General features: G+C 36.8%; 8 protein-coding genes and 1 long non-coding RNA gene across 13 annotated transcripts in view; 4 read left to right on the top strand and 5 right to left on the bottom strand.

The window, feature by feature from the left end:
• Positions 1-13,499, top strand: part of nr5a1b (nuclear receptor subfamily 5, group A, member 1b) — a 14,222-nt gene extending 723 nt beyond the window's left edge. Inside the window, exons 2-7 of the mRNA XM_079585950.1 lie at positions 195-313; positions 747-888; positions 2,054-2,766; positions 8,902-9,021; positions 9,322-9,469; positions 12,918-13,499. Coding sequence (XP_079442076.1) covers positions 212-313; positions 747-888; positions 2,054-2,766; positions 8,902-9,021; positions 9,322-9,469; positions 12,918-13,171 — 1,479 coding nt within the window. The 5' untranslated portion in view covers positions 195-211 and the 3' untranslated portion in view covers positions 13,172-13,499. The remainder of the gene's footprint in view (positions 1-194; positions 314-746; positions 889-2,053; positions 2,767-8,901; positions 9,022-9,321; positions 9,470-12,917) is intronic.
• Positions 13,500-27,168: 13,669 nt separating this feature from the next.
• psmb7 (proteasome 20S subunit beta 7) lies at positions 27,169-33,829 on the top strand. Of its 2 annotated transcripts, XM_079586132.1 has the most exons (9): positions 27,473-27,628; positions 28,476-28,569; positions 28,702-28,799; positions 28,908-29,048; positions 29,541-29,656; positions 31,546-31,604; positions 32,228-32,379; positions 33,287-33,313; positions 33,616-33,829. In XM_079586132.1, exons 1-9 carry the CDS (start codon positions 27,567-27,569, stop codon positions 33,725-33,727), a joined length of 861 nt encoding a protein of 286 aa, XP_079442258.1. In that variant the 5' UTR covers positions 27,473-27,566; the 3' UTR covers positions 33,728-33,829. The 2 variants fall into 2 exon arrangements, with proteins under 2 accessions (XP_079442259.1, XP_079442258.1); XM_079586133.1 differs by lacking the exon at positions 33,287-33,313 and having other exon boundaries at positions 27,169-27,628.
• Positions 33,830-34,779: 950 nt separating this feature from the next.
• Positions 34,780-49,719, bottom strand: nek6 (NIMA-related kinase 6). The gene is made up of 10 exons (XM_079586131.1): positions 49,544-49,719; positions 42,408-42,485; positions 41,924-42,067; positions 40,613-40,675; positions 40,414-40,524; positions 38,787-38,895; positions 38,581-38,688; positions 38,375-38,469; positions 37,378-37,491; positions 34,780-35,453 (listed from the first exon to the last, which is right to left on the bottom strand). The coding sequence occupies exons 2-10, from the start codon at positions 42,468-42,470 to the stop codon at positions 35,343-35,345; spliced, it is 918 nt and encodes a 305-aa protein (XP_079442257.1). The 5' UTR covers positions 42,471-42,485; positions 49,544-49,719; the 3' UTR covers positions 34,780-35,342.
• Positions 49,720-52,551: 2,832 nt separating this feature from the next.
• Positions 52,552-58,732, bottom strand: lhx2a (LIM homeobox 2a). The gene is made up of 4 exons (XM_079586911.1): positions 58,493-58,732; positions 57,034-57,386; positions 54,896-55,083; positions 52,552-53,300 (listed from the first exon to the last, which is right to left on the bottom strand). Exons 1-4 carry the CDS (start codon positions 58,729-58,731, stop codon positions 53,034-53,036), a joined length of 1,047 nt encoding a protein of 348 aa, XP_079443037.1. The 5' UTR covers position 58,732; the 3' UTR covers positions 52,552-53,033.
• Positions 58,733-61,875: 3,143 nt separating this feature from the next.
• Positions 61,876-85,114, top strand: dennd1a (DENN/MADD domain containing 1A). 4 transcript variants are annotated; one of them, XM_079585682.1, is made up of 24 exons: positions 61,878-62,028; positions 63,439-63,503; positions 67,019-67,062; positions 69,618-69,667; positions 69,823-69,942; positions 70,048-70,117; positions 70,603-70,683; positions 71,216-71,269; positions 71,533-71,643; positions 71,746-71,846; positions 72,563-72,608; positions 72,730-72,831; positions 73,494-73,619; positions 73,850-73,951; positions 74,827-74,914; positions 75,026-75,063; positions 75,190-75,261; positions 75,493-75,549; positions 75,649-75,765; positions 75,922-75,999; positions 78,151-78,221; positions 79,353-79,481; positions 80,567-80,849; positions 81,381-85,108. In XM_079585682.1, exons 1-24 carry the CDS (start codon positions 62,012-62,014, stop codon positions 82,344-82,346), a joined length of 2,988 nt encoding a protein of 995 aa, XP_079441808.1. In that variant the 5' UTR covers positions 61,878-62,011; the 3' UTR covers positions 82,347-85,108. The 4 variants fall into 4 exon arrangements, with proteins under 4 accessions (XP_079441809.1, XP_079441808.1, XP_079441810.1 ...); XM_079585683.1 differs by lacking the exon at positions 75,922-75,999 and having other exon boundaries at positions 61,876-62,028; positions 81,381-85,114; XM_079585684.1 differs by lacking the exon at positions 79,353-79,481.
• A 2,900-nt stretch (positions 85,115-88,014) lies between these two features.
• Positions 88,015-106,116, bottom strand: crb2a (crumbs cell polarity complex component 2a). The gene is made up of 13 exons (XM_079584979.1): positions 105,765-106,116; positions 95,898-96,557; positions 95,328-95,523; positions 94,978-95,117; positions 94,707-94,877; positions 94,364-94,477; positions 93,321-94,289; positions 92,437-93,017; positions 92,176-92,341; positions 91,129-91,999; positions 90,685-90,801; positions 90,461-90,587; positions 88,015-90,330 (listed from the first exon to the last, which is right to left on the bottom strand). The coding sequence occupies exons 1-13, from the start codon at positions 105,856-105,858 to the stop codon at positions 90,109-90,111; spliced, it is 4,428 nt and encodes a 1,475-aa protein (XP_079441105.1). The 5' UTR covers positions 105,859-106,116; the 3' UTR covers positions 88,015-90,108.
• Positions 106,117-112,112: 5,996 nt separating this feature from the next.
• casp21 (caspase 21, apoptosis-related cysteine peptidase) lies at positions 112,113-115,207 on the top strand. Its single transcript, XM_079586145.1, has 7 exons — positions 112,113-112,198; positions 112,322-112,519; positions 112,639-112,727; positions 113,908-114,042; positions 114,115-114,293; positions 114,383-114,506; positions 114,609-115,207. Exons 2-7 carry the CDS (start codon positions 112,491-112,493, stop codon positions 114,848-114,850), a joined length of 798 nt encoding a protein of 265 aa, XP_079442271.1. The 5' UTR covers positions 112,113-112,198; positions 112,322-112,490; the 3' UTR covers positions 114,851-115,207.
• LOC306984641 lies at positions 112,297-114,036 on the bottom strand. Its single transcript, XR_013794582.1, has 3 exons — positions 113,914-114,036; positions 113,250-113,381; positions 112,297-112,384 (listed from the first exon to the last, which is right to left on the bottom strand). It is a non-coding gene; the product is annotated as an uncharacterized lncRNA (long non-coding RNA).
• Positions 115,208-124,480: 9,273 nt separating the features above from the next.
• LOC306984553 (uncharacterized protein) lies at positions 124,481-125,317 on the bottom strand (the record flags this gene model as incomplete). The annotated part of the gene is made up of 2 exons (XM_079586027.1): positions 124,481-124,528; positions 124,646-125,317. The coding sequence occupies 2 exons, from the start codon at positions 125,315-125,317 to the stop codon at positions 124,481-124,483; spliced, it is 720 nt and encodes a 239-aa protein (XP_079442153.1).
• Between the last annotated feature and the right edge of the window lie 18,862 nt (positions 125,318-144,179).

The following is a 144,179-nucleotide window of genomic DNA, read 5'->3' as shown; positions in this document are numbered from 1 at the left end:
GTCATGGAAATCCATCGATGACCTGGTCCAGAAATGAATAATGTAACTGCAATGCATTATAATGCAATACATTATACAATCATATTTTTAATTTCCAAAGAACCATAACGGTTTTTGATAAGAAGAAGGTTCTTTGCAGAACCGCGGAAGAAGCTTTATTTGAGCAGTGTGTGTTTATGTGTGTGTGTGCGCAGGCGCTCGGCGGGGCGGGATGGACTACAGTTATGATACGGACCTGGAAGAGTTGTGTCCGGTGTGTGGGGATAAAGTTTCTGGCTATCATTATGGGTTATTAACCTGCGAGAGCTGCAAGGTAATACATCGGCCTAAATAAGACCGTTTCAATCTGTTTTAGGTGACCGAAAATGTAATTGATGTAATTAGATTGGCTTGTTTTGTTCAATTAATAATCATTAGTTTAGTTTACATATTAATTTGAATATAATTATATTTGTAAGGGTCAGGTGAAGATACAGCTCTGTAAACTGACAAATGCACTTTCATTTTTTACATTGTATCAAATGTTAGATTTTTTTATGATGATTTGTTTTTATATTAGGCTATTTAGATTGTTTCCGTCTCTGCGGACAAATTTATAATGTATGTTCATTTTAAAGCTGCCATGGTAATTCATTTTTTTTTTCTAGAATTGCATTTTTAAAGATATTATTTTGGCTATTTAGTGTTTTGATTCTTTACCTTTGACGAATCGTAGCCTAATAGTATTTTTTTTTTTCATTATAAAGGGTTTCTTTAAGAGGACCGTACAGAATAACAAACGGTACACATGTGCAGAGAGTCAAGACTGTAAGATTGATAAAACCCAGAGGAAACGGTGTCCATTCTGCCGCTTCCAGAAATGTCTCAACGTCGGGATGCGGCTGGAGGGTGAGCGGATCAATCTCAAATTCAGTTCACTATAACTGCATCTCAAATTTATACAGCATATTTGGAGGTCAAATAATAATCAATTATTTGATGGATTACATTTGTAAATAATTTCGTATTATAAAATGGGCTATTGTTCATAATTTTTTTTCATTCTTAGATTTTTTAGTTTTTATTATAGGCTATTGCTTATCTTCTTATTATTTTACTATCTTATTTATTATTAAAATATACATGTGTAGCCTACCCATGATAAAGACAATCTTTATGCCTGAACAAATATTGTAGCCTATTTTGTAAGGGCATGTTGGTCTGTTTAAAAAAAAAAACGAATCAGAATTTAAATTGCATTGCAGCCGGTTGATTAGTTTCAGATTTAGAAAAAGAGAAAAGACCATGGGGGAAAAATCAACAGTGAAAAAAAAGAGAAAGAAATCGTAGTGCTTCTTGCAAGGTCGCTATTATCTACAGGCACCTTTGCGTTCCCGGCCGCGCGCGCTGCTTCTGGATCAAGGTTAAGTATTCATTTAAGCACGGCTCTATTTTAATCAGTCAGGCTATAGAGGTATTTTTAACTAGTTCGTGAGTTAATAGAAGGACAAATTTTAGTGAACTTGTAGAACTTATAGAACCCAATCCTTCACTTCAGAAAAAAAAAAAAAAAAATTCCAATTAGAACCAAAAACGGTTTAACAGTTTTATGTCAAGAACATTTCCAGTTCAACAAATAGGCTACATTATTATTATTTATTTATTTATATACTTGAAAGCGAGAAACAAAGCAAGAAACGAAATTTAATTTGATGCCAGGTATTCCTATGAACTACTGAAAAACTTTTGCACACACACACACACACACACACACACACACACACACACACACACACACACACACACACACACACACACACACACACACACACACACACACACACACACACACACACACACACACACACACACACACACACACACACACACACACATTTAATACAGAACTTAATACAGAAATACTTTTTTTATTTGATATTATTGATGTATAGAACTTTTACTTGGATGCATTATAACACCAATACTTTTATTATACTATTAACAATGAACATTATAATACAATTGAACATTAATTATAAAGCGCAGTGTAACATGGTATTGTCTGTGCTCACAGCTGTCCGTGCCGACAGGATGCGAGGAGGGCGAAATAAATTCGGGCCCATGTACAAACGAGACCGGGCGTTAAAGCAGCAGAAGAAAGCTCTCATCCGGGCGAGTGGCCTAAAGATGGAAGCCACGCCCCCTTTGCTGTCATCACCACAGTCTGACTACGGCTTCAGCACTGCTCTCTCCATCCCAGCTCAAAAAAACACACACCTGAACATCGGCACCTCGCTGGCCCCCACCGATTACGAACGCAGCCTGTACGCATCCGGTTCCCTGAGCTTATCCGGCCCGATCCCGGCCCACACCCCTCTTCCAGCACAGTACCCGTATCCAAACCTACCCGGCCGCGCCATCAAGTCCGAGTATCCCGACCACTACACGAGCTCAGAGCACTACACCAGCGCCAGCTCCCCCGAATCGGTCCCAGGCTACACGTACATGGATCAGACGCGGGTGTCGAGCAGCCCGCCGCTGGCCCCGCCGGGCTCCACCGTCCCGCCGCTGGTTCTGGAGTTTGTTCGCTGTGAGCAAGATGAGCTGCAGGTGCAGAGCAAGATAAGCGCTCACCTGGCCCACCTGCAGCAGGAACAGAACTCTCGGAGTCTCGCAGCCAAGCAGGAACGGCTCAGCACCTTCGGCCTGATGTGCCACATGGCCGACCAGACGCTCTTCTCCATCGTGGAATGGGCACGCAGCTGCATCTTCTTTAAGGAGCTCAAGGTGAGTGTGAACACGGCCGAAATCCTATTACAATCCCAATTATAAGAGGAGTGAAAGTAATGCACACCTCATCAGCACACACACACAATAATGTTTGCATGAACGGAGCGGATGCAGTCAGCGTGATGAGATGATGCTGACATGGATGAACAGTGTGTGTGTGTGTGTGTGTGTGTGTGTGTGTCCAGATAAACAGTCAGGCCTGCTGTGTTTGCTCTGTCACATTTATAATGATAGTGATGTCTGATGTGATTCAATCAACAGGAAAGTGTTCGAGGAAAGTGTTCTGGTTGTGAAAGTGTGGTTTTCTGCTATAAATGACGTATTAACTTGAAGCATTGGGTTGTAAGGAGGGTTTAAACTGGTTTTGATGGCAAAGACTGTGTGTATTAGACTGAATTAAGATAACAATCACTATTGTGCATGTTGCGTGCACATTTATATACGCTAACGTTCAAATGATTGGTGTTGGTAAGATTTTTTCCAAGGCTGGATTTATTTGTTCAAAAATACAGTAAAACCGCATTCTTGTTATTATCAATGTTGAAAACAATTGTTCTGCTTCATATTGTTGTGGAAACCATGATACATTTGTATTTTTTTGCTGGATTCTTTGATGCATAGAAAGAACAGCGTTAACTTGAAATATAAATAATTTGTATAAAATGTGTATAACTTAATGCATCCTGAATAAAAGTATTAATTTCTTTAAAAAAAAAAGAATCTGACCCCAAACCTTTGAACAATTGTGTAGTTATGTGAAGTTGCAAATACCAAATTAAAATATTAGGGTATCACAGAACTAAAAATATCTATTTTTGGGAATTCATACTGGATACTGGATACTGAACTGAATTAATTTAGTAGCAGTTACTTGACATCACACGATTATTAAACCATGACTGACTCGCTTGGCGGTTTAGTGGTATCTTCACAAATCCTGTGTTAACATAATCTGACTGTAAGAGGGATCATTTCTTTCATATTTAATTTGTATTGATTGTAGAAGTTTGGATTTATTGATAATCCGAAATGCTGCGGTATATTTCGGGTTCGTTTCAGAAGGTTCGTTAACTTTTTTTTCTGGAGAATAATAGCGTCGTAAAATTGAGAGCTATATAATGACCATTATAACCCATGGCATTGAGGGGTCTTTAAATAAAACACTTGAGTTTTGGTATAGTCCTGGAGAGCTCTTTAAATAAACTCTAGTGTGTTTGTTGTCTTAGAGGAAATAGAGGATACACTCCTTTCTTTTGTCCATTCTGAGCTCCTGTCTCTCTCTGTAGTGTTTCCAAACTTTGCTGACAATGCAGCATGCACACAATGATACATTATTTGAAACACACACACACACACACACACACACACACACACACACACACACGCACGCACGCACGCACGCACGCACGCACGCACGCACGGGTTTCCATGTTTTATGAGGACATCCCATTGACATAATGATTTTTATACTGTACAAACTGTATATTCGTTCCCCTTACACTAACACTAACCCTTAAACACTTCACAGAAAACTTTTTTTCTGCATTTTTGTATATATATATATAAAAAAACATCACTTAGTATGATTTATAAGCTGTTTTCCATGGTAGCCAAAAAACGTCACCATTAGGTTTAAAAATTACTGCTATAACTATCTTAGTGAGAACATTTGGTCCCCATAACGTACCACACACACACACACACACAGGGATTGGAAATCACACCGGTTTTACTTTTTTATATATACCGGTATATATATATTCTAGTAATTATTTCAGACTTTACTTCGGCAGTGTGTGTGTGTGTGTGTGCGCATGTGGGGGGGGTTGCAACAGCATTCCTCTCCAGATAAGGGGAGAATGTGAATGCTGCGGGGTCCGTGTGTTCAGTCTGGCCAGCATGTGAAGGTTTTTATAATTCAACAAGTCTCTCTCATTTTAATTAATCAGATTCCTCCAGAAAATATAGTTGTTTTACTCATTTGAAAATTATTCACTCCTAAAAATTAAGATTTCTATTAGAAATGTTTACATTCTGATGTCATAATCTCGAATGAAAAGACTAAACCTAAGAACTTTTGAAGAATCTTTCGTTTTAAGAGTGTGTGCAGTTTACACTGTGGAACAAAATTCAAGTTTCAAGTTGTGTTTACCGCAGACCTTATTTTACTCAGCATGCACACAATGATACATTACAGCATTTCAACCACACACACTCAATATACAGTACATAGTAACACTTGCCGTTCTTCTTCCACACACACGGACAATGAAAATCCCGAGGGAACCAGTGGTGAATTAGTCGTCCGGCGTCCATCTGTTTGATTTAGTCGGCTAACTACAGGTCAGGAGATGATGTTTCTGGCTCACCGTATAAATAACAGGATTGCCCATAATTATTGTCTTTTAGTATTTACTTGTTAGTGTTCTTGTCAAAATACACCGTTTCCATTGGCCTAAAGTACAATCATTCTGTAAGCTATATAATAATAGCATGGTAGTTTCTGTAAGTGATATACCACTATACTGACTGAGACAGGACACTACAGTACTAAGACCATCATCACTTCCTCTGTCTGTGCTGATGGACTGTTTCCACCTCACACTGTTACCTGAACAGGTGTGTTCATACACACATATCACACCCACACACGCCGGATGTGAACTGTTAGTTTATTTACCGTCTGAAGACTAATATATGCAGACCTCATTCAGTGTGTGCGTGTGTGTGTGTGTGTGTGTGTGTGACAGTTTGAAAAATGTTTTGGATGGTTTGTGTGCATCTCTCATCTACAGACAAGCACTCTGTGTTCAGAATAGCATACACTACTTGCGAAAAGTTTGCAGTATAATATTTTCTTTGAATAATGTTTTTGAAAGAACAAGATTCTCACCGAGGCTGCATTTATTTAATCAAAAATATAGTAAAACAGTTAAAAACTGTGAAATATTATTACATAATTAAAAAAATTACTGTTCTCTATTTGATAATTTCACATAACTTATTGTTTTCAATTACGCATTAGGTTGTTTACTTAATAATTTTAAGGCAACGGGTTTCCTCACTTTTTTGTAAGTGAAGTCAACTGATCACTTTTTACAGTAAACTGCATTCTCAATGTAGCTTTTGTCCTCTTTTGTCTGTTTGTTATTTTTTTTCTTCCTCATTCACACAGCTGGATATGTGTGTCCTTCTGGGTCAAAATCCCAAATTCCTGCAACACAAAAAAAGAGGCGGGTTTATTCCACAAAGATACAACGGAGAGAGAAAGCTACACGAATAAAGCCTGTGTTTGTGGAAGTCTGGGGCAGCGGGCAGGTGTTATCGCAGATAAATGAGGGTTACAAAATATATAAAGCGCTGACAGGGAAGTGTTGCGGTGTTCAAGTGTGGACGTGAATGTGGATGCGTGTGTGTGCGATTTCAGAGTCAACAGCTACTGCTGAGAAATGGACAAGGGTCTTGTTTTACTCATAATCTTTTCAGAGTAAAGCTTTTTCTCTGTCCCATATAAAAGCCCACACCGGGGTGCCAAGGGCATTTGACACTCTCCAAAAGCGGCTTCACACAGCACTTATAGTGATGCCGCGGAGGACAAGCTGAAAAATACTAGTACACTAATGGTAGTGCAAGTCCAGTATTCAAAAGGGAAGTCTGTTTTTATGTAAGTCCTTAGCATCATTTATTTATTTTGTTTATTTTCTGTGGGCTTTTTGTCACTTTGATAAATCAATAAGCCTATTTTTCTTTAGCATTACTTGGTGCCTTAGATGAGAAAAGACCACATTTTCACACAAAATGCAATTAGAAAGCAAAAAAATCCAAAGCATGGATGCCGCTCAATGAATCAAACGTGATTTTTGTGATTTTTAATTGTGAATGTGGCTATTAACGCTCGCATATTCCTTATTGTTGCAATGCATTATGTTTCATACTACTTTTAAAGTCAAATGAAACAAGTAACTTGAGAGAATCATTTATTTGCTTTCAAAATGGATCTATCCATCTATCTATCTATCTATCTATCTATCTATCTATCTATCTATCTATCTATCTATCTATCTATCTATCTATCTATCTATCTATCTATCTATCTATCTATCTATCTATCTATCTATCTATCTATCTATCCGTCCATGTAACTTTATAACAATCTGATTTATTTATTAATTAATGTATTTGCATTCAAAATGCATAGCTTTAATGAGAATGACATATGGCCATTTTGATGTGACTCACTGCTTTGTTTTGAGATTCTGGTTGTCCAGTTTTGCTGTTATGTGACTGGACGTTATTTCTGAACGTTATTTCTTCTTAAATCACGGGCACTGCTTTAAATCACAGGCCTATGTTGTTTGATCATCATTTGCTAGCTTGATTAGCATTGCTAATGCTAAACACTAGCAGGTTCACTTCAAGTGAAATATAAGTGTGTTTTTATGTTTATTCGTGAAGGCGGCTGGAAATGCAGAAAGCTTTCTCTTTTCAAGTATATGAATCGCTTCAAAAGCGCTTCAGTCGCTGTATTCTAACTACAGTCAGAACATTCACTGTTAGCCTATAAGCTAGCATACTTGCCTTTTCTCCATTTGTTTGTATGCAAATGACAAGATGTTAAAAGGATAGCTTGATTTCATAGTTGAGAACACTAGCTTGTGACTAGTAACCGGCTGATTGCAGGGGTACAGAAATTGTGCAATTCCTTATATTTGAAAGATTTCTTTACAGTATAGCTCAATAGTGTTTAATGACATTCCCCTCAGCATTCATTGCTTTCCTCCATTTGCATAGAAAGCTCTTGTCTGTCTGTTGCTGTAGTCACACAGGTACACAGTGTTCAACAGATGCGCACATGCAAGACTCCAGGTTCCTTCACTGTGTGCAGAATGTGCCGTACAATCTCTCGTCATGGCAACAGGAGTGTGGCATAAAGGGAGTGATGGATCTAGCGTCCAAGCGCTTTAAAAAAAAAAATAGCGAGTGCGTTTCTGCTGCAATTAACTGTGCCGCCCCGGCAGGCTTCTGTGGGGTCACCAATCTCGTACGCAACAGTGAGCTGAAAGTTGTCTCTGTAGAATTATATCATCCACATAACTGGATATTTTCAAATTCAATTAAACCTGTACTGGACAGGACTGTGGACTGTGAAGCACAATAGCGGTAAAGCTACGGCGGATCTTTGAATGAACACTGAATCACATCCTCGGCTCTGCGGACCTGAATGATGCTTCAGTCCATTCTGTTCCATTTTTATACAGTAACTCAATTCTACGTTAGGCGGTGGAAAACTGGCAGCTCTCTGAGAAATGTGTGTGGGTGATGCTATGTGTGTGTGTATTAAATATGCATTTTAACTTTCAAAAGGAAATATCAAATTTCATAATATCTCAACTGTTTCTCCTCAAATAGTCTTATAAAGTCTTCTGCTTTTTCAGTTTGTGTCTCCTTTAGAGTTTCAGAAGAGATTTCAATAATTTCTCACTTTTTGCTTAAATTTGCCATAATTGGCAAAACATTATTTCTCAACAAATATTCATTTCATATTAATACATCTTTATCCTTTTTTATTATATCTTTGTCTCATTTGTTTCCATTTTTTTTGTATCTTAGATATAGATGAGATAAACAAATGAAACAATGTTCTTATTAAATGAATTGTAAGTGATATGTAAATATAAATAAATGTAAATATTTTTGTACATTCACTGTAAAAAATATTTTCATCATTTGTTATCACAACTTTTTATCTTTTGTCAAATAAACAAATAATTAATGTGGTTCAGACAACAGACTATTTTGAGTTTTTGTTCATTAAACCAATCTCCTTCATTGTATTTACTCAAATTTTTTATTTCAATAAACTCAACATTTTAAGGCAACCATGGTAACTTGAAACCAACGATATATTTTTTACAGCGATTAAATACAATGAAATAATAATAATAATAGGCTACATATCAATAAATATAACTACTTTTTCAGCGATTTGAAGCAATTATAGAATCTACAAAGCTTCTGAGCAATTATATTTCCATAAATTAATTTTTTTAAATAAACAAAAATCTATATTTACACAAATATCTGTACATTTCATGTCCATTTTCATTTATTCACTATCTCTCTGCTCCACAGGTGGGAGATCAGATGAAGTTGCTGCATAACTGCTGGAGTGAGCTTCTTGTGCTGGACTACATCGCCAGACAGTTGCATCATGGGAAAGAGGACAGTGTGCTTCTCATCACTGGACAGGAGGTAACACACACACACACACACATACACACACACTGCCCCTATCCCTAAACCTACCCATCACAGGAAACATTTTGCTTTTTTATTTTTTATAAAACATTGTTTTTTATGTTTTTTAAGCTATTTGAATTATGAGGACTCATGAAATGTGCTCATAAACCATGTTTAAGTTGTAATACCAGTGTAATACACATGTCATTATACAGATTTGTGTCCTCATAAAGCACATAAACAAGAACACACACACACACACACACACATTAGATCCACTCAATTGATGTTTAGCCTGTGTGTGTGGGTCAGGTTGAGCTGGCGTCTTTGCTGGCCCAGGCAGGGGTCACTCTGAGCGGGATGATACAGAGAGGTCAGGAGCTGGTGCATCGTCTACAAGAGCTTCAGCTGGACCGCAGAGAAACCGCCTGTCTCAAATACCTCATCCTCTTTAACCCAGGTGAGACAGCACAGGCTATTACTGTAGCTTTAATGTGATTGGCTGACGTCTAAAACTGCTGAAACTGCTGTAAACTGCTGAACTGCTATGTGTGTGTGGACACTGTTCAAAAGTTTGGGGATTTTTTACAAATATTTTTGAAAGTAGTCATTTATGCTCACCCAAGGCTGCATTTATTTGATCAAAAATACAGTAAGAACAGTAATATTGTAAAATATTTTTTACTGTTAAGTTTTGTTTTCTATTTTAATATTTTAAAATGTAAATTATTCCTGTGATCAAAGCTGAATTTTCAGCATCATTACTCCAGTCTTCAGAGTCACATGATCCTTCAGAAATCATTCTAATATGCTGATTTGCTGCTCAACAAACATTTCCAATTATTATCAATGTTGACAACAGTTGTGCTGCTTCATATTTTTGTGGAAACCGTGACACCTTTTTTTGACAACAGGATTCTTTGATAAATAAATAGAAAGTTTAAAATAACAGAAATCTTATGTAACATTAAATGTCTTTACTGTCACTTTTGATCAATTTAACGTGTCCTTGCTGAATAAATGTATCAATGTCTTTAAAAACGAACAAACTTTTGAACAGTATTAATGTTGTGACATCAGAACCAAGATGATTTTTGCTGCTTATTTTCCATAAATCATTAAGATTTGCATTGTAAATAAAGAGTACGTCTATTGACCAAAAACCTGTTTCCCATGATATGACTCTTAATTCAAGACTTTTTTATTAACCTTGACTGAGTCCTAAAAGACGGTTTAAACGTATAAATTCCACTAACGTGATTGGCCGACGGAACGATAAATATCCAGTTATGCACGTCTTTTGGTCTTTTAATTTTAATAATGTTTCCCTTAATAAGTTCCGCTCAAGTGTTTGAATTAGTTTTACTTCTTAACTAACCCCAGACACCAAATCGCCTTCGTCTCATTGTGGAAGAGGTGGGAAATTTCCTCTCTTTCTCTGTCTCTCTCCCTCCCTTCAACGGCGTGTAACGTTTTAATAGTTTAATATAAAATAGATTTTTATAGCCACCGCTGTGGCACCGTCACCCCGTCCTCCGTGTCTTATTGAGCGTATCTATGTTTCCCCGGCTGGGGTTTGACCGAGGCTAATTAACTTCTCAAAAGACAAATATTGCATTGATTTTGATCCACGCTAACGAGGACGCGTGTGTATCAGGCTATTTGTCGTGAGTGGCAGCGTGTTTTGTGTGGCGCGGGCCGTGCGCTAACTGGGTAATGGGCTTAATTAAAATGAAAGCCTTCTGAATCGCTCCTGTTTACAAAGGCAGGGAGCCGGACCACGTATCCACTCGCAGACGCACACACACCGTCTATAGCGAGACTCCGGCTCAAAAGAAGTTTAATGGATTGACCCCATATTGGTCCGTGCTGCCGTGCCCCTCTCTTTCTCCGCTTCAGGAGAAAATGCTCCTTTATTGTTCACGTTCCCTTAAGTGAGAGCAATTTAGCTCCAACAAAAGCTGCTTTTCATAATAAGAGTGCCTGAGAGCTGTGTGCGTGTGTGTTTGTGTGTGTGTGTGTGTGTTTGTGTTGTAAGCCCGTCTAGATCGGTCCAAAGGCGGCATCCGATAGAACGGGTGAAGGTCTCTGCGTGTTACTGTCTTTCCGCGTGGCAAAGTAATTTAATTCCATTTAAGCTTTTACCTGACTCCATTTTATCACAACCTCGAATTTAGGTTAGATTGCCAATTGGTTATTGGTCAATTATATAATAGTTTTGCAATACATTTGATTGTTCTATTTATCTCTTTACTTATATTTTACCCGTTCATATTAGGAAGCTATGTCGCTCAGAGGTCCTCATGCCTTGTTTAACTCGGGTCTCACGATCACAAGCTCGCCAGCTTCGATCACCAAACAGAGGTGATTGCTATATACCTGAGATCGGTCGCATTCACGCTTACACAGTCAAATATATGTTGGTATAGCCCCCGTGACTGCATACACTTGAAATTAAAGTAACGTTTACTTCAGTAGAGGTATGGCCACTACTACAGATATAAGTCAACCAACTTTAAGGGCCCTATTTTAACAATCTGAAACGCAAGTATCAAACGCGAAACGCAAGTAACTTTGTGTGCGGATCCCGGGCGCTGTTGCTAGTATACCGGCGGGATAACTTATTCTTGCACCCGACGCAAATCTAAAAGGGGTTGGTCTGAAGTAGCTTCATTACTCATACGTGTGGTTTGGGCGTAACGTGTAATAAACCAATCAGAGCGTCATCTCACATTCCCTTTAAGAGTGGACGCGCTTGTTCCATGGCGGATTGCTATTATAGCGGCGTATTTGCCAGGCGTACGCAACTTACATAGTAACGGTGATTTCACAGTCTTCAGAATTTTGTTTCCTGGTTCTTGACGGACAACTTTGTCAGATGTCCTTATATACCTGTGTCTTGCCAACTATTGATCAAACAGGTTTGATCCGTCATTACTACAATTAGCCTGAATAATGTGGGTAAATGTGTAAGGTAGATTTATGCCTATTTTTTCACATCTTCATGGACACCACAATGATTTCCCTCATGTGGTAATATTTTTCCTTGTAATTACGGTTTGCAAAAATATGAACTGCTGCGTCTGTGTAGATGAGAGAAGCAAAGTGTACTGTCTGTATGCGCATTGTGCACACACTACACCAAGTATGCGCCCTTAAAATAGCATCTGAATAACGCGCCACTGACTTTAGACTAGATTTTTCCTGGTCTGTGGCGGAATTATTTTCTCAAACTGCAAAATAGCACCAGGGAACCAGGGAACACGCCTCCTCTTTTCGCTGAAACCTGACATTAGAAAATACATGATGCTGGGAGTTTTGGCCACTCTCAGCATCACAGGCTAATTTGAGTTACAAATCGCCACGAGCCTTCTTCAGCATCTCCCTAAATACTCAGACCAAGGCAGAAACCGCTTTTCAAATGTAAACATGAGTTCACTTTGGGAATTTGCATAAATCACCGTCCCAGACTTACTGGGGACAGAAGTTGATTTACATGGGGCAGTTAACAAGATATCTCTAAACTCTTCACACCGTAGTACCTTTTCGGTTTACTTGTGTGGGAATGAGACCTTTGTACCAGTCGCACTGAGACGTTTCAAATGATACCAAACATGTATAATACTGTATACATGATAATTGTTCATATAAACCATGTAGATTTTTGGGTGAATTCAGTTATGGATGGGTAAAGGGAATGATGTGTAAATTGGGAGGTGATCAACTCAAGTGTGATCGTGTCCTGAATGGGGATGGTGATAGAGAATTCAAATGTTAATTTCCTTTGTTTTCTCAGAGAGTAGCCCTCTCTTCCAGTTCTTCCAGTTTCTTCCAGTGTGTGTTCAGGAAATGCTTGAAAACCCATTTTCCACTCATGCCGTCTTTAATGAGACTCTCTCACTCTGCAGATGTGAAACTGTTGGAAAACCAGCCTTACGTCGAGAGCGTGTACGAGCAGGTGAACGCCGCGCTGTTGGAGTACACACTGTACGCGTATCCGCAATTCCCGGACAGGTTTAGCCAGATCCTGCTACGCCTTCCCGAGCTCAGAGCGTTGAGCGCGCAAGCCGAAGACTACCTGTGCTACAAACACCTGAGCGGAGAGGTGCCCTGCAACAACCTCCTCATAGAAATGCTGCATGCCAAGAGAACCTGCATCTGACACAAGCGCACATTCACACACACAACAGCCTGATTCCTTCGCAGATGACGCTGTCGTCACGTTTTGCAGCTGTCATCTTTCTCACACAGAAAACCTCATCAACCATGCCACTGTGTTTCTGAAAGAGGAAGAGGGGAGATGTCAGTGTTACTGACTGTGTTTATAATACACTCTAAAAAATAAAGGTTCTTTATTGGCATCGATGGTAACGTCCATGGAAACTTTCCATCACACAAACGTTTTTTGTTTTTTTTACTTTTCTTTATAGTGGGAAAATTTTTTATTTTAAGAACTGTTCACAAAAATGGTTTTTCTGTGGCATCCATGCAAAAAAAAAAAAAAAACACCTTTGGGAACCTCTATTTTTAATGTGTGTATAGGGTGCTGCAGGGATGACATGTTTTTTAAGGTCAGCCCTGAGGTTCGCATCACCCAGGTTCCCTCGACAAAAACACATTTGGATTTGGATTATTGCACAAAATAAGCTCTGTGACTAACAAAAGTTATGATTCTTACAGGCTTTGCTCATCAAGATAATCTTCAGAAAATGAAAAAGCCTAAATACAATTGCCAGAAGTAAAAAAAGCTAAACGTGGGCTACGCCAAGGTCGCATGACATTAACATCGATTTAAATGTTTTGCTAACAATCCCATTAAGTTACAAAAACATCATTTCTGAAAGTTCCCTGAATGCTCAGAACTATCTTGGTTATGCAAACATTAAGGGAACGTTACGTCTTGTAATCTTGGAAACATTATGGGAACTTTACTTTTAAATGTTCTTTAAACAATCTGAAACAAGTAACATTTAAAAAATGTTGGACAAACATCCAACTAAAACAAACTAAAACATATATATATATATATATATATATATATATATATATATATATACACACACACTCTAAAAACTGCTGGGTTGTTTCAACCCAACTTTGGGTCAAATATGGACAAACCTAGCTGTTGGGTTACGTTTTTAAATTAAATTTTGAACCCAACGTTTGAGTTTGTCCATATTTGACCCAAATTGGGTTAAAACAACCCAGCTTTTTTTAGAGCTAGCCACTTGTTAGCAACCACCTTTTTCAAGACAAATCTCGGTAACACTTTGCTTAAAGCCTTTATGTATAATGCATTATAAATAAGCTATTCATAATATACGTTATAATAATGCATTATATACACTCTAAAAAATGCTGGGTAAAATATGGACAAACCCAAATGTTGGGTTACAAATGTAATTAAAAAATGTAACCCAAAGGCTGGGTTTGTCCATATTTTACCCAAAATTGGGTTGAAACAACCCAGCATTTTTTAGAGTGTATTTTCATAAATAATTGTGACCAGTTAAAATGCATCATAATATTTGCAGATTCATTGTTACATCTGAAATTGGTTGTTTGTCATGCATTATATTGCACTATATTTTCTAAAGGCATAACATTAGTATTATCATATATTATAACTTGGTTACACTTGTTCTTGAAACCATACAATGCATTATAAGGTGGAAAGCAAGGCATTAAAAATACTGTGTTACCAAAATCTCAAGAGGTATTATTGATGTCTTTTATATCGTAGATTAAAATGTGAAAATATCTTGAGATTGTGTTCACCACAGACCTTATTTCAGGCATTTAACCAAAAACCCATTCAAAAAATCAGGACGATGGAACCGGATGCTAAAATGCTAACTCAAATCTAGGTTTTGGCTTAAAAAAAGACATCATTCTTGCAGCTCACTATTTAAAAAAACAACAAGATTGTGCCTTCCCTCTCATTACACACACTCACACAACGAGAAGCACTTCTTCTTTAAAAAAACAGTACGTAAAAAAACAAAGTGAGGCATAGTCACAGCCAAGAACCGCCCAGACGCCATGACCGTCATGTCAACTGAGATATTTCAAGAAATACGAAATGAAGTAAAGCACTAATGAAACAGAAAGCTGGTAAATCTAATGAATTCCTCAAGAGGAGCCAGAAAATGAGCTAAATAACCTTCATTAACATTCCCTTTTTAAGACTGAAAGCAAGAGAGAGAGAGAGAGAGAGAGAGCGAGGGAAGGTGCCGTTCAACAAAGCATTTCCTGCACACCCACAATAGTCTTATAAACTAGTGAGCTACCCAAGACAGCATCATACACGCTTCTTACCAAATAGATTATATATATACTGTACAGCTCAAAAGTTTGGGGTCAGTAAGTTGTTTTTAATACATTTATTCACAAGATTGCATTAAATTGATCCTAAAGTGACAGTAAAGACATTTATAATGTGCAAAAAGATAATTTTGAACGTGTAAATGTATCAAGAAAATGTATCAAGGGCTCCACGATAATCTTGAGGAAAACAACTGACGCTGAAAATATTAAGAAATATTTATTGAGCAGCAAATCATCATATTAGAATGATTTCTGAAGGATCATGTGACACTGAAGACTGGAGTAATGATGCTGAAAATTCAGTTTTGATCACAGAAATAAATTACATTTTAAAATATATTCAAATAGTAAACAGGTATTTTAAGTTGTAATAATATTTCACAATATTGCCGTTTTAATGTATTTTTGGCATCTTATTCTAAACAAATATATATAATCTTTCTGACCCCCCACTTTTGAATGGAAGTGTATATGTAAGTTTGCCTATTTGAGTGTCATTGTCTCAGCACCCTAACACTAGACTCTGTTATGAGTCAAATCTACCATATTTTGTGCCATGTTGAATTGCTGTCCATGTAGATTAATCCAAGTTATTCCCTTATGCGGTGCAATCATAATTCGGACACTACCTTAAAAGGCAGCTGCCTATTGGCATTAGTAGACAGCAAGGCAGCTCACTAGTTTCTGAACAGAGCTCTAAATGCCTGTACAAGTACTTATCTATGGCACGCTCAAACCCACACACTAACAGCAGAAGATTGTGTGTATGTTTAAAATGAGCTGTGTGTGTGTGTAAGTGTGTGTGCACATGCTGAGAAACGGGGAGGTAAATTAGGATTTGCAATTCTGCCTTAACACTAACACTGTTGATCCTGTGAAGCTGAGAGAATAAATCGGCATAACTATTCGATGTGTGTGTTCCAATGTGTGAGTGTGTAAGAGAGGTTGTGTGTGACTGTTAAGAAAAGTCATCTCAATATTGCGCCCCTCTCAAGCTTAGGCCAAGCTGATTATGATATCTCAGCATGTTTCTGATTGGCTCATTTTTGTATAGTGGAGTGTCTGATTGGTCAAGTTCTCTATCATGTAACATGTTTGTGTTAATGACATTTGTTATGAGTGTGCTTAACTGTATTGTTTCAAATGAATAAATACAAATTATTTAAACCTGTAGATATTAGTTTCTCTCAGTTATTAGTCTAACACACACATACTACTGAACTTAAAAATGTCTGAATGTTATTAGATAACACAATATAAATCCATATTTGCACACAAATAAAACAAATAATGCTAGCAACATAAAATGCTAATATGTAAAACTGATGCTAGACATATAAGATGGAGACCAGTTAGTTACAAGCCCTTGCCAAAAATATCATGCTTTAAAAGTGTGAAAAGAATTAAATAAAAAATGTGCTTGATTTGATTTTATCCATGGGATTTAATTTTTAAGTAGGCTTCACTGTCCACATACTTTTCACTGTCTAAGAAAACAGCAAATGGTAACATTCATCATATTCCTAAAATTAAATTCATATATTTCATGCAGTGCCCCTTCAATCAATCAATCAATCAATCAATCAATCAATCAATCAATCAATCAATCAATCAATCAATCAATCAATCAATCAATCAATCAATCAATCAATGAAATAATAAGATTACAAAATAAAAACCTATATTAAAATGATAATAAAATGACATATAAATAATATATTTTCCTGAAATGTAAATATATATATAACAAATAAATACAAATAAATACAAATGATAAAAATTGCTTTCTCATTGCCTTACATGATATTTGAAAGAAAAGAAAAGAAAAAAGGAACAAGAGGAAAAAGAGAAAATGATAACATGCATCTTATTTGAACTATTTGCAACTATTTTGTGGTTCCTCTTTAAAAAAAAAAATTCAAGACAACAAAAATGAAACCAAATATGATAAAATAATGTATAAATCATATACAATTTTCCTGAAGTGTAAATATAAAATATGATTTAAATAATAAGAATAATAAGTTTTGAACCGCTAAATTCCCGCCAAAAATGCTTATAGACTTTCAATCAAAATGCAGTTTTGCAATATTACATGTAGAACGTGTACAAAACTAAAATCTAAACCCAGGAAACATGGATTTTTGTGAGGAAAGGAAGAAAATTGAGAAAAGGGGGAGAGCGGGAGAGCACAGCTGGGTCCTTTTGAAAGTGCAAAATTAACATGGAAAAAAATCATTTTTCTTTTCACAGATCTTCAAAGAAGTGTGTGTGTGTTGTGTGTGTGTGTGTGTGTGTGTGTGTGTGTGTGTGTGTGTGTGTGTGTGTGTGTGTGTGTGTGTGTGTGTGTGTGTGTGTGTGTGTGTGAGGGTTCAATACTGCACCTGAGAGAGCCGGAGTGAAAGTCAGGACACAATTAACGTGAGAGCTTCTGGTGTAGTGCCAGCAGCAGTGTGTGTCTGTGTGAGCGAGTGTACATGGGAACAGGTGTGTGAGTGGTTGATGTGTTAGAGAGCCGTAAAATGGGTCTTTTCAGCCAGTGTGTGGATGTTTGAGTGTGTATGTGGGTTTGAGAGAGGGTGTGTGCAAACATGACACACTTAAGGGCCACTTCAGCTCCATTAATTGGTCATTTGACATGAAAGACCTCATACCACCTTTTTCACACGGCTGCTTCCCTGAAGACCCAAAAACCTTCACCTTCAGAGAACACACACACACACACACACACACACACACACACACACACACACACACACACACACACACACACACGCACGCACGCACGCACACGCACGCACACACACACACACACACACACACACACACACACACACACACACACACACACACACAGCTCAATACCTCTGCTATCATCTTCCTGTCTGTCATCTCTAGCTCCCTTTAATAGATAGTTCTTTTTCATCCTCACAACCAATGATGTCACATCCTGTGGCTGTGGTGGAGGAGGCAGGAAGTGATTTTTAGAAACGCTGATCCATATGTCCCTGCAGGTGAAAAGTTTTCGACATTGACAGCTGAGTCAGAATCATGAATATTTTTACAATGTGTTTCTGTTACCCTAAAATGAACATTAAAACTGCTTTCCCTCATTTTTTCCAAAATTAGCTGCAATGATGTTAAAATTCTGTCCGAAATGAGTCGTTAATTATTTTCATGGCTGATAACCAATAAATTGCAGTATTTTAAATCAGATGTGCCCACACGTTTTACCACAGAGGGCCAAAAATCAAACTTGGTTGAGGTCTGTGGGTAAAGTAAATGTTGCATTACATCCAACTATTATTATATAAAAAATTACCAACATTTTTATATTAATCTTTTTAATCTACATTTCAATACAAAAATAACATCTATTAACAACAAATAATAAATCAAATTATTGAGATATTATTATAATAATAGTTTGAATTATTTTTCTGTTAATTGTTGTAAAATTTAAAATGAGATTTTTTTTATATAATATTTGTTTAATATTTTAGTTTATTTCACTTAAAATTTACTTTATTATTATTTATTTCATGTAAGCAGTTTTTATGGTTTTAGTTTTAGTTAGCAATACAAAACCGTGTACTTTCATACTTCAATGTCTAAATTAAAATCTTCACCGGCTGACAACCATTATGGTATCAATACTGTTATGGCAAACTATAACTATTTACAGAAGTTGCAGAATTTTTGCATAAATAAACGCACATTTCATAAACTGTCAGGAGACAGTGGTTAGATAGTCTGAATATTTCAGGTGCCTGTTAGATTTTGCTCAAAGTTACACATACAGACACTTCATTCAAATACACCGATCCATGTGGCAGTTGTGTGAGTGAGTGTGTGTGGCCTGGGAAACCTTACACAAAGATGGCAATATCCAAAATCCTTGTCCTCGTGGGGACATTTTTGGTCCTCATGAGGAAAGCAGCTTATAAATCATACTAAGTGGGGTTTTTTAAATGTAAAAATGCTGAAAGTTTTCTGTGATTACCCATCACAGAAAACTTTCAGCATTTTTACATAAAAAAAAAACACTTAGGGCTAGTATGATTTATGATTTAGGGTTAGTGTAAAGTGAAAAAATAAACAGTATGTAGTATAAAAACCATTACGTCTAAGTCCCCATAAAACCTGAAAACACAACGTGTGTGTGTGTGTGTGTGTGTGTGTGTGTGTGTGTGTGTGTGTGTGTGTCACTGTTAACCTTGAGTGTATTTAGCTATCTGATCTGAGAGTGCCCACCTGCGGTTGTCCTAAGTTACATCAAAAACTTAATGACCTTGTCCGCTTCATGCCACCTGCCTGGCACCGTTTTCCATGACAACCGTGTGCGTCTGATCAAACTGTTTGATACCGGATCATTTAAGCTCTTCCCTCCAGTTTCTTCCAGTCTTTGTCTTTCTCAAACAGGCACACACACACACACACACATTTTTAGAAACACCTCCAGGATCCCACTGACACCTGCATTAAACCAATAACACTCAGGTTTGAGATTAGCTTGGTTTAGTTTTAGGGCTGGAATTTAGCGCTGGTCATTGTGACAATTCCTCACACACGGGTCAAAAACAGGTACATTTTGCCTGTATACTCTTATGAGTACTGTGAATTTGGACATTCTTCTTTTGTCACATACTGTTTATCGCCTACTATATAGTAGGGAAGAATGTGATTTCGGATGTCAGTGTACGTCACAAGCACATGCACACTTTGGTCAGAGTGAAATAGACACGATTAAAGTGATTGCTTGCCTTATTGCGCTTAAAAATATGCATATGCCACAAATTTTACTACAATTATGGTTGCTACAATTATGAGCTTAATTGCATCAATTTGATCAAAGTAGTGTATATGAGGTAGAGTTTAAACTTTAATTGCAATATTACCTAATTATTGCATTATGAGGGTGCATATAAACATAGTCATTGTTAGTTTATCAGTGTTTCGTTACCTGGGCGGTAACTACATCACAATGATGTCATATGATCGGATTACCCATCGTCCTTGTGGAAGCCGAGAGATTAGAATGACCCAGGACAACTCAACAACTGCTTGCTTTCCCATTGCCATGTTACTGTACCTAAAACCTCGAAATTCAACACTAATGTTGAAATGCAAACACTGCTATTTCAATTGCGAAACGCAAATCTTAATTCCTGACATCTTGATCTAGCAATTCATGAAATCTGAAACATACAAATGCTTCTAGCTGGATAAGGACATTCCAAAATGTGTCAGAATACAATTCGCCACATATATAGCAGGTTTTGACACAAAATGTCTTTCTTCTCTGTTGGGTCAACTACTGTCATGGTGGGAAAACAGTTTGAGGAGAATCATAATGAGGAAGTTGGATAAAGTCAGATAAACCGATGATGTGTTTGCAATAGCTATACTTGAATAATAACATATCCCTTAGAGTGCTGAAGGAAAAATCTGAAAAAAACCCCATGATTCTTAACCCTATAAAGCCTACTATCATAATACACAAATTTCGAAGGCCGCCAAATTATCAAACCTTTACTGGACTGAAGCAACTTAGGAATGTATATCCATTCATAATTCTTTAGAACATGTCTTGATAATTTGTGAGTTTAAAATATGATCTGTATTTGTGTTCTCTTTAAAAAATAGATTTTTCTGATTATTTAAAGGTTTTAAAGGGTTAAAAATCTTTTAAAAAAGAACCATTAACGTTAGGCTACTCGAAGCACGGTGTGGCATAAAGTTTGTCCGTTAACAGTTATGGTGATTATGATTAAAGGTAACGAGGTTCGTTGTTATGGGAATGAGGAGGCGGGAACCGGCAAACATTCAAATATTTTAATAAATAAATAGGACTCACTTATTTATTAATAAATAAGTAAAGAAATACGACTCACTTTATCAGTTAGTGTTTCCGGTGGGTGGAATTGTGTCAGTCAAAAGTAGTCGATCTCCGAATTCAACGTAACAGGGAGGAGAGTAAAGATGGAAAGCTCCTAAAGCTTAGTTCCATATAAATTCACGGATAATTTGTTGTTTTTTGTCGTTAGTGAAAATCAATATTGACCTTGTATTTAAAAAAGGATACTCATATAATAATGAAATGATTCAGTGATACAGATCGACTATTTTTGACTGACAAAATGCCGGTGGCCCGGAAGAACAACAGCTACAGTGAGTTGTTCAAAATCTTTATTTTTAGAAAACTTTGTGTACACAAACAATGTAGTCAATGCTCAAGTTCATGTGTAGAGCCCCTGATGATACTTCGAGCACAGTTTTATGTTGTGTCTAGCCTTCTTAGTGTTTTAAAAATAGCGATTTTGATGCTATCATAGAAGTGCCCCTAGCACTCCAATTCAAAAGGCTTTTTGACCTAAAACGAAAATACGATCAATCTTAAAAGTGGCGTTTCCATTATAATTATGCTTTTACACGAAAGTTTAACTCGGGTAGATAAACAAAAAGAGCCTAGGTTAAATTTTGGCAACAGTTACCCTTTTAACAACTTTTGGCCCGGGGTTAAAAAACGAAATGGATTTTTTGGGAGATTATTGTTGTGGTTGTGCTTCAGCTCTGCCACTAACCGTTACGTGGATGAATACGTTTATCTGCTCATAAAACAAAACAGTCACTGCTAGGATTATGAGACATAACCAGTCTAGATGGAAAGGATCTCAAGCTGACTGAAGATGATGTTACTGTAGCTCTACCCATTAATAGACAATACTTCTTGTAAAATAATTTCCAGCACAGCGCTGCAACAACCATAATGATATGACCCTCTCAAGATGGGCTACTGCTTTACAATGAACTCTGTTAGAGAGCTATGCCAATTTATCTGTTCAATAATACCCTCAGTTCTGGCCATCTCTGAAAAGACAATGTTGATTATTGTTTTATTACGAGCTTTGTCGCATTCTTGCCAGCAAACTCTCCTCTGTTCTGAGGTTGTTGTTTCTTTAAACAGGTGATTCCCTGGAGGTTGGAGATTTACCATACTCCATGTCAACCTTTCTCGCTAGACAAATAACCTGTCATTCCCACAACATAGCGTCAATGTAGCAGGAGCAACTTTTCTCTATTTATGGATATGACGAGACACGCATAGGTGAGTATTAACATACGCAATTTTCCACTGAAGTCATTCTGTCATGTCTAAAATATAAACATTTACAATAGGCTTACCATGTGAGTCAGGGTAAGACAAAAGCACATTTCGGGAAGAAGGATTTTTGACTGTTTAAATGTTGTAAATTTTGATCAATTTTGGTTAATTTAATCAAAATAGTTAGGATATAGCCTATAATATACAATTAAGCTGGAAAACTAGTAGATATGATTAAGTATATAAACTGAAACCAAGTGTAATTTTTATTGAGAAAGCATATTGTTTTTGTATTTTATTGGTGCGAAATACCTCCAATTATAGAAAGAGCGGAGTGTGTGAGTCTGTAGGAGTGCACAAGGTTTATCTGCTGTCTGCCTGAGCTGATCAGGCCAGTAGGAGAGCACAATGTTTCTAACACTGCTACTATTGTCTGAACACATAACCATGTGTGTGTTATTGAAGTTTGTCCCACATATCCTGTGGCTCCTTGTGGGAGAGATGCTCATCACATCCTTGAGGAAGACGAGTCTTCCTCTTGTGTTGTGTGTTTGAAGAGGCTAACATACTGGTGTATGTGTTTGTTTAAATCCTTCACTAGAAGAAAATGTTCTATATAGAATTTTAAAAGGTTCTGTCAGGCGCATCACAATAATGGGATCATTTGATTTACAGTAGTTTTAAATAATTATTCTCATTTTAATATCATTTTATTAATTAAATAGCTTGTAAACATACATTATCGCTAGAAAAAGTGAAATAACTCGTTAAACATATTCGTATTTATTCATTTAAGATGGTTTTCCATAGCTTTTTGGCATAAAAAGTTCTTTATAAAAAAATTTTTTTTCACAATATACATATTTTTAGGTGTTTATGCAATAGAAATACGGACAAAATTTGGGCAAGTGTGAGTGTTTTTGTTTCATGTGTATGTTTTTCATGTTGTGCCAGGAGGACGGGTCAGAGCGAGGTTATATCCCTGTTTACCCGTCACCCCCGTCTATAAATCTCCCATAGAGACACACACATTCACATGCAAGTGTTTTTTTTTTCTCCTTATGAAGAGCAATTTCCTGTGTTGTTTAATTAGTGATCTGACTCAGACATCCATTAGATCTGCCCCACACTGCTCATTAATTCTGATTTATTACAGAGAAAGAAAAAGCGAGTTAAGGCCCGTTCACACCAAGGACGATAACTCACGATAAAGATATAGTTCTGAAAATCATTTTAAATTGAAAAGAATAGTAGTCCACAACTATAACAATGGTACAAAGAAACTATATCTTTGGAATCACTTTCAAAATGATTTCTTTTTTCAGCTGATGAACAATAAAAGCATTTACAGCCAATCAGAATCCATCCTGTTTTAAGAGCTGGAGCATTTAAAGCAGCAGACAACATAAACAATTATCCAAAAAAAAATCTAATTAGATAAGCTAAAAATGGAATATAGGCAAGGTTGACTAACATTTTTCTATTCATTTTTTAACTCAAGGCCTAATTTCAGGCAAAGTCAAGCAAAGTAAAACACAAATAGGTTATTTGTGTGAGATTATAATATGCTTTTGGCATTAAACAGAAGTTTTTTTTTTTTTTTTTTTTTTTTTTTTCAACAATTGCACAGTTTACAGGAACGTTCATCCCCATTATAACAATAACATATTGTGCAGTTTCCAAAATTGCAGGTGTTTTAACATAAACAAAACATAAACAAAAGACTCACATCATCACATTTGCCAGGGGAAGTACGGATTTACAAAAAAATATCAAATTGTTTACACACATTCACAGTTTTTGTTGCCTTTTGATTAAGAGAAAACTTAATCGTGTTAACATATTGCTTGACCTCAATGTTAAAAGCGATAAAAGATGTTTTGGAATGCGCAAACTTACATTTATGAATGTAAAATTTTGCCAAGAGAATAATGAGATTAATAATGAAAGTTTCATTAGGCCTAGTCTTAGTTCTGTTGAGGTCATAAAGGCCAAAAAGAACATCCTTCCAAAACAACTTGAAATCTTTCTCAATTTTCTCTGCAATAAAATTACAAATGTCAAACCAGAAACTTTGGACAAAAGGGCAGTGCCAAAACAAATGGGTAACTGTTTCAATACTCATAGAGCAGAAAGTGCAAATTACATCAATGTCTTTTTTTAAAAAATTTAACAATATGATCATTAGACGGGTAAAACTTATGAATTATTTTAAATTATATTTCTCTAATTTTATTGGTCAGCAAATATCAGTTGGGTAAGAGCCAGACCTTCTTCCAGTCAATGTTTTGCACAAATTTATTCCAGTATGGAAATTAAACAGAAGTTGTAATAGTCTTTTCTTCCCTATTGTGACGTATATCCTGATTGAATGGTTGTGGTTTGCTATTGGTGGATCTCATGTGAGTGACCGGTTGCCCCGCCCTCGCGCCAGAAAACACGACATCAGAGAAGAGATGTCACTGCAAGTTAAAGAGAGGGCACATTGATTGTTTTTGTTTGTTTGTTTGTTTTATGATGTGCACAGAAAAATCACTTATAATAAAAAATAATGCTGCACAAAAATAATGCATGCAGCATTTCCCCTCATCAAATCATGTTTTAAACAAAACAATAAAAATCCCATTTCATGGTGACTTAATAGATCAAATATTAATTTTCTGAAGAACACACACACTATGTATATATGATCAATGGACATGAAATGTAGGCTACCGTCAATTGTAGAATGGCTCACTCATTTATGCACAGAGGTCTGTATATTAGGGAGGAAACTCAGCGCGAGATAGCACACCTTCCACCTGTGTGTGCGCGAGCCGAGAGCGCCAACTCTAAATCCTCCCACTGAATACTGTCTCCATGACAACCATGCAAAAGCATGTCCTTACTGACCAGATCTGACACACAAACACACGCATTCGCATACATTCTTTGAGGGGACTAAAAATTCAAAACATGATTATGATTCAAAGTATCTTTTCAGTCGGAATTGAAATTGAAAAAGGAGAATGTGCGGCGAAAGAAACTAATGAAAGGAAAGCTGTCATCTTTCTTTTCTAGCAGACGCTCAATACAAACACACACGCATACGGGCTCTGCAGTTTGCTGGACTATTTGAGAGTTTCGAGTGGATGAGAAGAGCGCGTTTAGATTGATGGAGTCTTTTGTGCTTATTTATCTTTATTGTATTCAATTCTCTATCGAGGGGAAGTTTTTTTTTTTTTTGCTCGTGCTGTTTCTAAAGATTCGGTGAAGTCTCATCTAATGGCTGGAGAAATGATTATTGAGCAGCAAGTCATATACAGTAACGACAATTTACAAAATCAATCCTTTTTAATAAAGCCTGCATTTTGTCTTCTGGAAAGAGTTAGATGAGAATATTAGCAGTTTATAGCTCAAGGAAAGACTAAATAGGCTATCTTACTTACAGGGGGGTCAGGATGAATACTTCCGCATCAAATCTCCAGCGTAATGAGGGAAATATACCCCTGGTTTCACAGAAAAGGGTTAAACTAGTCCCAAACTAAAAAGCATGTTTGAGCTGTTTTAACTGAAAGCAACGTGCACTGATAGGCTATATCTTAAAATATATCAGTACCATTGTATTGTCTCACATCAGTCAAAAAAAAAATTTCAAAGGCATGTTTATAAAAGCTACTTAAATGTCCAAATTGAACTAAGGTCTAATCATGGCTTAATCTAAACCCTGTCTGTGAGTGTGAAACCAGGCCATAGAGCATGGGAAAGTTTTGAGTCTTTACCCTGTTCCCATTGGTGCAATAAGAGAAAGATCTGAGTGCATACTGCCTCCTAGTGGCCAGATTCAAAACTGAACACTGATGCCTGGATTCACAGACGAGGCTTAAAGGGATAGTTCATTCAAAAATGAAAATTCTGTCATCATTTACTCGCCATCAAGTTGTTTTAAACCTGTATGAATTTCTTTCTTCTGCTGAACACAAAAGAAGATATTTTGAAGAATGTCGGTGACCAAACATCTGATGGGCCCCATTTAATTCCATAGTATTTTTCCCCCATTTGGAAGTCAACGGGGCCCATCAGCTGTTTAGTCACCGACATACTTCAAAATATCTTCTTTTGTGTTCAGCCGAAGAACACATTTAAGCCTAGTCCCAGACATATCTTACAATGTCAGTGCCATTGTTTTGCCAAGATTCACACCAGTAATGTTTTTCTTTCTTTCTTCTAAGGCATGTTTATAAAAGCTAAATGTACTGATTGAACTATAAGGTCTAATCCTGGCTTAATCTAAACCCTGTTTGTGAAACCGGGCCTGAGTGTTTTATCCTCCTAAATCCTGCTGCGGGTCATTCCTGTAATAGGCTATTATCATCATGTCTAATTAAATATTAAACTCAACATCTGCAGATGCTGGTATTATTCTTTTGCATGTCCTTGAGTGCTGAACAAGCTTATAAAATAAAATAAAAACTTTCTTGAATTTATTAAGAAAATTGCTTGTTATTTTGTGAACATTTGATAATCAGTAATCAGTTTTTCCTGTTTTATTTTATTTCCACAATCGTATTTTGAATATGAAATAGCAAAGCTTGTCATTTCCATCCTGTTCATTATAATAAACTGTATTTATTTATTATAATATATATATATATATATATATATATATATATATATATATATATATATATATATATATAATACATAATATTAATATAAACTGTCAAGAAGATTTAATGAGAAGATATTGTGTGTGTGTGTGTGTGTATTGTTTGTATTGTGAGGGCTCAGTAACGCTGTCATAGTCAGACTTAGACATAGACTTTCACGAATGAGTTAACGAACCTACCCTGAAAAATATTCACTGTGACAACGTCAACTATCCCCAAACGCCTCTATTTCTGACATATATACATTAAATATACGTTTAATAATGAGTTGTTAACACTATTTTTAATGTCGACTGTTTCTAGAATGATATGGCGGGAGCGTACGAGGCAGAAACAAGTGTTACATTGTATACGTTCCTGATCTATAGGTTCCCACTGCGCTTATTCTATAGAAATGACGTACAGCGCGGAAGCTCTAGCGTGTAACACAGAGGGGAAACTAGTCTCGCGCTTCCCGGAAGCGGGACCGCAGAATCATGGCGACCGTCTCAGTGTGTCAGTATCATCCCGGAGGTTTCAGTTTCGAAAACTGCAAGAGGTGAGATTTATCCCTCTATATAAAGAGGAATTTAGTCGGTGGAGTGGGGTATTTTTTATTTTATCGATTAGGTGAAATAACAAAGAGTTTGAGTGGGTTTTAAATGCATTTTACCGATAGGTTGAGTCACGGCCTGCGTGAATGACTCAGGAGAATTTACTCAAACTCATTTTAATAACGGGTTTGTTTAATGAAATATACATTAAAGGGCATTACACGTTATGTATAACATTTAGAATTGTGTATTTTAAGGTTACAGTGTTTTTTTTAAATAGTTGATATTTTGTTATTGGTGGGTTTCGACCCTGCTCTTATAGTAACGTTAAATGTAGTAAGTTCACACTAAATTATTAATTTAACTGAATTAGCGTGAACTTTATTCATAAAAAAAGCACTTTAATTCGTTTAATCATATTGCGATCTGTTTTTGATTAGCTACACAGTGTATGACGAACATTTTGTTGTAACATTAAGACGAAGCCTTCAATTGTTGTTTTTAATGTCATATTTGCGTTCTGTTAAGTTGGTTTAATTTAGATATTTCTTTTAAATTTGAATATTTGTGTTGTGTATCAACCACAAATGAGTGGTGATATAAGAGTGTATAAAGTGTCCACTAGTCGTCAGCAGAACTGAGGTTTGAGGATAAATCTGTTATTGACATGCTGTCAGTATGATTCAAAACCGTAATACATCTCTGTGCTGACTGGTCAAACCAGTGGTTTTCTACATTTATTATGTTAATGTAGCATCTTATGTAAGCTCATATAGGAGCAGAGATTAATTATAAAAGGCTGAAACAATAAAATGATGTTTGGGAAAAAACAATGTGTTTTTATTGTTCTAGAAATGCCCTTCTGGAGGCAGACATCGCTAAGCTGGGGTTCAGCTCTCCTGCTGCTCGTAAAACCGGAACCACTATTTGTGGCATTGTTTACAAGGTAAGCTAAAGAGCGTAGAGGAGTTTAATTGTATAAAATAGAGGGTTTGACTTCATATCCTTCCTCATATCTGTCAAGAACGGTGACATACAGGAAAAACTGCCTCACTAAAATCCTCCCCCTCTCTCTCAGGATGGTGTTGTTTTAGGTGCGGACACTCGTGCCACTGAAGGAATGATTGTCGCTGATAAGAACTGCTCTAAAATTCACTACATCTCTCCCAACATCTAGTGAGTACAAACACATCATAACAGACAACTCGCATCTTTGTGATTTGCAATCCCTGATACCAAATGACATTGTTCTGAAGTCCTCTCTTTCTCTCTCTCGTTGTGTAGTTGTTGTGGAGCCGGTACCGCAGCAGACACTGAGATGACCACACAGATCATCTCCTCTAATCTGGAGCTCCATGCTCTATCCACCGGCCGTGTCCCGCGCGTCGCCACCGCTAACCGCATGCTCAAACAGATGCTCTTCAGGTAATGAATCGTCGCAGCGCTGTATGATGTGCTACCACCAAAAATATTTGAATTAAGGTTTTTTTCAGGTTTTTAAAGAAATCTCTTACGCTCAGACTAAAGCTGCATTATTTGGTCAAAAATACAGAATTTTTTTTAATATTGTGAAATATTACAATTTAAAAGAAATGTTTTCTATTTGGATATTTTAAAATGTAATTTATTTCTGTGATGCAAAGCTGAATTTTTAGCATAATTTCTCAAGATCCTTCAGAAATCATTGTAATATGCTGATTTTATGCTCTAGAATATTGAAAACAGTTGTGCTGCTTAACATTTTTGTGGAAACCATGATACATTACAACTCAAATGTTTGGATTTTTATTTTATTTTATGAAATTAATACTTTTATTTGTTAAGGATACATGAAATTGTAAAAAAAAAAATATATATATATTCTAAATGTTTGACCGTTAGTGTTTATGACCAGTCTCCATGTGTTTACATATGTAGGTATCAGGGTTATATTGGTGCTGCGTTGGTTCTCGGAGGGGTTGACTGCAACGGTCCACACTTGTACAGCATCTATCCACACGGATCAACAGACAAACTGCCATATGTCACTATGGGTGAGTTACACTAACATACCCCGTAACCCGTCTATAACATAACCCATTACAAGGTGTACCTTTACCACACCAAATCTTGTCTTTTAAGGAAAACTGTTTATTTGAAAATAATTTTATTGTTTACATTTTTAAACATTTTATGGCATAGCTACCAGTGATGCGCGGGTTGATCCAAAGTGAGCGGGTGCCTGCGGTCACCCGCGGTTACGAGTCATCCAAAAATATTTTTAATGATATTCGGGTCGCGGTCGGTCGGGTCGTTTGAAATAAAGATGCCAATTAAACCTTTGTAATTTATATAGTACTAGACACAATGTTCTATGAAATTCATAGGTCTACACTTTATTGGCTGAATAACTGCGCGAAGATGACGCACGAGCTCAGTCAGAGATGACAGTGGGAAATCCTTATTTACTTTTTGAATGTTAAGCGCGTTATTAACTTTTGAATAAAAGCTGACGCGGGACAAAATGCCCGATTTCCCAACACGTTGAACTGAGCAATGCCATTGTGCCATTTTAATAGGCTACTTTTAAACGCATATAGCTCAGTAATGTCAGTTTTATGTAGCTATTTGCTGAGAGGGGGCGGGGTTTTTGTTGGGAAAGTCGGGGGAGAGACGCACACTTCGATTAGACTGGATAAACACATGCAGCATCTTAATTGTTAAGAAAATGAAACGAAATAAATGAATAGCCTAAATCAAGCTTTTATTACAAACACTAGGCGATATCATACAGCATTCAGAAAAATGCGCACCCCTAGTTCCTCCGTCTATGGCCCAATGACTAAAATGAGCATTTACTAGCTACTTTAAAAAAAACGCGGGTCAGGATGGAAGCGGGTCGGGTACAATATTTTTTTTCTTTTTTTTTGCGGTCCGAGTTGCGGGCGGGTTAGTTGAAAACGTCGGTCGGGTGCGGGTTGTTTATACATTGACCCGCGCATCACTGATAGCTACCATACAAAAAACCTGAAGTTCTCATTTAGTAGATCTTTATGACCTTTTTTATGTACAGTGACGGATACTGGGTTGTCAAAAAGGAGTTTGATCCACATTTCCTATCTGATACGGGGGGTATGAATGTTTTTTCCTTAGGCCGATCACATGGCGTTAAAAAGACAGGAGTTTTTTCTCCCTGAAGTTGGTGGGCAAGCGCCAATCCATTACAGTGCATCAAAGCATGCGCAACAAGGAGCCCAAAAAGACAGTCTTAAAAATGCTAACAGTAAAAGAAAAGCTTACTGCTGTCCTAAAAGTGGCCGCTTCGAAGACACTGACAGGCAAGTGTGTCAAGTACGTAGCCGAAACAGAAATGAGGGGCTGCCCATAACCAGAGCCGTCATCCAGCTGAAGGCACTGGAAATCTCCAAACAGCTGAACATACCCACCAGCGAGGCCCATCATTTCTTATTTCGGCTACGTACTTGACACACATAGTCTTTTTGGGCTCGCTATCTTCTAACATTACACTCTGACAGTATTTCTTGGCTGCTTAATGAGAATTGTTTGACTCGTATTTACACGTGTTTGGCACTCCCTATTGTTGCGGGTGTATTATTTACATGTAAAAGTTTATAGACCCTGAATAGAAGACCCCATTTTTTTCAGATGTATTTCAAAGAGAGAAAAAAATCGTCTTATATTCGGAACAATACAGTTCTTGCATGAATTATCATCCTCTTCCACCAAGAGGGGGAGATATTGTGTCTCTGAAAAGCCTTTGATTGGTGCCAAGATATGAAAGATGTCTGACTGACTGGCTCTGCAAGTTGTGACTTCGATGAAAACATGACATGCAGCCTTCAGTGAATATCTGTTAATGCAGAAGATGCTTCTTTTGATTCACTTTCTCATTTGTAACATCAGCATGTTTTCGTCTCATCAGGTTCTGGATCTCTGGCAGCAATGGCAGTGTTTGAGGATCGCTACAGGCCCAACATGGAGGTAACCCTCTCTCGTGTGCATTTACATGTCTTTTTGCTTTTTTGTATTGAGGTGTACTCTAATGTTCAAGTTAAGTTTAAAAATAAATAAATAATACTTTTATCTAGAAAAGGCACTTTAAATTGATCAAAGTGACAGTTAAGACATTTATAATGTTACTAAAAAGATGCGGTTCTTTTGAACTTTCTATGTATCATGGTTTCATCAAAAATATTAAACAATAAATATTAAGACTGGAGTAATGATGCTGAAAATTCAGCTTCGCATAACAGGAATACATTACATTTGCAAATATATTCAAAACAGTTATTTTAAATAGGTTTTAATGTATTTTCAATGTATTGTTGAGCATGCCAGGTTTCTTTCAAATACATCCAACCTCAAACTTTTTGGACAATAGTGTGTATATTCAGGGTTCCTAAAGTCATTGAAAAACTGGCAATTTCAGAGAATTATGGAAAATTCATAGAAATAAACTTGAAATTTGAAATATCATTTGTAAAAAAAAAAATTGTGAACGCAATATGATTATCCAGTAATCATGAAAGACTGGGAAGCACATGTAAATTGGTGAACACATGTGAGAACACTATCGTGTTAATGATGGTGGTTGTGTCGATCAGGAGGATGAGGCCAAGCTTCTGGTGCGGGATGCAATAGCGGCTGGTATCTTTAATGACCTGGGCTCAGGAAGCAACATTGACCTGTGTGTGATCACCAAGGGGCAGGTGGACTACCTGAGACCTCATGACGTGGCCAACAAGAAGGGCGTCAGGTGAGCATCCAACATCACACATCTAAACCTATTGCAGTTACACTTGTTGCATAGCAGCATGCAAATTGCTAGCATGGAGGCAGTGATGAAATCTGTGTAATTAATTCATGTGTCATTTAAATATGTGCTGTTTAAAAAAACAAAGCAAAAAAACTGACATAAATGGCCAGCATAAATACCTTTATAAATGAGTAAAAAAAATGGGCATCCCATTGTCGATATCTGATCAGCTTATTGTAAATATTGTACAGGTTGTCCAAAAACATCAACTTTAGGTCTAGTCACAAATGGTCAGTATGAATAAAGGGATAGTTCTCTCATTTAATAACTCCCAATGTCATCCCAAAACCAACACAAATGAAGGTAATTCATTTGAAATGAAATCGCAGAGATTTCTGTCCCTCCCTTGAAAGTCTATTCACACAACTCTGAAGAGTCAAGACGTACATGCATAAAGAGGTTGTAAAATAAATCCACATGAATTGAGCGGTTTAATCCAAATCTTCTGAAGAGACTTGATTGCTTAATATGATGAACAGATTTAATTTAGGATTTTATTCACATTTAAACATTGATCAGTGAACATTTCCAGCAGCTCAACTGCACTTGCGTGCCGAGCGAGAACAAACCTCATTGGTTCTCACGGAAGCTCAAATATGCTGCGTAACACGAGAATGAACCTCATTGGTTATTATGCATGAGCTTTCTATGTGATTAGACTTTCAATGGAGGGACATACATTTATTTGTGTTTCGAAGATGAACGAAAGTCTTATGAGTTTGGAACAAACTTTTTTGGGTAACTTATCCCTTAAACAGTCTGTTGATGAAATCCACCACATGTGTGCATGATGCTAATCAGAAAACTTGCTAAATGAATGGCTCATGCTTCACTGTTCCATTTTAAGGGAGGATATGCTTGATGGACGCCCTGTGTGAGTAACCGTGTGTTAAAACGAATTGCCCACATCTAGACGGAATTGTAACCTGCATGTGTTTGACTAACCAAGTGTGAGTTTGAAGTAGTGGAGTTGTTCACACTGACAAGCTGTTTGCTGATCTTTCTTTTACAATCCTCTGCTAACATCATTATGTTGTTGTTTTTTCACCAAAGTGTATTTCTCCTTTTGGATCAGTGCAGTGTTTCAGTCCTGATTAGAGGTGTGTGTTTAGGTTTAGTTTCTCAGCACCTTTAATTGTTTTAATTCCTGTGTTTTTGTGTGTGTTCTCCTCACAGAACCGGAAGCTACAGGTACAAGCATGGAACTACCGCGGTTCTGACGAAGGCTGTGACTCCTCTGAACCTAGAGGTGGTAGAGGAAAGTGTGCACACCATGGACACCTCCTGAGGAGACACAATCCACCACGCTTTGATCTGTTTGTTCCCCCAACTATCATGTGGTGGTTTAGTCATTTTTCATTATTTCCAATAAAAGAAGTTGTGAGTTGAAGTTTGTGTTGTTTTTATGCGCCTCTTGCTGTACCATTGTTTTCTTAAAAAAGCACGCCAATTTATTGAGGTATCATTTATTTCTGATAACTCCTTATTTTTGCATGTTTACATAGTACGGCAGTCTAATTAAATAACGAGTCAAATGTTTAGGTAAGATTTTTAAAAAAAATACTTTTGAAAGAAGTCTCGTCTGCTGACCAAGGTTGCATTTATTTGATGAAAAATACAGTAAAATTTTGAAATATTACACTATAAAATAGCCGTTTTCTATTTGAATACATTTTATTCCTGTGATCAAAGCTGAATTTTCAGCATCATTACTCCAGTCTTCACCTAGTGTCACATGATTCTTCAGAAATTGTTCATTTGCTGCTTAAGAAACATTTATTATTATTATCAATGTTGAAAACAGTTGTGCTAATGTTTTTTTAAAACAGCAATACATTTTTCATCATCGTTAGTTGAACAAAAAGTTCAGCTTTTATTCCATAGAAAGTTTTTGTAACATTATAAACGTCTACTGTCACGTTTGATCAATTTAATGTGACTTTGCTGAATAAAAGTATTGATTAAAAAAAAAGAAAAATACTGACCCTGAACGTTTGAACTGCACTGTACATACTGCATGCTCCAGAAATTGTGAATATAGTCTTGAGTTTTAAAGATTCACTCAAAACACAGTAGCTTAAGTTTGGGGTTATTGAAATGCAAATAAGTGCTTGTTGCTTGAGTAAAAGTTTGATTTGCATGATTTATTAAAACATGCTATCATTTTAATTAGCTAAAGGTGAACACCTTTTGTATTATGTTTTTTTGATAAATGATAGTAGTTAACAATACATTTGCTTATCACCAGGGGGCCTCAGATAATCTGAGTTGTTAGTTCCTAATTTAGTGTTTAATAAAGTGTTCAAAACACTTCAGATGTTCTTCAAAACAATGCTCTCACAAAGCCAAAAGTAAAATTTTATTGTTAATTACACATTAAGAATTTTTTTCAAAATTCCTTAAAAATAGCATCTCTTTGAAACAACTTTCACATGGTAGATATTTGACCAGAGAACAAGATCTCACTAACGAGTGTTTCCTTGGGAAAACACTTAACACTCGTGTGCGTATGTATGTATCAGAAACATAAAGAGCGATAAGTAACTCAACTGTAAGGCTCTTTATATGTTGTTATGAATATAGGCCTACAGCAAAAAAGTATGTATAAATAGAACCACCTTGCTTTGACATCAACATGAGGCACTGGGTCACCTGACCTAACCAACTTTCTCCAAACCAATCAGCATACAGCACTGCGAAACATCATTCGAAGGCACAACAGAATATATATCGGCATTCCTTTCAATACAAATCTAGAGAAACGCTCAGCTTGAAACTATTGGCATTCTCTCTTTACTCATTTCTAGATATTTCTATAGCTCGATCAGTTGGATTGAGAGAGCAGAGATCACAGGTTTGCGCAATGTTTCTCCTGGCTGCAGGTGTGTGTGTGTGTGTTTGTCTCAGGTGCTGGCCGTCCACCTCTCCATCTGTGTGGCGAACTGCAGGACGAAGCTGATGTCGGGCCGCTGGTTGGGATCTGCGTTGATACACATGCTGACCAGATCTCTGAGCTGAAACACACACAAGGGCGTAGTTTACAAGACATGTTGTTCACATATATGAAACTGCATACTTTACTATATAGTAGCTGAAAAACAGTAGGTGACGAGAAGTATGTCCGAATTTACAGCACTCATAAAAGGCAAAAATGATGACCAACTACTTGCGGCAAGATTCTCAAGTGCGCATCCAACGGACACTTAACTATCCCATGAGGCTATGTGAGAGGATTGGTGAATGGCAGTGGCGTGATGCTACTGACACTGGTAGGTCACATGATAACATAAAACACAGCGAATGTAGTACATCCAGATTACATTCATACTGCACAGATTCATACTATATAGAACAGAATGAGTATCTAGTCAAGAGAGTGTGTGACTTCGGATGCAGCCAGTGACTGTGTCTTCATGCTATGATTCTTGAGATGAGCTGTTACAAAATCTAGTGAGCTGACTACCTAAACAGCATCTTCAGGCATCATAACATTTATGTTCAAAAGAATCCTAAACAAATGTATCAGGATTTCCACATAAATATCGGCAAATTAGAGTGATTTTTGAAGGATCATGTGACAATGAAGACTGGAGTAATTATGCTGAAAATTCAGCTTTGATCACAGGAAATAATTACATTTTAAAATATATTAAAATATAAAATAATGACTTTAAATGGTAATAATATTTCACAATATTACTGTTTTTACTATATTTTTGATCAAGTAAATGCAGCCTTGGTGCAGAGGGAAGATACTTTTTTGTTTCTGTCAGGACCACTATCGTCAAATACGATTGACAATTAGCATACAGTTTGGATTGGCGGTATGGTTCCGTTCTGGGCGAGAAACTCCCTGCACATCCATGCAGCCTAGCATGGATAAGAGCAGCAATAACCCCCCTTAGGGTAACAACAGAACCAACATGAATGTATGCAGATATCATTAATTAATTTTAATGTACAACATAATTAGAGAACTTTAGTCTGATTCAAGTGGAATCAGAATGCCAAATCCTGACTGATGAGAGAAGGAGCTGGGGAGGAAGGAGGGTAATGCGCTCCTGAGAAACACGATAGCTGCTGATAATACTGAAGGAGCTTACTGTATATACAGTGATAGGCGTCTTATTCCTATAGTAGACGTGGATCAGCTGATGCGAGCTTGACTAACGTGACCTGCCAGAACTGAAGCTACGTTTGATCTCTGCTATTAAGCACTTTGGCTTACCTCGGTTTGTAAATGCCGTTAAAACGTTTAATTAAGCATTAAATACTTTATTATGTATGTTTTAATGCATTGACTTAGCCCTATTACAACTATTTCATTCAGCACTAATGATGTGACAATAAAAATGTAAATTTCACCCAATATTTGGGCATCGTGTGATTTTGAACTTGAGCGCCATGTTTTTAGAATGCTGTGTCATGTTTTTAGAATGATGTGTCATATTTTTAGAATGCTGTGTCATGTTTTTAGAATGCTGTGTCATATTTTTAGAATGCTGTGTCATGTTTTTAGAATGCTGTGTCATGTTTTTAGAATGCTGTGTCATGTTTTTAGAATGCTGTGTCATATTTTTAGAATGCTGTGTCATGTTTTTAGAATGCTGTGTCATGTTTTTAGAATGCTGTGTCATGTTTTTAGAATGCTGTGTCATGTTTTTAGAATGCTGTGTCATGTTTTTAGAATGCTGTGTCATGTTTTTAGAATGCTGTGTCATGTTTTTAGAATGCTGTGTCATATTTTTAGAATGCTGTGTCATGTTTTTAGAATGCTGTGTCATGCGCAAGACGCTACAGAAAAATGCCAGACTCGAGAGCAGCGGTTAAAGATATCCATCTGTTTACATTGAAAAACAATGGAAAAGTAGCGCAGTGAAATGGAAAAACACGTTCTAAATGTGTGTGTGTGTGTGTGTGTGTGTGTGTGTGTCATACCTTCTGGGAGTAGTGCTCTGATGGGAGAGGTGGGTAATCACACTGTTCGATCTTTTGGCACAATGAGAGCAGGCTCATCTTGTCGCTGTAGAAAGGGCTGTGCAGAGCTGCCATCTGACAGAGACAGAAATATCACTCAAAACATCATCACGACCCTTTGTGTCTGCTCGTATTGTTGGAAACTTGCCAGGCTTTTTATTTGACTATCAATATCACACTAGTTTCATGTTAACCACTGTGGTTGAAATTTGAATAAAAGAGTGTGCATTTCAACATTTAATCTGGTGCAATGTCTTGCCCTAGATAGACTATGATTACAAGTGCATTAGTGTAAAACACAATGTTTTATTCAATTATTCAAATTAAGGGACAAAACAACATGATTTTTTATGGTAATCAACAGTATGCAACAGCTTGTACTGGATTCTATTGGGAAACTATAAACTAACTTAAATAACAGCGCAATGCAAACAATCCACCGAAAATACATGATGTCCATATATACAAATATTTAGCTATTTATTTATTAAGAAATTTCTGTTTTAGATATCAGTTAAAATATCAGCTGATGTCCTCCCATGGCATGACCATTGAAATCACATCACGAAACATTGTTTTTTTTAAAGGAAGTAATACTTTTAATCAGCAAGAATGCATTAAATTGATCAAAAGTAAAAATAAAGAAATTTACCATATTAAAAAAATATTTTTTATTCTGAAGAAATCTTTCCACACTAATATTAAACTCTTTTCAACATGATAATAATAAGAAATGTTTCTTGATCAGCAAAACACTGAAGACTGGAGTAAAAAAAAAAATCAGCTTTGCATCACAGGAATAAAGTACATTTTACAATATATTAAAATAGAAAACAGTTCTTTTAAATTGTGATAATATTTCACAATATTGGTGATGTTACTGTATTTTTGATGAATAAATAAATGCAGCCTGGCTGAGTATAAGAGATGTGTGTATAGAATGCAGATGTGTGTGTACCTCGTAAAGCAAGCAGCCCAAGGACCAGATGTCTGATTTGAAGTTGTATCCGTTCTCATGAATCCTCTCGGGAGACATGTAATATGGAGTTCCAACTGGGGAACGACACAGACACACAATAAGCACATTTGTGTATTTGGAGTATATTGTATTTTAGTCAGTGTGACTGTGTTTATGTGAGTGTTCGTGTGGATGGTCAGTGGTACCAAGAGAATGTGCAGCAGTGGTTTTGGAGCTAAAGTATCGGCCTAGTCCAAGGTCACCGAGTTTGACCTCTCCAGTAGCTGTGATGAAGACGTTGGCTGGTTTTATATCTGAAACACAAACATTGACAGGAGTACAAAAGGACGAGGCGCACATGAATGAAAGAAACCATGCGTGTCTCTTTTAGAAAGCGAGTTTGTGTGTTTACCTCGATGCATGACTCTGCGGGAGTGCATGTGTTCCAGTGCGCCGCAGAGCTGCACGAAATACTTCCATATCGTTCGCTCGGGAATCAACCTCCGCTTCTTCATGAAATACTACACACATGCCAGGGTTATTATCGTTAACTAAAGCTTTTTCACATTTTCATTAACTGAAGTAAAATTAAGCATAAACTTTAAAAAAAAAAATTATGAATGTTGCCTAAATTGAAGTTGAAGTACTGAATAATTGGGATACACTGAAATTTCGTCTGCTGGAAATGATCGGCTTTTCCCGGTTTTTGGCCGAAAATATAAATCGCCCCGCTGCTCAGTGTGTTCAGCACTCCCGTTTCACTACATTTAAAAAAGAATAATAGCCTATATTGATTTTTAATAATAAGATATTTTCTGTCCTATTTTAGAGCTACTTTCAATAAAAGTGTGGTTATTTGATTTGATTTTTTCAATTTAGCATCATTCAAATGATTGAATTTCATTAAAAAGTCTAATAATAATTCAATCATATGAAAAAAAAAACTAATGTAAAATAAGAAACAAACGATTTTTAAAAGCATTTTCAGTTTTCTGAATTTTCATTTCAGTGCATCCCTTCTAAATAAACTAAAATGTAATAAAAACAATACAGACATTAAAAAAACTAACAAACTAATACAAATGTCAAACACACACACACAAAAAAATAACAGAACTGAAATAAAATGTAATATTTAAAAATATGAACAAAAAACATAATAGTGTATCAATGGTATTAAAGGGGACCAATTATGGACTTTTTTAAATTTAGTTTTTGGGGTCTACTAGAATAGGTTTTAATGCTTGAATGTTCAAAAAACATGATTTTCCACATATTTGCAGCACCTCTTCCCAATCTGTCAGTAACGCTCTGCTTAGTTCATGCCCTTCCTTCTGATGAGCTCAATGTGCTTTGACTGTTTGGCTGGATTATGTGCTTTGACTGTTTGGCTGGATTAGTGTGTTGTGATTGGTCAACCGTTTCGAGGATTTTGGAAATGTTACGCGACTCACGCCCTTTACCACAACCCCGAGATTCAACACACTACTCCGGCCCTGTCCCGAACGGAACCCTAAGCCCTTGTGATCTTCCTCCGAGTCACACACTTTCATGATGTAATGCGGGTAGAAGTCTGCCGTGAAGCGCGCTTCATTTCGGGCTCGGCAAAAGTGCGCGGTCTTGTGGGCTTAACAGACACACGCACATGACAGCCAATGTAAGTTTACAAGACCACAAGTCCACATAAATTGTGCCATTTGGTACAGGGCCTAACACAATTAAATTTTTTGCGTATAACTTAAGAATCATTTCAATGAGAAATATGGCGTGTTTGTTCCCGTAAGAAACTCAAGACTACAATGGAGGCGCTTCAGGGAGTTCAGAAACTGATATAGAGAATAACTCCCGCTGGAGTGACTTTGTGCTTTGTAACTTTGCAGACCTTTTTCATGCTCAAACAGCAACACTAAAAAAAGTTGAATATGTAAAAAAGCACAATTGGACCCCTTTAAAATAACATGGACACACGTACATTAAATCTTTAACCCAAGGATGCAAAAAAAATATTTGGGCATTTAATGTGTCAAGGTGAGACCGACCTTAATCATCTGGGACAGGTCACCAGCGCCTGCTAACTCCAGGACTATATTCAGCTCGTTGTCTTCAATAAATGAGGCCAGATACTTTATGACATTTGGATGGTTTAGTTGCTGCAATTACAGAATGAATATCAAATATCACAAACTGTCACATATAGAGACACATCCATAAGTTCAAAAACACACACTACGTACTAACCCTTAACAAGTCGATCTCTTTAATGCAGTCCTGCCGGGCTTTAGCATCCATCATTTCAAAGATCTGAGAAAACATCATAATATTACAATATACAGCCAGACCAGGATCTGAATACAACACACAGCTAAATCTGCACGGGTTTACTGAGAAATCTTGTGGAATCTCTTTTCAGAAATGATTGAATGAACCGGGATTTAAGATGTTGACAGATTGACAGATAGTTAAACCCGTCAACATCTTAAATCACGGTTCATTCATCCATTTTGAAAACAGATTCACTACTAGATGAAAGCAAGATTTCTTAGAAGTTCACTTGAAATTGTTTATTTGTACAGGATTTTGGAGATCAAGCCTGTGGTCGCAATGGGATGCTAGCATATACTGGTTAATGCACAGTATACTGGTTAATGCACAGTATACTGGTTAATGCACAGTATACTGGTTAATGCACAGTATACTGGTTAATGCACAGTATACTGGTTACTGCCTGCTATTTTTTAAACATACTAAATGAAACACACAATGTAAAGATAAAAGTACAATGCCACACTGTCACAAGACCTCACTTACATTGCATGTTTTATTTAATATGTGACATACATTTTTATATATTTCCTTAAATTAATTAAGAAAAAATCCAATTTCGTGTACAAAAAAACAACAAAAAAACTATAAGTGATTAAATGGTGTATTAAAACAAATATACAAATCATGCTTGGTTCATTAGTCACATTACCACTTCATTGCATGTTTAATTTAATTTATACATATTTATAATTGATATTCTTTATAATTATTATTTTATATATATATATATATATATATACATATACACACATTGCATTTTAATACAATTTTGTGTTAAAGTTTCTTAACTTTTGGTGATTAATTTGAGTCGAGGAACAGATTTTAAAAATCATGCTGATTCATTAGGTCACATGAACTCACCACATTGCGTATTTAATTTAATTTATTAATATTTATATTCTTTATATTTATTCACGTTATTATATTATATTTGAATCTAATTTTGATAACTTTGGGTGATTCCTTGGGGATATTTTGCATAAACATCTGATTAAATATAGTAGCCTAATAAAAAAAAATAAAAAAATTCATTCTTGGTTCATCGGTCACACTGGCATTATAAGGTTTAAGTTTTCACAGGTTATAGATTGCACATTTTGTCAAATTTAATAAATCATCCGAGTATACTATTATGCATACAGAAGATTTAGTATACAAAAAAAAAAAGAAAAGAGAAAAAAAGTAGTATGCTAAAATGCTATTTAAATTCATATAAATGTTCACCTGTACTTTCTTTAGTGCCACTTGCCGGTTGTCCAGTAGACATGTGGCTCTATAAACCTCGCTGAACTGACCACGGCCAATCATTTTCTCAATGAGGAAGTTGGACAGATCCGAATAGTATTCATATCCAAATCCACAGTCTTCCTGTAGCACAAACAGTAGAGCATGACGCTAGCAACGCTAAGACCATGGGTTTGAATCAAGAACTGATTAAATGTGTACCAATGTATGTCGCTTTGCATAAAAGCATCTGCCAAATGCATAAATGTACATGTAAGATGTAATAGCAAGTTCCTCTCTATGTTCCACAGACAGAGGAACAGAAAGAGACAGTGTAAGTGAGAGTCATAGCAGTGTGATATGTCAGAATTATCAGATTGATGATTCATAAACACTTCTGTCTGCCGTTGACGAGTGTATAACAGCGCATGCCACGTGAGCACAGGCCTGAGCCGGCGGTGTGTGTCTGTGTGTGTGGTCAAACCTGGTCGTTCTGTACTGGCACCGTGTAATTTTTATTCAGATCTTGAAGGCTGTTCTGCTCCATAATGACATTCCAGACCTACAGGCAAACACAAAGGACATGGAGTCAATCAAAAGACAGGCAGTCTGCTCTGTCAAACAGGTTGTTTCCTTTCCAGATGGCTGCTTTGTTTAATTGTAGTTTTTCAGTAACGATGAAAAACAATCTTGAACCGTTCAAAGTCAAACAAAGGCTGAGATCAGACGAGCAGCTGTCAGTGCTTCACAGCAGTGGGTTAATGCTAATTTGAGGAGTTTGCTAAGACAAGCATCACTATTACATCTGCTCATACTTAAAGGGATTTGACCAAACCCTGAACACCAAGTATGGAATTTTGTGGTTATAAACGGACGATTTCTTAATTTTGTGCTGTGGAGATGACTGATACCTAAACTCAAATGTTTAGACATTTACAATTACAATTATAGCCCAGTAAAGGAAAAACATAAGCGGAGCCATATTAGACTTTTGATGACATTCAACAGACATTTTTATATATATATTTACACAATATACAGTTCAGAGGTTTGGGGTTAGGAAGTTTTTTTTTTTAAATGATTTTGAAAGAAGTATCTCATGCTCACCAAAGCTTCACTTATTTGATCAGAAATTAAATAAACACATGAATATAGTGAAATAAAATATTATTACAATTTAAAATAACCGTTTTCCATTTGACTATATTTTAAAATGTAATTTATGCCTGTGATGCAAAGCTAAATTTTAAGCATCATGTGTCACATGATCCTTCAGAAATAAGTCTAATATGCTGATTTGCTGCTCAAGAATCATTTCTTATCATTATAAATGTTGAAAACTGCTTAATATTATTGCGGAAACCATGATTTATTTTATCACAAAATAAATAGAAAGTTGATTAATAGAAAGTTCAAAAGAAATTTTGATAACATAAAATAACAAACGGCTTTACTGTCCATTTTGATACATTTAATGCGTCCTTGCAACATTCAATTATTAATTTCTTTCAAAAAAAAAAAAAATCATGCTGACCCCAAAACATTTGAACAGAATAGTCTTGTTTTTTTCCCTTCAATTAGACAGCCAACTGTTATTAAAAATAAGTAGACTCAGAATGTGTACTGCAAGTAAAATGCAGTACAAAATAATTTGTTTTACTAAATGAACAAGTTTCTTGCTTACTTTTATATAACCAGCAATGCCATCAATAATATATTGTGTATATTTAATAGATCAGCCAGACCTGCTGCATCCACACCAACAGATGTCAGTACAAAGTCTAGGAACACTGTCATATTGTGCCACTTAAACATGAAGAAAATTTGTTTTATTTAACGGAGTGTCTACTTACACTAAGTGCAAATAGCCCGGCTTGTCTATTTACACTAACGGAAGACGCTGGATTGTTAACAATAATGTAGGAATAACGTGTGTGGCAGAAAGTTTTGACGCCAATCGACCCGAGTTTGAATCCGCTTTTGCCGAACTCGATCTACTACCTTTCCCCCCCTTCACATATCAGATTGGAAATGCATTTATTTTCAATAAAAAAATAAGAAGATATTCGAAAAGTGGAAATAAAGTGTCTAACGTGTACACTGAGGCATGTAGTGTTTGACTTCTAGAGATGTGCAGAGATACACCTTCCCCTTTTTTATCCTGACAGGGTTTCTGATTCCAGATTCAATTGCATCTTTTCTTCAGCTTGACAGTAACAGTCATGCCTAACAGACTGGACCAGCCTCATCTGCCTGATAACTGATATGTTAAAAAAGGAGAGTTTTGGTGTCAGTACTGATCCAGGTATCAGATTGGTGTAACATGAGAAAAGTGAAAAAATAATACGTTGCATACGAGCCATAGGATTTTCTGCGTGGGGGTGTGTAGTCTTCAGGGCACATGTTCTCTTCAACATTGTACGACATGACATGTACAAACAAGTCCTGTTTTATTTTAAACAAACCTACTGACCCACATTCACAAATGCACACAAACACGGATTGCGGTGCTTGTCACATATTCTGTGCCTACAAGCCATAATAAAGAGTAATTCGCAGAATAAGCATGTTAACGAATGAGGAAGCACGATTTTAAGCGTGTGAGAGCGTATATATATATATACGGTATATATTATCAAAATTATTGATTTTTCTTTAATGCCAAAAATCATTAGGATATTAAGTAAAGATCATGTTCCATGAAGATATTTTGTAAATCTCGTAAATATAAAAAACATTTATTTTTGTGAGTGAATGCAGCACAATCGCGAACATAAATGGACAACTTTAAAGGCGATTTTCTCAATATTTCAATGTTTTGCCACCTCAGATTCCAGATTTTCATAGTTGTATCTCGGCCAAATATTGCCATATCCTAACAAACCATATGGGAACCAATGGAAAGCTTATTTATTCAGCTTTCAGATGATGTATAAATCTCAATTTCAAAAAATTGACCCATGTAACTGGTTTTGTGGTACAGGGTCACATACATGTATGTATATGGAGTACACCTGTTCAACTGCCTGTTAAACACAAACATCTAATCAGCCAATCACATGGCAGCAACTCAATGCATTTATGCATGTAGACATGGTCAGAACGATCTGCTGAAGTCCAAACTGAGCATCAGAATGGCAAAGAAAAGTGACTGTGAATGTTTCATGGTTGTTGGTGCCAGACGGGCTGGTCTGGGCATTTCAGAAACTGCTGATCTACTGGGATTTACAGAGAATGGACAGAGAAAGAGAAAATATCCAGCGAGTAGCAGTTCTGTGGGCAAAAATGCCTTATTGATGCCAGAGGTCAGAGAAGAATGGCCAGACTGGTTCTGCATATCTCACATGGCAGCAACTCAATGCATTTGAACCTTGAAGCAGACAGGCTTTTTTTCAAATCATTCACAATGGTAAAACCGCTGCAAATTAGTTTGAAAAGACACAGCACAGTAATACAGAACACACTGTCAACTCTTTGTGACTGAGTAGTATTGCTGAAAACTATAGCTAATCATTTATTGAAATAAGTCACACTACACGGAGCACATATCTTTCTCGTTCAAAGAAGTAAAAAAACTAAAGTTATTTCCTGCGCCAATGAAATAGAAGGGGGGAAAAACAATGAAAGAGAGATTGTGTGGAGGGGAAGGAGACGGAGGTCCTGTACCATTTCCTTCAATTCATGTGAAGAAAAATGCAAAGGAAAAAATCTATCCTACCGCCTGCAACAGTGCCACTCTTCACACACACACACACACACACACACCGCACACACACCGCACGCACACACACGCACGCACACACACGCACACACACGCACACACACGCACACACACGCACACACACGCACACACACGCACACACACACACACACACACAAATCTGGATGTACACCACACACCACATTTGCACAAGTGTGCTTTCAGTTTGTATTTTTAGATGGGTTAGAGGTAATTCACATTTTTCTTAGAAACACTAGAATACTTAGAAACCCGACAAGCTTCTGTCTAATCAGGAATTACATCACAATGGCTATGTTTAAAATGGTATACTACAACACATACTCTTTCAGAAATGTATAGGATGTATACTGTGTCTTTGTGACTTTACTGTATCAGAAAGTGTTTAGAGGTGGACAGTAACAAAGTACATTTACTTGAGTATGTACTTAAGTACACTTTTTGAGTATCTGTACTTTACTTGAGTATAATTTTTTCTGGAAACTTTTTACTTTAACTTCACTACATTTGAAAGACAAATATCGTACTTTTTACTCCACTACATTTCTGTCAAGGTCCTTGAGTAGAAAGTAGTAACGTCAGGGATGATTTTGGTCGCGTTGGTCGCATTTTGGTTGGAAATGAAAGTCTGGTTGACGTCAGAACTCGACTGATGTTGGTTTCTGACGTCAACCCGATTTTCAACCACAATACAACGTCTGTCCAACGTTGGAGATTAACGTCAATCTGACATTGGATTCTGACATCAACCTGATTTTAATTTTCAACGTTGGTTTTGGTCTTCTAAATGCGAATTTTGTCATTGTTTTAGAGCACACTAGCTTATAGATAACAGTAAGGCAAACATATTCATACTAAAAAAAGCCAAAAAACTGGGAACAGCCATTTGGGTGTCCGAAACCATTGTGGACGTTATTGAGTACACTTATTCAATCCCACGACTGGAACTGTGTTCTAGAAATAAATGTGATATTGATATCACAAAAATAACATTATTCAAGAACCGCTATAAAGCCAAAACAATCCCTGTTAACTTAAATTATCCGTTTATCTCTGTAAAGCTGCTTTGAAACAATCTACATTGTTAAAAGCGCTATATAAATGAAGATGACTTGACTTGATATGAGGGTAAGCAGACAAATATTCAGAGGCATAAGGTACTGTAAGTATTACAAGCAACAATGCAACAATAATAAAACAATGCATTGACATTTACTTTTATACTTAAGTACTTTTAAAAAAAGAGTACTTCTGTACTTTTACTTACCGGTAAGTTAAAATCGGTCTTTACAACTTTTACTTGTAACGGAGTAATATTTGACCAGTAGTATCTGTACTTTTACTTAAGTAAGGAAGTTGTGTACTTTGTCCACTACACTACGATCAATACTCAATATTTTTACGATCAATATTTTTACTTACAACATTTTTTTTTGTGTGATTTTTAAAGATACAAAAAAGAGTACCAACCTGTTAATTGGTTACAATCACAATGAAACAAAATGGACATTTCTTATTTTTAACGGAATATTGCCATATTTATTTTAAATTATTTATCCGTAAACATCATTGTCATAATCTTTAATCAAAATAACTTCCCCTCCCTCTTGCAGCATCTCTTCTCTGATGATGTGTTTACTGGCGTGAGGGCGGGGTTAACCTGTCACTCACGATGAGATCCACCAATAGCAAACCACAACCATCCAATCAATTCCCAATAGACTCATCCAACATTTATTCTTGCTAGAGAAGCTGTTTTAATTTAGTTAATATTTATTGCATTATTTTAGTGTCATGTCATGTGTGTTACCCTGATGGTGTTTTGTCAACCAACACAATCTCATGTTTTTTTTTTTCATTAAATCTATAAGTTGTAAAACATACAGGCACCAATATGGAATCTTGTAATACTTTCAATTCAATTCAACAAAAAAATATTTCTGTCCTCACAGATAATTTTCCATATTAAAGAAAAATAATATACACAATAACCGGAAAAGGTGTAGGCTGAAGCCTATGCGTATTATTCCTACCCTTTATACATAATTATCTAAGGAGCGTCACTTTTCTCTCTGGATATGATTCATACAGGTAAACACAGTTTTATAACACTTGAAGCGTTATCACTGTGGGCTTTTTAAAAAAAAGTAAAATGAACAGGATTTTTTTTTTTTTTGGATATTTGTTGATTGATAGACCATCCTACATTGTTAGGATTAGGGATAACACCACAGATTTAAGATTAGTGGTGGTCTGGAGGAAGTGACCTGGGCGAGTTTGAGCTTTCTATCTTCCGCTTACTCTTCTGACTCACGCGCATGTGTTTCCGCTCGATCAAATGCTACAGATCAAACAACTCCACTGTCTCAAATGCAAAAACCCCCGTCATATCCACAATCTCACTTCCAGAAAACCCTGAGCACGCACAGAAACCCACACACACACACACAGGCACAGAAACCCACACACACACACACACCACACACACACACACACACACACACACACATCTGATGAAGAAAGACCTGCATGATAATATCTTTTGGTTTTGTAAAAGAATCCCACATTACTACTGCATGGTGATCTGTCACTAAAACCAACACGTTTGACTTGTTTGGCAATGATCTTCTACGCCTCGGTGAAAACAAACAAACGTACAGTTCGTTTTTGAAGTCATTAATCACATGCATATTCAATACAACCTTAACTAATACATTTGTATAATCTAAACATCTTGACACTAACAGGAAACACTGCAAAAACTGGATGTGTCAAGTAAGTAGTGACAGCAGTGTGACAGCCATAGTTCATCAGATACATTGTTAATTGGCTGTGTATCAATTTTATCCTAAAATCTTATGAAAAAAAGGTCAAATACCCAGTTACTTTATACCCCTTTTAAAATATATATGATCATTGATCATTCTTTACAAGTAAAAACATATGAAAAAAACTTTTTTGTTTTTATTGTAAGAGCAAGTAATTGAATGCCTCAGTTTTATTTACCTATTTAAAAATATTTCATGGTTTTATTACATAAATATGTAATTTGCTAGAATGCAAAAAGTTTTTTTTCTTTTTTCTTTTCTTTTTTAACAAGTCTCCTGTAATTGCCATCTTTGTATGAGTCATCTTAATAAAAATGGAGAAAAACGCTACTTTGTGTCCAAAAACACGTGAATGGATACAAACAAACCGCGTGTGTGGGCGGAGTCAAAACTGCAGCTTTTCCTTATAAAAAACAAGCGCTATGCAACACCATCATACAAATAACTGAACATTAAAAGCGACTTATTGCCATCATAAATGAGTCGTGATCGCGTGCAAGTGTTGATTCGGAGCTGTAAGTAATATTTGCACGTATAATCGAAGTTACAGTGTGAAGGTGGGTGTTCCCGTTAAACTAGAGGAGCATTTCAATGTTTCCTATATACTTGCTAATTTCACTTTACACAGCATTCACAGTGCGATACGATTGTTTTGTGTTTATTTATTCTCATCATTGCTCCTGGAAATGTATGAAGGATCGGAACTAGGCCCTAACATGAAGAAAAACAGATGTATGAACTTTCAAAACAGATCTATTTTCCGCGCAAGAGCAGTAGACGTGAACTAAAGCATATGCAATATTTGCTCGTTCCATGTAAGTTTAATCCAAAAGAACGAAACAGCCTTGTGTTCATTTAGATTGTCTCTCTCTCTCTTTTTTTTACTGCTTTACAGCGACATTATGCCCCCAATAATAATTTGGTGCACTCTTTCTCTTCTACATGAACACGTTGTGCAACTGTAACCCTTCTTATTATCGCGAGGCGCGCGACCGTCACGAGCATCGTGTTTTTAACTAATCGGGTTAAAAGTCACGCAGGAGTTCCACTTACCTCTCCAGAGCGGTGCCTGACACATTTACAGGGCTGAAAAATGTTGCGAAGCCCCTTTGGTCAGTTTCCAGACTCACTAATGTCACGGGCCACGCAAGTTTGAGTCACACCCCGCGCGCGCATCACATGGCTGTGATCTGTGACTGCAGTAAACCACTTTCTGCATGAGACCCTGCAGAGGGGGCAATGTCATTCAGTCTTTTAACAATAACAAGTAGTCCAATAATTATTTCATTTTTACATTATTTATTTTATGTTAAATGTGAACATTTTATATCAAAATAATAATATTTTTTTTTACATTGTTTTATTTTAAATGTGACAGTTCTATCACAATAATATAAATGAACAGTTCAGTCATTTTTTTTTTTACAATATGTAATTTTAATAATGATGATGATAACAATAATAATAAATTAATTATGTTTATATTATATTAAATGTGACAATGCTATCACCACCACCTAATAATAATATTAATAATAAATGCAATAATTATTTTTATTTTATATTATGTAGGCTATTTTATTTAAATATGACAATAATGCAAGCACTGCTACCTAATACATAATAATAGTAATAATCATAATAATAATTAGTCAAATATTTATTTTATTGTTATATTATATATTTTATTTAGGCATAATTGTAAAAATACCTCCACTAATAATAATAATAAAATAATACATGTTGAATATTTATATTTCAAATTTTTCTTATTTTTACATAAATATGTTGTTTTTAAAATTAATAACAATAGATTTTAATAGACAAAAATGCATGAAAATAAAATATAAAAGCTGGATCCTAAGATTCCATATACACTCTTTGCATGAAATATTGACAGAATTCACTGTAATGGAGAAAAAATTAATTGTCCTTAGGATGATACCACGTATATGATGGGTATTGAATGTCCAGGATTTATATTTATGGTATAGATTGCACATATAATGTGACTTTTAAACATTTGATGGAGCTCTAAAGCCAAATATATCCCAAACCTGACCTTAAAGATGGGTAATTTAGACAAGTTCATATTCATGATAGTGTCATGATAACATTATTTCAGTATAACCCCATGTGCAAAAACAGTACGACAGCAAAAGCCCCAGACTTTTCATGTGGCTATGGTTAATGGAAAGCTGACCCACATCTTTCTAGAGTTTGCTGTATCTCCCACCTCTCTCTGTCTCTCACACGCACAAACACACTCACTTTCAACCTGAATAGTTGTCATTCTTGTGGGGGAAATTATGAGCAAATACCTTTCAGACACGTGTCCGCCTTAACACACTCACAGGCACCATGTCAAAGTTTTGCTGTTGCAGACATAGTTGTGTTTGACACGTGTTGTTCTGGAGGAAGTGGCAAATATATATTTTTAGTGGCATTAAAAAAGTGACAAAAGTGTAGAGAGTGTGGAGGACTTCTGCTTTTTTATTTTGTTTCACCATGCAGTAGTAATGTGGGATTCTTTTACAAAACCAACTGATATTATCATGCAGGTCTTTCTTCATCGTGCGTGTGTGTGTGTGTGTGTGTGTGTGTGTGTGTGTGTGTGTGTGTGTGTGTGTGTGTGTGTGTGAACTATGAATGGATGGATGTGTGCTTTTCTTTAGGATTCTTTCCTAAGCAATCATCATCAGGCATTTCAGTCATTTGAAATTCAGTAGCGCCCCCTTGAGGTCTCAGACAGTAACAAAAAACAGTTACAAAAAGTGTCCAGACGAGACGACCAGTCAATACCATGTTTTTTGCACAAAGGAGACCATTGACCAATTTTTTATCCAGCATTAAATTGATGAAAAATTACAGTAAAGAAGACAAATAAATGCTGTTCTTTTGAACTTTATATTCATCAAAGAATCCTGATCTTATAGTTTCCACAAAAATATTGCGCAGTATCATGTGACACCGAAGACTGGAGATTCACCGAAGACTGGAGAAGACTGGAGATGCTGAAAATTCAGTTTTTCATCACAGTAATAAATGACATTTTTCACAACATTTTAAATGGTAATAATATTTCATAATATATTTAGGCATTTTTATAGCGCTTTTCTTAGCTCTCAAAGTGCTTTACATCTTTACATCTCCTCAACCACCACCAATGTGCAGCATCCACCTGGATGACGCGACGGCAGCCATATTGCGCCAGAACGCAAACTATACTAGTTGCCATTGTACTGTTATTTTATTGTAGAATTTTAAAACCTTACCGACCCCAAAGTCACTCTCTCACTCTCTCTCTCTGTGTGTTTTACTGTCTATGATAAAAGGCACACAAACAAACCACACACCCACTCACACAAACACACACTTGGTTGCGGGGAACCACAACAAGCATGCAATGTGCAGTAGGCTATGCAAAAAAAAATATTTATGCGACGACTATCCATAATTTTACAGACATCTTAACGAAGAGAAATTCCGGATTTTTTATTTTTTTTGCCATGCAAAACTTAATTAGCAGCTAATAAAAGAGTGCGGTCATGGAAGAAAGACAGCAGCGAATCTCTTTCTCTTTTTGATGTTGTGACCGTACTCGCCGCCAGCACTGGCAGACTTCAGTCTCAGCTCGTAACTGCACAATGCAAACCACAATCACCTCAGCAGGGATCAGGATAATTACCCTGGACAAACTTTACACTCATACACTCTCTCACACAAACAAGCAAACACATGAGTAGGCTACACACACGCCACATATAATCAAAAACCACACACTCCAGTGATGAATAAACAAACATCCATCCCCCGTTACCACATCTGATTTTCTCTATGTGCATATGGGTGAACTGTGTTTATGCTTGTTTTCTATTTTAATACGTTCAATACACTTAAGTTTCAGCATCATTACTCCAGTCACATGATCCTTCAGAAATCATTCTAATATGCTGATGTGCTGCTCAAGAAACATCTCATCTTATTATTAGTCTTAATGTTGACCGTTGTGCTGCTTCATATTTTTATGGATTCCACAATACTTTTTTTCAGGATTATTTGATGAATAGAATGTTCATAAGAACAGCATTTATTTGAAACGGAAAACTTTTGTAACATTATAAATGTTGTCACTTTTGATCAATTTAATGAATCATTGCAATACATCTTACTAATTATAATAAGCCATTTCTTTATAAAACTGAAAAAAAAATGCAATTTGCCGACTTGCAAAACAATGATTTCATGTGACAAATTTTTTACATGCGACTGTTTGAAACATTCATGCTTGCATATGATATTGGTACCAAACTATTTTTAAAATGCAACACTGTATACCATAATATGCAGAATGCTGTACATACTTAACAAGTATTCCATCCCAAAACGGCATGACAGCAGTAGACATAATGTTGGAAGTGGCTTCTCTTTTACTGTGTGCTGGTGCTTCAAAGACTTCAAAAGGCATTCACTTTCCTTTAATGAATAATACCTAACAAATACACTAACTTTAAAGATGATATAGTATAACAACAAGCAAAAACTACTGGTAGAGGAACTCTGAAGAAATCGGGGAGTGTACATTGTGAATGGCTAATGCTGTTGTGTTTTGTGTTTCGCGTGTGTGTGTGTGTTGAGATGGAGAGGTGCCAGTGTTGGGGCTTGATGGGCTCAAGGATCCGTGAGAAAGCTCAGGTGAAGGCACCGATGGGGACGTGATGGTGGAATTGTCCGAAACATTGTCCACTCCCACGCTCTCCTGATATAGACAGTTTCTCCTGAATTTTGCTCGGGCATTCTGGAACCAAACCTGCAGAAAATAAAGACACCATGAGGATTTGACTCCATTAGGCTAATTTACATATCAGTGAAGGAGGGAATGGGAGATTTTTAGGTGTGTTTGACTTTGGCTGGCTCGGTTGAACTGATCGGCGAGATTTGCTGCTTGCAGTCAGTAGAGGAGTTGAAAACGTATCGTCAAGTTGAACACTTTTTACTTCCCGTTGTGACACTCATTTGCGTTCCTTATCACAGATTAAGTGGATTAGATGAAATGTATGTCAAATGCACAAGACATTTAAAATGTTTTCATGTAACAATAGACTTAATACTTAATGTACAGCTTGCTTAGACTTATAATCTGCTTTATTCTTGTAAATACAGCGCCTGTATGTACAAGAATAAGGTTTAACATAAGCCTATACTATTTAAAGGCAGGGTAGGTGATTTGTTCCATAATTTTTTTCTGTTATTTTTTCTGTTAAGTCTTTTCACATCCTGATAGCAATCACTACGTTAAGTGGTCTAAATCTATTTATATGACCTGCCTGTGAGCGTATGTATTTCTTACCTCCGCGCACCTGCTCACGCAGACATCACACATCATCAGCGCGTTTCATGCTATGCAGAATTAGACAGACGTCAGTCACCGATCAGCGCAACCGAAACAGCAGCCGCGTTTTACAGTTCCCCCTGAACCAAAACAACCAGCTTATGCTGCGTTCAGGCCATAACTACTGTCATTTGGAAGAGATGGAAACCTGTGACGTTATACACGGAGCGGTTTGCGACTCGAATGTATGCGCTTCAATGGCAACGCTACCAATGGCGAAATGAATCTGCAGCAGTCAGGTGGTACAGGTCAGTGCTCTTTAAGTTGTTTATGTTCATTATTAATGTTATGTGCTTTGAGACAGGAGGTAGTTTAACGCCATCTTTTGTCTCGTGACATTTTGCAAACTCTATTTCATGTGTTTTGAAGGAGGCGTGGCTTTGACGATGCTCTGAAAGGAGGGTGGGATCTCATGCTTTCAAAGCTAGCTTGCTATTGCTAGCCATTCCCAATATTGCCTACCCTACCTTTAAATATACCAATAAAGTCAGGTATTCCATAGAAGAACCATTTCGGCGTCCTCAAATAACCTTTCAGTCAACAGTTCTTAAAATAAAAAAATTTCTTAGTGTAAAGATAATATAAAAAAATAATCTAAACTAATAAAAAGAACATTTTGTGCAATGAAATGTATCCATGGATGTTAAAGATTCTTCATAGAACTATCAATGCCAGTAAAAAACTTTGTGAAATTATCATTAACAGAACTTAAGGTGTCAGAATAAACATGTCATCAGCTGTGTCATCATCAGAGCTCCTGCAGCAAATTGCAAAGAAACAAGCTTCCATAAATGCTGATCGGTCTGTGCATGAAATCGAACAAGAAAATCTGACCATCTGTACGAAGGAGTCACACGACCCATGATTAGTGATCTACAAATAATGCAGAATCTCGAATATTTCTTATGCATTTTTCATCATTCGATTTTTAATGCCACATTTTCAATGTGGTCTCAGACTTTTGGAGCCCACTTTATATCTAATTCAAACAGAGGTCATTCTGTTTTTCTGACCTGGAGCACACGTTTGGTGAGGCCAGTTTTCTGGGAGAGCTCTTTGAGGTCTTTGGCATCTGGATTGTGGTTGTGGGTGAAGAAGGACTGCATGCTCCGCAGCTGGTGATGCTTGAAAGACGTTCTCATGCGTTTGGACTTTTGACAGCTCACTCTCTCCGACAGGTCCACACCCATATCGCTCACGTCTGGAGCACATGCACACACAGTTAATCATCACTGATATGACTCACTCAAACACTACAGGCCAGGGCATTATAGTTAACAATAGCAAACACTGTCTTAGTTTCATCTTCTGCACACATTTACATGAGAACAAATTTCCACAACTATGACGGTTTACTCTTAAATATTTTTTTAAGAACCGTTTTGTGTATAACATGATTTACTGCAGTCATTTTATTATTTATATAGTAATAATTATTACTATTTAATTATTTCTAAATTGTATTCGTATTAAAATAACAATTGGATTTGGAATGGATTGGTTTTGTTTGTGTATTTTTTAAATGAGATTTGACTATTTTTGTAATGCTAACATATTGTTTGATAATAACTATTAACATTTTTATTTTGATAATCCCAAAATTAAATATATACACTAAAGGTCAAAAAAAAAAAAAAATATATATATATATAGGCTATATATAAAAAAAATCAGTGCAAGGGTAAGTAATCATTATTCAAAAACCATTAGTTTTCATTATTTAAAAACCACAATGTGTGTGAAGGCTAATGTTTTATGTATTTGAGGAGCCGAGAAGAGTGTCTTAGTCTGATATTTGCCCTAATCATAGCCAATACAGCCTGTGTAAGCAACTCATCTTTTATAACACAAGATTTTGGCCAAATGTATTAAAAGACAGGAAAAACTGAGCACCCACATAGCTACAATAAACTTTATAACCTGTAAGTTGATGAAAATATTAGTGCTGTCAAATCGATTAATCATGATTAATCGCATCTAACATAAAAGATTGTGTTTACATAATATATGAGTGTGTGTATATTTATATATACAGTATATATACACAGTATATGTCTGTGTGTGTGTGCATCTGTGTGTATATACTATATACACACATATCTCTATATATATATATATATCTATATATATATAGTGTAATTATGTGTATATATATATATATATATATATATATATGTTTATCATGACAACTCTCTGAAGATTTTTAGCATGGAAATAGATATGACAATGTTAATGTATTTGGTCTTGGCGGAATAGATCTGCTACGCTCCTGCTGTTGATTGAGTACAGGAACTTGCTACTGACAAATACGTACTCCGCTACGCTGCTGTGAGTATGTAACAACACAAATAACATGCTTCTACACAAATAGCATATATCAATTACCCATAGCAGATATTTACAGGTGGAGCTAGGGAAGGTGGAGGGTTTTAGACAAGCTCTGAAAGTGTGCTGCAAAATGCTATAGTGAATTGTAACCAGCCATTTAAATGTTGACCAACAAGCTCATTGGCTGCAGATGCGACATGAACCAATCAGCTTGTGCCAGTAGTTAATTTTGTAAATATAAATATAATGCAAGCTTGTGTTAAGGATCCATCAGCCTGTGCCATCTAGAGTTTCATGACAGAACTATATGTGTGTGTGTGTGTATATATATATATATATATATATATATATATATATATATATATATATATATATATATATATATATATATATATATATATATATACATGAAGACTTCAATGCAAAAGCCTCTTAAGTGCCATCTGAAATTTTCTTCTAGAATGATAATTTTTATCAAGCTTGTATGTTTATGTTCAGTTATTTCACTTTAATGGCAATGAAAATTACCTATTAATTGTAATTAAAGTGAAATTACTGAACTTAAATATACAAGCTTGATAAAAATTTTCATTTTAGAAGAAAATTTCAGATGGCACTTAGAGGCTTTTGCATCTGAAGTCTTCATATATAAATAAATACTGTACGTATAACGGACACTCGCACACAGACATATATAATATGTATACATATATTAATATATATACACACACATAGCCTATATTAGCTGTGATTAATCAATTTGACAGCACTAGAAAATATATAAAATTATGCTACAATTATGCTCCTCTCTAAAATGCATTACCTGAATTATAAGTAACATGGTCAGCGGCATCAAAATGTTTCCTCTTCCGGGCCCGTCCTCTGCGCACAGGTGTCCCTTCATTGTATGTGCTGCTCTCAGAGTTTAGCTCTATTGGAGACACGTCTGAATAATACAAATCCTTAAGGCATTCCTTCTGTAGCATCATCTCGAAATGTACCCGACAGTACACTGACGTCTCTCTCATCCCGTAGTGATCTCCAGTGAATAGCACTTTGTCGCAGGTGGCACAGGAAAAACAGCTCAAGTGGTACACCAGATCCCTGGCGCGCATCACTATCTCTGCAGCAGAGATTCCCAGGTGACACCGTGCACATCTTTGCGAAGAAAACCTACTACTTAAGAGAAGAGATCATTGTATGGCTTTATTAAGAAGTTTTTCACATGTGTGAACTGTGAAAGCTCAGGACAGGGGTGTTGGGGCAAGTTGTCACAGAACAATGGTTTGGTTTTCATGAAATTCTGTTTCATATAGGGTATTTTCTAAAATAATTTTTAAGATGTAGTAGACTTTTCCAGGGTTTCTGCAAGTTTCTGAAGGTAAATTTAAGACTTTTTAAGGACCTTTTTAAGACTAGGTAAAGAAAATGTAAGGAATGAAGTGAACACAATACGTCAGTGTGTTCTCCAAATGTAAATGTCTAGGGAGAAACAACTCCAAAAGTTGTATTAGCAACACTTCGGAGTTTGAAAATACAACAGATATCCATTACTTTTTCATTCATTTTACAAAAAAGATTCTTAAATCAAGACACAATTTACTTGAGATGCAAAATGATATAAAACATTGTGTCAAAATGAGTCTTGTTTTCTGTCAAAAAGAAGTGAGTTTATAATTAAAACAAGAACAAATATCTGCTAATGGGCTCCGATAAATCAACTTATTTCAAAAGCATAAACAATTTAATTTTACATTTACATATCAAGTGTATCTTGATTTAAGGGGGTTTAGATTTTTTTTTATTTGAAAACAGGACAAAAATACTGAGGAAGATATACATTTTTGCAATGCTTACAACATTTAATGCCCTAACTTTATAAATGTAAGACTTTCTGCTCTGATTTAAGACCTTTTTAAGGCCTTAATTTGTGTAAGGATGAATACATTTTTTTTTTTTTTTTTTACTTTAGATGATTTCATATGAAATCCTATTGCTGTTCTTCTCAAATCAGTGTCAAACATGACGCGCCAATATTGGGGTGAAAGGTCAACGTTTGTTAAATAAACTGCATATTTTTCCTGGTTTTATATTGGTGGGAATTCAACAGCTTTTTGAAAAAAGGTATAAATAAACCTACGCTGAGAAAAATCGCTGGGGTAAAACTGCGTGACAAATAAACGCGGTCCATTGAATAGCAATGCAGTGAGTAGCCTAACAATTTGGTATAATTTCGATGTTGGATATATAACAACCAACGTTCAGCTATACATGTATTTTACCTGTAATAGTCCTCCTTACAGTAAATGTCTCCGTGTTTACTGAAGCACGTGAGCTCTGAATCGAGGTCAGCGTGGCACGCGCTACATTTCAAACAGCGCTCGTGCCACCGTCTGTCTGCAGCGAGCAGGTAGAAGCGATCCGAGATCCGCGCGCCACAGCCCGCGCACACTGGTGACTCACAGCCCGGGTCCTGGAACACCATTAAACATTTACCAGCGTTATCAAACAAAAATCTCATTTGTCATACATTTTACAGAAATCTGTTCTTATATATAAAGACATGTGTGCCAGGCTTTTGCCTAAACAGCAGAATATTAGCCCTGTGTGAATTCATGAATATTTAAGAAAGACTATTTAAAGACTGATGTAGGCCTATTACACATTGGACCAAAAACCAACAGAATATCTTGCTATATAGAATCTCAGGCTATACTGTTCATCATGGTGTTATATCAGCCTGATATTAGACAGTAACTTGTATTTCGTATACCATATTTTATATAAACAGCCTTCTTCCACACATTGCTAAGCTAACATAGGCTACTATCTGTTTTGGATGCAGAAAAGCTAGTTCATGCATTCATGACCTCTGGACTAGATTACTGTAATGAATTACTAGCTTCTCCTGCATCCTCAATAAACAAGCTGCAATTAGGCCAAAATGAAGCTGCTAGAATTCCTGCAGGTCAAGAAAATATGATAATATAACACCAATTTGATCATCTCTGAGTTCCATATCGATTACATTATTAAGTATTATTATTATTGCTACTGACCTATAAGGCCCTAAATGGTTTACCACATCTTCATATCGCCCTACAATCCATCATGAGTTTAAGGTCACAAAACTCTGGACTTTTGGTTAAATCCAAGTCCACTAAAGGAAGAGCGTTTTCTCATTTAGGTCCTCTGGAATAGCCTTCCTGGTAATGTTCGGACTCTGACTCACTCTCCCAGTTTAAATCTAGATTAAAGACACATCTCTTCAGCAAGCACATAGCAGCTACGCTAATTATTTTCCATTTGCTTTTTCTGTCTCTGGGGATGAACGGTCACCTGAAGAGATGACACCAACACCAACTCTGAATCAACATACACAACTGCCAAATTGTCTACTGTAAATTGTAATGATCACTTGTAATAACTGAGACCATTATTTCTGCTTAAATGAATACATGATGTTAGCAAACTGCATGATTTCTATAATCTTAGAGCTGTACATTTCTGATGGACATAACTTGGACAGTCAGCTCTCATAATAACAGATCAAAACATGCAATTTCTGTAAAGATGCTTTAAAATTATATTGTGAAAAGCGGCATACAAATAAATGTGAATTTAATTAAATTCATTTATTTATATGAATAAATAATGTTTTTAATCTTCCTTTACCATTTAAAGTATATTTGTGGTTTACTGTCTGCTGTTTGAAACATGATTTAGAATTTATCTTATAACCAATACAAACCTATACAGTTAAATATCAATATCGGTAACTTATATAATAAGTAATTAATAATAATGAATTTTTCTTTATTATATAGGCCTATTTTTACATAAAATTGTCACTTTTCATAATGAATAGTCTAAATGCTATATATTGACTTCTTGTACAAAACTGTAAACAATGTAACTAATAACATAAAAAATGTGCATCATTAACATTAAGAGGTTATATAAACACAATACATTGCAAATTAAAACAATTTAAAAAGTTGGATTTATTTATGTAGCCTATCATAAGTGAATAAAATGAATAGCTTACTGATTTGTTTTCCATGTTGATAGTAGCAGCTGATAGCTCCTCTCCTGCAGCACAATATGAATATTTACCTCCTTTGAGAGAAATGATGAGATGAACAGATCTATCTATCTATCTATCTATCTATCTATCTATCTATCTATCTATCTATCTATCTATCTATCTATCTATCTATCTATCTATCTATCTATCTATCTATCTATCTATCTATCTATCTATATCCCAAGTGTAGGTGCGTGAAATAAAAATATATAAAACAATCTCTCATCTTTCACTACATTTAAAATGCAACAAACAAAGGACAAAAATGTATGCTCCACACTTGTGGTCCGAGTGAATCTGTTCTCTAATCTGTTTAAAGAACAAATCAGAATCTAAATAAATAAATAAACTGTAATCAGAAAGTTTGTTTGCGACAACAGATCCCGAATCGAAGGAGGATGTTGCGCGGAGATGCAGGTAGAAGCTGCGGGTTGTCACCTGTGCGCGTGCCTGTCTTCATCAATATCCCGGTCATGGAAGTCCAGTTGTCTTTAATTGTAGTCTTGCCGTCTTTGGTGGTCCGTTTCCTTTCGGTGAGGACGGGGTGTGTAGTTGCATGCGCGCAGTATCAGGGCTTGTGAAGATCTGTCGACTTTTAAATAATAGGCTAGTCCTGCGCGCTTAGAGACAGCAGCTTTTGTTATTGCTGTTTTCCCGCGTGCAACTCATCTTACCTGACTGCTTATGATGAAAGTCATTTTAGAAATCAATTATGAAGAAATAACTCCTTCGGGTTAAACAATGTTGCTTGTGTGATTCTATTCTATTTTTCATTCTATTCTATTCTATTCTATTCTATTCTATTCTATTCTATTCTATTCTATTTTGAAACAGGAAAATATGCAGTGCAACCCGAAAAATATCCTTTCCTCTAACTGAATCTCAAAATCACTAAATCTAGAAATAGGGTGTCATCCAATCGGAGCTAGCCTATATATATATTTTTTTTATTGTGTATAGGCTATTAGGCTAATGACATTTTTGGATACAAAATTAGGCCAACTAATGTATATTCTAGCTTTTTTCTTTCTTTCTTTTTTGCAGGATAGCCTACTGCAGGCATGATTTAATCTTAAAAGTTTTCACAACATTCAGAAACCATGTTTGTGTGGGTTAGGCTATAGGGGTGGGATATGGTAAATAGCCTGTAGCCTACCATTAATTTAGGATGAACATCTTTGTTTATGAGAAGTCTAAAGAAAGAAAGAAAAATATCATAAACACCACCAGCAACCTGAAGTTTATTTCACATCAACAGGCTCCGTTTGGCAACACCATCATCAAAATACCACTGGATCAATTCTCCTTTCATAAAGTGTACCACAGTAGTTTTAGAATCTGACTCAGTCACTGCACTCCTAACAACAAAAACATCCACACTGACCATCTGTCATACAGCTGTAACAGTTGTTATTGCAATTCATTGTTGCAATGCCCAGGCATCATACTACATACACTCCCTTCTTGTGTCAGGCGACTGGTACGTCACTGCTCTGTGGGAAATGTAGTTCGGCGCTCGATCGACTGACAATCGCAGACACGCGCAGAAAACTACAACTCCCATAATTCCCCAAGGCCGTAGTACCGTGATCCGCGCGTGGAGACCATGGCGTTCCTGTGCAGTATGTGACGGGGGTAACGGGAAATATAACTCCGACAGCGGGTTATTGTCACATAATTCTGAGGAAAGGATTGGATTTGAATAAAGGATACAATGGGCTCTCGTATCAAGTAAGCGTCAATGTCTCTCTCCTCTTTTGTGTGACATACAGTGTTGTTATAAATGTGAGTTCTGACCTCCCTAAAAGGCCTGTTTAGACTTGTTGCGACAGAGAGAGACTTTTCTTAGCGGATTTGGTTGTTTGTTTAGTTATTTGTACAATGAATGCAGCACTTAATTATGTTTTCATGTATTATATTACCTGGAGGGTTGTGCATTTTTACAGTAGCCTACTGGAAACACAAGTCCATGATACTGATCATTGTTTACATGTCCTGCAGGGATGAATTACTGTTCATTTTGTTGTTAATAAGAAATAAGTTTCACAGCTTGATAAAATAAATGCACATCTAATTAAAATAAAGCAGAAACATGTATTTAAATGGAGGTTCTGGAGTCTATTACATTGTTTCCAGCTCAGTGACGCTTACTTGCTTTGGTAATTCAATGCATTTTATGAATAAGACATGACAGATCAGTCTGTGGTAACAGTGTTTTTCAGGGTTTAAAATTGGCCCACGATAAGATGTTTTGGAAACAGCATGAAGGACAGAACAAAGTCAGATATAAACATATTTTCGCTCACTAAAAAGCTTCTCCTGTACAGCCACATGGAAAAGACAGTAATTCAGTTTGTTGATCTTTTTTCTTCATAGTTTATAGTAGAGGTATTAATTTATATATCCTAAATTAAACAATCATTTCCAGAATATATTTAGTGAAGTTGTTGAAAATATTCAGTATCCTTATGCATTTGTGTCTTGCATATTTAATCCACATTCTGACCACCATCTTAATTTTAATGATTCCTTAAAATGGTTTCTGCAATATTGGTCAAATATTTGCAAACATTTAAGACTCCACGCAAAGGCTGTTTTATTTTTTGGAGGTCTAGGTTTATTGACTTTCAGGAACTTAATTTTCGTTTCTGATCAGCTGAAAAAGATTATTTTGTGGTTTGTTATGGTAGTCAATAGTCAGATAATATCCTCTTTTCACTACAGTAGACAAGCCTAATTTCTGTAACGTAGTGAATGTGACCATATTATCTAACATCAGATCTTTAGTTTTAGCTATACAACAAGAGCAATTTAGTTGGCTATTTTTTTGTCTTTGTTTTGTTTTTGGCTGACTTTATATAGGTCAAAGTGCTCATATAAATTAATGTTAACCTGCTATGTGGCAATGTGTATCTTTGTGGGCAAGATATTTAGTAATGTGGTCAGCTATGTTGTTGTTGTTACCTCTCAAGTCCGTGGAATCGTACTTTTGGGGTTCAAATGGGGAATTTGTTGTAATATCAAATTGTAATGTAAAATTCTACTGTTGATTTTCTTTTAAAAGCCTTAGTTAAGTCTTCACATTCTTTAGAGTATATCCATATTTGACCTCTGACCCTTCCTATGCTATTTATGTTTCAGGGAGAGCCCCGGCTCAACCTTTGAGGTGTACATGGAGGTGGGGCATTCTGGGACGGCTGGCTCTGGTGAGTCCTCTCACTCTGTTTCAGAAATGTGATATACTTCTAATAATATTCATGTCGCCCACACATACTTCCTCAGAATGATCTGTTGTATTCATTTTTAAATAGCTAGAATTCTCAGTATCAAGTAAGGAAGAGCAAGATGAGAAAATTTGGTCTCCTATATATGATAAATCTACAAGATTAGCCTGGAGTGATTTAAGTTTGTAGTAGTGGTTCAATGAGTGAATCTAAAAAAACAAATATTAAAGTGAACTAAGTGTGTAACTTCCTGGTTTGTGATCAGGAATGCAGTCAAAGGCCTACTGAGTGATTTAGTGCATTGGGAGTGTGTCGGTTCAAGCACTTAAATGAACAAAAGATCCTGGTGTGTATTATCAGTCCAGCAGGAAACCTGTTTACAAGGAAACAGGCTGCTATGGTGAGCACGTCTGAGGAAGAACCGGCCACTACATATAAAGTTAAAGTGCCCCTATTATGCTATTTTACAGGCTCCAAATGTATTTTTCGAGGTCTCCTAAAACAGGTTTACATGCATCAAAGGTCAAAAACATTGTTCAGTTTCATTTTCTCATAATATACATCACACATCACTACATTTCAATGATTCTCAACCAACTCGACGGATGAATCAATCTCTCTAAATCCCTCCTTTCCACGAACCTACTCTGCTCTGATTGGCCGGATGGCCCAGTCTGTTGTGATTGGTCTACCGAGTACAGCGAGCGTTGGAAGCTAAACTCCGATTACTGTAACTGAACTTCAGTTCCGTCCGGAGGCTTCCTAAATCTCAGTGATTTTACACACTGTGAAGACAGTAAGGATGACGTCGATTTTACCATATCAATCCGAGCGCTAGTCCAATAATGAAACACTGGAAGAACTAGTTATTCAACCCGAACCTCCATCGCAAGGATGACTCGAGCAGGACGTTTCTCAGTGATACACTGCTCATTTTGAGGTACATTATGAGATGTTGCAACTGTAATTCCTCACCATCAGCATTAAGAGGAGTATGTCCATCAACAAACTGATGTGTATGTTTCTAATTTATTGCTGTGCACATTCGGGAACTGTATAACGGTGCATGTATTTGCCCAGGACTACGTGAATGACTGATGTAACAAACGTTTGTAAAACAAATCTTGCTCCATCCTTTATCTTTACTCAAAGTAGTAAGAACGACAGACAATCTGCATTAATAGACAGTTTTAGGTAATAGTGGCCCACAGCTGCTTAGCAAAAGTATTCCAGTAAGACAGTGATAATGTGAGTTAGCTGGCATTTACACAATATAAAACACACAACTATGATTTTTGAACACCCAGTTGAAAATATATACATCAATAACTATTCATACTTACAGGTTGTGATTCCGAGGAGCAAGCTGGTCCCAGTAAACTGGGTACTGACCCATATTTCAAGAGAAAGCGTTTTGCGAATCCCGCGTTGAACTCTTGAGCAAACGACTCGTATGGGCGGTTCAGAGTCGATTCTTTCTTTTGGGAGACAATAACTTTATTTATTGTGCACGTGCACCTTCGACTTTACAACTTTGCAGAACGTTTACATTCACAGACAACTTTATTATACACTGCATGAAAGGTAATATATTTGAAAAACCATAATAGGGGCACTTTAATAAGTTTGATGTCATTAAATATTTGAAAGAGATTGAGACAAGAGTTGTTTGAGACATTTAGTAGCAAGTAAAAAAAATATATACTATGTACGTTTGTGGCCAGTAAGATTTACTGGTTGCATTAACAAAGGTTGCATTTATTTGATAAAAAAATACAGTAATACCGGTATTTTGAAATGCAATATAAATGACCTGGTTTCCATTTTGACGTAATTTAAAACATAATTTATTCCTGTGATGCAAAGTTAAATTTTCAGCATCATTACTCATAGTATTACACAGTAGTACATCATTATTACATGGTCTTCAGTGTCACATGATCCTTCAGAAATCATTCTATCATGCTGATTTGCTGCTCGTAATATGATCAATGTTAAAATGAGTTCAAAATGAGTGCTGCTTAATATATATATATATATATATATATATTTGGAATAGAATAGACGTTTCAAAAGAACATACTTTATTTGAAATGGGAATTATTTGTAACATCAGTTATATCTTTAATGTCACTTTTAAATTTGATCTAATGCATCCTTGCTGAATAAATGTGTTCATTTCTTTCAAAAAAGACAATCTTACTGACCCCAAACTTTTGAATGGTAGTGTGTGTGAAATCAAAGTCCCTTTAAGGCAAGTCATTTTACTCGGTAGCCATCTTTCATTTTTGAAATCACCAATGATATCTAACTGTCTCATACATTTAGTTTATAAATGCTCAAATCATGACAAAAAAAAAATATTTTCTTAGCAATATGCATGCACAGTCATAAGTGCTCGTCTCAGAACACTGTTTCTAAAGCAACCGGAGCTTTTAAATGCAGCTGCAGTGCCAATTGGCTCTTTTATTTAGAAGGCGGGGCTTATTCCGCCATATTGCGCGTTGCACTTTCTCCCATTCATAGTAAGATGAGTGCACCATCTTTTTATATCTAAAGTCTTTGGTAATATCATGAGCTGTTTGAGAACTTCCCCAATGCAGACCTCTAGGCAACTGTTGCTTAGTGACCGTTTGGTTTGATGAGGGCAGCAGGAGCAAAGCATCTTGGGTGTTTTCTCCTGAGACAAGCCCTCCCATGATGCACACATCCACACAGTCACATATCCCTCTGAAATCAGTGGAAACCCTTTCAGATCAGCCCAGAAGTGTTGTGTCAGTATCTCAACCCTTATTTATATTTGGCAGTGAAACTTAAGATAACCTTGTCGGCCCTCAGCCTCGTCCAGCTCGCCACAAACCTAAATATGTCACTATGCAGGATTTGTTTCATCGTAGTCTGACAATAACATGTACGGTGCTCAAAGATGCAGTTTGGCTGAAAGTATCTTAAAACCTGGATGTAATCAAAATTGATGACTTTTACTTTGTATTAGGGCTGGGAAACGATTAATCGCATCCAAAATAAAAGTTTGTGTTTACATAATAAATGTGTGTGTACTGTGTATAATTATTTTGTATATATAAATACACACACATGCCTGTATAAATGTAAGAAATATTTGCATGTATATACTGTATATAGATTTAAATATAATTATAAATATTTTATATATAAATAACAAATTTTTCTTAAATATATGCATGCACGTGTGTGTATTTATATATACAAAATAATTATACACAGTACACACACATTTATTATGTAAACACAAACTTTTATTTTGGATGCGATTATTGTGTACGGTTAATCGTTTTTACATATTAAACCAAAGAAAATAAATCTTTGTGTTTTGAATTCTGCATCTGAAACTGTCTGATAATAGTGATAAGGTTGTCTGGCAACATGTGGAGACCATGCTTGTATAGAAAACAGCCGTTTTTATCTGTGTATGTGTCTATATATTGTTAATAATATGATTTGTGTGTTCTTTTCAGGACCAGAGGTGCGAAGGAGTTTCCCCGACACATACGCTGACCAGGTTTGCGCCTCATTATTTGCTCTCTCTCTCTCTCTCTCTGGGGATGTTGGGGTGGGGATCTCGTAATTGCTGTTCACCTCAGTGATAATGCAATGAGCACCTGTTCTGGCAGATGGAGTTTAAACCACTAGAGATTGGGTGTAATTCTCTGAGAGGGTCCATGGTACCAAACACCGTCTTTATGCAGTTTTACCAAACTGGCTTAGGATTCAGACTCAGGCTAACAAAGAGGAAATGAAAGAAAAGATGCGTTTGCTGGATCCAAAATCTGCTTACTCCATATATAGTGAATGACACACTTTATAAGGGGACTTTGCAACCAAATACATATATGCTGTTGTAAATACTGTGTGCCTGAGAGTGCTCAGTTTCTTTTAATATCTTAACTCTCTAATCTGTACTGAGCAGTCTTTTGTACCTGGATAAGATCACTTTTGTATAAATCTCTAATAAAGACATCAATAACATTCACTGACAAAGATGTTACCTTCAGGTGATAACTTTTATTTGGTCATTTGAATTCAATCTTAACAATAGCGTTACCAACAAATTAATAGCAAAAAATGATTCGTTCATAATTAGAATAGTTATTTTCTAATTATAAATAATTGTATTAATTCATTTATAATTGTACACAACCGAATCAAATGTTTGGGGTCAAAAATATTTGATCAAAAATGCAATTAAAAACAGTAATATTGTGAAATCTTATTACAATTATGAATAACTGTGTTATGTTAATATTTATTTTTTATTTTTAACAATTTATTCCTGTGATGCAAAGCGTCATTACTCCAGTCGTCAGTGTCACATGATCCTTCAGAAATCATTATAATATGCTGATTTGCTGCTCAATAATTATTATCAATGCTGGAAACTGTTTAGTTCAGTTCAGCTTAATATTTTAGTGGAAACAGTGATGGATTATTTTTTTTTATGAATAGAAAGACAGCATTTATTTGAAATTGAAATATTTTGTAATGTTATAAATGTGCCTCCTTGCCGAATAAAAAAATTACTTTCTTTTAAAAAATTTGTACTGCCCCAGTCTTTTGAACAGTTGTATATATATATATATATATATATATATTTAGAAATAAATATTATAGTTGAATATATAAATTTTTAACATCAACGAATGGTGACTTGTAAAAATAGTGAAATAAATGGGAAGCGATATCAGGCACAGCAACTGGTTTGAAACGTTAATGAGCATGATGATATCACCTACTAAAGCTGGTGTGTGCGTGTAACTGGAACTGAAGTGTGCACCAGTTGTTTGCAATTTCACAGTGTCTCAGCACACACGCAGCTTTGCTCACCTTGATTGTTGGGTCCAGTGGTCCCAGAGGACGATCTGGGTGTCAGAAACCAGCGGTGAAGCTCTGTAATCTGGGCCGTGTCCCCTCCCTTGCTATTGTTCCAGGGATAATCCCTAACTCCTGACACAGATGAGGGCAGGAAAACACACACACACACACACACACACACACACACACACACACACACACACACACACACACACACACACACACACACACACACACACCCTGGGGGCTCAAGTCCATATGGAGGGGTACCAGAGCGACCGCTCACACACAAGGGTTTGGATACTATGGTAGTCCCACACACAGCGTCATCTGTACATTTTGGCCTTTTGTCTGAATTAAGTTATTATTATTATGTTTCAGTGTACAGTACCGGTCAAATATTTGGAATAATTATGATTTATTAATGTCTTTGAAAAGAAGTCTTTGAAATGTCTTTGCAAGAAGGCTCCTATGGTGCAAGGCTGCATTTATTTGATAAAAAATACAGTAATAATATATTGCAAAATATTATTTCAATTTAAAATAATTGTTTTCGATTTTAATATATTTCAAAATGTAATTTATTCCTTTAATGCAAAGCTGAATTTTCTTCAGTGTGTCACATGATCTTTCAGAAATCATTCTAATATGCTGATTTGATGCTTAAGAAACATTTCTTAATTATCAATGTTGAAAACTGGAGTAATATTTTTTGGGGAAACTGTGATGCACTACCATTCAAACGGTTTGACTAAGTAATTTTTAAAGAAATTGATATGACAGTAAAGACATTTATAATGTTACAAAAAATGTCCATTTCAAATAAATGTTGTTCTTTCGATTCATCAAATAATCATTTAAAGAAGATTATCACAGTTTCCACAAAAATATAGGGTAAAGCAGCAAAAACAGTTTTCAATATTGATAAGAAGAACCATTATTAATAATTCACAGCAAAATCAGCATATAAAAAAAGGATCATGTGACACTCAAGACTACAATAATGATGCTGAAAATACAGCGTTACCACCACAGGAATAAATTACATTTTAAAATATATTCAAATAGAAAACAGTAATTGTAATAACATTTCACAATATTACTGTTTTTACTTTATTTTTGACCATATAAATGCAGCATTGGTGAGCATAAGAGACTTCTTTCAAAACCACAAGAGCTTTTAATTACTCAACTTTTGACTGGTAGTGTATGAATTCTTTTTTTTTTCTCTCAATCTGTTTTCAGGAAACGCTACAGACTATCCCAAAGTTTTGTTTCCCCTTCAATATGGACAGGTAATATTGCATGCAATCTTTAATCTGTTTAGTTATTGAGGAACCTCATTTTTACACTCTCTTTTGAAGGGCCTCCAGCATCACTGTCTTTTACTAATTCCAGCTTTTATACGTTTTGACTCTACTTTTGTCTTTGACCCTGTCTTGTCCTTCAGTATGTCAGTGGGCCACGTGGGGCAGAACTTCACCTTTGTTCTAACGGATATCGAGAGTAAACAGCGCTTTGGTTTCTGTCGCCTCTCATCGGGAGCTCACAGCTGTCACTGCATCCTCAGGTACGAATTGTTGGTTTTGAGAGTACAAGTTTACATTTTCATTTCAAAGAAACTATCTCCTGCAGATCAAGTTGATCTAATTATAGTCTATCTGTCTCTGTTCAGCTACTTGCCCTGGTTTGAGGTGTTTTACAAGCTGTTGAATATCCTGGCAGACTATTCCACCAAAGGACAGGTCAGTGGTGCACATAAGACAATATATGTCATTTATCATATGTCTCTGGGTCTTAAATGCACAAATGTACACATTTACACATTTAATTAGCCATGTAAATGGGGATATCTCACTGATTTTCTACTTTACAATAATGCCTTAATTACAATTCCCTTGAAAAACTGTAACCCTGACCCTAAATTACACAATATTATAGTTCACACAATATTACTGTTTTAAATGCATTTTTTATTAAATAAATTAAGCCTTGGTGAGCAGAAGAGACATACATTTTTACATTTAAAAAAAATCTTACCAACCTCAAGCTTTTGAATGTTAGTGTAAATCATTTATGATGATATTTTCAGCAGTTTGACCCCAGAAGTGTAGCAAAGTCATACACGCATGCATGTAAAACGGATGTAGCAATGCTTAGTTAAAGTGGTAATGCTTATCATTTATAAAGCAAAATTGTTTTTTTTAATCTTTGTGTATTTGTGTTACAGGACAGTCAATGGAGAGAATTGTTAGAGTCTCTACATGTGTTAAACATCCCTGTTCCTGGAGTGCCTGTGCATTTGAGTGTGGTAATAATATACAGTAGAGGTCTTCTCGGGTCCCTCGACCTGAATCGACCCAAATCACTTCTTAACCGGCCCGACGTGTATAAATACACAAAAAAAAGCCAAAAAAAAAAAAAAAAGCAAAAGCTGATATAATTAGAGGGTTCGGTAATTTACACATAGAAGTGCTTATTGACAGAGAAGGAAGAAATATAATATTGTCATATCTATTTGTTTTAAATAAAAATAGTTAAAAACCTGAAACGAATAGTGGAAAGCTGGCACATTTTAATAAAATAATTTGGGTCTTCTCAGGTCCATTTGGTAAAAGCACATTTATTTTAAATTACCCGAGACCCGAAGCTACTAATATCAGACCCGACCCTTGGCCAAGGCACTCGTCAAAGTTTTGGACCCAAAACCTCGGGTTTCCAGATCCAAGTGGCCCCGTGTAGACCTCTAATATTCAGAAATACACATGCTTTCATCAGACAAGATGTTCATATGACATTAATCTCGTGTATAAATCTAATTACATTTCTCTTTCCCTGTCTAGCATTTGTTTTTCACAGTGCCTGATCCTAGGGAATTACCCAGTATACCTGAAAATGTAAGTCTGTCTTATTATTTCCTTGACCAAGTTATTGGTGACCACAATGGTGACTAATTACAATATGGACGGGACTTTTTAAATATATTAAAGGATGTCTGAGAATACACCCGTTTAAAATGATAAAGTTTGTCTGAAAATTAAATGTATCTGACGTCTTCTAACTAGTTGTCATTAAGCCATATAACATGTCCAACAGTAAAACTCATGCAAAATGGTTTAACTGCTCCGATTTTTTTGACATTCTTTTTCTTTATTTGCAGAGAAATCTGACCGAGTATTTTGTAGCAGTGGATGTGAATAACATGCTGCATCTGTACGCTAGCATGCTGTACGAAAGACGAATCCTTATTAGCTGCAGCAAGCTGAGTACTGTGAGCAGCATCTCCACCACCATCTCTCTCTATCATTGGTCGCTTCTTTACTCGGTTTAGGGGTATTAATAAACCCTCTCTCTCTCTTTCTCTCTCTCTCAGTTAACCGCATGTGTTCATGGTGCAGCAGCCATGTTATATCCCATGTTCTGGCAGCATGTTTACATTCCAGTCCTGCCACAGCATTTAATAGACTACTGCTGGTGAGTACACTCACATTTATACATGTACACTTACGAAGGGTCTCCCATTTCTATTGTTTTTAAATTAAGCTGCTTAGTACTTCACCATCAATAAGGGCATTATTTTGCTCCGTTATAAAAAAAAATCTCCATGAGACTTTCCTCACAAGAAGGTTTTAATATATTTTAGGGTTTTATTAAATTAATTTTAATAAATATATATTTAGTATATATACTTAAATATATTAAGATGAAAATATTTTAATAATTACAAACAATACATTAACGGTAAGATAGTCGATATGATAAGAAGTCGCTTATGCTCATCAAGGCTGCATTTATTTGATCAAAAACAGTAAAAACAGTAATATTGTGAAATATGATTACAATTTTAAACGTAATTTATTCCTGTGATGCAAAGCTGAAGTTTTAGCATCAGTACTCCAGTCTTTAGTGTCACATGATCCATCTTATGTTGATTTGCTGTCAAGAAGTTTTTCTTTTTATTGTTAATGTTGAGAACAGTTGTGCTGCTTAATATCTTTGTGAAAACCTTGATACCTTTTTCAATTTGTTTTATTTTTTATTAATAGACGGTTAAAAAGAACAGCATTTATTTAAAATAGAAATAGTTTGTAAAAATGTAAAATAAATGTACTTAAAAAAAAGTTTGTATATAATCGTACATTTGATACATTTTAAAAGGCGTTGATGTGTGGTGTTTTTTGCTTTGTTAGCGCTCCAATGCCGTACCTCATCGGCGTGCACTCCAGTCTCATGGAGGTATATTTGACCTTATTTTACCATAACTGCATATTCATATTTCTCCATTGGTTTTAGCGTAGCTAAATTCTAGGCTGTATTTAGAAGGTTTTGTGTGTATCTGTGTTTGTTGTCGTAACAGAAGGTGCGAGGTATGGCTTTAGATGATGTGGTACTTCTCAATGTAGACACAAACACTCTTGAAACACCGTTTGATGACCTGCAAAACCTTCCGAATGATGTGGTAAGTAAACAAGCATAAGCACAACCTCAGATCTCCACAGAAGTTGTGTTTATTTTGATATGACGGGATGATCTGATATATAAATATAGGTACTTTACTGTAATGTTTCATTTGTTACATTAGCTAACTACATAAACTTAACAATGACCAATTGTTCTACAGCATTTATTAATCTTAGTTAATGTTAATTTCTACAACATTTACCAATAAATGTTTTTAAATCAAAAGTTGTATCTGTTAACATCAGTTCATTAAAAATTATTTTTTTTGGTTGCATGCAAACCTATTGTAAAATAACTCTAAAGCAATATTAGGAACCTTTAAAATAGCATAACAGGAGCCTAATATATTGTAACACGGGTCACTGTATCAGCTCACATCAGACACATACCGTGCAGTAATTGGCGAACTTTTTTTAGAGACATAAACCGGTCACACCACAACAATTATGTGCACTCGCAAAAATGCTCCCAAATATTTTTGAGGTCGCACAGACTAAATTGCGGGAGCATATGTGACCACTTAAATAACTGCTGTAAAAATATATTGCTCATTGTTTGTTTGATAGTTACGGTTAACAACAAATGAGACCATTTTGTAAAGTGTTAACGAAATATATTTATAATGATGAAATAAGTGATATACGTGTGTGTGTGTTGTAGGTATCTTCGTTAAAGAACCGCCTAAGAAAAGTTTCCTCAACGACCGGAGACGGGGTGGCCAGGGCTTTTCTGAAGGCGCAGGCAGCTCTGTTCGGTAGTTACAGGAACGCGCTACACATTGAACCGGTGAGAGAGAAAGTTTGTAGTATTGATGTGCTTATGGTTCTGAGTGAAGTTCAGAAATGGTTATGGCTCTGAGCATTTGAGGTGTGAGATATTTGTGCAGTTGAATGTGCAAGATATTCAGGCTAGCTGTGAGACAGTGTCCTCTAGTGGACAGTACATGTAGCTCTCTGAATACAAATGCTCAGGTATAAAGCGGCATGTTTTTCCTTCCCATGTGTCCATATGTTCAGGAGGAGCCAATCACATTCAGTGAGGAAACGTTCATCACACACAGATCCAGCACGATGAGACAGTTTCTCCAGAACGCTATCCAACTACAGTTCTTTAAACAGGTATTACACACATTTAACAAGCTATCAAACTGAGAGCACGCAATAGACATTTATTGTTTTTATATAAAGCTAATTATGAATATTGCTCCATTTATTTTATACGTTTATCTTTTGTATTATAAAACAACAGCTGTTTTCATTTAGAAATAAAATTGTATTAAAGCTATATTAAACATAAAAACCCCAAACCAAATGCACATAAATAAATTACTTGCACTTCAATTAAAATAATAACTTCAATTATAAAACAAAAGCTAATTCAAAATACAAAAAAATGCTATAATTGTATATAAATAATACTGAAATACCACTGGCATACTTCCTCATACTCAAGCTTTACATGTTCTTTATAAGGTCACTTTTGCCTATTGGTATGTTTGAATTGGATCATTGAAGGTCAGCAGCAAAGACATTGTTAAATAAAGTGAGACTAAATACATAAAGTATACTTTAACATATTTAATTATTGCAGGTTTGTGTAATATTCCAAGTTTGCATTTACTGTTTTTCTTAATTTTGAGGAATGCTGAATCTGTTTTAGTGCAATTGAGATGAGAGTAAATGCATGCTCACATTTAGTCTAGAACTGTATAATATCCATTGTTCACACAGCGCACACAAAGCCTCTGCACTCACTATTTCTCTCAACATGGAGAGCACTCAGTCAATACTTACTAGTTACTTGAAAAAGTAATCTGATCAGTTCAAACACTGATTATTATTCATAATCAGTTCAAGCTATTTGTGAGTTCTTTCTTTACTTGTTTTGAATGGATAATCAGATGTTTTTTAATAAAGTGCCGTATTGGTTCTTCTCGCAGTAGGAGAGACCCGCATAGAGATCATTGCTTTATTTTGTGTGTGTGTGTTTGCAGTTTATAGACGGCCGTCTGGAGCTATTGAACTCTGGTGAAGGGTTCAGCGATCAGTTTGAGGAGGAGATCAACATTGGAGAGTATGCTGGTAAGAGGCTCTCACTTTGTCTGCATGTTCACTGTACAGCTAATCAATTAATGTTATTCTATGTTCCTGTTTTTAAATTTGCTTGTGTTTGTCTTAAAATTTCGGTTACAGGCAGTGATAAGACATATCAGTGGCTTTTCACAGTGAAGGTGAAATTTCTTGTTTTTGTGTGTGCCGAAGAGGTTGAACTGTTACTTATTCTAATATTTCTTTTGGAGTGAATGTGTATATTTGCTCATATCTGATGATGTCTTTTTTTCATCTTTGGCTTACAGAAGGGCAGTGGGGCCATCTTAAACACAGTGAAGACAAAGGCAAATCCTGCAATGAAGACCGTTTACAAATTTGTATGTATCCATGTTTAAACACTTGCTACTTCTTTCTCAGTTGTCTCTGTGTGAGTGAATTATTGTTTTCTCCATGAGAGGGGTTTCTCTATGATTTTCTCTGTTTATTATTCTCTTTTATATAAGATTTTATATATACTGTATATAAATATATATTTCTCTTTCTTTTCATTATGAGAGATTTTTCTGTGCTGTCTGTGTGCAAGAGATCTTCTGATGTTTCCTCTACAGGCCAAAGACCATGCCAAGATGGGCATCAAAGAAGTCAAGAGTAGACTCAAACAAAAGGTGTTCAAACATTCACCCTCACACACAAAAACACAATTATTCATCGTTTTTGCATCAACAAATGTGCATGGATTGTCATTCAAACTTGTTCACTTCCAGGAGCTTGGAGAGAATGGCTACTCTGAAGAGCCTGGCTCCACCAACTTACCCTCCACACACAGCAAAGACTCCCTCACCTGGGACCAGAGACGTCCAATCACAGTTCATTTTGGACAGGTGGGTGTGGGGAATTATTTCAGTTAACATGGCCATAGTAATTAGGCTTCAGTCCATTTCAGTCTGTGTTGGATTGTTCATTTTTAGAAGGTGTGTAAGAGAAACCATATTTTTTATAGATAAAAAAGTGTGTGCATGTTTGTATGTTTGGAGCAGACTGATCAGGCACGGCCCCCGCGGCCACAACGCCCCCCTCCCCCCCATCCTTCCAAACTGCAGCGCAGCACACAACCAGTGAGTACATGCCGCTGACCTCTGACCTGTCACCCTGAGCTCAAATATTCCCCTCTGACCTGGCGTCTGCACTGGGGTTTGTTATAATTGTGTTCTGCAGGACACTGTTTGTGTGCATGCGTGTGTGTGTATTTACATGTCTGTGTGATCTAACTTCAGTTCCTATTCCACAGATAAATGCTCGCTCACACATATGAATGAGTTTATCATGTGTGTTTGCACTTACTTTCCCTCTGCACAAACTTTTTTTCCTCTGGTTTCAATCTCTTCTCAGGGTTTGACACTTACTTTTTTTATTTATTTTTTCTGCTTCAAATTGTATTTATTTAAAGGGTCACTGAGCTGCCTTGAAACGCTCAGCATTATTCAATGTATTGATGTCATTTCCATTGAAGCAGGAAGACAGGGTGGGACATAGAGCAGCTCCTCCCCTTTTTAAAAATGGCCAATAGTGCTTCCTTTATATCACAGCTCAGCAAAGCCGAATTTGACAGCTTATGATAGCCACAGTAGATTCTGCTTTTAGATTTAATATGAAACTTTTACCAAAGAAAAACTGAACAATCATGCTGAGGATGTGTAGTTTGAAAAGTGTGTAATTTATGTTGGTTTATGTATGGCACCAATGTTTTCTCTTCTACTCGTCAGTGCTGTTTCTAATGACGAGTCTGTCGAACCATTTTCCCTCCTAATCTCCTAAATTGTGCTTTAAAATATAGCATTCTGTGTAGAATTCAAATGGGTTCGATTGGTTTTCTGGTCTGCGGCCACTTGAGCATGTGATCCGCTCTGTGCTACTGTGTCTCCGGACCGGAGGAGTCTGTGTGCGCGCGGCAGTGGTTTGCGAGACACTTACGTGAAACCAGACTTTATTTGCCCCAATAGAAAGCATTTATACACTGTCTGAATCGTTCACTATCCCCTATATAGTGCACTATGTGCCATTCTCTATATAGAAAATAGTAAATGTGTGAACGAGTGACCGTATTAAGCCGCAGCTTCAACGTCTATTTATAATGTTGGGGGCTAGACGCTTTGGTTTTGATTGGACTGAAAAGCTGAAGTGCAGAGTGATGTCATCAAAATCATTGATCCATATTGGCAGAAGTGAGAGGCTGTATGTTTTGATAGCTTATATCCTCTAAATGTTAATTTTATCATTGTTTTGGAGCACATATAGACAACCTTAAGGCTAACATATTCATACTAAAAGCCAAAAAACTTTGATTTCATGGGGACTTTAATAATTATGTATATTCTAAGCAATAATGTGAAGATAAAGTTAATTTTGTAATGAAATACCAATAATAACCAGAAAAAAAAATGTTGCAGAACTTTTAATCAAAATACACCGGGACTTTTATTTTGAAATCTCAATCAAACATAAGGCAGCTAATCTAAAACATTACAATATACAAACACCATAAAGTAAACATTTTCATAATTCATCGACAATAGATCATAAGCAATCGTTTGATATAAATACATTGAGTGCAAACTGCTCTGAAACCACGGGCCTCTAGAATGCGCATCAGGGCCACATTATGGCTTTGAACGTGCAGCGCTCACAAATAAATAATCGCCAATAATCACATTAAGCCATATTGCTATTCATGTTTTCCACCCTCAAATTTAAGACCTCCTAAAATGACAATTAGGACTTTTAAAATGTATAAGAATTGTTTTTTCTTTAAATTTGATACAACCCTTGGGGACCTAATGTTTATTCCCACGTATACTTCTAAATACATTTTACAGTTCGCACACATCTTGTTAGTCACAAATGGAAGTGAAATGCTCACACCGTCGAGCCCTGATTCTGGACCTTGAGAGCTAGAGAAGGTGTATTTAAAAAGCTTTTCAGCTCATTTTTGCGTCTGAATCAGTTTTACTTTTACCATCAGTATAGAAGAAACTGTGAGCCGAATGAATGTGGAAACCTCTACCAATTTGGGATGGTTTAAAAGGCGCTTCACTCGGGCTGCCACTCTTTAGGTCTTGGATATCGCAATTTTGTTTACCTTTGACAGGATTTTGACCTCTGACCTGGTGGGAGCAGTTAACCTCTGACCTAACAGGGATTTAACAAGTCCTGAACTTTTTTTAGACATTAGGATGCTGTTTAAAACGTGTATTTGCGTGTGTTTGCAGGCTCGACCTCCTCGTCCTCTGGTGGCAAAGAGACCACGCAGTAACATTGGGGTAGAGGGAAGCCCTGAACAGTAAGACTTAAATGCTTAACCTTTTTCACATATGCTTTTGCAAAACATAAACAAATAGACAATGGTCTTTTTGCTTCTGTTGGGTTTTATTGCACGGCTATATGGAATATTTTGCTCCACAACCATGGCATTGAGTGGTTAGGTTTTTTTGTTTAATGATCGCTAAACTGTATATTTGTCAGTTCAGAAGAACAATAAACTGGTAGGAAACACAAAGAGCTGGAGGAAAGAGAACTTAAAATAAAAGACATGCTATATTGTAGCTATGCTTAGGAAAAAGTAACTTGAGTTGCAGATTGGTAATCCTATATAAATGTAATATTGTAACAGTGTGTTGTTTGGCCAATTGTTTATATTTGTAATGATCTATTTAGCAGAAGCTTTAAGCCAGTCTTAAACTAAAAATAATGAAACAAATTTCCCCTCTTTTTTTATTTGACTAGTATCCATGTAATAAGTGGGATAATGTACAGCCAGCTGATCATTGTTAAAATGAACTCATTTGGTTTAATACCTATAGATGCCTCTGATTTCCTTTTATCTTCCAATAGTGGCTGGAAGTGTTATTTTAGTATAATTTTTATACTATTATAATTGTTTAAATATTTTGATTTAGCTTGTACTTTTACATTTTCAGGTTTCCTTTTAATTTTAATGTTTACTACCGGTAATTGTATGTACTTTTGTCACTTTCATTATTATTATTATTATTTTTAAATAAATATTCGTTTTAATTTATTTCTGTTTTGGTTTTTCAAAATGTTAAATTCAAAGTTTTTTACATTTTATTTTATTACATTTTATTTCAATTGATTAAATTTTTGTTAATATTTAATATTTGTAGTTAGCGATAACACTGGTGGCTGGCAGGCTGTACATTATCCCTCAAATAGAAATTAGCACAGCAAAAATGTTGTGGTCTTGATTGTGTGATTGCATGTCTCACTTGCTCTTTCCTTCTCTCTCTCACTCTTGTGTTCTCTTTCACACTGGGATGGTTGTTTGTGATCTGTGTATTTGTGTGTGGTTACACCTGATACTTGGCTCTCTGTCTCTGCCAATTTGTGTTCATGCTTTCTTTTTTGTTGTTGCTGCTGTGCATCTCTGTATGCGTGCGTGTTGACGCTGTAGTTATGTGCGTCCAACTCGTCACTATACAGTGTTTCTGTGTGAGGACTCTTCGGGTGACGAGCTGTCTCAGGATGACGACTCCATTGCTGCTTTTCCTGAACACTTCATGCTTTCTGCTCCTTTTGAATGGTCTCTGTTCAAGTGGTTTTCATTATTGATTTTTCTAAAGTCTATTAGTCTTAAAGTGAATATTTATTTGATGGCCTTTTTACCTACTGTGCCCCCAAAAAGTATTTGGACACACTAAAAAATGTTTGGATGTCATTGCATTAGATTAGAAAATATCAAACCATGTTGAAGCATTAGATTTACTGATACTGTTCAAAACACATTCAAGTTGTCAAACTTAATGGAACATGTAGAAGTGATTTGTAAGTATAAATTGTATCAACTACACACAGGGGTACCTCAGGGTTTGGTGCTCGGCCCCATCCTATTCTCCAGTGTTCTTCTCACTAGCTTCCCTGCATAGGTTATTAAAGGTCTACATGATGCCCAGGATTAGGTGGTGTGTTTGGTCTCCAATGACAACGTTTTTGAAATAGTTTTGATAGTCTGTTTGGAGACCAGCTCTGTTTTGCAGACCATATTATGACGACCTCTCAGTCACGCAGATTTCTCCATACAGCAACAGAAAGATAAAACCCTTTGGATCTGAGCATGCCACACAGCTCTTTGTCCAAACTCTGGATATCTCTAGACTTGTTTAGACTGCTGAAGTGCTCCTCTAGCCAGCCTTAATGCATATGTTATTAAAGGTCTGCAAGTAATCCAAAATAGGGCAGAGTATTTGGTCTTCAATCGCCCTGAGAGCATGTTAGCCTGTTGTGATATCTAATGCAATGACTACTATACTTTTTAAGTGTTTTAATTATTGTCCAAATGTTTTTGGGGCCACTGTTCACCATGATATTTAGTAACTCTGCGGCCTGATAAATGTGTCTTTAATGCTGGCTTAAATCAGTTTTATTGCATGACTAGATTTAAAAACAAATTATGCATGTGGCATGCAACAGCTTATTTACGTAAAGTGATTTTGATTATTACTGTATGTTGACTATATCTGCCCATTTCAACAGCTTTTCATCTAACATGAAAATTACAATGTGTGTCTGTACTTGTTTGTGCATGTGTTGTGCGTTGCGTGTGCTTGTTTGTGTCTTGTGGCGTGGATGTTGTGCACATATGTGTTTTTGTTTGCGTATGTGACTTAGGCCCCAGCCATACAGGTCTTTAAAAGAGGCGGAGCTTGTGGAAGAAGGTGAGGAGGTTGGGGAGCGCTTCCAAGGTAACACTGCTCCGTCCAGCCCTGTGCTACACAAGTTCTCTGACCTGAGCCTGTTGCAGGATGCCTTCCGTAGTCAGCAGGGGCAACCAGAATGTACAGAAACTACAAATACCACAAAACCATCGCTCAGCACACACTCTACAATCAGTTCTGCTCGGAGTTTGGAGGAGCTTCGGGCAGACCCACAACTTGCCAACTTCAACTACCAGGTTAGACTATGTAAGCACTGAAAAGTTTTGGGAGTGACAGCCACAATTTAATGCACGAGAGAATCACCTAAATCGCTATTTCCCAACCTTGTTCCTGGAGGCAATACAACTTTTTGTATTCAAACACACCTGATTCAACTCATCAGCTTGTTAGTAGGCTTCAAGACCTGAAATGGATGGGTCAGATAAGGGAGACATCCAAAATGTGTACTGTTGTTGTGTCTCCAGGATCAGGTTTGAGAAACACTGTCCTAAATTATTGTTCCTCTTGCACAGAATACAAAAGATACTTCTCAAATCACAATAATTGATGATGAGAACCATAGCAATGCTTTGTCATCTCACGGCGGTAAACAAGAAGCATTTAATAAACATTTGCTGGTCACTACTTGATTGTTTTAGGATTAGATTGCGGTTTTCACTCCTGTAAACACTCTAAACCTGTAAACACTCTAAACACTCCAAAGCAACCATATTTATCTGTGTGCATGGCCTCTATCTAAAAACTTGTTCTAATTGATTGTTCTCCAGCGGATGGATCTTAGTTCTGGTGAGCGCACACGCACTCTCCCAGGTCTTAAAACCACCAATCCGTATAACAAGCTCTGGAGCCAACTGGAGGACCCATCTACGTTGCTTGGCCGAGAGTCACTATCCTGGGAGAGACCTCTCTCCGTGCCACCCTTGGAACCCCCTGAGGTGCGCCCACCCAGCAGAGACAGTTCAAATCCCAGTGGAGAGAAGACTGAGGGGGCTTGTATCACAATCCCTCGTCCCCAAGGTCGGAAAACACCCGAACCGGGTGCAGTGCTGCGCGGGGTCAAGCAGGTCTGTGAGAAGGAGGGAGGGGGGTCCACTGGAGGGCAGGAGTTTCGCCAAGCGCTGAACATGTCTCCTCACTCCCAAGGACAAACTCAGGCAGACTTGTTGAAGCCAGACGAGGAACAGGGACTGGACTTGCTCAGCTTGTTGGACCCTCTGTGCGGAACAATGAAGAACGAGGCTGCCCCATCCCTCTCTAAACCCCCTATACCTCCTCGACCCAACCCCCCAAACCTGCCCGCCTTTCCCCCTCCAGTGTCACTGAACCCCTTCACCCCACCATCCCAGTACCCGCCACAAAGGCACTATAGTCCTGTTGCCCCAGGTAACCCTTTCACCCCAGTCTACATGCCTTCCCCAGGTGCCAACTACTTTACCACCTCTGCTCGTCCGTTCTCAGTATATGGTCAGGCATCCGCTGTGGTTGTGACCCCAACAGGAGGGGTGTGGTCAACTGGGCGCGTTCCTCCGTCCTCCAGCAGTAGTGGCTCTCTCTCAAGCCTCTTAGACTCGCCTGCTCCGGCTACTCTTGCCCAGGCTGCGCAAGTCTCCACAGACGCACCCAATGACCCGTTTAGTGACCTTCTTACCATGGCAACCACACCAACAGTAATGGCCACGCCCCCCCAAAAAAAGGTGGAGGACTTACGGAGAAGGTGGGAAACTTTCGACTAGCTCTGCCCACATATTTCCTCTACTGCTGCTACCAACCAGTGAGGGACTGCAAATTTAGAGTCAGTGGGTATTTAAGACTGCGCCTCCTAGTGGCCTGAAAGCACTGTTGAACATTTTCCTCCTGAGTGTGTTGTGCTTTTTTCGCGCCTAGCTCACTCACTTAGCCTTATGCACACTGATGCTAATGCTGTATTTCCCATAACAACTGGATAAACCGTGTTGCTCCAATAGCACCAATTTTAACACTGAAAAACATATTAGCAGGATAACACTGTATTTTCTGTAGCTAGCAGTGTAGTTCCTATAGGGATCAGACTACAATATTAAAGATACCATACAATAATGACCCACATCCTAACATTAGCAATTAGACTGACATTGCTTTTATGGCAGTAAACTGCACATCCTCTTATCAGTCAGTGCTGTTTTAATAAGAAGCTTATTTTTTAACCATACACGTATATTAATTTAAATCATCATACCCCAACATCCACATTCTTGTGCATACGTATACAAACAATCGCTAAATTGACATTGACAAATATTGTGTATCTCTAGTAAATTGCATACTACACATTCCACACTACCTACTACATGACACAAGAGCATACGACATTCTGCACCCTAAAATACACATCGCATACTACATGTTGTGGCTGCGGTACCTGCTGTGTACTTCATATTTGCACTACATTACATACGTTATACTACAATGCATACATTGTGCCCTAGTACTAGCTATATACTACTCGCTGCATAGATCATAGTGTGTGCAGCACAATGTTAGCGCTCAGAACGGGTCAGAATTAACAGCCCTGCAGAACACAACACTGCCCCTAGAGGTCAGTTATTTTAGAGGTCAAAAATGCAGGATGCATTTGATGCATTAGTTCTTGACCAAAAAAGTGTCATTAAATAAGGTAAACTGATCAAGAGTGCTTTTTTTTTTTTTGTTACGATTAAATATGTGGTAAACCCCTTACTGGTACAGGCTTTACCTCTTCCGCTTGCCTGCGTGTCAGTCCAAAAGTGTTAAAATGGGTCTCCTGGAACTGGGTTCTGTTCAGTTTCAAAATAGTTTAGTTTAGATGCTAATTGTCCACTTGCTTTCATTTGATGTCGAAGTTTGAGATCTTCTTTTATTCTGTGCATCATATAATAGACTTATAGCTTTCATAAAGCGACCAATCAGTCCTTTCTTTTTAGCACTACCCGTTCCATCTAATCTGCTACTGCCATGCACTCTGCATTATGGGTATTTATTCGAATGGATCTGTTTTGCGCTTTTTAAACATACATACTGCTATAAAGTGTGTTAAAATGAATCCTATCTCTAAAAGCTGTTTTTCTTGTCATAGACTGTGCCTGTTTATTGGGTTTAGTTTAGCACGATACACAATCTGTTTTGGAGGATCATTGTTTCATGGCATTTTTTTTTTTTGGGCTATATTTTTGTCTGAGACTTGCAAGTAGGAGAACACTGTTTGTGCAGATCTTGACATGGAAAAGAATTGTGTACAACCAAATGCTCAAATCCAAAAGAAACATGTTATTTTGTCCATGTCAGGGAACATCAGGGAGTGAATTGGTGTCTCTTCTTCTCTGGTTTTATTGTTGTATTTAAAGATATGAAATAATGTTATTTGTGTTATTAAAGTGTTCTTGAACATCTGTATCCACCCTGTAGAGCTGTTAGAATATCACATTTTCTGTTAGTTGATTCGTTTGGACCACCTTTTAATTGGGCCTTAAAGAGTGAGTTTAATTTGGTCCTTGCGAGCAAGTGTGTGTGTGTGTGTGTGTGTGTGTGTGTGTGTGTGTGGAAGTTCAGAGCTGTTTTTGCTGAGAGGTTTGTTGTGTATACCTAGTCTTACAGCATGGGTTGTTCAGACATTTTTGGTTCAAATATTGTCTTTATGTTATAAGATGATTTCCACATGTTCACTTGGGCTGCTAGGTTGATATATAATTGGTACAGCAAACACTGTCCTTAGTAAATAATTAATACGGAAAGTTTTAAAGAAAATGTTTAGCAGAAATGGATGCTAAAACACAATTGGAAAATTTACGAGTCACCCTTAAAGAATACACTGACTGTATTGTTTGATAAATGCAAAACATTATTTACATCAAAATGTGTGTTCGCATATCAAGTGCTAATTTAAAATGGCAAAAGTAGAAATATCTTTAAAAAATAAATGTTCACTGAAAAGTACCTTTACAATTTTGGCTGAAGCAGAGACAGTATTTTTGTTATTTTTTCAGCAACTGTCAGATGAGCTGAATCTGTGATATACACAGTGGTTTAAAGGGCAATATGTAACTGGCAAGTCATTAAAGTGTGTTCAGTGTTAAATGTTGTACTGGGTAAAGTGTTGCACATCACTGTACAACAGACAGAGGCACGTCCCTGAATGTGACCATGTATTCTGAGAGCGAAAAAATGTCTAACTATAATCTGACATAAAACAGGTTTTGAAAGTATGACTTAGCATGGATTTAACAACCTTTATACGACCTATTGTATTTTGACAGGATCCTTTGATGTTTGGATATCTCAGATCGAATGGTAGGAGAGAGCGGTTCTCCGCAAGATGGAATTATCAAAATGCATTTCTGATGTGTAAAATACAATTTTCTCTTGGAATGTATCCTAATGTGAACTCATATCCTGTTTATCATTTTGCACTTTTTTTTAATTTTTATTTGGATGTTATTTTTGTGTTTGCCATAATTAAAAAGCACAGTATATTCCTGTGAAAGTTGTGAGCTTGCTCCCATTTATTTATTTTTAATCATTCTCATTACCAGTATATTCTTGCAGATATTTATATATATGTGACCCTGGATCACAAAACCAGTCTTATGGGTAATTGTTTTATTTAAAATTGAGATTTATACATCACATGAAAGCTGAATAAATAAGCTGTCCATTGGTTCGTTATGATAGGACAATATTTGGCCGAGATACAACTATTTGAAATTGTGTTGTAGTTTCTGTTGTAGTTTACACTAATTTTACAATGAAGAAGAGCAAATAAGCATCAACTAAATGCCAATGCTTTTCTCAGGATATTACTGTAAAATGTAGAAACAGCTTTATGCTGTATTTGCAAAAACAGCAGCCAACTGTAAATTTACATTAAGACACCGTTAATTTAACAGTAACTTGCTGGCAACCGTGCTGCCAGTTAATTACTGTTTTTTTAATAAACAGCAGGCAACTGTAAATTTACATTAAGACACCGTTAATTTAACAGTAACTTGCTGGCAACCGTGCTGCCAGTTAATTACTGTTTTTTTAATAAACGGTAGCCAACTGTAAATTTCACTAACAGTAAAACACTGTTAATTTAACAGTAACTTGCTGGCAACCGTGCTGCCAGTTAATTACAGTTTTTTTAATAAACGGTAGCCAACTGTAAATTTCACTAACAGTAAAACACTGTTAATTTAACAGTAACTTGCTGGCAACCGTGCTGCCAGTTAATTACTGTTTTTTTAATAAACGGTAGCCAACTGTAAATTTCACTAACAGTAAAACACTGTTAATTTAACAGTAACTTGCTGGCAACCGTGCTGCCAGTTAATTACTGTTTTTTTAAAGGGGTCATGACATGAGAAACCAAATTTGCCTTGATCTTTTGGTATATAAGAGGTCTTTGTGTCATTAAAACGTCCTGCAAGTTTCATAGCTTAAGACGTCCTCCCCATTATAAACGAATCATTTATTTAATCAAGCTCTAAATACAGCTCGTTCTGGATCCATGGTAAGAAGTGACGTCACGGTACGAAGTGACGTACCAGCGTTTGCATATGACCGCCTCCAGAACAAGACAGCTACGCTTAAAGCGCAAGACAACTACGCTCACTTCGTATCGTTGTCGCGCCCGCGCGCCTCACAAGTGTTCAGTCGACGGACAGCGAGTGGGCAGAGTGGGTCTGTGTACAGGGAAATTACGACGCCGCAGATGTGCTGTTCATGGCTGTGGACAAACAACATCTTTGAATACGCTGCGAAAGATCCAGTCGTCAGGGAAAAATGGATGCACTTTATTTTTTGCGGACGTCTCAGTCACGGCAGTGTTAATTTAAGCGTTTGTTCTATACATTTTAAGGATGACTGTTTTGAGCTTTGCCAGAAAACTGTTGCTCAAAGATAAGTCCGTGCCGTCTATTCTGGGCTCAACATCGACGACGCAAACTGTAAGTAATGTATTTAAAACTTTAAACTACTTTTTAAATACGCTGAAAGATCCAGTCATCAGGGAAAAATGGATGCACTTTATTTTTTGCGGACGTCCCAGTCACGGCAGTGTTCTATACATTTTAAGGATGACTGTTTTGAGGAAAAAAATCCCAATATGATGCTTGGCTTTGCCAGAAAACGGTTGCTCAAAGATAAGTCCGTGCCGACATTCTGGGCTCAATAACGACGACGCAAACTTAATTTTTACCATGGCTAATATAAACACATTTGTATAAGAGAATCTTGAAAATATGTCGCCTTTCTAGTAGGCCTACATGTGATAGAAAATTAAAAATGTTGCCTTTATCAATGCTGCATCTTCAAAGATGGCCTGTCTGTGCATGCATTTTTGTCCGTGGTACACCCTATCATTTCATTGAAATTAGTTAAATAATGTTAAACTGTTAGCAAATGAAGCTATAGGATAATTGTGCAACAATAATCCGTTTTCAAGTGTCTCGGGTTAATTTTTTTTTATTAATTCAAAATAGTTTCACTTTCCATGTGGACACGGGCTGATCCAGTCTTCGTTGTTGTGGTGATGGTTAATTTTCCTCTGATTCTGGCTCAAACATAATAAGGTTTTATCATTGCAAGAGCCATCGCTTCGCGTGAATCACCTGCTATTAAACAGTTGCGCCGAATCCGCAAATGTTCTGGCTGGGGGCGTTAATAATTGATGCATAGGCACTGACGTTAGCCAATCATAACAGTGGGCGTTAACACTGAACTCTTAAAGGGGAAACACCCCCAAAACAGACTGTTTGAACCAGAGGATGAGAAACAGGGTGGGAAAAGGTCATAAATCACTACATTTTAAGTTTTTTGTAAAAAAAACTATAGTAATACTATAATTGCACCTAAGGGAACATAATAATAAAATAAAAAAAACCATGTCATGACCCCTTTAATAAACGGTAGCCAACTGTAAATTATACTAACAGTAAAACACTGTTAATTTAACAGTACCTTGCTGCCAGTTCTTTACTGTTTTTTTTAACGGGACAATTTTTAACAGTGTAGAATCTGAGGATGCAAAAAAAAAGGAAATATTGAGAAAACCACCTTTAAAATTGTCCATTTCTGTTGGCGATTGTGCTGCATTCACTCGCAAAAAATATTTTTTATATATATTTAAGGTAGGAAATTTACAAAATATCTTCATGGATCACGATCTTTACCTAATATCCTAATGATTTTTTGGCATAAAATAAAAATCTGTATTTTTGACCTATACTATTGGGTATGCTATTGCCACAAATATACCCGTGCAACTTATGACTGGTTTTGTGATCCAGGGTCACATATAATATTTTAGGGGGGTTTAACATGTTAATTAAGTGCTTCTAATTATAAGCAAAAGTGATGAAAATGTAAAAAGTCAAGCACAAATAACCATACATCCGACCTTTACTCCAGTTACACTTTTAAACACAAACACATTTATTAAACAGTCTTTGCACATTTACACATTAAAAAATATACTTCCTATGTTGATGTTGCAGTTCACACTGTACTTTTTAGTTTTAGTCATTCCTAAGCATACTTTTGAAGGAAGCCAGATATACAACAGACCAGAAAACACAAATTATAGCCACAATTTACAACATATACATACAACTTGTAAAATGAACGCAACTTGCATCCACTCAGTTTTTACAGCATTTAGGCATCAGCAAGGATTTGTTCTTATGTTCATCTCATCTCTCTTTTTGTATCTTCATACACAGGCAGATATTTTATTTGACCACTCATGGCGTTCATGTTTGCATGTGTATTCCAGAGGTAAGTGTGTATAAACATTGAGTTTGGTGTTTGTATCTTTAGTAGTCTCACACTGGTATGCGTATAAACGCACCCCCACCTCCCATAAAAAATGTGAAGTGTGGTGATTGTCAAACAGTAAAATTTTCACAGTTCTTCCAATAACGGTCTCAATCAGATTATGCTGCATTCACATTTTTGTTGGAATGACCATAATTACAAGATTACAACTGCTCATTTGTCTTGTGACTCCATCCATGACAGCTTAATAGCACCATATGCAACGTTGCGTTGCCAATGATAGCAAAATAAATTTAATAACTTCATTAATTTATTTCTCTTTGCTGCCTCAAATATTGAATAGTGAAAGTGCATGTTATTGGCTAAAATAAAATGGCACATCAAATATAAACCTAATGATATTGCCAACTAACTCGCATTAACTGTAGTCTTTTTGGTTGTTTATATGACATAAATGTGCTCAACAAAGACAAAGTGAATAGTTTTTAGTAATCATAAATGCGTAATTAGAGTAATTCTGACACAATGTGAATGCAACAATGCTTAAAAAGTTTCAAATATATATTTTTTTATTACTTTTAGGCCCTGTTTACACCTTGTATTAAGCATTTTCTTCAATCCGATCAGAAGTGGAGAATGCTAAATACAGGTGTAAACGGGGTCTAAAACATTTTGCGCTTGTCTACTTTCGAACACTTCCAGGGGTAGTCGAAAATGGATTCTTGTGGATTGCTTTTTGTAGTGTAAACACAACACTACAAAACACTGTGGTGTTCGAACACACACAAAAGGATAAAAACGTACCATACTCATAGTTCTCTCCTGATTTCTAATAGAGTTCGGTGTTGGTTTGCGTCTATCAGAGCAAAAAAGAAAGCTGATGCTCTCCGTAGTCGTAGTTTTTCTGCCGTCCCCTTTTGCGTTCATTTGTAAATTGCGCAAGCTTATTTGTCCATTAGATCTGAAAGATCTGAAAAAGCCCATATATTTACCCACCTATAGACCCCCCCTCAAAAAGATCAGGACAGAAGTGGTCAAAAGTGGACAAAAGAGATGGATTAAAACACCAGGTGTAAACAGGAATGTGTCTCCCTCATCTACTTGTGATCCGAACGACCAAAACACTTCTTAATACCAGGTGTAAACAAAAAGGGTAACTAGTTTGTTGTTCACATTCCTTAGTGTCAATTATCATATACAGTGTTGCCTACGGCAGAAATAGTAGCTAGTTAACACAAGTCTTGCTACAGATATCATACCTTGTACATTCAAATGCTGTGGAAAAAAAGTATTTTCAAAATGGTGCTCTCTCCATCATTAGCACTACTTTCAGCATTTATCTTTGAGAGGGATTTGTTAAAGATTTGAAATGCTGTGGAAGTGTGGGGAGAATGTAAACTCATATGTTTGCCTCTTTACTGTATGACACCTTTACCAAAGTCGAGGTAAAGAATCACAACGTTCAAGTTCAACTAGACTTGAGAGAGTTGCTGGTTAAATTCCAGAGTTGTTGGTCTCGACAAAATCTATGGTGAAAGATCAACCATATTTAATGACTTCTCATTTGAAATTTTACTCTTTGTGTGTATTACAGTATATCTTTAGGTTGCTTGTTTAATGTAGCACTTGCTAATTATTGTAGCTCCATAATACTACATGGTCTTGGAAAGGTTTTATAAAGTCACTCCGATAATTTTAGAGCCCCCTTTTCTATATTGTCTACATGTCTCAAATTAGACGCTCTTCAGGTGGTACTTTCAGCATGCTGTCCATCTCCAGGCGTGCACCTGCAACTTCCTGATGGCTAGGGGAATACGTTCCTTCTGATTGCCGCTTCCTGCGTGCTGTCATCAACATGAAAATGAGACCAATAGCCACCAAGAGGATACAGCCACACACCAATGGAACCGCAATCGCCAGCCATGGTATGTGATCTTGCTGAGCCTGCTTCTGCAGAGAGAGATTTAAATTGTTGTTGTTGGCAGGTATAAAAAGTAACAATCAACACTACTGAACTAGTTTGCATTCTTATTTTCGCTCCGAAATTGTATGCTAATTATTATACTCCGTGTTTACTTACATTTGTTTCACAGAACTGGCCACTGAATCCTGCTGGACACAAACACTGAAACCGGTTCAGCCGATCCAGACACGATCCACCGTTTAGACATGGGCTAGATGCACACTCATCCATTTCTCTCTCACATCTGTGGGGTGGAAAAAACGTGAACACTTAGTCATCTATATCAGTATTTCTACATTCAATTTATTTCTATTGGACAAGGATGTAAGTGTTAATTCCACCTGTCTCCTGTGAATCCTGGAAGGCAGGTGCAGTTTGCCCCCCACTGAGTGTCAAGACAAATGCCATCATTTTCACATTCAAAATCCAGTTGACATTTAAGAGGAGGGTAGTTATACCTGATGCACAAGAACACAAACAAACAAATGCTCAAACTCCCAACAGATAAGGATGTAGCCTCACTGGTTCATTCAAACTTCATTCAAACAATAACAATAAATAACTGTATAAATTGGAAAAACGGATAGTGAACTATTTAATGTTTTTCCACTGGCATTCATTAGCTTTTACAATTGCAAGCAGTTTTGCATTTGGTTGTAATGTGAAGGCCACATTATAACCCTGTTCTCTGTTCAACAGAGTGTAAGGGCGTATGTATTGTAAATGGAGTCTAAGTTATGGTTGAGTCAAGTCTAGGCATCAATGTGTGATCGGTAGGAACTCACTGACAACGTGTTCCGCTGTACTTAGGGGGACAGATACAGGTGTAGTCATTTACTCCATCCACACAGGTTCCCCCGTTCTTACACTTCGATCCTTTGCAGTCGTCTATGTTTTCCGAACATGTAAGTCCAGCATATCCTGGGTGACACACGCAGTCAAACCCATTAAACTTGTCCTTGCATTTGCCATGGAGACAGGGTCCTGAGACACACTCGTCTGTTTCTTTCTCGCAGGTGATCCCTTCCCAGCCGGGTGAGCACTGGCAGCCAAAAGAATTGAAGAGATCCACACATGTACCACCACGCCTGCAAGGATGAGAGTGGCACACTGGAGCCCCGAAGCACCCTATGTGTACACGCTCATCTTGTCTCCGCCAAAAATGAGATTTTTGTGGTGATTTGGCATTGTCTACAAATGGAAGATACACCTCACCTACTCTAACAGCACCTAGACATCCTGTGTACGTCTCTGCCAGTGCAACCTCACTTGACAAGTGTTTAAGAAAACTTAAACTACCAGCAAGCACTGGGGCACTGCTACCATCAATGATGCCATCCACCAAAACCAACCACTGTGATGCATCACGCTCTGGGTTGGCCATGGCAACGAGCAGACGATGCCAGGTTCCATCTGCAATGTGTCTCTGTCCAGAGAATTTGACTGGTTCCACACTGTTCTCTGTATGAAGCTCCACATAAATGGCTGAATCCAACAGACCAACCAGTAGAAGTTCCACCCCTCTCCATGCACGAAGTAGCACTCCATTTTCCTGCCTTGTACGGATCTCCATGGTAACATTGGTCACTGGATCAACTACAGATCCCTTAGCACTGTAGTGTAAGGGTGTGTTGTCAAAGGTTGCATTAGCAATGCCTGGTAAGAAAAAAAAAAGTTACTTTTTTTTTCTTTTTTTTTTACATACATTTATATTTACTATTAGATTATAAACATTTATACATTCATAATATTTGAATTATTTTGCCAATAGCATGTTCAGGAAGCAAACAAGAATCTGAAAAATATCAGCTAGGTGTTCAAGATTAGCATACACTCAAAACCATCCAACAGATCCACGCAGCGTCCACCATTTACGCACGGGTCGCTGACACACCAAACTCTGGTTTCACATGTCTTTCCAGTGAAATCCCGTGGACAAGAACAGCTAAAGTCATTCCATGTGACTGTACACTCTCCACCATTCAAGCAAGGCTCCACCTGCAAAACAATTGCACAACATCAGCTCTTTCCAACTGTAATTATCATTGCAAACAGGTCTGATGAAATGAAAACAAAAATGTAAGTCTACATACCTTGCATGTGTCATCACTCATGCATCCAGGTAGCACATTTTCTGCATCACTGGAGAAATATATAGTCTCACCGAGGGTACTATTCCAGGGTTCCACATCCAGATGCACATCGTCTAGTCTCAGGTCCTGCAGGCATCCCTTAAAGTGCCCACCCCAATCCGTTGCACCCTCTTCACCTGGAACTCCACCAACATACACCAGGTCTCCCTTCAGAACTTCCATGTCAGGCAGTGAGCCAAGCCTATAACGCAATCCTCCATGGCTAAAGAATACCAGACCCTCCTGTATGTCCAGCTGAAGCAGTGGCTTCTCTCCATTACAGACAAACACTGGTGATGATAGGGTGGGTGACTCCGCTACAGAGGTCACCTGTACTCGTCCCATTTCCAGGTACATGGTAAAATAAGGATCATCTCCCTCTGTCTCCTGAAGGCCTGCCCTTCGTAGCTGAAATAATAATCCACTTGATTTAAGTGAGCGTAGGAAGAATGAGACACTAAAGTTCCTGCCAATATCAGACAGCAGTGCAAATGGAAGAAAGCTTGTAGAGTCCTCATGACCAAATGTCCAAGAGGAAAAATCTGGAAAATAAAGAGAAATAGAGACAAAGATCAAGTATGATAACGTGCAAATGTTTTACTAAAACTATTCAACTGCAGTCCTGGGGGGCCACTGTCCTGCAGAGTTTCAGTCCCACACGAACCAAACACACTTGCCTGTATTTTCCAAGTAATCATCTTGATTAGTTTGTTCAGGTGTGTTTGTATACGGTTAGAGCTAAACCTGGCAGAACAGTTGCCCTTCAGCCCCAGAGCTGAATATCCTAGATCTACACATTACTACAAGATCAATGTTTAAGTGTATGAGGATATGCTTATGCACACCTTGGCTGCAGTCATGTCCATAGTGTGGTCTATAACAGTCACAGCGGTAGCTCGTCCAGAGGTCAACACAGTGCCCTTGTTGAGAGCAAGGATGTGGGTCCACCTGGCACCATTCCGTCTTTATGCAGCCTAACTCTACACTTTCCTCCTTGTCATCCAGATCATGGGGCAGGACAGGATGGCCATCAATCTGTAGGTCCTCCATACAGCCCAAAAAGCCATGGCCGCTCAATGTAAGCTCCATGTACTCCTCTGGTACTCCACCTACATATACCTTTGTGAGGGTCTCGTGGTGCAAGAAAGTTTCATGATCATTTGGTTGCTTGTCTTCAGCTCTGCATACTTGATTGTCACAGCCTGGACCTTTGACCTGAAGCACAAGTCTGATATCCTGTTCATCAATGGTCACCATTGCCTCATGCCAACCTCCGTCACTTACAAGCCCTGGTAATTGTGCCTCCAGTGACCCTCCCTCCTTAGATATTGCCTTAGCACGCAGCTCACCCCCAACAATCTCTAAGGATAAGAAGAGCTCAGCATTGCCACGAAAGAACAGCAGCATATCCGGCAGAGTGGTTCGGAAGCGCAGACGAACCCCCAGAGGGTGCTCGTGTTCTGTGTCTCTTCTTCTACGCTCGAGTGGTGGAACCTCAATCAGAAAGAACCTCGGTGAGGAGAAGGAAAATGTGGTTGGTGTAGAACATATGTCATCATAGAAACCAGGAGGACAAAGGCAAGTATGTCCATGTGTCTCTTCATCTAACCACGACAAGCAGGTGGCGCCATTTTGGCAGGCATGCTCGATGCAACCAAGCAGCTGCACAGTGCATTGGGGACCCCCCCATGGCAGGTGACCTTCCTCAGCTTCTGCACATTGGCACTTGTATTCAGCTACTCCATCTTCACATACACCTCCATTCAGGCAGGGGGCACTCTCACACTCATCTATATTAACCTCACACTCCACACCTGAGAAAGACAGACCAAAATGAACAATACAGACAAATACACATGCAAACAGTTTCTCATATGCAAACACTAACCTGCAAACCCCTCCGGACATATACACGTGTACCCGTTAACCAAATCCTTACAGCTTCCTCCATTGTGACAGGGCTCAGACACACACTCGTTTATGTTCACTGAACAGTTCTCTCCTGGGGAAATAAACAAACAAAACAAATAAACAGCATGACAAAACTCTTTTCAGGTAAAACATTGTGTCATTCCTTGAGTAACCCTCAAAACTCGTTCAATCACAAATTGGGTCACAAAATAGTTAGGCTCAATTCTGGAACAAGTTCTTAAAATGAAAGCGGTTGCAATGTCTGTGTATTGTTTTACTGTACTGTTTTACATTTACATCTGTTTTTATGTTTCCGGTACCTGTGTATCCTGGTTGGCACTGACAGACGTAACCCACGGCTGTGGCGTAGGTGAACTCCCAGTCCGTTTCCCAGAGTTCTGGATTTGACTTCTCAAAACATTCACCATCGTTCTCACAGGGAGTATCAGCACATTCATCTATATCCACCTCACAGTTATCTCCTTCAAAACCTATACACACATTAACATTGTTTCAGTTTGTTGCAGAGTTAGGGTTAGGGATATAAGGTCTTGAAAGACTTGAGTGCGGTTTTGGATAAAGGAGAGCTACCTGGCCAACAGGTACAGTTGTAGTGGTTAATGCCTTCTAAACAAGTAGCTCCATGTTGGCAAGGATGAGATGCACACTCCGGAATATCCTCCTCACAGTGGTCCCCCATAAAACCAGTGCCTTCACATTCACACTCATAACTGCATACAAACACACCAAATCAGACTATTTTAACTATCAGCATAAAATAACCAGCCAATAACAAACCACTTAGATAGGAAGAGACTGTCTGACTAACATGTAACATTTGTTTTACTAACAGTGAGTAAGTAAAAAAATAATGGGCAGTGCATGGACATGCCATCTGCATGACTCTGTCAGGCATTCCCACAATTCCAGAGTTCCGTTACCTATCAATAAGATCATGGCAGATTCCTCCATTCTGACATGGATCACTCTCACATTCATCGATATTGGTTTCACAGTCGGAACCTTCAAAACCCTGCACACAGTCACATGTGTACAACCCCACCAGGTCATGACAGGTGGCTCCATTTTGACAGGGATTTGACTCGCATTCATCAATCTCCATCTCACAGTTCACACCTACAGAGATACAAAACACAATACATGACTTAAAAAATCAGATGCCCTATAAAGAACATCTTGCGACTTGGCAAGTACCAGTTATTAATTGCTGTCAACATCTATGTAGACCAGGAGTGCCCAATCCTACTTCTGGAGGGCCATAGTCCTGCAGAGTTTAGTTACAAGTTCCAACCCTAATAAAACAAATCTGAATCAGCCATTAAGATCTACTAGGATTACCTGAAATTAGTGTGTTGGAACTCATTTTTGCAGGACCTTTGCCTGTCATTATTAGGATTGGGCACCCCTGACTTTTAGTATACAGTTACAAAATGTGGTAACTTAAGGTTTCAAACAAGTTAATAATATGTTAACCCACACCCACAAATTACCTGTATATCCCAGCAGGCATTCACACAGGTACCGGTCTTTCCCATTAATACATGTTCCATTGTTCCTACAAGGTCTCGATGCACACTCATTAATGTCAATCTCACAGTTGTGTCCTTGGTATCCAGGTACGCAGAAGCAGTGATACTTGTTGGCCCCATCCAAACAGATTGCACCGTTCTGACAGGGATGTGAATCACACTCATCCAGGTCCTCTTCGCAGGTCTCACCACGAAAACCGTCTGAACAAGTGCATTCAAATCCATCGACTATACGTCCACAGGTGCCATTGTTGAGGCAGGGTTCATCGACACAGTCTGTGATGCGACGACTGCAGTCCTCTCCTCCAAAACCAGGTGGGCACAAGCATTTGAAGCCATTCAGCTCGTCCACACACTCAGAAAGGGCACCGACACACGGCCCACTTTCACACTCATTGATGTCCTCTGGGCAGGTGTAGTGATCTGTGCCAGGTTCACCGACACACCCTTCACATTCGGCAAACACACAACCGTTGTACAGCTCCGCACAGTCCCTCCCCATGTACCGTACTCCTTCTCGTGAACACAAACACACGTAATCATCCATTGTATCTACGCATGTCGCCCCATTCTGACACGGGGAAGATGCACACAAATCAGATGACCCGGAACAGAATATACCTAGAGAAAGAAAGACAGGATTTAATATGGTACCTCTAACTGATGCATATCACCAACGGGAAACCCGGTGTAAATTCCAAGTAAAAGTTATGTCAATTTTTTTATTTCTTTAAGTTTTTAACCACTGATCATACTTGGGGTTTGGGGCTTGTTCAGATCCCTAAGCCTAAGTATGAAGTGACCTACACCATTTTTCCCAATAGGCATGGAATAAAAGAGACTTGAGTGGAGAGATGTCCTATATGTCTTGTCAATAAAATTGGGAAATAAATCCCATAGACCTTGAGTAACAAACATATGATATCTAGGGCCCATAATGTCCTAGAAATTTGGAGGTGGGTTCATTTGATTAGGCTGGTAAGCAAACATCTAGCAACTACTTAGCAAACTGCATAAACCATTCAAGTTCATGTGTAGATGAATATACCATTCAAGACAAAGGTAATACTGACATCAGTTAATAACAGGCTGTTGATCACAAACCTTAATCCTGGGTAAGACCGACTAAGCCCGAGGAATAAAGTGAGAGAATCTCTTAAAAGTCAGCATTGCAAATACCAAGCCCATCTGTGAGGTTGATCATTTGTGAGGTTCAGAATATTTTTTTAGTCATAACAAGTCTTAACATTTAAGAGATACCCTGTAATTTCTGACCCTGTGTGTATTGTAAATTGCATATTTTGCTCTGTGCATATGAGTGTGTATTTTTTAGATGAGAATGTGGTGCGAAGCATTCATGGGGATTTTCTTGTGCATATCGACCAATCGCTTGAGAGCTCTTTGAGTCATTCCAAATTCCTGTTATCTGCATGACCTCGACCCTCAACCCCCACTGCGCATCCAATTCAGATCCATTAGTGTGGCCCACCCACCCTTAACCCTTGTAGGGCCCCTCGTCCCCCTAAACACTCCCCCAACTTCTCTCAACCACTTTGCTGCCCTGGCCCCCTCAATGTCGCTTTGATCAGACCTTCATCCCAAATATTCATTCAGGCGGAAGATATTAATGAATGGGCAAAAGGAATGAGGTGTTGTGCTTGTGTGTGTGCACATGTTGAGCATTGTGTGTGTAGCAAGGCAGCGTAGCAGGAATGGAGCAGCGTTTTGTGAAAATAAGGTGAAGCGTGAAGGGGTCTATACAGTTCAGAAGTGTGTATGTGTGTGTCAACTTTTGAAATGTTTGTGGGAATCAAATGTCCCCATAAGGGTAAAACTTGATTCTTAAACCTTTTTAAGGTCACATTAAAATGATCCCATAATTTACTCACCCTCAAGCGATCCTAATTGTATATGACTTTCTTCTTTCAGCCAAACACGGAGTTATATAAAAGAATATCCTGTCTCTTCCACGCTTTATAATGGGAGTGAATTTGAGCCTGAGTTTTTGAAGCTCCAAAAAACACATCCATCCATCATAAAAGTAATCCATACAGCACACGGGGGTTAAAAAAGGCCTTCTAAAGCGAAGTGATGCATTTCTGTAAGTTTGCATCATTAATTCTCTTATTTTCCTATTATTGAGAAGCTGGTTTGAAACAATCTGAATTTTTTAAAGCTGTAAATGAATAAACATGACTTAACTTGTCTCGATTTGTGGAGCAACCAGTGTACAGATCATAATAGCAGGGACAAGTACCAAAGTCTGATACTACAAGCGGAAATGTTTCTATTTTTTTATGTAATACTTTCCTTTTTACATTATAAATTACATAGCAAATTGTACTATATCAGCATAATGGTGCGTTCACACCGGACGCGAATAGGGCGTCAGGCGCGAGTGATTTCAATGTTAAGTCAATGCAAAGACGCGTTACGCGCGTAAAACGTAACGCGTCTTTGCATTGACTTAACATTGAAATCAGTCGCGCCTGACGCGCTATTCGCGTCCGGTGTGTAGGGACCGTAACAATTTAATGTAAGATAGAACATCATAATGTTCCTTTACTCTAAATTGTTAAAAAACAAAACAAATCTTTGTTTTTTCCCAGATATAAATTCGATTTTTAGATTCCAGATTGTCAGTTCCGGACTTTTGGACCCACTGCAATATATTTGCCCAGACACTTTAATCAACATGGAAGTGTTACTTTTAGAACAGAAACATCTTATCAGTCTCAGAACACACAGACAGTTCTTACACAACACAACTGAGAGCTTACACACTGACCTTAGTGTGAACACACTCACTTTTATCTTAAAATGTGGCTTACGCAACGATCTTAAAGCAAACAAAACAAACAAGTGGATATTTTTAGGAATAATCGCCAAGCACACATTATGTTCCCAAAGTCTAAACACTTTGATTTGAGCATGTTTCACTGTGTAGGATGCAGATCCGTCTGACACCCACACAAGCACCCGTTCCCCACCCCCGGCCCAGGAAAACGAGCTCCGCTCAGACTGACCCAGCAAGTGTTCAGTTTCCATAGTTACTGCTAAGCTAATTTGACCCTGAGACGAAAAGATTCTGACCTCTGTGACCTCAGATCCACCTCCCCTCTCCTTTTATTTTCCGCCTTTCTCACCTTCTAAGATCTCTTTAAAGCTAATGCCATTTCCTGTCAGTATAGTGTGATAAGTAAAGAAGATTTCCCAGCTCACGCTGCAATGAAGGGTCACTAAGCCAGATGGTGCGTAATGATGCCCGTCAGATTCGTCGAGTCCACTGACGGCAGACATACATGAAGTGCCTCTTCTAGTTTTCTTTTTTTACTTACTCCTTCCCGTCACTGAAGGACACTGATTATCTGCTTTCTGTTGTGCCCTCTGCTAACCTGTGTGTTGTACCGTTTACAGAAAATTAAAGTGGATTAAACTGTTTGTACCTCATTTAGCTTATGTACTGTACTCTCACACAAACACGTGTGCTCGAACACTCTCACTGACTGAACCTTTAATGCACAATATTTGTGTTGTCCGCTCACATGTTAGACCTTGAATTTCATCATAATTTCAGATGAAATATTTGTACTCTCAGTTATACGCAGCGAAAAGACTCAATTTAAAGTTCATTAGACGGTGCCTACTATCAGAGAGAAAAGAGCGAGTAGGCCAAAGTGTTCACATACTGTGCTGAACGTAATCCTCTCAGAGTGGTGTGTGTAAAACAGGACAGCTTTAGGTTAGTCTACACTGCTAAGCCAGACAGCTTTTGTAACCTTAGAATCCAGTTCTGTGCACCTTGTGCCAGCAAGAGATTCCAGAGTGATTATTTTTCCGATGTAAATAGTGTGGGTTATTTTAGACACCTTTTTGTTCAAAAGCCCATCTATCTATCTATCTATCTATCTATCTATCTATCTATCTATCTATCTATCTATCTATCTATCTATCTATCTATCTATCTATCTATCTATCTATCTATCTATCTATCTATCTATCTATCTATCTATCTATCTATCTATCTATCTATCAATCTATCTATCTATCTATCTATCTATCTATCTATCTATCTATCTATCTATCTATCTATCTATCTATCTATCTATCTATCTATCTATCTATCTATCTATCTATCTATCTATCTATCTATCTATCTATCTATCTATCTATCTATCTATCTATCTATCTATCTATCTATCTATCTATCTATCTATCTATCTATCTATCTATCTATCAGCAAGGATGTATTAAATTGATCAAAACTGACAGTAAAGACATTTTATAATGTTACAAATAATATATATGTGACCCTGGACCACAAAACCAGTCTCATGTGTATTTTTTATTTTTTTAGATTTAATAAATAAGCTTTCCATTGATGTATGGTTTGTTAGGATAGGATAATATTTGGCCGAGATATAACTATTTGGATTCATTTCATAATTAGAATCTGAGGGTGCAAAAAAAAAAATCACAATATTTGAGAAATTAAATTCCATTTCTGTTGGTGATTTTGCTGCATCAACTCACACAAATAATTATTTTTATTTATTTAAGGTAGGAAATTTACAAAATATCTTCATGGATCATGATCTTCACTTAATATCCTAATGATTTTTAATGATTAACCCATACAATGTATTGTTGGCTATTGCCACAAATATACCCCTGCGACTTATGACTGGTTTTGTGGTCCAGGGTCACATATTTCAAATAAATGCTGTTCTTTTGAACATTCTATTCATAAAAGAATAAAATAATAAATCATAGTATCCACAAAAGTATTAAGCAGCAAAGACTGTTGATAATACATTGATATTGATAATATTAAATGTTTCTTGAGCAGCAAATTAGCATATCAGAATGATTTCTGAAGGATCATGTGACACTGAAAACTGGAGTAATGATGCTGAAAATACAGCTTTGCACCACAGGAATGAATTACATTTTTAAATATATCTAAATAGAAAACAGTTCTTTTAATTTCTAATAATATTTCAGAATATTAGTCTATTTTTAATCAATTATATGCAGCCTTTACCCACTACACTACTGCAACAATATCTGTGTGCTACCAATGTGAGCTTGTCACCTTTTGACCTGGTCATGTTCCATTCATATTCATACAGTATTTGTATTCTCTTAAATGCGATCTCGCTGGAATGTGGACAGCACCAGATGTGACGCGTTTAGGTTGGAGGTGGAGACAGGCTGTAGTGGTTCTGATTATACAGACTTTAACATGAGGTTTCACAGAGATCTGAGAGTCTTTGGCATCCTACGGCAGACGGAGACATTCTCCTGACATCTGTCTTGAGCACTACGGCTTACTTGTGTCAGGGTTTAAGGTTATCTGTGTGAGGCCGCTGGAAGAATGTTAGCCATGCAGGTTCTAAGAGTTAAACTGCTAACACTGATACTGACTGTCACTCAAGGAGAACTCCTCCCCTTTTGTTTACATCACTGTCAATCATCCCTGTTTGTCTTACTTCCTGCTGTGAGGGGGCGTGATTGGTTAGTTTTACATTTCAGGGGTTACAGATTGTTTTAGAGGGGTCAGGTGGGGAAACGGCATCTGTATGTGTGTGTAACACCAGTATTATTCTAGTATAATTAAGATACTATAGTTTTTATTACTATTTTGAATTAGTTTTTATTTTTATATTTGAAATTTAGGTCAAGTTTGAGTTATTTTGTTGTGTGTTTTTGTCATTTGTTGTATATATACAGATATGTGACCCTGGATCACAAAACCAGTATATTTTCGGCAATAGCCAACAATACACTGTGAGGGGCAAAATTATCGATTTTTATTTTATGCCAAAAATAATTAAGGTCTATTAAGTAAAGATCATGTTCCATGAAGATATTTAGTAAATCTCCTACCGTAAATATATAAAACATTTATTTTTGTGAGTGAATGCAGCACAATCGTGAACATAAATGGACAATTTTAGAGGCGAATTTCTCAATGATTATTTTTTTTGCACCCTCAGATTCTAGATTTTCAAATAGTTGTATCTTTGCCAAATATTGTCCTATCCTAACAAACCATAGATCAATGGAAAGCTTATTTATTCAGCTTTCATCTGATCAATAAATCACAATTTCAAAAAAATTACCCATGTGACTGGTTTTGTGGCCCAGGGTCACATATAGGCTACAATATTGCAGTTTATGTTTATTTTATTTCAAGTAAGAAGTTTATTTTAGTTTGTTTTAATGGCTGTAGTTTCAGTTAACCCTGTAACACACTGTATGGATCTTGAAGGTAAGACATCAACTGTCTATATACAATGGCTGTGAAATTTGTCAGGGTTAGTGGCCCAGTCAGATGGGGAGATCATCTGAATGAGATAACACTCCCTTAATATGCATCTGTCCAGAGATATGAGTGGGAACGGATGGGTTACAGAGAGAATGACAGTAAGAGGGCAGCTGGGACGTGTGTGTGTGTGATGTGTGACAGGACTTTGTGATAACCTGTGGTCTGGTTATTTTCACAGGCGCTGGAGGTGTGTGCAAGTTTATTTGTACTTATGCATGCTTAATTCTCTCATGTGAACCTAAAATGAAGACTTCTAACATTAAGATTCAAACTTATCAGACTAAATACAGTAGTTTTGACTCATTGTGAATATTATAGTATTAATAGTTGTTCTTAGCATCAATATGAACTCAGACTTAGCACATTTCTGTCATTAGCTCTAGACTCAGATGCTAATTGGCTAATTAGCTTTATTCCCCCCTGCATCTAAACCTAGACACACAGTTTTAACCTGTAAGACTTTGTGATGCTTTAGAGTGTTACGCCTCATGAGCACCAACACAAGGCTTTTGCCATTAGTTATGAAGCAGCTTTATTCTGTTTGGTAAATCTAAAATCAAAACATAATATTAGAATTTAAAAGATTTCAGTTTTATCAACCACATTTGTGGCATAATATCTGTTAAGTAGCAGATACTGCTTAAGCAAACCTGGTCAGCGTCTGGAGAGTTTAAATGCAGAAATGTGAAGCTTGATTTTTTGTAAGAGCACATATGTGAATTATTTTGTAAAAACCTTTTTATTAAGCAGCTATTATTTAAAATTAAATTGTCTAAATTGTCCTTTTTATGTTAGATGCAATTAATCGTGATTAATTGATTTGACAGCACTATATATATACTAAAAGCATTAATTTAACCCTCTAAATATACAATAGGTTATATTTTTGAGCATTAATCCACACAAAAGCATGTAAATGTTAGCATCAACAACTCCTCTATCTAGTAAAAGTATGTTTTACTATTAATAATTATATTATTTATTTACTAGATCTTGACCAAAAAATGATGCACCTCTTGATGGAAATATCATCACAACATTTATTTCCATCAAGAGGTGCATCAATGTTTGGTCAAGATGTATTGTCAATGCAAGAGTCCAGCACTCTGTAAAGTCTCCTCCAGCACATCCCAAACACTTTCACTGAATTTAAGATCTGGACTCAGAGGTGCCAAATCATGTGTGGAAATGACTCTTCATGCTCCTCACAACCATTCTTTCACAATTTGAGCCTGATATTGTCATCCTGAAATATGGCCATGATGTGTCTTAAGAAATTAAAAGCTACACACTCCATCAACTAGGGTTAGAATAACTGTTGCCAAACATGCTAGAAACATAATAATCACTGATCCAATCATAGACTCTTATGTATTTGCCTTTTTAAATCCAAACAGCAACTTTTTTTTTTTTGGCCGTGCAGTGTATAATACTCTCTATTACCCCAAACATTAATTTAACCTTCTATATAGGTGATATTTTTGAGCACTGACCAACAGAAAGTCGTTATTTGTTAATGTTAGCATCAACGCAAGCTCCTCTAGCTAGTATAGGCTCACTTTTTATTAGCAGAATCTTGACTGTGAGAATGCAGTGGACTTTGTCATGTGAATTTATTGTTCCCTCTCAGTGTTCTTGTTAGGATTAGGGTTGGGGGCAGGGTCCATTGTAGACATTTTCATTGAAAAAGTCATGTGAATTCCAGGATCCCCCTCGTTTCCCCAAGCGCTTGATGTTACATTTGCATGCGTGATTTGACATGAACTATCAGCTCGGTCAGGACATTAGACCAGCTTCACTGTTCATCTCGCTGAATTTCCCCATTGACTCCCATTAGTCTATGCAAATACACTACAGATGCAGTGTTGTAATTGCATACAACACTTGACACCTAAACAGCAGGATCTGTGAGTCAGAACAATGAGTTTTGACTAAGCAAAGTGTACTTAGTGCCATTCTTGCATTTCAATTTTATACAACACTTAGAACCAAAACTAACATTGGCCAGAGCAATAAGTTACTGCATGTATTGCTATTACTGTAAAATTGCAAAAACATAAACAACTTTTAATGTATTTATTTATTTTACAATGTCCCTATTACACATGTAGTTACTGTAGTAATAACTATGCATACTTACATGCAACTAACCCTAATCCTAACCCTGTAGTAAATACATATAGTTAATTATTATTACTCAGTACTCAAATGCATACTTGCTTTTATATACAACCATTAATACTTTAGACTCAAAACTTTAGATTTGTTATTGTCCTGGATATGATCATAGAGTTAAATACTCAGAGACAGCTTGACCGTGCAGTCAGATGAAAGAGCGATAAGCCTACAGGACGCAAAAGTAAACAGAGCTTGTTAAAAGTGCTTAACGCAGATCCCACCCGCACACAACGTCCAAATGACTCAGCGCTGGCGTCATGGCAACGGGAAACAATGGAACCCACCCCCCAAGTTTTTCTGCTTCAGACAGAGGCCTGAGAGCGGGGCAGAATCCGACTGGATGGATGGAGGGAGGGAAAATAGATGGGTAACCTCCCCCATACACCCGTCTACCATACACCAGTCATATCCACTCCAGACAGGAGGAGGAGGGAGGCGAGTAACACTCCAGTGCACATCTTTGGGAGTCCCAGATAACAGAAAATGACCACAACAACACTAATGCGAGAAACAGAGCCAGGAATTCTGTGTCAGTATAAAACAGAAGAAAAGAAAAAAATGCAGAGTTGTTTCAACCCATGTTTGGGTCAAATATGGACAAACCCAACCGTTGGGTTTCAAAATAAAATTTTAAACCAGCATTTTTTTTTAGAGTGTAGAAGATATGATATCTAATAAATAACTAAATGAACACCAAGGGCTTACCATGCAGTTTTTTTAAACCACCATGTTGCTAGAGTTTTGTGTGTGGTTGCCAGGGTGTTGCTATGTGGTTGCTAGGGTGTTCCGAGTGGTTGCTAGGTGGCTGCTTACAGGTACAAGTCAAAAGAGCCCCCCATTCCTCACGCTTTTGTCTCCTAGCATCATTACAAAACATTTATTACTAATACATTTGTTTTTTTATAGTGTGGATAAAAGTACATTTACTTGCTTTCATCTGCCTTTTTAAAAAGTAAAGTTTCCCCCCAAAAAAATCAAAGTATCAGTAGAGCCACATCCAACCTGTTGCTTTTGACTCCAGCAGAGATATATATATGATTAAACTTGGTCTTTCTTAGAATAAAACACACTTAAGTGAGCAAATATTAGCAAAACATCACATTTTATTTATATCCCTGATATGAAAGATGTTCTCAACAGCTTTTAATGATCAGTCTCATTTTTAGCCTCTTGTAAAAAGTTCCTTCTTTCATTGTTCAGGGTTGCCAAGTAAAAGTTAACTTAATGTTCTATAAATATGTATTTTTTGAAAATATGATATGTATATGTATTATATCTTGTTTTCTAGGCATTGAGACAGAAGGAGAGAGAGAACTTACCCCATTTGAACATCATCATGGTCAGTAAAAATGTCCCGGGGCATTTCAGATGCACTTTCCTGATCTCCATGGTGACGTGAGACAATCCAAACATACCAAACTAGCTTAATATCTCTTTGAGTCCTTCATAGTGGAGCAACCTTCGAATTAAACCATCTTGGGGAACATCAAACGTCTGAGTTCCCGCATGATCCTGAAGCTGAAAGTCTGCTCTGTTGAAATTCTCTTTGGTCTCTTAATTCCTGTAAGCGTCGGGGTGTGTAGTTCATATAAAGTTCCTCTGTCCAGCATCAGAACGGTCAGGCTGAGAGCAGTGGCACATTGTACGTGTAGTAATGAGACTAACTCTCTCACCCAATCCCACTGCGGCTTACCACACTAATCACCCTGAGAGGGGAGGGGCCGGAAAACCAGAAGTGGACTTCAGCACCAGGACTCCTGTGTGTGTGAGGGGTTTGCTTAGCTACACTTTGGGAACAGAACGGAACTAATTCAGACAAAACAGGACATAGGGACATTCAGGGATGTCCTCAAGGATAAACATGATTCATAAAGTTTAAAATGTTTTTTAATAACAATGATAACAGTAGCACTTTATTTTACAGTCCTGTTCCGTTACAAAAACTGGGTTATAACTACTAACCTACCCTAAAACCTAACCTTAACCCATGTAGTTATCTTATATTACCAGTACTTTCTTCTGTAACTACACTGTAAGTACATACTATAAAATAAAGGGTAACCATGATAAGAGCTTATGGGATAGCTCACCCAAAAATCCATCATTTACTCACCGTCAAGTCGTTCCAAACCTGTATGTGTTTCTTTCTTCTGCTGACCACAAATATAAGATATTTTGAAGAATGTCAGTAAACAAACAGTTGATGTGCCCCATTTTTTCTCTCCACACTATGGAAGTCAATGGGGTCCATCAACCATCAAAAATGGTTACCCAAAATATCTTCTTTTGTGTTTAGGGGAAGACAAAAACTCATACAGGTTTGGAACATATTCAAGGTGAGTAAATGACAAAATTATGTCTACAAAAGGGTTTTGTAAAGGGTAGATGTAGGGTTATCATATAGACTTACTTACATATAATTTACTTAATATAAAAACTAAAAGTAATTTAAGAAAATGTGTGTATTTGTGGGCGAGTCTTTGTGTGTATGTGTGTGTGTGTGTTTGTGTGTGATGAAACATAAAACCAACAAAATAAAATGTTTCTATTCTGTGTGGTTTCTAATTTATTGTAAAAGTAAGTTTGCTATGATTTATGTATGTCTTTTATTAGTTAAATTTTCTACACTTTTGCAGGTGGACAGCAGACGGCTCAGGTCAGTGTTATTTTAGTACTATGTATATGTCATTATAGTATGTATTCATATTTTGAATTGTTATAAAAAAAATTCACATTTCCTTTTAATTTTGGTTTGTTTTAGTCATTTTGTATGTGCTTTTGTCATTGTTATTCATTTTTGGTCACACTTTGCAATAAGGTTCCATTTGTTAACACTGGTTAAGTATGTTATAACATAAACTTAAAATATGAATCTTAGTTAATGTTAATGTCAATATTTATTAATAAATTTTGAATATTGTATAATTGTATTATTAATATTGTTGAATGGACCTGCTAATATTTACTAACAATGAATGCTAACAGTAGTTTTTTTAACCAATTAACTAATAAATGTACTGCTCATGGTCAGTTAGCACTTTAATAGGGACCTTATTGTAAAGTTTTACCTCATTTTTAAAAAATATTTCTATATAGCTTTAAATTATTTGTATTTTAGTTATTTAAGTAGATAGAATTTAAATTGTTTCAGTTAGTTGCAACATTTCTAAAGCAACATTTTCTATTTATTTTTTTGCCTTTTATCTAATATCTATATTATATTTTATTTCAGCATTATTTCAATTACTTATATTGTTAACAATTACAAGGTATTAACAATAATAACACTGGGTCAGGTGAGGTTTTGTGTTAGAAAAACATACTAGACTAACCACACTAAAGTGAAGTTGGAAATGTGGATTTTGTTTTGTTAGAAAACACTGAGCCCAGCTGGATATTTTCTTTCACAAATCAAGACAATCACAAAAGCTTTCCTAAGTGATTCCCTGCTGATTTTTTCCAACAGTGTATAATGAGATGCTGAGATCTTAAATCCTGCTGAGTTCAGCTATCACATTTGCATTAGTCATTCAAGGCTGCATTTCTTTATACTTACTAAACCCACAACTACCTGTTTTTATGACCTATGCAACTTGTTGATCCAGCACTATATTTGGATTGAACTTCTCCTTATTGGTTGTTTGAAGAGTTTGACTTAAACCCAATTAATCACACACACACACACACACACACACACACACACACACACACACACACACACACACACACACACACACACACACACACACACACACACACACACACACACACACACACACACACACACACACACACACACACACACACACACACACACACACACACACACACACACACACACACACACACACACACACACACACACACACACACAGCGTTGTTTGGGTTCATTTACTGGTGGACTGCCAGTCACTGTGATGTAAGTTGTTATTGGTGTGTACTGTGAGAATTTTGTGTTTTGAAACAAACTGCACTAAGCTTCTTGGCTTAAGTATTAGTTTAGAAAAAAATGAAATGCAGCCATATAAAGCACTATATTACAGTTTTTTCCACACGTTTTCAAAACTATGTCACCTTTTTTTCAAAACTCTACATACAATTCCCAAAACTGCACACACAAAATGCAAAATGCCTCACATCTCCTTCAAAATGTAACACTGCATTCAAAATGCCGTAAACACAAGTCAGAATGAGGCATTTGCATCAAATGGCAAACACGTCTTTCATAATAGTACATTTTTGGATATACCATGTAAACACTGTTGTTCTAAATGTAAAGCTCGTTGGTCTTGCATAGGCTTATATCTACATTTCAATACAATGTTCTACAGTGAAAGTAATCTGCTGAGAGGGGCAACAAGTACACTGTAAACACCAATGCAATGTAGAAACAGAAAATATTTACTGTATTAGGCCAAACATTACTGTTGTATACAGTAGCATACAACAAAACCATAAACATGTAAACCAAACGTATATTCTTTAGAATATAGTAAAGAACACAATTGTGTGTGTGGTCTCTGTCCATTGTTGGCATGCATTGTTCAAAACTGACCTTTGACCTATTTATATAGGCCTATACTACAGTAAAGCAGTGATTGGTTAGTGATCAGTAAAGCAATTAGTGTTTGCACATGTGAGGAGTGTGTGTGTGTGACCTGGTGAATAAGTGTAGCATTCTGATTGGTTGTGTTTGGAAAAGGAAAGCAAGTCACTTCCTGTTAGATTGTTGGGTTTTAGGTGGAGAATTGTGTGTAGTGTTTTGAAAAGTCAAAGGCTGAGAAATAGCTTGGTTTGGAGATTTGGTGTGTAGGTTTGCACTTTGAGTGAGAGGTTTCAAAAATCGTGTGACATGAAAAGATTTTGGACAGTTGGAAAAAACTGTAAATATGTAAACAGCCTGCCATTATTGCAAAATCTAAACCCTGATCAGGACCCATGGTGCGAAGGGAAATGGTCTTGTATCACCATGTTGGGGTTTATTTAGCAATAATGACTGCAATATTATCCCACTTGCCATACTACATGCTTACTAAATAAATATGGGTAACACTTTATTTCGATAGTCCACTTTAGACATTCTACTAACTAAATAACTTTGCAACTACATGTCAACTAACTGTCCTTTGAGTATTAGTAGACTATGCTTAATATCTGCTAACACTTTATTTTGATCATCCCCAACAGATATTCTACTGTAACTTGGCAACTACAAGTCAACTTATTCTACACTGTAAAAAATGTGGCTGCGATTAGTTACAACAACTTAAAATTTGTTGAGATAACTTAAATATCAGTGTACTAACCCGAACCCTAACACCTAACCCTAACCTACCAGTCTACTAATAGCCTACTCGAATGAGTTAGTTGACATGTAGTTGCAAAGTTACTTATAGTTAGTAGAATGTCTAAAGTGGATGTCTAATGTCTAAATGAGCAAAGCCGCTTGTTATAATCTTTATTTTATTGATATGATATAAAATATCATGTGTGTGTGCCTGCACAAGTTCTTGTAATGTTCATTCAAACCTAGAAAACTGATCATAAAAACACTGATTCTGTTCCTCTCACACATTTCATTTATCTGTGACTCATCACACATTTTGTTTACAAGATGAAATCACCATAGTGTTTTGTTCTCTGATCCAGGAATAGCATGAGGTGTCCTATCTGTGAATGCGTATGCACATTTCACCGGATGCTACATTTTGCTTTAAAGCATGTGACAGTGTGTCACTGCTGGCCTTGAGATACGGACAGAGACTTCTCACACTCGTTCACACACATCTACACGTCTCTTACAAAGCTTAAAGGGTGAGTCATCATTTACTCACTCTCATATCTAAACCCTCAAGACTTTTCTTTTCTTCGAAACCCAAATCAAGATATTTTACGTCCATCACTCAAATCTGGTAAACGGAAGCTCAAGAATGCTTGCTCGATGCGCGAGAACAAACCTCATATACATGTGATCATAAAGCAATGGAATGACATAAAGCATCATAAGCCTAAAACATCATCTCTGTGCTACAAGAGGAAGTCCTGACTAATACAAATAGACACATTTGAGTTTGACATGGTCTCACGTTTGACAGGACGTGTTGTGACCTGAGTTCAAGTATGCCTTGTGTCATTTCTTGATCCCACCACTGCCCGTCTTCCCATTGTTTCCCTTCCCAGTTTAGCCATACGGTTATTATAAGTCCCTAAGCCCCGAAGTACAATGTAGAGCAGGCTAATGTGGATGTAAAAGTTATTCAATAACACTAAACATAACATAATCTTCAGTTCCCCAAATACAAAGTACTGATTTAAGTGGATAAAATGGTCAAGGGTCCAGTGATCTGATTGGTTAGCAGCTATACTGGATGTAGGCATGCACTGGATTTAAGTGGCTCAGCAAATTGGATCTTTATGCCGGGCAGGTTTGAGAAAACAAGATTGTATCTTGCTGCATCATGCATTGTCATTGAGCCTGCCTGTTAAGTCTTATTACAAGACAAAAGGAAAACGGTAACACTTTACAATAAGGTTCATTAGTTAACATGAACTAAGAATAAACAATACTTCAGCATTTATTAATCCGTTATTTAAATCAAAGGTTGTATTTGTTAACATTAGTTAATGCACTGTGAACTATGAACAAACGATTAACTGCTGTATTTTTATTAACTAACATTACTACACACTGTAACAAGTGTATTGCTTATTGTTAGTTCATGTTAGTTAATACTATTGTTAACTATTGAACATTATTGTAAAGTGTTACCAGAAAACATTTTGTTATTTCCCACACTTGATCAACGTTTGCTGATATATTTGTAGTTGAGGGCCTATATGTAAATATGGTAAAGTAACCTAACTGAAAAGATGCATTTCATGTGTTTAATTTGAGTTACTCATGAGCTCAGCTGCAGCTTCCCCATATGGAACTTTAATAAGATTAAGATGCACTAAAATGACAATGCCAGTCAGACTGCTGATTCGCCAGCAGAAACCTATCAACACCCCCTAAACGCCCATGGGGTCTTCGAAATCGGCACATATGGCAGGCTCGAAAGAGTCCCAGCCTCATTGCTGTAAGACCCCCGAGATGTAACGCTAAGTACACTAATAAACAGTAATCTGCAGCTGTCTGCATAAGAGTGACACATGCACACCACGCTTATAACCGCAAGGCTTAGTACAGAAGAATGACTGTGATTGGATTATGAGTCGACCATGACCATGAGTCCTTAACTTCACAATGTAATGACCTCAAACTCATAGATAGTCTTACTTATACAGATGAATATCTTTTTGATGCAGCATATACCTACAAAGCATCTTTGATTTTACAAGCCAGTTTCATTTTTTCAGTGCATGACCTTAAAGTTGTATTTGAAATGATTAAAAACATTGAAATAATTTTTTATGTGCTCTCTAGTTTAGTCTATGTTGAAAACGATATTTAAGTGATTATATGATCAGTTTATATTTACATAATTTTGTATAAAATCTCTCTCTCTCTCTCTCTCTCTCTCTCTCTCTCTCTCTCTCTCTCTCTCCCTCTCCCTCTCCCTCTCCCTCTCTCTCTCTCTCTCTCTCTCTCTCTCTCTCTCTCTCTCTCTCTCTCTCTTCTCTCTCTCTCTCTCTCTCTCTCTCTCTCTCTCTCTCTCTCTCATGTAGTGGCCTTTCGGAGTAGACACTGCAAATACCCAGCAGAGGGAACTATACAGCACAATACCACCGTCCACAACTATTGTGTTTTGAAGTAAAAAATAAATAAATATACAATAGTGTGCATGAATATGATGTTATAAAACATTTTTTTTTTCCCTGTTAATAAAATAATTTACTGTTGTAGTTTTAGTTTTGTGTGAACCTTGTCCTGTAGGAAGCTGGTCACAGATCAAGTGCGACGCCCCTCCTGGGAGCCAGCGGACTTTGAAATCTTTCGCTGTAAAATGAAAGTAAAGGGAGAAGGAAATTTAGAATGAAAGAAGTGAGATTGTAGGAAGCTATTCGTCACTTTCAAGAAGTGGTGTGATGAATGAAGTCTCAGAATGAATTCGCACGTTTCTGAAGATCACAGGTAAGACTCTGGTTAAAACAGAATGCTTACAGTAGATCATTGTAAAGCCAAGCATGTTTAAGTTCATTTCTTCATTTTACTTTTGTTAAGGTGTTTTAACTCGCATCTTGTGTTCACAGTGCTGTCAAGAAGACTTGTGTATTTGAGCCTTACAGGAAGCATAAAAACATAGGCAAATGTCTAATAATCAGCAATGAGCACTTCCCTGGTGAGTATTATCAGCCGGTATCTCCACTGAACTGTGAAGTTGTTTAATCTCTGACCTGCTTACAGGAACTGTTCTTTAACACGTATCTGACCCTTTTCAATGGCTACAATAACTGTAAAGTTGAACCTAATGCTACACTATTAGAAGAAAAAATTACAACCTTAAGTCAAGCACTTCATATAGGCTGTAGAAACTTTTAAGGTTCCCATCATGCATGGGATCATTTTATGGATTGTTTTAATTATTAAATTTTTGTTTTAATCTATTTTTTAATTTTGGTTAAATGTTCTGAATTACTTCAGTAGTGTGTACTTCAGCAGTGTGTTCTGAACATACTTTATCACTACAAAGAATAATGTCTGAAGCACAAAAGTATTATCTACTTATTTAAGGCAATTCTCCTCATATTATAACTTTATGGCATAAAGTGTTCTTTAAAATTGAGTCAAGAACCCTATGCATAGAGTATACTGTAGTGTAACTAATCTGAATGTCAACTTCAGTGTTAACCTTGCCTCTAACCTTGATTCTCGCTGACTCCAGCTCTTCTGTTTTGAGTTCTAATCCCACGGTGACTTACAGTCTTGAGTTTCTATTCATGTGATTTTTTAGCACGCTGGTCCTGCTTTGTGGCATTCCACAGAGTATCCGTTCCTGAAAAAAAACCTCTGGATTTTTCTGAAAACAGTTTTGTGATAATGAATGGTTGATTGTAAATTATAACTCCGTGCACAGTTACATATGAAATAAATAAATAGTGATGAGTTTAAATGATTCAGAGATCCTGTTTCAGTAAAAAAAGAAGAAGCAGTCTCTGAGTTATTGGGTTTGAATCAGTCTAATGAATCACACGCTGATTCAGTGAGTGATTCATTCATTTGACTCATTCATTGAATTTAAAGGTGCGTTCGCAGACGGATGACATCAAAGTACCACGATGACATCGCCAATGACATCAAAGTACCGACTCAGTATCATCAGACGAATCATTTTCGCGGTACTTTGATGTCATACACGGATCGGTCTATGTGCTGTGCTGCTTTAATTCAAACACACCTATTCTTTTCAGTCATTTTCAACTTTCTCAAAAGCTCTAACAGAATCAATGGAATTGGTGGAAATTAAACTTAAACCAGAAACATTACATTCCCTATATACATCTATTGCCTTCTTGTTCCAGACTCACCACATTTGCAAAGGAAGGGCGGTTCAGTAGATGAACGCTTACTGTCGAGCACGTTCAAGTCCCTCGGTTTTCAAGTACAGGTGGAGAAGAACCTGTCAGCAAATGAAATGATTCGCGTGCTGAGAAAAGGTACAGTGCAACGTCATTTTCAGCTTTCAGGATGGGTCATAATGCCTATATTCATTTATAAATATGCCCTAGTATCCAAGGAGAACCACGCAGACAATTCCTGCTTTGTGTGTGTGCTGATGAGCCACGGAGAGGAAGGAACAATCCTCGGATCGGATGATTGCTGGATCCATGTCAAAACTCTGACCTCCCTCGTGACTTCTGACCTCTGCCCTAGTCTGCGGGACAAGCCGAAACTTTTCTTCCTGCAGGTACAGCGCCTGCAAAAGAGAGAGAGAAGCATTTCATAAGATTTGGTCTGTGTTTAACTAATGTGTTATTGGTTTGATTCCACATTCAGGCCTGCAGGGGACAGGAATTCGACTCTGGCGTCGAGGCAGACAGCGAAGAAGCACCGGGGGAATTTTCGGGAATATCGGATGTTCCCGAGGCGGATTTTCTCTGCTGTTATTCCACAGTGGAAGGTTTGCATTGCACTGACAGACAGTGGCATAGTTGATAGGCTTTATTTATTTTTTTACACTTTCAACAAATGCATTTGAAAACATATTTGTTTCTCTACATAGGGTACTACTCGTGGAGAAATCCAGAAACAGGCTCTGTATTTATCGGCGAACTTTGCAAGATGTTAAAGGACTGTCATCTAGAGATTATTCAGATTCTCACACGAGTAAATCATCGCGTGGCTTTTCACTTCCAGTCTCACACCACAGACCTGGATACACACATGAAGAGACAAATGCCGTGCTTTGCCTCCAGACTGACCAAGGATTTTTATCTTCATGTGGCAGAGAAGAAAAATAAATAATATAAATTTAAAAAATATATAATTTTCAATCACTGCAAGTCAGTGATGTGGTTTGCAAGAAGAGGCAGCACTTTATTAATATGTTAGCCATTGTTACTTCATTATTAAATATATGTTAATCAAATGATGTACAAGATGGCAGATCTGAAAAACAGTCTGCAGTGAATTAAATACTTCAGGATGAACTTCATTCATTTTTTTTTTTTTTTTTATAAAAATGGGTGTAAACCAAAAGATAACATTATTCATAAGAGGCAAGTGAATATCTGATGACAGATGCTAGACTTATGTACGGTATATTTCACTCTTTTTTGGATTATTCATATCATATTCTTTAAAATATAATTACTGTACAGTACATAGAGACAGTATTTTTTCATAGGAAAAGTTTGAAAGTCAGGCTCTGGGACAATTGTAAAACAATGAAATAAATACATACAAGGCACTTGATTTGCATGGTAAAAATAAATAATAAAAGTTAATGTGACCTTGATAGCTAAATACAATAGTCCCGTTAGCTTTAAAAGAAATCAAGCCATGACACATAAAAGTGTCCGCACTAAATAAATGAACCACTGCCAGGCTCAACACAGATCAGACACTGAAACAGAGGGAAACCAGTGAAGAACAGTGAAGAATAGTCCAGTGAAGTCCTATACGAATTAGTCCACACTATCAAGGACATTTCTAATTTATACCTGAGAAGACAGATGAGACAGTACAGACAGAGAGGTTGAGAATGAAGAACTCTGTGGAAAGTCCATTGTCTGTTCCTGTCACTATAAGACATATCACATAAGAGTTACTTACTCAACAACTCAACAACAAACTTATGATTCAGTGATAATCATAAGACTTATGATTCCATTATTCATGAAAATAAAGGTCCACTGCAGTGTTATTGAAGTGATCAGAATAATGTAATCCATCAGTGGGGGAGATCTCAATGGAGGTGTTCATATTCACTATGCATACAAAAAAATTAAAAATTAAACAACAAACAAACAAACAAACAAAATAACTGTTAGTTAGTTAGGCATGCGCACAAGTCTCTGAAGTTTTTAAGTAGGCCTACTCGCTTGCAGATTCGACAATTCGCTGTTGCTAAATTGAACTGCTAAATTAAAATATGCGCATGATTTAAATTCGTAACATATAAGCCTACAGAATATAGAATACGAAATGTTTGTAGAGTAAAACACTTTCTCATTATTCACCTCGCATTGCTCTTTCCAGTGTTTGTCTGCTTCTTTTGGCAGAGGTAGCTACACACATTTTCCTATTGATATCTTTCAGAGAATATTTATGGTAGGCTACCACCATGGAAAACAACGTGCAACTAATTGTTTTTATTCGGAAACCAATAAATTAATTTGACATTTATCATTAGGCTACCCTTCACGTTTGCATTTCTGTTTGATTTATAAATGAAAAAAAAAAATCAAAGTTTGTAGGCTATGCCTTTATTTTCTCTCTAGCTGTATTTTTCTATGTGGTTCTTTGTTTAGCCTACATTAAAGTATATTGGTTACTCTATAAAGATGAAAATGAGACAAACAAAGCATTAGGTGTCAGGTAGGCTATAGACAAAAAGCAAGAAAGGATATAGAATATATGCTATATTAAATAATACTGCGGTAAACATTTTACCTAATGTATTAATATAAATTAAACAATCGAATGTTTTTGTCTTGCACTATAGATTACAAGCTGAACCAGGTGTTGACATTTATGAAGACCTTGGTTTCAAATGATTACTGGTAAATCGTCAGTTCTTCCATTATTCATGCATTTGTGTGTCCTAAAGCAGGTGTTTTCAAATGTTTTAAAAAATATGATAACCCCCACGAGAAACCCATTTACTACAATATAAAACTAATGTATGAAGATCCAATATGCGGTTTGAAAACATATACATTAAAAATACATCGTTTGCTAAATAATTGGCTCTTATATTGTCATACATATACATAAAATGTATTCTATTGCAGATTTGTTTTTATTTATTTTTGTTAGAATAGGATGTGGATGGAATAGAATAACCACAATTAGCCTTTTGAATTTTTTTTAACTTTTTCTCCTCTGAAAAAAAAAAGAAAAGTAGACAAAATAATGAGAAATGTAAACATTTTTCTTATGAATCACGCAACATATTATGGAATCAAGTAAATAACATTTAAGTTTGGTTGTCATTTAGTGATGCTCTTGCAATAACATTTATGAACATGAACAGAATACAAACAGCGACACGTTTACACACCAACACATGTATCTGAATAACATACAGAGAAGATTGGCATCTTTATGGCAGCTTTGGGGAAATCAGAACAGACGGCACTTGTTTTTAGTGCACTACTACACAAACAATGAACACGACATGTTATGACATTCTTTACCCAGTTAAAAATGACTTTCAACTATGGAGACCTACAAAAGGGCAGTTTGCCAACCCTGTGGATGAAGAGAAGTGGCTGCACAAAACCAGCCAGAAAGAAACATGTAAGACTCATTGATTCCAGTTCCTTGCTGGCAGGAATCGACTGAATATACAGTAATGCTGTGGTTGAACTGGGAACGTAAGTGATTACTAAAGTAACAGTAGTTATTAGAATGAGATGAAACGCTCTTCTCTTCATGTGGTTTTCCTCCTCTCTCTCTCTCCCTCTCTCTCCTGGTCCGGGCTGCTTCAGAGCTCTGAGAACAGCCACACAGCAGAAGAGGTTTATGGAGAGGAAGATTAGGAAGTGTGACACGTACAGGCATTTGAAAATTGCCATAAAACACGGGTTTACAAGTTGCAGAGACAACACACAACATATAGTGATCATTATCCAGGTAAAAACAGAGCACGCAACTTTGTATCTGAGAGGTTTGTACTTCAGAAAGGTTACAGGATGAACCACCGCCAGGTAACGCTCAACACACATCAGACACTGAAAGAAACGACCGGTGATGACAAATCCTGATAAAAACATCATAACAGTCCAGAACCTTGCAAATACATTACCAAGCACAGCGTTCAGTGAGCGCAGACATAAGATAATCTCACAAACAGAGATGTTCAGAGTGAAGAATTCAGATGCAATTCCTCTTCCTGTCCCTGTGACAATGAGCCACAGAATATAGGAATGTGTCGGAAGACCAAACAGGAAATTGAAGACATGTAATACAACATCATAGGGTGAAATGTGATAATATTTGTAAAAATCGGTTATGTTACATGCCCCGTTTGTCAGAGGTGCTTCATTCGAGATGTTCATCGTGTAACTGTCTTTGCATTCACCTGAACAAAAAATAAGTAATAAAATCAAAACAACATATTATTCCAGAATGTAAAACATGAAACTTTTAAATTACAAAAATGACAAATGTTGTAAACATCTATCTTGACCCAGCATCTGATATTAAGGTTTCATTAATTAGAGTATATTAAGTATTAGTTTAATATTTATATATATATATAATGCATCATATTATATTATATTCACATATAGACCTCTAGCAGATTCAGCGTTTGATCATATTAAGTCTTAGGATATGTAATCTAACTATATGTTGTGCAATTTTATCATATCATATTTTGTTTGTAAATGCTGTGATTATAGAAATAAAGTTTTGAAGAAAGATAGTTGGTTACCGGAATAGTAATAGTCAAATCTCTCCACTCTCTCAAATGAAATTTTCGGCTGTCTAGGAAGATGATCAGTGAAGTTCTCACTCTGAATCTACAACGCTGCATATGTTTCTGTTATTACTGTATGCAAATGTAAACATGCATAGTGATTTATGAGTGTTAACATCATGGATCATAGAACTGTGAACATAAAACTATTTGATGCTGTGATCTGACTTTGGAAGATGTCAGGACTAAGTGAGGTGATATATAGATATAGGCAAAACCACAAACAAACAAAACATAGAGAAGCAATTTTGAATTTATAAGTTTTCTTGCACCTAAAGACATGCATATATTTTTTTTTATATACACAGCAATATCAGGACACTATAGCTCTTTATAAAGTAAATAAATAGATGAATAAGTGAGTATACTCTTCTATATAAATGAAATACCCATACTTGGGATTTGTCTTCTGCATTTAACCCATCCAACACACATTAGGAGCAGTGAACAAGCGCACACACACTGCAAACCATGGACACACACACCCAAGAGCAGTGGGCATCCATTCGGAGTCAGGTGCCTGCTGGTATTAAGAATCAAACCCGCAAACATTGTGTTACCAGTCTGACTCTCTAACCATTAGGCCACACGACTGCCCACAAAGTGATGGCCCTTCGCCCAAACAGGTTTTTTCCAACTGCTTACACACAAAATCTTTTCATGTCACACGATTTTTGAAACCTCTCACTCAAAGTGGGAAACTACTCACCAAATCTCCAAAACCATAAGCTGTTTCTCTGCCTTTGACTCCGTTTTCAATAGCATAAAACACTTTTTTTGTCAAATTTTTTGAAAATGTGTGTAAGCAGTTGGAAAAAAAAACTGTAAACTATCCTTTATGCCAAAAAGGTTCTATATATAAGAAGTTTATCTTAAATTATTGCATAATGCTTTCATATTTAATGAGTTTTTTCTAGTGATGCAGTTTATTTATGAGCTGCTTAATTCATAAAAATGTCATTAAAATAAAAAAAATATATATTTTTATTTATTTAAAACTAAATCAATAAAATGACCCCATATGGGTAACCCCTTTAAAGTTCTATATAGAACCTTTTCTTCTAAGAGTGTATATTTAAATATATTAAAATATAGTTGTATAAATGAAATATAACATCTATCGTTCTATCTAAATATGTCTGTTCCTGTTGGCAAAAACATTTTCATGCCATTTATATCATAGAGGGAAGATTGACGTTTATGGCAGCTCCATGGAAATCCGAGCATAGGACTTTTGTTTTATTGAGAAGTACAAACAATGAACATGACATGACATCTGTTCCCCGCCAACAACATTTTGTGCAGTTCTGTTTAAATAGTAAGGTAATATATGACCAGGGTTATGTCAATTACAGAGACAGAAGGGCAGTTTGCCAACTCTGTGAATGTAGAGAAAAGGATGCACCAAACCTGGTAGCAAGAACAATGTGAGACTCAATGAATCCAGTTCTTGAACTCTCTGCATTGGCAGAATATATTGCAAAGCCACAAATAAACTCGGAACATGCATGAGCAATAAAGTCCCAGTAGTTATTAGAATGAGATAAAACGCTCTTCTCTTCATGTGGTTTTCCTCCTCTCTCTCTCTCCCTCTCTCTCCTGGTCCTGCCTGCTTCAGAGCTCTGAGAACAGCCACACCGCAGAACAGGTTTATGGAGATGAAGAATAAGAACTGTAGCATGTAAAAGTATGTAAAAATGTGCATTAAACAGTTGCGTGTATGCAGAGAAAACACACAAAAGATTGCAATCATAAGCCAGGTCAAAATGGAACATGCAACTTTGTATCTGAGAGGTTTGAACTTCAGGAAGGTTACAGGATGAACCACCGCCAGGTAACGCTCAACACACACCAGACAATGAAATAAACGACCGGTGATGACGAATCCTGAACAAAACATCACAAAGTTCCAGAGACTTGGAAATATATTGAGCATTGAAGCAAACAATGAGCGCAGACATAAGAAAATCTCACAAACGGAGATGTTCAGAGTGAAGAATTCAGATGCAATTCCTGATCCTTTTCCTGTGACAACGAGCCATACAATGTAGGAGTGTGTAGGAAGACCAAACAGGAATTGGATGACATATATCGCAACGTCATAGGGCAGCAATTTAGCTCCATGCATGGTTGTGTTACATGTTGGAGTTTCTTCAGTCTTCATTGTGATGTTCATCATGTAACTGACTGCGTTTGAACCTGCACAAAATATGAATTTGGACTATCAAGAAGAGTCACAGTCATGTTCATCAAACCTTTTCTTACAGAGACTGGTTCAGATTCAAGTAATGTGGTGAAAAAATGAATTCGAGAAAGAAAATAATCATATACTGTACAGCAGTTATTCTCACAATGTACATTACTATAGTCTGTAAAAACATGCCTGATGCATATAAAAACATAAGTCGTATAATAACGCAAACCAACAATGGTTTATTACGATATGTATCCTGGGAGTGCAAGTTAGCAATAAACCACAATTAACACAGACGATAGACTTGCCATATTAAATTATTATGCATATTAAAATATACCCTGATCAAGCAGTTTGAACCTCCTCTATTGTTAATATCGCCATGCTCAATAAGTAATAAACAAACAAGATCTTAAATATTTTCATTTTAGTGGCTTTCCCATCTGCGATTACCAGTACACGAGTCTCTTTCAAACGCTCCTGAAAAGCAATCAACTATATATTTAAAATCATACTGTCAGGATTCTGATTTTACCACCTTGTGAAAAGATATAATAAACAGCATTTACACATTTAAGACATATTTTCAAAACATGAATTCCATCAAAAGTGTTACCTGAGTTTTGATGGATCAAATCTTCAAACTCTGCCTTGTAAGATGAACAATGCAGTTCTGACTCCAGATTCCACAATACTGAATGTGTTGGCAACGAATGCAGCAATAAATAGGCAAATATTATGCATGAGCGGACATCCAGGTAAAAAGACTTGTGATGTTTTGTTTGAGTGTCAAATTATATCAGAGAACTGATCATGTGAAAATGAGAAACAATTGAGTTTGTTAACTGTAGCCATGCACAGGAGTCAGGACTGAGTTGGATGCAGATTCACTAGGACGCAACCTTCTGATTGAAAAGTAGGCCTACCAAAAAAAAAAATAGCCCAGAAACTATTTCGGCAAAGGAGAAGTGCTCACTAACACAGATTTAGACAGATTTGTGAACAATATTTGAGACAAAAGTGCAGGACCAAGAAACCAGATCAGTGAAACTCCTGTCTGTTCTTGCTGTTGCAGAAGACTCAGGAATCCAGTGAAAAACAAAAGTGTTGTGTTTATAATTTTGTTCAGTGTATATGGGTACAGCATAATATTATATAAGTATAAACTCCTTTTTAATTTATTATTAAATTGTTTAATTAAGAATTAGCCTTTACACACTTGTTTCAAGATACATCTTTTCACTACTGGAGCTGCCAGTTTGCTAATTTTCAAATGATTATTACTGTAAACATCAAACACTACAAAGGCAACTGTCTGAATTCGCTCACATTTTTTTTCATTCACACCTTCAATGTTAATACTTTATTAGTAGAGTAAGGTGATTTGATTAACTTTTCTGTTCTTGTTATATCTGCTGAATCATCATGGCATGAAACCAACAAGACGTACTGATCTTCCACTTTCTTTAATCACCTTTACACACACATTGCGATAGCTACACGGAGTAAAGCCCATGAAAATCTAGTGCAGTTGGTTTAGCATGCATTTTGGAGTTGAAACAGCATTTATGCTAATTCAGGTTGAAAGTGGACAAAAGCGACGGATTAAACTATCATGTGTAAACAGGAATGTGTCTCCCACATCTTGTGATCCGATCAACCAAAACACATTTTAATACCAGATTTAAATAGGGCCACAGTCCATATATCTGACTCTGTGAGTTACCGAAACCTTACATGAAAACCGTCAACACACACGAAACATGCAGAGTGGCTCTTGTGAATTGTTACAGAATGCGGTTGTCACTTTTATGAAAGTAGCAATTAAAGGGATGGTTCGTTCGGAGTAATTTCAAGGGTTTTTTGCACCATGACCGAGAGACTTACAAAGTTTGTAGGTACATCAGGAGTTTATTTAAATAACACTTGCCTGATGGCTTATGCTACCGCTAACCCGGAAGTTCGAGGTCACTTCAGTGGTTTGGGAAAAGCCTGTAAAAGTCCTGACAGAAAGCGATGCATAAGGATGTAGTGTAACGACCAGGGTGCGATTTGCCGGGGGGGGGGGGGGGATGCGTGGGATTTCCCCCTTTCTGGTCAATGTATCCCTGCCTCTGCTTAATTATTTTTATCCCCGGTGGGGATAAATGTATCCCCCCCTCAAAGTGAACAGTGCTACTACACTAGTGGCGAGACGGATCACAAAACTTATCACGGATCCGTGGTTTAATTAAAGTCAATTTTATTTTAAAATGCGCTACTTTGGCTGGCTCTGATGCTCAATGTCCCGCCCACGGCGCTATCTGATTGGTTACACCTCACGAGTAATAGCCTATCAACACTTGCGAGACGGTTGCAGGTCCGCTGGGCAGTGTGTGTCGAAAGGAAGGCAGCATATTCAGCATATTACTGAAGCGGGAATAAACATCACAATCTGATTATCTGTTTCTATGATGGCAAGCAGAGTTAGTGTACCAGTCACATCACTGAGAATGGCCGAAGTTACACAAGTTACGGTGTTTCACTCAATTGAGACTGGCGCGAGTGATTTCAATGTTAAGTCAATGTAAAGACGCGTAGAGGTCCTGCGGCGCGAATGAGGCGTTTAGCGTAGCTACATTTTTTATCCCCCCCTCTGTTTTTTTCACAAATCGCACCCTGGTAACGACGCCCAGTTCCAACAATGCACTAATATTTTGGTAGTATACCAGTTTGCAACAATTATTAGTTAACACTAAGCTGTCCACACTTCGGAAAAAAATTATATATTTTTTTTACACTGCATCCTTATACATCGTTTTCTGCCAGGACTTTTACGGCCAAATCACGGAAGTGACCTCGACGTCCGGGTTAGCGGTAGTGTAACGGGTTGTATATGGGTTCTGTTAAATTGCTGCATAAATGGGGACAGCGGCAGCGCTGTCTGCTGGCGTCACCATCACATTGCGCCGCGGCGCTAAAAAATCACGAATTATGGGTAATCCACAGCAGAACTCCTGATAACTTCTGTGGTGCATGTTAAACGCTGCAGAGACAATATTAGCCAAAATGCCTTAAAGCCCACCACACAATGTTTTATTTTACTGTACTTTTGTTATGTAATTTAGAGATGAATGCCATTTGTTTGGCGTCGAGTGAGTCGTTAGTTTAAGGCTGAGAGCTGATTGCTAAATGTAGCTTATTTTGCATGGCTTCTAATGCCATTCCTCCATCCGACTTACTGTGCGTTGTGTAGGGCTGTTTGTCCGTGATGTCGACATGCCTATCCTGATTCAGCTTGGTTTCCCCATGTGCAGATGCAGCTCCACATACACAACACAGGGAGAACGATCCATAGAGGACGGTTACAGTAGCATTTCAATATTTTTATTTAAAATGTTGGGTGTTTGGCTCGAGGACATGGTGCAAAGGACCCTAGGTTGAATTTACCGGTACTCTGAAACATCCCTTTAAAACAACCGCAATCTGAAAAATGTAATCTGCTGCTTTGTAAACGTATAATGCTGTTTGGGAGCTGTTACAGTACATCAATACCACTTGTCATTTCAACTCATTAATTCAATCTAATTCAAATGTATGGACTTTGTCCTAATGGAATAACAAACCAATCTGGGATTAAAGACTCCATTATTCAGATTGAAATAAGCATACCTTTTTAATATCCAGAAATAAAGGTTAACAGCAATAAATAAGCAAATACAATAAACGCAAAATACAAACTCTAAGAAGAGTTTTGTAAAACTGTTGCATGCGATTAACAGAGGCGGGGGAGTTTCCCAGAACGGTGCAGATACAGAACAGGCTGCACAAAACCACCCAGAATAAAAAAAGCAAAACTAATAGGCAAGACAACTAAAAAATCTTGTTGTATCAGAATACAGAGGATTGATGAGATGATGAAAGGGGCATATATGATTACCATTGTCACAGTAGTTATCAAAATGAGATAAAACGCTCTTCTCTTCATGTGGTTTTCCTCCTCTCCCTCTCTCCCTCTCTCTCCTGGTCCTGACTGCTTCAGAGCTCTGAGAACAGCCACACAGCAGAACAACTGGATGGAGAGGAAGAGGAGGAACTGCAGAAGGACGAACCATGTAAATGCATTAATGTTGTTTGAGAGAAAGATAAACATAGAGGACAAACAGGAGCCAACACCCAAAAGCCAGACAACAACAGAACAGACACATTTATATCTAAATAGTTTGTACTTCAGAAAGGTTATAGGATGAACAACTGCCAGGTAACGCTCAACACAGATCAGACACTGAAACAGAGGGCGAATGGTGATGGCTAGTCCAAGCGAAAGTCTCTGTATTGTCACAAAAATGTGACTTCTTTCTAACAGCAGAAAGGCCAAAGAAGACAGAGAGAAAAAGATCTCACAAACATTGAGATTGAAGTTGAAAAATTCTGATGCAACTCCATTTCTTCCCCTGATAATAAGCCATATGACATAGGAGTATGTAGGAACACCGGAGAATAGATTAAAGCATAGCACAATAATCCTCAGACCATCCATCGATGAGGATGTTTGTGTTGTGATGTTGCTGTGAGCCTCAGGTGAGGTGAAGTTCCCATTGGAGTAATTCATGTTCTGACTGGATGAAACGATCAAAATATCAGCCAAATCACAGCCATCAACAAAAGAAACAAGCTATACTGTGCACAGACATATCTCACATTCAAAAATGATATAGTAAATACCAAAAGTCCAACATTTGAAATATAATTCAATTATAAGATTCACTGCTTACAGTAGTTTCATGGAAAAGCAAGGCATTTCCAGTTCAATTATAAAAATCGATTATAATTCTCAATCAAATATAAAGCTCACTCTCCAAATTACTAATGTTTACAATAGTTCAAACAAAATAATTTGTGGATAAAGCAATGAAAACGTTCTGTAACAAACACATCTTAAGCCCATTTTACATAATAGCCAATCTAATCTTGCCTATAATTCTAATAGTCTGACTGCTAACCACAGAGACATTAACAGGCCTATATTATTCAAGTGGGAAAAAACAATGTAAATATAGATATATTTATTTTAAAAAGGACTTCACCTGAAGAGTGAATGTTGTCTTTCTGGATCACCATAAATCTCTAAACTGCCATATGCATGCTGTCACAAGGATATATGTGCTACATATTACATAAAAAACAAATAGTTCAAATATTTGTATAGAATAGACAAACCTATACAGTTTACATACTGTAAATGTGGAAAATTCACATTTGTAAGTTTCTGATACATATTTACATACATGCAAATCATATTGTGGTATGAAATGAAATCGATCCAAGGTTCTTTTCAGACATGTAAAATTTTTATTATCAGAGCTGAATGTCAACCAACAACAACACAAATGTCATTTATTTTTAACTAGCGCTAGAGCAAGCACACAAAAAACTTTTTTCATACTTTAAAGTTCACCTCACAGCAGCAGCTTTACAACACCAGTAAATTAACCTCACCATACAACAAAAATGACTTTCGAATTTGTTTAAATATAGAAATAAAAAAGAAGCAAATGTTTAATAAATATGAATCCTTATTTTGTTTATGTTGTACATATAAGTCTTCTTTTCAGAATTGAATGTTACTAAACTGCTTTTAGACAACAAAAAAGAAAATGTTTGAATTAATATGAAGCAATATATGATGTTTTATGTGACATGCATTTTTGAAATCCATCTACAAAACACAGAACATACATTTATGTCTTCAGGTGACTAACTTTTTATTCAGTTTCTTGTTTACTCCCTTAATATGCGACATGTCTGGCAGTGAGATCAGATATTATTTAAGGATTAAAATCATTGAGATATTTGTATCATATCCCTGGATTTCTACAGAGTTCCCGAATTGCAATTCAATTACAAAACTTTCAAAAACTAAATTCATACAGAAACCTCTTTTCCTTTTAGTATAATTTGCATAGAAAACGGTGTATTTTCAAAAAGACAGAGTGTAAATTAAAGTTTATTTAAAGAATTAAAACATTCACTTGTTCAAGAACAGAGGCAGAAGAGTTTCCCAACCCTGTGCAGATAAAGAACAGGTTGCACAAAACCAGCCAGAATGAAACAACTAAAACTAAGAAACAAGATCAGTGAAACATCTTTATATTCTTTCTGTTGCAGAACACTCAGCAATCCTGTGATAACGAAAGGTACAAACATGACAACCAAGGTAACAGTAGTTATTAGAATGAGATGAAACGCTCTTCTCTTCATGTGGTTTTCCTCCTCTCTCTCTCTCCCTCTCTCTCCTGGTCCTGACCGCTTCAGAGCTCTGAGAACAGCCACAAGACAAAACAACTGGATGGAGAGGAAGAGGAGGAACTGCAGCGAGTAGAACCATGTATATGTCTTCTGATTAGATAATATTTGTATGGTCAAGGCAGCCAAACAGGATCCAAGAGTTGTTATCCAGACGGCAGTGCAGCAGATCACTCTATATCTGAGAGGTTTGTACTTCAGAAAGGTTACAGGATGAACCACTGCCAGGTAACGCTCAACACACATCAGACACTGAAACAGAGGACGGCCAGTGACGCCTAGTCCTTGTAAAATCCGATGTAACTCTAGACTCTGGAATATGTGTGAAAGAAAAAGAAAAAAATTTAGAGAGTAAATCATCTCGCAAACTGTGAGATTGACATATAAGAATTCTGAAGGAATTCTTCTTCCTCGTCCAATAAGCCGCAAAACATAGGAGTGTGTAGGAACCCCGAACAGCAGATTACAGCCCAGCAAACCAGTCCGGAGACCCTTCGCTAATAACTCATCATAGGTTATGAAATAGGTGGAAGGATGAACCTCAGTTGAGTTGAAGTTCTCAGTGGAGACGTTCATGCTCGGTGCCTCTAATCAATAAATGATTGTGGAATTATAATCTACAAAGAAGACAGAGAGAAAACGATAAAAAGTGAGACTGAATAAATCAAATCAGTCATTCAGACACACCCATTGTGGATAGATAGTACATGTCAGAAAATTTTATTCCAGAAATTATGTTTTATTAACAAAGTTCGGGAGAAGCACGTTCAGATAATTAAACCTAATTAAACACATGTGAAGCACATTCAGATAATCAAACTTAATTAGACACGAGTGGAGCACACTCTGTTAATCAACGAGTTAAGAGGTGTATATATAAAGCAAACTTTCCTCGGTTCGTTGACAGTTTAACAGCACCCCCTCCATCTCCTCACTTCTAGTCCTAAATACTCTTACACAACAACGGGGGGACTCTGGGTTCGGGCAAGAATTCTGAGCTCGAAGCCCTCTCCCGGACAGCACGCCAAAAACGCATAATCTTTACTCTGTTTAATTGATGTGAGTGTGAACTCGTGAAAGAAGTCAAGCTCTATGTTTATGTGTTTGAGGCTCAGATTCATAAAACCCTCGTCATTTTTTCTTTTACTATCTGTCCTTTGAATGCATTTCAATAATGTGTTAAATCTGAATCGTCAAATAAGACACATTTTATACGATCGCAAATCAATCTAAACTAATTGTGATTTAAAGAGTGTGTTACCTACAGTGTGAAGTCACTCCAGAAAGCTCTGCACAGGGTTCTGTATGATTAAAGATATAAGAGAATGGCTATATAAACACTTCACATGTGACATGCAAATTAGGGTTATATTAGGTGCAAAAAGACAAATATTAGAATCCCTGAAAATTTTGTAATTATCTATAAAAAGAAATGTTCAGTGGTTTGGTGTAGAGAACATTACCAAAAGATAATGACAATTTGAGACAGAGTTTTAACCTAATAAAATACCAAACTGACGTGTAATGATAACATGTAAATACATTCATATACAACATTTTGGTTTAATGTGCATAGAAAACAACCCAGTTTTTTTTGTATAGGAACAAAACAAAAAAGGTTTACACAAACCTTAATTTTAAAACAAAACATGCAAACTAAAATATATAAACCAATGGATGACTTCACTTATTCTCAGTAACAGATTATATTGTCACAATTTTATTTTCACAAAGACAGAGTGTAAATTAAAGCTTGAACACCCTCAGGTGTTAAAAGTACATATACTTAACAGTCCACAATCTACAATTACATGAACATTCAAAAGCTGAACATTTATTCTGACCATTTTGTTGTGGGTTCATTTAGCTAAAATGACCAACTTACTATAATATATGAATTAATAATAGGTTCAGTGATAGAATATTCTAACATTCACTTTTTCACTTTACGAAAAACAGGCAGAAGAGTTTCCCAACCCTTTGCAGATAAAGAACAGGTTGCACAAAACCAGCCAGAATGAAACAACTAAAACTAAGAAACCAGAACAGTGAATCTCCTGTCAGTTCTTGCTGTTCTTGCAGAATAGTGAGGAATCCTGTGATAACGAAAGGTACAAACATGACAACCAAGGTCACAGTAGTTATTAGAATGAGATGAAATGCTCTTCTCTTCATGTGGTTTTCCTCCTCTCTCTCTCTCCCTCTCTCTCCTGGTCCTGACTGCTTCAGAGCTCTGAGAACAGCCACAAGACAAAACAACTGGATGGAGAGGAAGAGGAGGAACTGCAGTGAGAAGAACCATGTATATGTCTTCGGATTAGATAATATTTGTATGGTCAAGGCAGCCAAACAGGATCCAAGAGTGATGATCCAGACCGCAGTGCAGCAGATCACTCTATATCTGAGAGGTTTGTACTTCAGAAAGGTTACAGGATGAACCACTGCCAGGTAACGCTCAACACACATCAGACAATGAAACAGAGGACGACCAGAAAGGCCTACTCCTTGTAAAAACCGATGTAACGCTAGACTCTGGAATATGTGTGAAAGAAAAAGAAAAAAACTTAGAGAGTAAATCATCTCGCAAACTGTGAGATTGAAATAGAAGATTTCTGAAGGAATTCTTCTTCCTCGTGCAATAAGCCACAAAACATAGGAGTGTGTAGGAACCCCGAACAGCAGATTACAGCCTAGCAAACTAGTCTTGAGACCCTTCACTAATAAAGCGTCATTGTTTATGAAATAGGTGGAAGGATGAACTTCAGTTGAGTTGAAGTTCTCAGTGGAGACGTTCATGCTCGGTGCCTCTAATCAATAAATGATTGTGGAATTGTAATCTACAAAGGAGACAGAGAGAACACGATAAAAAGTGAGACTGAATAAATCAAATCACAGTCATTCAGACACACCCATCTACATATATGTGTAGATTTGAGAATATATGTCAGCACATTTTAATCAAGAAATTATGTTTTATTAACAAAGTTCGGGAGGAGCACGTTCAGATAATTAAACCTTATTAAACACATGTGAAGCACATTCAGATAATCAAACATTTACATTTAGTCATTTAGCAGACTCTTTTATCCAAAGCGACTTACAAACCTAATTAGACACGAGTGGAGCACACTCTGTTAATCAACGAGTTAAGAGGTTTATATATACAGCAAACTTACCTCTGTTCGTTGACAGTTTAACAGCACCCCCCACCCCCCCAGGCAAAAATTCCGAGCCCCGAGCCCCCCCGGACAGCACGCCAAATACGCATAATCTTCACTCTGTTTAGTTGATGTGAGTGTGAACTCGTGAAAAGTCAAGTTCTATGTTTATGCGTTTGAGGCTCAGATTCATAAAACCCTCGTATTTTTTTCTTTTACTATCTGTCCTTTGAATGCATTTCAATAATGTGTTAAATCTGAATGGTCAAATTAGACACATTTTATACGATCGCAAATCAATCTAAACTAATCGAGATTTAAAGAGTGTTACCTACAGTGTGAAGTCACTCCAGAAAGCTCTGCACAGGGCTCTGTATGATTAAAGATATAAGAGAATGGCTATATAAACACTTCACATGTGACATGCAAATTAGGGTTATATTAGGTGCAAAAAGACAGAATCCCTGAACATTTTGTAATTATCTATAAAAAGAAATGTTCAGTGGTTTGATGTAGAGAACATTACCAAAAGATAATGACAATTTGAGACAGAGTTTTAACCTAATAAAATACCAAACTGACGTGTAATGATAAAATGTAAATACATTCATATACAAAGTTTTGGTTTAATGTGCATAGAAAGCAACCCATTTTTTTTGTATAGGAACAAAACAAAAAAGGTTTACACAAACCTTAATTTTAAAACAAAACATGCAAACTAAAATATATAAACCAATGGATGACTTCACTTATTCTCAGTAACAGATTATATTGTCACAATTTTATTTTCACAAAGACAGAGTGTAAATTAAAGCTTGAACACTCTCAGGTGTTAAAAGTACATATACTTAACAGTCCACATTCTACAATTACATGAACATTCAAAAGCTGAACATTTATTCTATTATTTCATTCAGCTAAAATGACCAACTCACTATAATATATATGATTTAATAATTGGTTCAGTGACAGAATGTTCTGTATAAAACATTCACTTTTTCACTTTATGAAGAACAGGCAGAAGAGTTTCCCAACCCTGTGCAGATAAAGAACAGGTTGCACAAAACCAGCCAGAATGAAACAACTAGGACCAAGAAACCAGATCAGTGAATCTCCTGTCAGTTCTTGCTGTTGCACAACACTCAGCAATCCTGTGATAACGAAAGGTACAAACATGACAACCAAGGTAACAGTAGTTATTAGAATGAGATGAAACGCTCTTCTCTTCATGTGGTTTTCCTCCTCTCTCTCTCTCCTTCTCTCTCCTGGTCCTGACTGCTTCAGAGCTCTGAGAACAGCCACACAGCAGAACAACTGGATGGAGAGGAAGAGGAGGAACTGCAGTGAGAAGAACCATGTATATGTCTTCTGATTAGATAATATTTGTATGGCAGCTAAACATGATCCAAGAGTTGTTATCCAGACCGCAGCGCAGCAGATCACTCTATATCTGAGAGGTTTGTACTTCAGAAAGGTTACAGGATGAACCACTGCCAGGTAACGCTCAACACACATCAGACAATGAAACAGAGGACGACCGGTGATGGCTAGTCCTTGTAAAAACTGATATAGTAAGTCTAGACTTGGTAATATTTGTGTAAGAAAAATAAAAGAGTAAATTATCTCGCAAACTGTGAGATTAACATTGAAGATTTCTGAAGGAATTCTTCTTCCCCGTGCAATAAGCCACAAAACATAGGAGTGTGTAGGAACCCCGAACAGCAGATTACAGCCTAGCAAACCAGTCCTGAAACCCATCAAATATTCTTGTAATATGGTGGAAGGATGAACTTCAGTTGAGTTGAAGTTGTCAGTGGAGACGTTCATGCTCGGCGCCTTTCTAATCAATAAATGATTGTGCAATTATAATCTACAAAGGAGACAGAGAGAAAAATATAAGTGTCACTGTCAGACAAAAGAGATTGAATCAATCAAATCACACTCATTCATATAATGTGTAAATGTGAGAGTGTCAGCACATTTAATTTAAGAAAGATGTCAAGGTCTATGATTAGGCGTTCGAGGCCCAGGTTCATAAAAAACCTCGTATTTTTTTTCTTTTACTTCTTTGAATGCATTTCACTAATGTGTTAAATCTAAATGGTCAAACAAATCAGACTCAGACACATTTTCCACAATAGCTAATCAATCTAAACTAATCGAGATTTAAAGAGTGTGTTACCTGCAGTGTGAAGTCACTCCAGAAAGCTCTGCACAGGGTTCTGTATGATTAAAGATATAAGAGCATGGTTATATAAACACTTCACATGTGACATGCAAATTAGGGTTATACACACAAGGCGCACAAAGAAATATATTAGAATTCCAGTAAAGCCTTTCCAACATTTAAAGTGTTTTTTTTCTGGTAATGTAGTTAAAAAAAAAAGTGTAATTCTTTATATAGCACAATAAAACAACTGTCGCTAAACATTTCCTTGTACAAAAGTTGAACAAAAAACAACAACAAATCAAAATCAAAACAATAAAATTACAGACATTTACATACAGAAAAAAAACAAGCTCAAAAAGACTCACATATTATAAGCCTTCTCTAAAGGGTATATTTTGAGTTTTGTCTTAAACAGAGATTCTCTACCCTTATAGACAACGAATAACTATTCTACAATTTGGGGCCGACTATGGCAAAAGCCCGGTCTCTCTTTCTTTTTAACCGTGATCTGGGAACCTTCAACAGATTCTGATTTGATGACCTTGAACATATACAGTAGCTGATATGTTAACAGTCACAAGTTCAGATAAATAAAAAGGTGCCAACCCATTTAAACCCTTAAAAACAAAAAGTAAAGTCTTAAACTCTACTCTAAAACACAACGGCCACCAATGCAGAGAGAGCAAGAAGGGGGTAATGTGCTCATTTTTACATGTGCCAGTGAGAAGTCTAGGAGCTGCATTTTGTACAATTTGCAAGCAGTTCATATAGGACTGATTAATACATATATGCATTGAATTGCAATAGTCAAGACGAGAAGATATAGATGTGTTACTCTCTCGTACTCCGCATGGGTTAAAACATTTTTTAACCTTAGCCAGAAGTCACGATTTGACTACTGCATTTACCTGCTTATCAAATGACAGGGCAGAGTCAAAGACAACACCCGTGTTTTTAACATGTGGCTTTACATAAGAAGCTAAGCTTGATTTAAGCTGTCAGAGACAGCTAATGGTCCAAACACAATTTCCTCAGTCTTACTCTCATTAAGATTAAAACAATTATTGGACATCCAAGCCGATGTTTGACTAACAGGCAGTTTAAGCACATAGACCAGCATTGTCATTTTGCTTAATGGGCACATATATTTGAGTGTTGTCTGCATAACAATGGAATAACAAAGGGAGCATACAATATATAAAGAAAACAAAATGGGGCCAAGAATAGATCCTTGGGGAACCCCACAGGTCAAATGTGATTTTGAGTATAAACATCCATTTATATAGACTGAAAACGTTTTTTACAGTAATTTTACAGTAATACCGCACAATGTTCAAGACGAGAAATAAGGATATCACGATCAACCGTATCAAAGGCTGCATTCAAATCCAATAGCAGAAGTAGTTCCCAGCATCAACAGATAATACAATGTAATTTGATACTCTTGAAAGAGCCTAATACTAAAATTTATTATTGTATTAAAATTTGGTAAATATATACATACATATATGTTTGATGTAGAGAAAGTTACCAAAAGGTAATGACAAATTGAGATAGTTTTTGAGTCTGAGTTTTAGCCTAATAAATTATCAAACTGAAGTATGATGAATAAATAAAATGCAAATACATTCATATAAAAAGTTTTAGTTTAATGTGCATAGAAAACAACACAGTTTGTTTGTATATGAAGTTTCTTGAACATTTCTTGAACATTTCTATACATTTAAAAAAACATTTTTTATAAACATTAAAGTAGAAAAGGTTTACACAAACCAAAACATGCAAACTAAAACCTATAAAGTAGTTTATAAACCAATGGATGACTTGATTTATTTTCAGTGACAGATGATAGTGTTACTTTCACAATTTTATTTTCACAAAGACAGTGTAAAATAAAGTTTGAACACCCTCTATTGTTAAAAAGTACATATGCATAACAGTCTGCATTCTACAAATAACATTCAAAATCTGAACATTTATTTGTTTTGGGTTTATTTAGCTAAAATGACCAACTCACTATAACATATTAATTAATAATTGGTTCAGTGACAGAATGTTCTATATAAAACCTTCACTTTTTCACTTTATGAAGAACAGACACAGAAGAGTTTTCCAACCCTGTGCAGATAAAGAACAGGTTGCACAAAACCAGCCAGAATGAAACAACTAAGACCAAGAGACCAGATCAGTGAAACTCCTTGCTTTTGCAGAACATTTAGGAATCCAGTGATAACGAAAGGTACAAACATGACAACCAAGGTAACAGTAGTTATTAGAATGAGATAAAATGCTCTTCTCTTCATGTGGTTTTCCTCCTCTCTCTCTCTCCCTCTCTCTCCTGGTCCTGACCGCTTCAGAGCTCTGAGAACAGCCACAAGACAAAACAACTGGATGGAGAGGAAGAGGAGGAACTGCAGTGAGAAGAACCAAGTATATGTCTTCTGATTAGATAATATTTGTATGGTCATAGCAGCCAAACATGATCCAAGAGTTGTTATCCAGACCACAGTGCAGCAGATCACTCTATATCTGAGAGGTTTGAACTTCAGAAAGGTTACAGGATGAACCACTGCCAGGTAACGCTTGTTGTGGCAAAAATTCATCAAACAAACATCACTGCGTAAGGGAGACTCAGAGTCAAATTATAAAATAGAAGTATTTATTCTTGCAAGAATAGGAGCAGCCTAATACACAGCTGTTACCCTGTGCAGAAGAGTAACACACCCCCAGACAGACTGAACCACCTTTTATCCTAGCTCTCCCAAGGTCTTCTTCCCCCAGTAGTTTTCCTTCCAGTAGTTTTCCATAGACAAGGAAGCCATAACATTAGTTGGCCCACTAGCCCCCCTGCACCAAATGGCCTTCTGACATGTAGGTCAGAGGTCCTCGTTCGTCTGTTCTCTGGAGTGTCTCTCCCTTCTGCCTCCCCAGGTACATAAACATAATCTTCTCTCACTACAAGTGAGAGACACACATGTGACATTCTTTGAATCATCTATATTTTACTAAAGATCAATGAATATCCTAAAATTGCCACCACACGCTCGACACACATCAGACACTGAAACAGAGAACGACCAGAAAGGCCTACTCCTTGTAAAAACCAATGTAACTTAAGACTCTGGAATATGTGTGAAAGAAAAAGAAAAAAACTTAGAGAGTAAATCATCTCGCAAACTGTGAGATTGAAATAGAAGAATTCTGATGGAATTCTTCTTCCTCGTGCAATAAGCCACAAAACATAGGAGTGTGTAGGAACCCCGAACAGCAGATTACAGCCTAGCAAACCAGTCCTGAGACCCATCAGTATCAAATATTCTTGTAATATGGTGGAAGGATGAACCTCAGTTGAGTTGAAGTTCTCAGTGGAGACGTTCATGCTCGGTGCCTCTAATCAATAAATGATTGTGGAATTGTAATCTACAAAGGAGACAGAGAGAACACGATAAAAGCTGAGACTGAATAAATCAAATCACAGTCATTCAGACACACCCATCTAGATATATGTGTAGATTTGAGAATATATGTCATCACATTTTAATCAAGAAATTATGTTTTATTAACAAAGTTCGGGAGAAGCACGTTCAGACAATTAAACCTTATTAAACACATGTGGAGCACATTCAGATAATCAAACCTAATTAGACACGAGTGGAGCACACTCTGTTAATCAACGAGTTAAGAGGTGTATATATAAAGCAAACTTTCCTCGGTTCGTTGACAGTTTAACAGCACCCCCTCCATCTCCTCACTTCTAGTCCTAAATACTCTTACACAACAACGGGGGGACTCTGGGTTCGGGCAAAAATTCCGAGCCCTCCCCCTGGACAGCACGCCAAATACGCATAATCTTTACTCTGTTTAATTGATGTGAGTGTGAACTAGTGAAAAGTCAAGTTCTATGTTTATGTGTTTGAGGCTCAGCTTCATAAAACCCTCGTCATTTTTTCTTTTACTATCTGTCCTTTGAATGCATTTCATTAATGTGTTAAATCTGAATGGTCAAATAAGACACATTTTATACGATCGCAAATCAATCTAAACTAATCAAGATTTAAAGAGTGTGTTACCTACAGTGTGAAGTCACTCCAGAAAGCTCTGCACAGGGTTCTGTATGATTAAAGATATAAGAGCATGGCTATATAAACACTTCACACGTGACATGCAAATTAGGGTTATATTAGGTGCAAAAAGACAGAATCCCTGAACATTTTGTAATTATTTATAAATAGAAATGTTCAGTGGTTTGGTGTAGAGAACATTACCAAAAGATAATGACAATTTGAGACAGAGTTTTAACCTAATAAAATACCAAACTGACGTGTAATGATAACATGTAAATACATTCATATACAACGTTTTAGTTTAATGTGCATAGAAAGCAACCCAGTTTTTTGTATAGGAACAAAACAAAAAAGGTTTACACAAACCTTAATTTTAAAACAAAACATGCAAACTAAAAGCTATAAACCAATGGATGACTTCACTTATTCTCAGTAACAGATTATGTTGTCACAATTTTATTTTCACAAAGACAGAGTGTAAATTAAAGCTTGAACACTCTCAGGTGTTAAAAGTACATATACTTAACAGTCCACATTCTACAATTACATGAACATTCAAAAGCTGAACATTTATTCTGACCATTTTGTTTTGGGTTCATTTAGCTAAAATGACCAACTTACTAAAATATATGAATTAATAATAGGTTCAGTGATAGAATATTCTAACATTCACTTTTTCACTTTACGAAGAACAGGCAGAAGAGTTTCCCAACCCTGTGCAGATAAAGAACAGGTTGCACAAAACCAGCCAGAATGAAACAACTAAAACTAAGAAACCAGATCAGTGAATCTCCTGTCAGTTCTTGCTGTTCTTGCAGAATAGTGAAGAATCCTGTGATAACGAAAGGTACAAACATGACAACCAAGGTCACAGTAGTTATTAGAATGAGATGAAACGCTCTTCTCTTCATGTGGTTTTCCTCCTCTCTCTCTCTCCCTCTCTCTCCTGGTCCTGACTGCTTCAGAGCTCTGAGAACAGCCACAAGACAAAACAACTGGATGGAGAGGAAGAGGAGGAACTGCAGCGAGTAGAACCATGTATATGTCTTCGGATTAGATAATATGTGTATGGTCATAGCAGCCAAACAGGACCCAAGAGCGATGATCCAGACCGCAGTGCAGCAGATCACTCTATATCTGAGAGGTTTGTACTTCAGAAAGGTTACAGGATGAACCACTGCCAGGTAACGCTCAACACACATCAGACACTGAAACAGAGGACGACCAGAAAGGCCTACTCCTTGTAAAAACCAATGTAACTTAAGACTCTGGAATATGTGTGAAAGAAAAAGAAAAAAACTTAGAGAGTAAATCATCTCGCAAACTGTGAGATTGAAATAGAAGATTTCTGAAGGAATTCTTCTTCCTCGTGCAATAAGCCACAAAACATAGGAGTGTGTAGGAACCCCGAACAGCAGATTACAGCCCAGCAAACCAGTCTTGAGACCCTTCACTAATAAAGCGTCATTGTTTATGAAATAGGTGGAAGGATGAACCTCAGTTGAGTTGAAGTTCTCAGTGGAGACGTTCATGCTCGGTGCCTTTCTAATCAATAAATGATTGTGGAATTGTAATCTACAAAGGAGACAGAGAGAACACGATAAAAAGTGAGACTGAATAAATCAAATCACAGTCATTCAGACACACCTATCTAGATATATGTGTAGATTTGAGAATATATGTCAGCACATTTTAATCAAGAAATTATGTTTTATTAACAAAAATTCAGAGCTCGGAGCCCTCCCCCCGGACAGCACGCCAAATACGCATAATCTTTAATTGATTTAAGTGTGAACTTGTGAAAGAAGTCAAGCTGCGTTTGTGGCTCAGATTCATAAAACCCTCGTCATTTTTTATTTTACTATCTGTCCTTTGAATGCATTTCAATAATGTGTTAAATCTGAATGGTCAAATTAGACACATTTTATACGATCACAAATCAATACGAAAACTAATCGAGATTTAAAGAGTGTGTTACCTACAGTGTGAAGTCACTCCAGAAAGCTCTGCACAGGGCTCTGTATGATTAAAGATATAAGAGCATGGCTATATAAACACTTCACATGTGACATGCAAATTAGGGTTATATTAGGTGCAAAAAGACAGAATCCCTGAACATTTTGTAATTATATATAAAAAGAAATGTTCAGTGATTTGGTGTAGAGAACATTACCAAAAGATAATGACAGTTTGAGACAGAGTTTTAACCTAATAAAATACCAAACTGACGTGTAATGATAACATGTAAATACATTCATATACAACGTTTTAGTTTAATGTGCATAGAAAACAACCCAGTTTTTTGTATAGGAACAAAACAAAAAAGGTTTACACAAACCTTAATTTTAAAACAAAACATGCAAACTAAAAGCTATAAACCAATGGATGACTTCACTTATTCTCAGTAACAGATTATATTGTCACACTTTTATTTTCACAAAGACAGAGTGTAAATTAAAGCTTGAACACTCTCAGGTGTTAAAAGTACATATACTTAACAGTCCACATTCTACAATTACATGAACATTCAAAAGCTGAACATTTATTCTATTATTTCATTCAGCTAAAATGACCAACTCACTATAATATATGATTTAATAATTGGTTCAGTGACAGAATGTTCTGTATAAAACATTCACTTTTTCACTTTATGAAGAACAGAGGCAGAAGAGTTTCCCAACCCTGTGCAGATAAAGAACAGGTTGCACAAAACCAGCCAGAATGAAACAACTAGGACCAAGAAACCAGAACAGTGAAACTCCTGTCAGTTCTTGCTGTTGCAGAACACTCAGCAATCCAGTGATAACGAAAGGTACAAACATGACAACCAAGGTAACGGTCATTACTACAATGAGGTGAAATGCTCTTTTCTTCATGTGGTTTTCCTCCTCTCTCTCTCTCCCTCTCTCTCCTGGTCCTGACCGCTTCAGAGCTCTGAGAACAGCCACAAGACAAAACAACTGGATGGAGAGGAAGAGGAGGAACTGCAGCGAGAAGAACCATGTAAATGTCTTCTGATTAGATAATATTTGTATGGTCATAGCAGCCAAACAGGATCCAAGAGTTGTTATCCAGACGGCAGCGCAGCAGATCACTCTATATCTGAGAGGTTTGAACTTCAGAAAGGTTACAGGATGAACCACTGCCAGGTAACGCTCAACACACATCAGACAATGAAACAGAGGACGACCGGTGCTGGCTAGTCCTTGTAAAAACTGATATAGTAAGTCTAGACTTGGTAATATTTGTTTAAGAAAAATAAAAGAGTAAATTATCTCGCAAACTGTGAGATTAACATTGAAGATTTCTGAAGGAATTCTTCTTCCCCGTGCAATAAGCCACAAAACATAGGAGTGTGTAGGAACTCCGAACAGCAGATTACAGCCTAGCAAACCAGTCCTGAAACCCATCAGTATCAAATATTCTTGTAATATGGTGGAAGGATGAACTTCAGTTGAGTTGAAGTTCTCAGTGGAGACGTTCATGCTCGGTGCCTTTCTAATCAATAAATGATTGTGCAATTATAATCTACAAAGGAGACAGAGATAAAAATATAAGTGTCACTGTCAGACAAAGGGTGGGATTGAATCAATCAAATCACACTCATTCATATAATGAGTAAATGTGAGAGTGTCAGCACATTTAATTTAAGAAAGATGTCAAGGTCTATGATTAGGTTCATAAAAAACCTCGTATTTTTTTCTTTTACTTCTTTGAATGCATTTCTCTAATGTGTTAAATCTAAATGGTCAAACAAATCAGACTCAGACACATTTTCCACAATAGCTAATCAATCTAAACTAATCGAGATTTAAAGAGTGTGTTACCTGCAGTGTGAAGTCACTCCAGAAAGCTCTGCACAGGGTTCTGTATGATTAAAGATATAAGAGCATGGTTATATAAACACTTCACATGTGACATGCAAATTAGGGTTATACACACAAGGCGCACAAAGAAATATATTATAATTCTAGTAAAGCCTTTCCAACATTTAAAGTGTTTTTTTTTCTGGTAATGTAGTTTAAATGTAGAAAAAAAAAAAAGACACCAATCAAAACAATAAAATAACAGACATTTACATACAGAAAAAAAAACAAGCTCAAAAAGACTTGCATATTATAAGCCTTCTCTAAAGGTTATATTTTGAGTTTTGTCTTAAACAGAGATTCTGTACCCTTATAGACAACAAATAACTATTCTACAATTTGGGGCCGACTATGGCAAAAGCCCGGTCTCTTCTTTTTAACCGTGATCTGGGAACCTTCAACAGATTCTGATTTGATGACCTTGAACATATACAGTAGCTGATATGTTAACAGTTCAGATAAATAAGAAGGTGCCAACCCATTTAAAACCTTAAAAACAAAAAGTAAAGTCTTAAACTCTATTCAAAAACACAACGGCCACCAATGCAGAGTGTTACGGCATCCAGTATCCCGGGTTCCCCCATCTCACAGCCACGAGCGCCCTCACCAGAGTTCTAGCGCGGTTCATACTTCCTCATTAGTATGCATCATTTGTGAAGTTATTGCCTTTCACCTGTTCTGCATCAGTGCTCATTGCTCAGCCTTTATCTGCCTCGTTTACGGAGTGCTCCTTGCGAAGTATTGCCTCCCTATGTGTGCATGTCCGAGCCGTTACTCAAAACCCTGTTTTCCTGTGTTACTGACCCTCGCTTATCTGCTTTATCTGATTGTCTGCAGCCTGCCTTTCGACCCACTGCCTGATCCAGACCCTGTTTCTCAGCCGCCTGCCTAGACCCCTCGCCTGTCCTTGGATTCCGTTTGCTCTCCGCCTGCCCTCGACTTCCAGCCTGGTCTCACTCTCCTCGGCGTGTCCCATTCAAGAATTCCTAAGTTTCTCTTTACCTGCCTTTGTTAAATAAAAGTTGTTGCACATGGATCTGCCTGCTGACTCGTTACACAGAGAGAGCAAGAAGGGGGTAATGTGCTCATTTTTACATGTGCCAGTGAGAAGTCTAGGAGCTGCATTTTGTACTATTTGCAAGCAGTTCATATAGGACTGATTAATACATATATGCATTGAATTGCAATAGTCAAGACGAGAAGATATAGATGTGTTACTCTCTCGTACTCAGCATGGGTTAAAACATTTTTTAACCTTAGCCAGAAGTCACGATTTGACTACTGCATTTACCTGCTTATCAAATGACAGGGCAGAGTCAAAGACAACACCCGTGTTTTTAACATGTGGCTTTACATAAGAAGCTAAGCTTGATTTAAGCTGTCAGAGACCGCTAATGGTCCAAACACAATTTCCTCAGTCTTACTCTCATTAAGATTAAAACAATTATTGGACATCCATGCCGATGTTTGACTAACAGGCAGTTAAAGCACATAGACCAGCATTGCCATTTTGCTTAATGGGCACATATATTTGAGTGTTGTCTGCATAACAATGGAATAACAAAGGCAGCATACAGTATATAAAGAAAACAAAATGGGGCCAAGAATAGATCCTTGTGGAACCCCACAGGACAAATGTGATTTTGAGGATAAACATCCATTTATATAGACTGAATTATTTTTTTTACAGTAATTTTACAGTAATACCGCACAATGTTCAAAACGAGAAATAAGGATATCACGATCAACCGTATCAAAGACTGCACACAAATCCAATAGCAGAAGTAGTTCCCAGCATCAACAGATAATAAAATGTAATTTGATACTCTTAAAAGAGCCTAATACTAAAATTTCTTATTGTATTAAAATTTGGTAAATATATACATACATATATGTTTGATGTAGAGACAATGATGAATAAATAAAATGCAAATACATTCATATAAAAAGTTTTAGTTTAATGTGCATAGAAAACACCGTTTGTTTGTATATGAAGTTTCTTGAACATTTCTTGAACATTTCTATACATTTAAACATTTTTTTTTATAAACATTAAAGTAGAAAAGGTTTACACAAACCAAAACATGCAAACTAAAACCTATAAAGCAGTTTATAAACCAATGGATGACTTCATTTATTCTCAGTGACAGATGATAGTGTTACTTTCACAATTTTATTTTCACAAAGACATTCTACAAATAACACAAAGAACATTCAAAATCTGAACATTTATTTGTTTTGGGTTTATTTAGCTAAAATGACCAACTCACTATAACATATTAATTAATAATAGGTTCAGTGACAGAATGTTCTATATACAACCTTCACTTTTTCACTTTATGAAGAACAGACACAGAAGAGTTTTCCAACCCTGTGCAGATAAAGAACAGGTTGCACAAAACCAGCCAGAATGAAACAACTAAGACCAAGAGACCAGATCAGTGAAACTCCTTGCTTTTGCAGAACATTGAGGAATCCAGTGATAACGAAAGGTACAAACATGACAACCAAGGTAACGGACGTTATTAAAATGAGGTGAAATGCTCTTCTCTTCATGTGGTTTTCCTCCTCTCTCTCTCTCCCTCTCTCTCCTGGTCCTGACTGCTTCAGAGCTCTGAGAACAGCCACAAGACAAAACAACTGGATGGAAAGGAAGAGGAGGAACTGCAGCGAGAAGAACCATGTATATGTCTTCCGATTAGAAAATATTTGTATGGTCATAGCAGCCAAACAGGATCCAAGAGTGGTTATCCAGACCGCAGTGCAGCAGATCACTCTATATCTGAGAGGTTTGTACTTCAGAAAGGTTACAGGATGAACCACTGCCAGGTAACGCTCAACACACATCAGACAATGAAACATAGGACGCCCAGTGATGCATAGTCCTTGTATAAACCGATTTAGTAACTCTAGACTTGGGAATATTTGTAAAATAAAAATAAAAACATCTAGAGAATAAATTATCTCGCAAACTGTGAGATTGACATATAAGAATTCTGATGGAATTCTTCTTCCTCGTGCAATAAGCCACAACACATAGGAGTGTGTAGGAACCCCGAACAGCAGATTACAGCATAGAAAGCCAGTCTTGAGACCCTTCACTAATACATCTTCATTGTTTATGAAATGGGTGGAAGGATGAACCTCAGTTGAGTTGAAGTTCTCAGTGGAGACGTTCATGCTCGGTGCCTCTAATCAATAAATTATTGTGGAATTGTAATCTACAAAAGAAAACAAAAAAAACAGAGAGAACAAGAAGTGGTAGACGAGACAATAAAGGATGAGATGGAATCAAATTTCACTCATTCAGACACACCCATCTACATTGTATGTATCATGTGTACACTTGAGAGTATATGTCAGAACATTTTATTCAAGGAAGATGTTAGGTTCAATGTTTATGCATAAGAGTTCATGGCTCAGATTCATAAAAAAAACCTCGTCATTTTTATTTTAATGCATTTCAATAATGTGTTAAATCTGAATGGTCAAACAAATAAAATTTGAAACATTTTATACGATAGCTAATCATTTAAAACTAATAGAGATTTAAAGAGGGTGTTACCTACAGGTGAAGTCACTCCAGAAAGCTCTGCACAGTGTTCTGTATGATAAAACATATAAGAGCATGGTTACATAAACACTTTATATGTGGCATGCAAATTAGGGTTGTAACACATTATGCACAAAAAGGCAAATATTAAACATTAGCCTGGTTTAGTCTTAAGAATGTTAACAAACAAGAGGATCATCCAGAACGGATTTCATGCACAGACTTTGCAAGTACGGATTTCACAGGACGTCTCATAGTCGTATACTGTTTGTTTCATGTAATTTTCTTTTATTGAACAGTCACTGACCGAACAGTCAGTTCGGGTTTTCCTTGTGGGTTCGTCATTTCAGGGTGAAG

This window comes from Phoxinus phoxinus, assembly GCF_949152265.1.
Source record: "Phoxinus phoxinus genome assembly, chromosome: 17".
Classification (NCBI taxonomy): Eukaryota; Metazoa; Chordata; class Actinopteri; order Cypriniformes; family Leuciscidae; genus Phoxinus; species Phoxinus phoxinus.
Note: the sequence above shows the minus strand (reverse complement) of the source record. Positions and strands in the feature narration are given on the sequence as shown.

Coding starts and splice junctions, on each gene's coding strand:
- psmb7 (XM_079586132.1), top strand. CDS start 27,567: ATGGCGACCGTCTCAGTGTGTCAGTATCATCCCGGAGGTTTCAGTTTC. Junction 32,380..33,286: donor GCCAACAAGAAGGGCGTCAG/GTGAGCATCCAA, acceptor TTCCATTTTAAG/GGAGGATATGCTTGATGGAC. Junction 33,314..33,615: donor ATGCTTGATGGACGCCCTGT/GTGAGTAACCGT, acceptor TTCTCCTCACAG/AACCGGAAGCTACAGGTACA.
- lhx2a (XM_079586911.1), bottom strand. CDS start 58,731: ATGAGATTTTTGTTTGATAACGCTGGTAAATGTTTAATGGTGTTCCAG. Junction 57,387..58,492: donor TGTAAGGAGGACTATTACAG/GTAAAATACATG, acceptor TCTCTTAAGTAG/TAGGTTTTCTTCGCAAAGAT. Junction 55,084..57,033: donor CCATGTTACTTATAATTCAG/GTAATGCATTTT, acceptor CATGTGCTCCAG/ACGTGAGCGATATGGGTGTG.
- casp21 (XM_079586145.1), top strand. CDS start 112,491: ATGAATTCGCACGTTTCTGAAGATCACAG. Junction 114,043..114,114: donor GATTCGCGTGCTGAGAAAAG/GTACAGTGCAAC, acceptor AATATGCCCTAG/TATCCAAGGAGAACCACGCA. Junction 114,294..114,382: donor CGAAACTTTTCTTCCTGCAG/GTACAGCGCCTG, acceptor TTCCACATTCAG/GCCTGCAGGGGACAGGAATT.
- nek6 (XM_079586131.1), bottom strand. CDS start 42,470: ATGGAGCAGAACAGCCTTCAAGATCTGAATAAAAATTACACGGTGCCA. Junction 38,896..40,413: donor ACCTGTCCCAGATGATTAAG/GTCGGTCTCACC, acceptor GCATGTGTGTAG/TATTTCATGAAGAAGCGGAG. Junction 37,492..38,374: donor TGGGCTGCTTGCTTTACGAG/GTACACACACAT, acceptor TGTCTCTGTCAG/ATGGCAGCTCTGCACAGCCC.
- dennd1a (XM_079585682.1), top strand. Junction 67,063..69,617: donor CCGACACATACGCTGACCAG/GTTTGCGCCTCA, acceptor ATCTGTTTTCAG/GAAACGCTACAGACTATCCC. Junction 72,609..72,729: donor TGCACTCCAGTCTCATGGAG/GTATATTTGACC, acceptor TTGTCGTAACAG/AAGGTGCGAGGTATGGCTTT.
- crb2a (XM_079584979.1), bottom strand. CDS start 105,858: ATGTTTGGATTGTCTCACGTCACCATGGAGATCAGGAAAGTGCATCTG. Junction 94,290..94,363: donor ATGTCCGGAGGGGTTTGCAG/GTTAGTGTTTGC, acceptor TGTCTTTCTCAG/GTGTGGAGTGTGAGGTTAAT. Junction 93,018..93,320: donor TGGACATGACTGCAGCCAAG/GTGTGCATAAGC, acceptor TTTATTTTCCAG/ATTTTTCCTCTTGGACATTT.